Genomic DNA, 144,179 nt, shown 5'->3' on the forward strand with positions numbered 1-144,179 from the left:
ATAAAGGAAGATCCATCGCAACTGATATATGGAAGTTGTAGAATCACATGTGACCAGTAGCAAAAATATCAAGGAAATCTGGATACAATAATATCCATATTTGTATGGTGTGATGTTAGCATGGTATACTAGCACATATGAGCCGAATACTATCCAAAACTCAAATTAAAATGCTATGAAGATCACAGAGGATCGCACTCCATCTCTGTATACCATTGAATAGAGAGCAGGCTAAAGTAAAAAAAAATCGGATCATCAAAGGCTGTGAATGTAGGTCCAGTGCAACAACAACTTACAACTAAGTACCGTACCATATACAATACCTAGTAATCCTGGAGACATGCGCCGCATCACTGACAATTATACCGACAGCTAAGTAGTCACGCATGCGCACTACAGGACCTAACGTGCGGAGCGCCGTAAACTAAGTACCCAGACATGCGCAATAGGACGGATGGAGTTCTAGGACGGAGGTCCGACAACTAAGTACTGGCGCATGCGCATATGTAGTAGATGCGCCGGAGACTAAGTCAGAGGACATGCGCAGTGAGACAGATTAAGGACAAGTAAGTATGAAGTATCTCAAAGCCTAAGTTTACCAGACATGCGCAGCGCTATCTGATGACACAGTGCAGCGCACACCAAGTAAAGGTCAAAGTTGGAGGGGGCGCAGACATAGGCCAACAAGTAGCCTATCAGCCTCCGGGAGGTTGATGAATGTGCTCTCATAGGCCAGCCCAGAATCCATGACATCACAAACGGAAGTGATATAATCCTGCCGAGTCAGGACACGCTCACACTCTGCCCAAACCCCTGAAGACGCCGGAGCACGGCGAAACATGTCGGGGGCAGCGTGGACAATTAGTCTTAACACAGTAATGTCACGTAGCCTACATAGATAGGAATGCCTATTATATCCAGCTTGTATTAACACTGGCAGCGCGCAGCCAGTCAAATCAATAAGGCTCACTCCAGATAGACTATTACAGGCAGGAGGCTAATATCAGAAAGCTGTAGTATTTTCTCCGGCCGAAATTCCCGGAAGACTTGCCTGAATGAATGAATGAATTTCCATTGAAATGTATTAATACCGGATCCGGTACCAGGTGTTCCGGTAAAACGGAAAAAATAAATATCGGATCCGGTATTTCAATGCATTTATCAGACAGATCCTGATCCTGCCGGAATCCAACAACGCTAGTGTGAAACTAGCCTTATTCTCAACATCACTGCTTGCCTGTCAGTGAATGAAAACCTTTGCTCCCAGAGGGAGGAAAGATTGCCCATACTCTAGAGCTGCTCGCTGTGTAACTGTGGCTGGACATGGACATTTAGTCTGTAAATGTCACCTTGAAGGTTTCCATTCACTGCCAGCAAGCAGAGGTGTGGGAAAGGTAGGAGACCTCCTCTGAACTAGCCTATGCTTAACCCCTTATAGGCTGCTTTAGTGCCAGGTGTGGGAAAGGTAGGAGACCTCCTCTGAACTAGCCTATGCTTAACCCCTTATAGGCTGCTTTAGTGCCATTATCCCTCTTTTTAGCTTCACCACATGTCTTTGGAGCAGAAAGCAGCACCTAACCATCTGCCCATCACCTCAGATGTCAGTAAGGCTACTTTCACACTGGCGTTTTGGCTTTCCGTTTGTGAGATCCGTTCAGAGCTCTCACCAGCGGTCCAAAACGGATCAGTTTTGCCCTAATGCATTCTGAATGGAAAAGGATCCGCTCAGAATGCATCAGTTTGCCTCCGTTCCGTCTCCATTCCGCTTTGGAGGCGGACACCAAAACGCTGCTTGACGAAACTGAGCCAATGTAAGTCAATGAAGATGGATCCGTTTTCTCGGACACAATCTGGCACAATACAAAACGAATCCGTTCCCTGTTGACTTTCAGCGGTGTTCAAGATGGATCCGTCTTGGATATAGAAGATATAATAGAACCGGATCCGTTCATGATGGATGCATGCGGTTGTATTATCAGATCAGAACGGAATCGTTTTTGCAGATCCATGACAGATCCGCAAAAAAAACGCTAGTGTGATAGTAGCCTAAGGAGCCGGGCACGGACATCACCGTCCTTTTCTAGATCGTGTAGGAGCTCTGTACTAACCTCCCAGCACTGCCGGGGTCGCATTGCATTATAGTGATTTAGTATGCTTACACTTGGGCCTACATCTTGCAAGTGACTTTCAGCCTCCGCTTAGTCGTAGGGCAGTGGACACATATATTTCCCTGGTCAGATCGGATATCATGAAGTTGAGGAAACAGATGTTAGATAAACGGGGTTCCAATCTGACCAGTGAAGAAAGTGATGCCCTCCTCTCTGTCAGCTGGTGTAAGGAATTACCCATCAAAGCGGCTGATAAGGGAGGAGTGATTGTCATCATGGATACGGATAAATATGTTGCAGAGATTAGGAGTCAGTTGCAGGATAGGGAAGTGCACAGACCCATTAGTATGGATCCAAAATTTGAGATTATAAGGAAGATTAAGATTTTGGTTGATAATGCTTATGCTAATGATCTTATTGATGGGAAATTGCATTCCTTTCTCATACATCAACATCCGGGAACACCAATACTGTACGCGTTGCCTAAGATTTTGCTAAACCCGCCTGGACGCCCGATAGTCGTGGGGACAGACTCTGTGTTTGCTCCCATGGCTATCATTTTGCATAAACTGTTGAGAACGTCAGCGACGGGGGCCGCGTCTTACGTGAGAGACACACCCAAATTCCTTAATAAATTTAGAGAAATCACATTCAATGAAGGATACAGGCTAGTGTCCTTTGACGTGGTTAGCCTGTATCGCACTATAAGGATTTTAATTAGCCCAAAAATTAAAAAATGACTTTTGGGGGGTGACAGATGCCCTTTAATAACAATAAATACTTGTGTAAAGTTGTCACATAGGTATTTCCCTCTGAGGCCCCATGCACACGACCATGACGGTTTTTCGGTCTGCAAACCACTGATCCACAAAACATTCATACCGTCCTTGTGCACAGTGTGGACATATTAACATCAATACGTCCATGATCTGCATAAGACAGTGAGGAATAGGACCTTTGTTCATTTTAAATAGAGACTTTCATATATGTGAATTATAGATGGACAGTCCAGTAGTTATAGGTCTGGATGGAATGTATCATCAGGATGTAAAATGCTCATTGTTTACACTGATTCTCACATGAAAAGGTCTCGGAGTATCCCAGGAATCTCTTAGAGATGCTAAATAGGAGTGTGAACAATAGGTCTCTACCCTGCAAATACAATGTGTAAATGAAGGACCATCTCAGGAGGCCAGAAAATGCTAAACTGGTTGATGAGGAGAAGACACCATTATTCTTCCATTGTGTATTGTAATGAGGGAAGCCAGATCTGATGATCTTGATCCTAAGTTTCACTGATTATGGAGGTGGGACTTGGCATCTCCTGGGGGGAGGAGAAGGAGCAGATAGCTATAGCCACCAAAGCGGTATAAAAGACCCAAGCATGACTCAGAATGCTAGAATTCACCAAGGGAATTTACTTGGATCACTGACTTGCTGAGGAGAAGACACTGACTGGAGATCAAGTCCTGAGTGTGTGAAGGGTCCATGTCTGGTAAGTATCACTGAACTGACTGTAAGGCCTCTTGCACACGAACGTTTTTTTTCTTTCGTTTACATTCTGTTTTTTGCGTTTCGTATGTTCATTTAAAAAAAAAAGAAACGGAAGGTACTCCGTATGCCTTCCATTTCTGTATTAAAATTTTTCCATTCTGTTAAAAGATAGAACATGTCCTATTATTGTCCACATAACAGACATGGATAGTACTGTTCTATCAGGGGCCAGCTGTTCTGTTCTGCAAAAAACGGAATGCACACGGACGTCGTCTGCATTTTCTGCGGATCGCAAAATACTGAAAAAGCCATACGGTTGTGTGCAAGAGGCCTAAGTGGAAGGAATTATGAGATATATTAATCTGTGCTGTGTATAAGGACAATGTGTCTCTGTAATGTCTCTTGTGTATGTCTCCATGTAGATCTCCATCATAACTGGACACTGATTTTCCACCTTTTACAATACACATTTTCTACACTTCTTCTTGTATTCCATTTCTTGATCTGAACCTTAGAATCAGACCCAGTAAGGCCTCATGCACACGACAGTATTTTTTCACGGTCTGCAAAACGGGGTTCTGTTGGTCCGTGATCTGTGACCGTTTTTTTTGTCCGTGGGTCTTCCTTGATTTTTGGAGGATCCACGGACATGAAAAAAAAGTCGTTTTGGTGTCCGCCTGGCCGTGCGGAGCCAAACAGATCTGTCCTGATTTACAATGCAAGTCAATGTGGACGGATCCGTTTGACATTGACACAATATGGTGCAATTGCAAACGGATCCGTCTCCCATTGACTTTGAATGTAAAGTCAGGAGTTAATATACCATAGGATCGGAATTTCCTCCAATCCGATGGTATATTTTAACTTGAAGCGTCCCCATCACCATGGGAACGCCTCTATGTTAGAATATACCATCGGATTTGAGTTACATCGTGAAAACTCATATCCGACAGTATATTCTAACACAGAGGCGTTCCCATGGTGATGGGAACGCTTCAAGTTAGAATATACTGCAAACTGTGTACATGACTGCCCCCTGCTGCCTGGCAGCACCCGATCTCTTACAGGGGGCTGTGATACGCACATTTAACCCCTCAGGTGCTGCACCTGAAGGGGTTAATTGTGCATATCATAGCCCCCTGTAAGAGATCAGGGGCTGCCAGGCAGCAGGGGGCAGACCCCCCTCCCTCCCCAGTTTGAATATCATTGGTGGCCAGTGTGCGCCCCCCCCTCCCTGCCTCTTTTGTAATATCATTGGTGGCCAGTGTGCACCCCCCCCGGCCACCAATGATGTATTATCATTAGTGGCCATTTGTGGCCAGTGTGCGCTGTCTGTGACCGGCCGGGAGCTCCTCCTACTGGTAAGTGACAGGTCTGTGCGGCGCATTGCTTAATGATCTGTCACTTACCAGTAGGAGGAGCTCCCAGCCGGTCACAGACAGCGCAGCAGGTAAGATGCTTCTGATATTGCTAAGTAACCATGGCAACCAGGACTGCAGTAGCGTCTTGGTTGCCATGGTTACCGATCGGAGCCCCAGCGATTAAACTGGGACTCCGATCGGAACTCTCTGCTGCCACCAATGATCGGGGAGGGGGGAGGGGAGGCCGTACGCTGGCCACCAATGATATTAATACAATAGAGGGGGCGGGGGGCCCCCCCCCCATACTTACCTGCTGGCTGCTGCGCTGTCTGTGTCCGGCCGGGAGCTCCTCCTACTGGTAAGTGACAGATCATTAAGCAATCCGCCGCACAGACCTGTCACTTACCAGTAGGAGGAGCTCCCGACCGGACACAGACAGCGCAGCAGCCAGCAGGTAAGTATGATGCTTCTAATATTGTAATATTGCTAAGTAACCATGGCAACCAGGTCTGCAGTAGCATCCTGGTTGCCATGGTTACCGATCGGAGCCCCAGAGCGATTAAACTGGGACTCCGATCAGAATCTCCGTTGCCACCAATGATCGGGGGGGGGGAGGGGAGGCCGCAAACTGGCCACCAATGATATTAATACAATAGAGGGGGGGCCGGGGGATGCGCACACTGGCCACCAATAATATTACAATAGAGGGAGGGGGGGTGGCTGGGGGAGGCCGCACACTGGCCACCAATGATATTACAATAAGGGGGGCGGGGGCCGCACACTGGCCACCAATGATATTCAAACTGGGGAGGGAGGGGGGTCTTCCCCCTGCTGCCTGGCAGCCCCTGATCTCTTATAGGAGGCTATGATATGCACAATTAACCCATCAGGTGCAGCACCTAAAGGGGTTAATTGTGCGGATCACAGCCCCCTGTAAGAGATCGGGTGCTGCCAGGCAGCAGGGGGCAGTCATGTACACAGTTCGTAGTATACTCTAACTAGAAGCGTCCCTATCACTATGGGAACGCCTCTGTGTTAGAATATACTGTCGGATTTGAGTTTTCACGAAGTGAAAACTCATCTCTGAAAAAGCTTTTATGCAGACGGATCTTCGGATCCGTCTGCATGAAAGTAACTTACGATCACGGACGCGGATGCCAATCTTGTGTGCATCCATGTTCTTTCACAGACCCATTGACTTGAATGGGTCCGTGAACCGTTGTCCGTCAAAAAAATAGAACAGGTCATATTTTTTTGACGGACAGGAAACACGGATCACGGATGCGGCTGCAAAACGGTGCATTTTCCAATTTTTCCACGGACCCATTGAAAGTCAATGGGTCCGCAAAAAAAAGCGGAAAACGGCACAACGGCCACGGATGCACACAACGGTCGTGTGCATGAGGCCTTAGAGGGAGGAAATTCTTACAATGGGAATAAATCTTTCCTGGAGGTTCAGTGATGGCAGCAGTGACTGGTGATTGTCCGCACAGTAGTGTGTAAGTAATTGTACACGCAGTGTCCATACATGTAATGGTACATACATGTAACTGTGCCGGGAACACGGACAATCACCGATCCTGACTGCCATCACTGGACCGCTCCAAAGCATCAATAATAGGAGAAAAGAAGATTACTGACAGGGGGAATCTTTAATTGGTGTCTGATTTGTCGATACGTTATTTTCATTGTGTATATACTTTTATTTCCAGCACCTCTATAGTTATCTGTACATATAATATAATAAAGGTCTCTATACAGAAAGCAGTCAGTACAGTATATAGTAAATATCACCCCACAGTCATCTATTACACATAAGCTTAGAAGTGTCATAAAGCCGTCCAGAATGTCTTTTAAAGCTTTTTTGTGTCCTTATGACTTGAATAAATTCATTATTATAAAAATGAGCGACTGGAGGACAATCTTCTAGTTTGGAACTATATTAAAAGGAGGAGAAAAGTAAATGGTTAAAAGAGCATCATGGTGATTATTGTTGCTATTATTAATAATTCATTTATTTTCCATCATATTCCTGGCACTAGACCTATCTGGTATAAAATGTCATACAGAAACAATGCAAATCAGAAAACCGATTCTAGTGATTTTCCTATAAGAAAAATGTGTCAAAGCCTCATTTCTACACCTGGGTCCATGTGCCAGTCTCTAGGGGCTGTTGGGATCCATGTACCAATCTGTAACTCCTCATCTCCCACAATTAATTAAATAAAATGATAGAGAATACTGACATATTATTATAATAATTGTATTACCAGATTCCGCTCATTATTTATAATGGTAGTGTCATCGTGTGGTTTACTGTGACACGAGTTGCCATGTTTCCTCACATTGGTTGCTCTGGCGTACTGGCTGCGGTAAATTCTGTGTATAGGGATGAGCGAATCGACTTCAGATGAAACATCCGAAGTCGATTCGCATAATACGTCGTTCAAATACTGTACGGAGCATTGGCTCCGTTGAGCCGAAGTTATTGCTTTGCGAAGTCTCGCGAAACTTCACGTAATAACTTCAATTTGTGCTGTAAAAAACATTTCCTGAACTCGAGGAAAAAGAGAACCCTTTATCTTAACATTTTTCTTTCTCCAGCTGAAGACCGGATAAAAGATCATCTAATTCTATCTCCTTCTTATGAAATAGAAGGTAATCAATCCCAAATTAGCACTAATAGAACTGGACATAATCTGAGTGAGATGTCTGCAAATTCTGAATATGGAAAAGATTTTGAAAATAATGCAATTCTTTCTGTGCACAAAGAAATTCAGAAAGATGAACCGTCATGTTCTGAAAGAGAGAAAACTTTTAATGTGATATCAAGTGTTGCTGAAAATCAGAGAAATCACACAGGAGAGAAGCCATATTCATGTTCAGAATGTTTGAAGTGTTTTTGGCAGAAATCACATCTTGTTGCCCATCAGAAAACTCACACAGGGGAGAAGCCATTTTCATGTTCAGAATGCGGGAACTGTTTTAGTCGGAAATCACATCTTGTTGAACATCAGAAAACTCACACAGGAGAGAAGCCATTTTCATGTTTGGAATGTGGGAACTGTTTTAGTCGGAAATCACATCTTGTTGAACATCAGAAAACTCACACAGGAGAGAAGCCATTTTCATATTTGGAATGTGGGAAGTGTTTTAAGAGTCAAGATTATCTTAAGATACACCTAAGAACTCATACTGGGGAGCAGCCATATTCATGTTCAGAATGTGTGAAATGTTTTAGTGATAAATCAAATCTTGTGCAACATCAGAGAATTCACACGGGAGAGAAGCCATTTCCATGTCCTGAATGTGAGAAATGCTTCAGACAAAAAACATTTCTTGTGCAACATCAGAGAATTCACACAGGAGAGAAGGACTTTTCGTGTTCTGAATGTGGGAAGTGTTTTAGTCTGAAATCAAGTCTTGTGAAACATCAGAGAATTCACACAGGAGAGAAGGGATTTTCATGTTCTGAATGTGGGAAGTGTTTTAGTCGGAAATCAAGTCTTGTGAAACATCAGAGAATTCACACAGGAGAGAAGGGATTTTCATGTTCTGAATGTGGGAAGTGTTTTAGTCGGAAATCAAGTCTTGTGCAACATCAGAAAATTCACACAGGAGAGAAGGGATTTTCATGTCCCGAATGTGAAAAGTGTTTGAGTAAGAAATCACATCTTATTCGGCATCAGAAAACTCACACAGGAGAGAAGCTATTTTGATGCACTGAATGTGGAAAGTGCTTTAGTGAGAAATCAAGTTTTGTGAGACACCTGAGAATTCTCAAAGGAGAGAAGCCTATTTAATATACAAAATGTGGGAAATTCTTTGGCTGTAAATTAAAGGGGTTGTCTGGGCTTTTATCCCCTTTGCTTATTATGATGTAACTGTACGTCATAATAAGAATCTAAAAACTGAAGCTCATAAACATCCAATTTATGAAAAAATACTTCATTATTACATATTAAATAATGTATATAGTATCATTAAAAATTAGGGTGGGGAACAGGAAAAACACCACCCCGGCATAATACAGACCAATAAATCCAAGTAAAGTGCATAAAATTCATCAGTTGCATTATATGATAATGGATTAAAGGTGAGCCCACAAAAATAAATTACATGAAAAAACAGCAAATGGCAATACAGCCAGAGACTGTAAAAGTCCTCATGAAAGACACCCTATGGTGTAAACACCTGGTGGCTAGAGTATATGCCATCTAAATCACAATAAATCCTGGGGTCCTACAAACAGACTAATACTCTACACAGTACGTAAATGCAAGAGACTCACCTAAAGATAATAGGGTCTGAGTGCCGGGAAGGCGTTACTCTGACGCACGTTTCGGCGTGCCTTCGTCTGTTGCCATTTGCTGTTCTTTAATGTCATTTATCTTTGTGGGCTCACCGTTAAAATCCATTATCATATAATGCAACTGATGAAGTTTCTGACTGTATGCACTTTACTTGGATTTAGTGGTCTGCATTATGCCAGGATGGTGTTTTTCCTGGTTTTTTTAATGGTACTATATACATTATTTAATATGTAATAATAAAGTATTTTTTCATAAATTGGATGTTTATGAGCTTCAGTTTTTTCAGTTTTTTGCTTCTTATTTGGTGAGCTCATCCAAGTCACATGTATATTTGGTAGACCCTATATGTAGCCGCAACACTTTAGTGGTCACCGTCGTCAACCTCTGCTATTTAATTGCTCACTGTTTTTAGGCTGCCCAGAGCGTTTTTCTGTCACTTTTTTCTGGGGTGATCGGCGGCCATTTTGTGTCTTGTGGTGCGCCAGCACAAGCTGCCACCAAATACATTTAACCATCAATAGTGTGTTGTTTTTATTTTTTTGCTATATCCTACATCAGGTGCTTGGTTGTGCTTGCTATTTTATTGAGGGGTGAAATACAATTGCCAAAATAGCAGTACCCTAAATCTGGTCTTTCAGTTGTGGCTAGCCATTTGTAATACTGTCTGCTGTCTGGCAAAGGATATATTTTTGTTCTGGGTTGAAATACAATTCCCAACTTAGCAATTCCCTAAGTCAGTGGTTTCTGCTGTATCAGGCCAAGTTTAAATCTATCCATAAAAGGGTATATTACATTGAAGGTGCTGATAGGGTCATCCTCAATAACTTCACACGCTACCGTGCATTTCCAAGTCTAATTCTGTCCGTAAACGTATACCTGTCATTCAGCGCCTAAATAATAGGCCTACAATTTATATTCAGCTAAATCTGTTGTTACTGCTGTGCCTGTATTAGTGTAATACGGTACCTAAATACACTGCTCAAAAAAATAAAGGGAACACAAAAATAACACATTCTAGATCTGAGTTAATTAAATATTCTTCTGAAATACTTTGTTCTTTACATAGTTGAATGTGCTGACAACAAAATCACACAAAAATAAAAAAAATGGAAATCAAATTTTTTTAACCCATGGAGGTCTGGATTTGGAGTCACACTCAAAATTAAAGTGGAAAAACACACTACAGGCTGATCCAACTTTGATGTAATGTCCTTAAAACAAGTCAAAATGAGGCTCAGTAGTGTGTGTGGCCTCCACGTGCCTGTATGACCTCCCTACAACGCCTGTGCTTGCTCCTGATGAGGTGGCGGACGGTCTCCTGAGGGATCTCCTCCCATAGAAACATGGGACCGGGACTAAAGCATCTGCCAACTCCTGGACAGTCTGTTGGTGGATAGAGCGAGACGTGATGTCCCAGATGTGCTCAATTGGATTCAGGTCTGGGGAACGGGCGGGCCAGTCCATAGCATCAATGCCTTCGTCTTGCAGGAACTGCTCACACACTCCAGACACATGAGGTCCAGCATTGTCTTGCATTAGGAGGAACCCAGGGCCAACCGCACCAGCATATGGTCTCACAAGGGGTCTGAGGATCTCATCTCGGTACCTAATGGCAGTCAGGCTACCTCTGGCGAGCACATGGAGGGCTGTGAGGCCCTCTAAAGAAATGCCACCCCACACCATTACTGACCCAATGCCAAACCGGTCATGCTGGAGGATGTTGCAGGCAGCAGAACGTTTTCCACGGCGTCTCCAGACTCTGTCACGTCTGTCACATGTGCTCAGTGTGAACCTGCTTTCATCTGTGAAGAGCACAGGGCGCCAGTGGCGAATTTGCCAATCTTGGTGTTCTCTGGCAAGTGCCAAACGTCCTGCATGGTGTTGGCCTGTAAACACAACCCCCACCTGTGGACGTCGGGCCCTCATATCACCCTCATGGAGTCTGTTTCTGACCGTTTGAGAAGAGACATGCACATTTATGGACTGCTGGAGATCATTTTGCAGGGCTCTGGCAGTGCTCCTCCTGTTCCTCCTTGCACAAAGGCGGAGGTAGCGGTCCTGCTGCTGGGTTGTTGCCCTCCTACGGCCTCCTCCACGTCTCCTGATGTACTGGCCTGTCTCCTGGTAGCGCCTCCATGCTCTGGACACTACGCTGACAGACACAGCAAACCTTCTTGCCACAGCTCGCATTGATGTGCCATCCTGGATAAGCTGCACTACCTGAGCCACTTGTGTGGGTTGTAGACTCCGTCTCATGCTATCACTAGCGTGAAAGCACCGCCAGCATTCAAAAGTGACCAAAACATCAGCCAGGAAGCATAGGAACTGAGAAGTGGTCTGGGATCACCACCTGCAGAACTACTCTTTTATTGGGGGTGTCTTGCTAATTGCCTATAATTTCCACCTGTTGTCTATCCCATTTGCACAACAGCATGTAAAAATTGATTGTCACTCAGTGTGCTTCCTAAGTGAACAGTTTGATTTCACAGAAGCGTGATTGACTTGGAGTTACATTGTGTTGTTTAAGTGTTCCCTTTATTTTTTTGAGCAGTGTAGATAGCCAGATAGTGTTAGGTGCCTGTAAAAAAAGGCCTGAATTTGAATTCAATACATTGGGCCAAATAATTTTTTTCTTATTGTGGTGAACGGTAACAATGAGGAAAACATCTAGTAAGGGACGCGGATGCGGACATGGTCGTGGTGGTGTTAGTGGACCCTCTGGTGCTGGGAGAGGACGTGGCCGTTCCGCGACAGCCACACGTCCTAGTGAAGCAACTACCTCAGGTCCCAGTAGCCGCCAGAATTTACAGCGATATTTGGTGGGGCCCAATGCCCTTCTAAGGATGGTAAGGCCTGAGCAGGTACAGGCATTAGTCAATTGGGTGGCCGACAGTGGATCCAGCACGTTCACATTATCTCCCACCTAGTCTTCTGCAGAAAGCGCACAGATGGCGCATTAAAACCAAGCCCATCAGTCTGTCACATCACCCCCATGCATATCAGGGAAACTGTCTGAGCCTCAAGTTATGCAGCAGTCTCTTACGCTGTTTGAAGACTCTGCTGGCAGGGTTTCCCAAGGGCATCCACCTAGCCCTTCCCCAGCAGTGGAAGACATAGAATGCACTGACGCACAACAATGAGGACATGGGAATACCACCTCAGCACGTCTCTGATGACGAAACACAGGTGCCAACTGCTGCGTCTTTCTGCAGTGTGCAGACTGAACAGGAGGTCAGGGATCAAGACTGGGTGGAAGACGATGCAGGGGATGATGAGGTCCTAGACCCCACATGGAATGAAGGTCGTGCCACTGACTTTCAGAATTCGGAGAAAGAGGCAGTGGTGAGACCGAGCCAACAGCGTTGCAAAAGAGGGAGCAGTGGGCAAAAGCAGAACACCCACTGCCATCTGGGACCGAGCACCCCAAAGGCAGCTTCAAGGAGTTCCCTGGCGTGGCAGTTCTTCAAACAATGTGCTGACGACAAGACCCGAGTGGTTTGCACGCTGTGCCATCAGAGCCTGAAGCGAGGCATTAACGTTCTGAACCTTAGCACAACCTGCATGACCAGGCACCTGCATGCAAAGCATGAACTGCAGTGGAGTAAACACCTTAAAAACAAGGAACTCACTCAGGCTCCCCCTGCTACCTCTTCTGCTGCTGCCGCCTCGGCCTCTTTCTCCGCCTCTGGAGGAACGTTGGCACCTGCCGCCCAGCAAACAGAGGATGTACCACCAACACCACCATCTCCGTCACCAAGCATCTCAACCATGTCACACAGCAGCGTTCAGCTCTCCATCTCACAAACTTCTCTCCATCTTCCCTGGCCCTGAATGCCAGCATTTCTAAACTACTGGCCTATGAAATGCTGTCATTCAGGCTGGTGGACACAGACAGCTTCAAACAGCTCATGTCGCTTGCTGTCCCACAGTATGTTGTTCCCAGCCGCCACTACTTCTCCAAGAGAGCCGTGCCTTCCCTGCACAACCAAGTATCCGATAAAATCAAGTGTGCACTGCGCAACGCCATCTGTGGCAAGGTCCAACTAACCACAGATACGTGGACCAGTAAGCACGGCCAGGGACGCTATATCTCCCTAACTGCACACTGGGTAAATGTAGTGGCGGCTGGGCCCCAGGCGGAGAGCTGTTTGGCGCACGTCCTTCCGCCGCCAAGGATCGCAGGGCAACATTCTTTGCCTCCTGTTGCCTCCTCCTCCTACTCGGCTTCCTCCTCCTCTTCTTCCACCTGCTCATCCAGTCAGCCACACACCTTTACCACCAACTTCAGCACAGCCCGGGGTAAACATCAGCAGGCCGTTCTGAAACTCATATGTTTGGGGGACAGGCCCAACACCGCACAGGAGTTGTGGCGGGGTATAGAACAACAGACCGACGAGTGGTTGCTGCCGGTGAGCCTCAAGCCCGGCCTGGTGGTGTGCGATAATGGGCAAAATCTCGTTGCAGCTCTGGGACTAGCCGGTTTGACGCACATCCCTTGCCTGGCGTATGTGCTGAATTTGGTGGTGCAGAAGTTCATTCACAACTACCCTGACATGTCAGAGCTGCTGCATAAAGTGCGGGCCGTCTGTGCGCGCTTCTGGCGTTCACATCCTGCCGCTGCTCGCCTGTCTGCGCTACAGCGTAACTTCGGCCTCCCCGCTCACCGCCTCATATGCGACGTGCCCACCAGGTGGAACTCCACCTTGCACATGCTGGACAGACTGTGTGAGCAGCAGCAGGCAATAGTGGAGTTTCAGCTGCAGCACGCACGGGTCAGTCGCACTGCGGAACAGCACCACTTCACCACCAATGACTGGGCCTCCATGCGAGACCTGTGTGCCCTGTTGCGCTGTTTCGAGTACTCCACCAACATGGCCAGTGGCGATGACGCCGTTATCAGCGTTACAATACCACTTCTATGTCTCCTTGAGAAAACGCTTAGGGCGATGATGGAAGAGGAGGTGGCCCAGGAGAAGGAGGAGGAAGAGGGGTCATTTTTAGCACTTTCAGGCCAGTCTATTCGAAGTGACTCAGAGGGAGGTTTTTTGCAACAGCAGAGGCCAAGTACAAATGTGGCCAGACGGGGCCCACTACTGGAGGACAAGGAGGACGAGGATGAGGAGGAGGTGGAGGAGGATGAGGATGAAGCATGTTCACAGCGGGGTGGCACCCAACGCAGCTCGGGCCCATCACTGGTGCGTGGCTGGGGGGAAACGCAGGACGATGACGATATGCCTCCCACAGAGGACAGCTTGTCCTTACCTCTGGGCAGCCTGGCACACATGAGCGACTACATGCTGCAGTGCCTGCGCAACGACAGCAGAGTTGCCCACATTTTATCGTGTGCGGACTACTGGGTTGCCACCCTGCTGGATCCCCGGTACAAAGACAATGTGCCCACCTTACTTCCTGCACTGGAGCGTGATGGGAAGATGCGCGAGTACAAGCGCACATTGGTAGACGCGCTACTGAGAGCATTCCCAAATGTCACAGGGGAACAAGTGGAAGCCCAAGGCGAAGGCAGAGGAGGAGCAAGAGGTCGCCAACGCAGCTGTGTCACGGCCAGCTCCTCTGAGGGCAGGGTTAGCATGGCAGAGATGTGGAAAAGTTTTGTCACCACGCCACAGCTAAGTGCACCACCACCTGATACGGAACGTGTTAGCAGGAGGCAACATTTCACTAACATGGTGGAACAGTACGTGTGCACACCCCTCCACATACTGACTGATGGTTCGGCCCTATTCAACTTCTGGGTCTCCAAATTGTCCACGTGGCCAGAGCTAGCCTTTTATGCCTTGGAGGTGCTGGCCTGCCCAGGGGCCAGCGTTTTGTCTGAACGTGTATTCAGCACGGCAGGGGGCGTCATTACAGACAAATGCATCCGCCTGTCTACAGCCAATGTGGACAAGCTGACGTTCATAAAAATTAACCAAGCATGGATCCCACAGGACCTGTCCATCCCTTCTGCAGATTAGACATTTATAACTACCTCCCCATAACCATATATTATTGTACTCCAGGGCACTTCCTCATTCAATCCTTTTTTTATTTTCATTTTACCATTATATTGCGAGGCAACCCAAAGTTGAATGAACCTCTCCTCTGTCTGGGTGCCGGGGCCTAAAAATATCTGACAGTGTCCTGTTCCAGTGTTGGGTGACATGAAGCCTGATTCTCTGCTATGACATGAAGCCTGAATCTCTGCTCCTCTGTCTGTGTGCCGGGTCCTAAAAATATCTGACAGTGGCCTGTTCCAATGGTGGGTGACGTGAAGCCTGATTCTCTGCAATGGGACCTCTCTCCTCTGTCTGGGTGCCGGGGCCTAAAAATATCTGACAGTGGCCTGTTCCAGTGTTGGGTGACATTGCCTGATTCTCTGCAATGGGACCTCTCTCCTCTGTCTGGGTGCCGGGGTCTAAATATCTGACAATGGCCTGTTCCTAAAAATATCTGACAGTGGCCTGTTCCAGTGTTGGGTGACATTGCCTGATTCTCTGCAATGGGACCTCTCTCCTCTGTCTGGGTGCCGGGGCCTAAATATCTGACAATGGCCTGTTCCTAAAAATATCTGACAGTGGCCTGTTCCAGTGTTGGGTGACATGAAGCATGATTCTCTGCTATGACATGAAGCCTGATTCTCTACTATGGGACCTTTCTCCTCTGTCTGGGTGCCGGGGCCTAAAAATATCTGACAATGGCCTGTTCCAGTGTTGGGTGACATGAAGCCTGATTCTCTGCTATGACTTGAAGCCTGATTCTCTGCTATGACATGAAGCCTGAATCTCTGCTCCTCTGTCTGTGTGCCGGGGCCTAAAAATATCTGACAGTGGCCTGTTCCAATGGTGGGTGACGTGAAGCCTGATTCTCTGCTATGCCATGAAGCTTGATTCTCTGCCATGATGTCATGGTCTTACCTTCTTGCTGTTCTCCTTCGTTTGACATGTGCTGGCGGCCATCTTGGTTTCTGGGTTTCTTGTAGCCTTCCACCCTGCGGCTCCTCCTTCCCACTGGGAGGAGCTGGATGCCTAGCTCATATATATATAGGAGGTCTGTGGCTTCAGTTCCTTGCTTGGTCCTCCTGTGTTCACATGCTTCTAAGACTGCTGCTGCTTCTGGTTCCTGATCCTGGCTTCGTCTGTCTACCCTGCTGGTTCCTGATCCTGGCTTCGTCTGACTACCCTGCTGGTTCCTGATCCTGGCTTCGTCTGACTACCCTTCTGGTTCCTGACCCCTGGCCTCTCTCTGCTTCGGTTTCACCATCCGTTTGGACTTTTGCTTTACAGCTTTATTTTCAATAAAGCCTTCTTATTTTCACTTATCTCTTGTTGTACGTCTGGTTCATGGTTCCGTGACATTAGGACCAAGCCATGAATTCTGACGGTACAGGGCCATCCTCGCTACCCATGCTGGTTGCCAGACTTGATCAGCAGGATCACCTGTTGGGTCGGTTCGCTGTGGCGTTGCTAACCCTGCTTGAACGCACGGCTCATTTCGCTCCCGTTGCCGATGGGTCGGTTGTCGCTCCTACTGCCGCTCCGGTTGTTGCGCCAGAGTCTACCCCGACACCTGTTGTTGCGCCTGCGGTGTTTCGGGGTATGACCGGTTCTGCCCCTCTTCCACAGCGCTTTGGGGGAGAGCCAACTCAGTGCCGAGGTTTCCTTAACCAGGTGGGCATTTATTTCGAGTTGCTGCCACATGCCTTTCCTACTGAGAGATCAAAGGTGGGCTTCTTGATCTCGCTGCTCTCGGACAAGGCCTTGGCCTGGGCCAGCCCTTTATGGGAGAACAACAATCCGGTGGTTGCCGAGTTTTCCGGTTTTGTTGCTTCTCTTCGGAAGGTATTCGATGTGCCGGCTCGTGCTGCCTCTGCTGCGAAGCTCCTTATGTCCATCAGACAGGGTTCACGATCCGTAGCTGAATACGCCATTGAGTTTCGTACCCTGGCAGCAGAGGTGGGCTGGAATAATGAGGCTCTGGTCGCTGCTTCCTCTCATGGTCTCTCGGATGCCTTGAAGGATGAGGTTGCAGCTAAGGACCTACCAGTGGAGCTCGAGTCTCTTATTTCTTTCCTGATTTTGATTGACACCAGACTCAGGGAGAGACCTTCCTTTAAGGAGAGCCTGCGGAGGTCTTCTAACAGATTGGCGCCTACGTTTGCTGTCCCACCCGTGCCTCCCTCTCCTCCCACGCCTCCTGGGGATGACTTGTCTGGGGGTGAACCCATGCAGCTGGGGTTTGCTCGCCTGTCCGAGGGGGAGAGGTTACTCCGGAGACGCGAGGGCCGATGCATGTACTGTGGTCTCGGTGGGCATTTTCGGTTGGCATGTCCGAACCGTCCGGGAAAACGCTCGCAGCTGAGATCCTGTCGGGGGCAGATCTTGGGTGGAGTCTCCTCGTCCCCGGTTTCCCGTGTTGACAAACCACTGATCACTGTTGTCCTCTCCTGGGTCGGGGGCTCGGTGACGACCCAGGCGTTGGTGGACTCTGGTGCTGGTGGTTTGTTCATTGATAGTGTGTTCGCTGCCGCCAATTCCATTCCTCTGCAGGCTCGAGGTTCCCCACTGGCTCTTGAGGCGATAGACGGCAGACCCCTTCTGCCGCCACACGTGACTCATGAGACCCTTCCAGTGGGGATAGCCATTGGTGCCGTTCACAGAGAGTCGGTCTGCCTCCAGGTTATTTCGTCTCCACACTACTCGGTGGTCTTGGGGTACCCCTGGCTCCAGAAGCATAATCCGACTTTCGATTGGAGATCGGCCGAGATCCTCTCGTGGTCACCGCAGTGTGGGGCTAGTTGCATCCATGGGTCTGTCAAGTTGCTGTGTACTTCCTCGGACTCTCTGTTGCCTCCTGAATACGAGGAGTACCGGGATGTATTCGATAAGGTGCGCGCGGTTGCCCTACCTCCGCACCGCCCATACGATTGTGCCATAGAGTTACAACCTGGTGCCGTTCCTCCTCGTGGCAAAGTCTATCCACTGTCGGTAGCGGAGAATGAGGCCATGGAGGAGTACGTGAGGGAGGCGCTTTCACGCGGACACATTCGCAAATCCTCGTCCCCGGCAGGGGCTGGATTTTTCTTTGTGAAAAAGAAGGGCGGTGAGTTGAGGCCTTGCATCGATTACAGGGGTCTCAATCGCATCACGATCAAGAACGCTTACCCGATACCCTTGATTTCCGAGCTGTTCGATCGCCTTAAAGGGGCCACGGTCTTTACCAAACTCGACCTGAGGGCGGCATATAACCTGGTAAGGATCAAGGCGGGCGATGAGTGGAAGACCGCGTTTAACACCAGGACCGGTCATTATGAATCCTTGGTTATGCCCTTTGGGTTGTGCAATGCGCCCGCAGTCTTTCAGGAATTCATCAACGATGTTTTCCGTGACCTGTTGCAGCAGTGTGTGGTGGTCTATTTGGATGACATCTTGGTATATTCTGAATCCATGGAGGCCCACATTCTGGATGTCAGACGAGTGTTGCAACGGTTACGAGAGAACAAGCTGTTCGGTAAGCTTGAGAAATGCGAATTTCACCGATCCCAGGTAACCTTCTTAGGTTACATCATTTCCGCTGAGGGGTTCTCCATGGATCCTGAGAAGGTTTCGGCTGTCTTACAGTGGCCCCAGCCCAGTGGTCTTCGTTCCCTGCAGCGCTTTTTGGGCTTCGCCAATTATTATCGGAAGTTCATCAGGGACTTTTCCATGCTGGCCAAGCCTCTCACGAATCTGACCAGGAAGGGCAGTAATTCCCAGGTCTGGCCGCTCGAGGCCATCCGAGCTTTTGAGGCCCTAAAGTCCGCTTTTGTGTCGGCTCCGATTCTGTCGCATCCCAACCCTGGGTTGCCCTTTGTCCTCGAGGTGGACGCGTCTGAGACGGGAGTAGGCGCCCTTCTGTCTCAGCGTAGAACACCAGAGGGTCCTCTGCTTCCTTGTGGGTTTTACTCCCGGAAACTGTCTCCCGCGGAGTGCAACTATCAGATTGGTGACAGGGAGTTATTGGCCATCGTGCAGGCCCTTAAAGAATGGAGGCACTTGCTCGAGGGTTCGGTGGTTCCGGTTCTCATCCTGACGGACCATAAGAATCTGACCTACCTTTCTGAGGCCAAGAGATTGACACCACGTCAGGCCAGATGGGCTCTGTTCTTGTCACGTTTTAATTACGTGGTCTCCTACCTACCCGGTTCCAAGAACATCAGGGCGGATGCCCTATCACGGCAGTACTCCGAGCTGTCCAGGGAGGAGTCGATTCCGACTTCGGTCATACCTCCGAATCAGATCCTGGCCGCCATTCGCACCAGCCTGACCTCTCCCCTGGGTGAGCAGATTTTGGCGGCTCAATCTGGTGCTCCCTCTGGGAGACCCAACGGCAGATGTTTTGTGCCTGAGGAGTTGCGCACTCGGTTGTTGCGAACCTACCATAACTCCAAGACCGCGGGGCATCCTGGAAAGAATCAGCTGTCCTGGGCTGTTTCACGTCTGTTCTGGTGGCCTTCCCTACGTTCCGCATATGTAGCAGCATGCTCCGTTTGTGCCCAGAGTAAGTCCCCTCGGCACCTTCCGTTGGGCCTTCTGCAACCCATAGCCACCGGGGAGCGCCCATGGTCACTCCTGGGGATGGATTTCATTGTGGACCTCCCTGCATTCCGAGGCCATACGGTCATTCTCATGATTGTGGATCGGTTTTCCAAAATGTGCCACTGTGTTCCTCTCAAGAAGTTACCCTCTGCACAAGAGTTGGCCACGATTTTTGCCAGGGAGGTCTTCCGGTTGCACGGTTTGCCCAAGGAGATTGTGTCGGATCGGGGGAGTCAGTTTGTGTCCAGGTTCTGGCGCGCCTTTTGCTCCCAGTTGGGGATTCATCTCTCCTTCTCCTCGGCCTACCACCCTCAGTCCAATGGGGCCGCAGAACGATCCAATCAGGCCTTGGAGCAATTCCTTCGTTGCTATGTCTCCGATCACCAAGACAATTGGGTTGACCTCCTGCCTTGGGCTGAGTTTGCCAGGAACACGGCGGTGAACTCTTCCTCTGGGACGTCTCCCTTCATGGCCAATTATGGGTTCCAACCTGCCGTGTTACCGGAGGTATTCTCTCCCCAGGATATTCCGGCTGTGGAGGATCACCTTTCCGTCCTACGTGCTTCTTGGGTACAGATCCAGAAGTCCCTTGAGGCCTCTGCGCAGCGCCAGAGACTCCAGGCTGATCGCAGACAAGCGCCTGCTCCTTCCTACCAGGTCGGAGACCGTGTATGGTTGTCCACCCGCAACCTCAACCTTCGAGTGCCCACTCCCAAGCTGGCGCCTCGCTTTGTTGGTCCCTTCCGAGTGCTTCGCAGGGTAAACCCGGTAGCCTATGCCCTTGCGCTTCCTCCTGGCATGCGGATCTCTAACGTGTTTCATGTCTCCCTGTTGAAGCCACTGGTGTGTAATCGTTTCACTTCCTCGGTTCCTCGGCCTCGTCCGGTCCGAGTGGGCAATCGTGAGGCTTATGAGGTGAGCAATATCCTGGACTCACGCCTGGTCCGCGGTCGGGTGCAGTTTTTGGTCCATTGGCGTGGTTATGGTCCAGAGGAGCGTTCCTGGGTTCCCTCCGCAGATGTCCATGCTCCTGCCTTGCTCCGAGCCTTCCACGCACGCTTCCCTCAGAAACCGTTTTTTGCTCCGCGGAGGAGGGGCCCTTGAGGGGGAGGTACTGTCATGGTCTTACCTTCATGCTGTTCTCCTTCGTTTGACATGTGCTGGCGGCCATCTTGGTTTCTGGGTTTCTTGTAGCCTTCCACCCTGCGGCTCCTCCTTCCCACTGGGAGGAGCTGGATGCCTAGCTCATATATATAGGAGGTCTGTGGCTTCAGTTCCTTGCTTGGTCCTCCTGTGTTCACATGCTTCTAAGACTGCTGCTGCTTCTGTTTCCTGATCCTGGCTTCGTCTGACTACCCTGCTGGTTCCTGATCCTGGCTTCGTCTGACTACCCTGCTGGTTCCTGATCCTGGCTTCGTCTGACTACCCTTCTGGTTCCTGACCCCTGGCCTCTCAAAGACTCTGCTTCGGTTTCACCATCCGTTTGGACTTTTGCTTTACAGCTTTATTTTCAATAAAGCCTTCTTATTTTCACTTATCTCTTGTTGTACGTCTGGTTCATGGTTCCGTGACACATGAGACCTCTCTCCAATTGATATTGGTTAATTTTAATTTATTTTAATTTAATTTTAATTCATTTCCCTATCCACATTTGTTTGCAGGGGATTTACCTACATTTTGCTGCCTTTTGCAGACCTCTAGCCCTTTCCTGGGCTACTTTACAGCCTTTTTAGTGCCGAAAAGTTCGGGTCCCCATTGACTTCAATGGGGTTCGGGTTCGTGGCGAAGTTCAGGTCGAGTTCGGATCCCGAACCCGAACATTTCCGCGACGTTCGGCCGAACTTCTCAAACCCGAACATCCAGGTGTTCGCTCAACTTTAGTCATAATGCCTGAGGGGATGTGTCTGACCTGACAGGGAGCGGAGATTGCGTCGCGTCCGCCATTTAACCCCTCAGGTGTCGCTATCAACACAGATTTAGTGCTCAAGACCAAAATAAATCAAGGCGCCATTGGCTCCTAACCTAAATAATTTAGGAGCCCAATGAAATTTTTAGTCGCCAAATTTAAAATACATATAATTATGATGTATTTAAAAAAAAGACATGTCTTACCTTGTGTAGTTGCCCATATGTCGCTCCTTTTTGATTTGTTCTTCTAACCCCATCAATCTTGAGGCTCACTGTACTTCATTACACCCCCTCACTGTTCCTCCACCCTTTCTCACCCACATGGCTACTGTAGTGTTCCAAAAAAATAAAATAAAAATAAAAACTGGGATGCTTAGGAGCATGAGGCTTCCTAGGCTACAGCCCACACAGTTTAAAGGGTTGTGCACCAATTTCAATCACCTCTCAGACATACAGATTCACGTTGGTGATCATGCTTCCTTGATCCCTAGGTGCTGGGCCTTGGCTCATTCGCTTCCAGGCCTCCGCTGCTTGCCTTGTGTTTCTCCAGGAAAACCTTTATCTTGATACCGCTGCAGCCAATCACTGGCCACAGTGGAGATCTGCTCCCTTTGCCTCACATGACCATTTTAACATAATGCAAGGGAAGCGGTGATCAGTTATTGGCTGTAACGGCGTCGAACAGCACGTTTTTATGAAGGGAAGCTGGTGAGCAAACGGACGGGGACCCGGCACTGGGGATCAGGTAAGTATGATCACCAACAAAAGGTCCTGCCGGTCTCAGAAATTAGTGTATACAAACCGTTTAAAGAGTTAATTTTTTTAAGGGGGTTTTAAATCAATATTCTTCTATATGTGACACAGAATGGGTTAAAATAAACTATCCCCACTACACTCCTTAAAAGGCCAATCACGTAAAGGGTTTCTGTCATGAGAAATAACGTTATGTAGCTGACTGACATTAGCGATGTGATAATGTCCGCAGTACATAACAGTATGCCTTATATCTCCCTGCCTGCCGGCGTTCTCTTAATATAAACGACTTTTATAATATGCTAATGAGCCTGTAGGTGCTCTTAGGGCGTTGCTGCAGCACCTAGAGGCTCGGTCTACTCGCCCTTTGGCACGCCCATGTCCAGTTGTTTGACGTCTGAGTTCTCCTCATCGTCCCGTAAATCCGGCGCCTGCGCCGTCTGGTTTAGTATTCGGTGCAGGGAGTGAAGGACGCGCTCCTGCTGCCGGCTTCCTCACTGCCGTGAAGCCGGGAGCACTGTGACGTATTCGGCAGGGAGATATAAGGCATACTGTTATGTACTGCTGACATTAGCACATCGCTACATAACGTTATTTCTCATGACATCATCTCTTTAAGAGAGTCGCCACTGCAACCAGTGACCACATCCGGCGTCACGTGTGGACGAGACCAGCATGACAGTGGGATGGGGACACAGCATATTTTTATTTTTTTTTACATTTTGAAAAAATCTAATATAGCAAAAAAATAATAGATAGAAATATAATACTTCAGGAGCTTTACTCTTAAGGGAATTTCCATTGAAATGTATTAATACCGGATTCGGTACCAGGTGTTCCAGTAAAACTGAGTTAAATACAGGGGAGGGAGGGGGGCCGCACTGGCCGCCAATGAGTTAAATACAGGGAAGGGTCTGCCCCCTCCTGCCTGGAGGCAGCTGATCTCTTACAGGGGGCTATGATACGCACAATTAACCCCTTCAGGTGTGGAACGGTGATGGGGACGCTTCAAGTTAAAATATACCATCGGATTGGAGAAAACTCTGATCCTATGGTATATTTAACTCCTGACTTTACATTGAAAGTCAATGGGGGACGGATCCGTTTGCAATTGCACCATATTGTGTCAATGTCAAACGGATCCGTCCCCATTGACTTGCATTGTAAGTCAGGACGGATCCGTTTGGCTCCGCACGGCCAGGCGGACACCAAAACGACTTTTTTCTTCATGTCCATGGATCCTCCAAAAATCAAGGAAGACCCACGGAAGAAAAACGGTCACGGATCACGGACCTACGGAGCCCGTTTTTGCGGACCTTAAAAAAATCCCGGTCGTGTGCATGAGGCCTTAGTCTGTCAATGTCACCTTTAAGGTTTCCATTCACTGCCAGCAAGCAGAGGTGTGGAAAAGGTAGGAGACCTCTTCTGAACTAGCCTATGCTTAACCCCTTATAGGCTGCTTTAGTGCCATTATCCCTCTTTCTAGCTTCACCACATGTCTTTGGAGCAGAAAGCAGCACCTAACCATCTGCCCATCACCTCAGATGTCAGTAAGGCTACTTTCACACTGGCGTTTTGGCTTTCCGTTTGTGAGATCCGTTCAGAGCTCTCACCAGCGGTCCAAAACGGATCAGTTTTGCCCTAATGCATTCTGAATGGAAAAGGATCCGCTCAGAATGCATCAGTTTGCCTCTGTTCTGTCTCCATTCCGCTTTGGAGGCGGACACCAAAACGCTGCTTGACGAAACTGAGCCAATGTAAGTCAATGAAGACGGATCCGTTTTCTCGGACACAATCCGGCATAATAGAAAACTGATCCGTTCCCTGTTGACTTTCAATGGTGTTCAAGATGGATCCGTCTTGGCTATAGAAGACATAATAGAACCGGATCCGTTCATGATGGATGCATGCGGTTGTTTTATCAGAACGGAAGCGTTTTTGCAGATCCATTTCAGATCCGCAAAAAACGCTAGTGTGAAAGTAGCCTAAGGAGCCGTGCACGGACATCGCCGTCCTTTTCTAGATCGTGCAGGAGCTCTGTACTGACCTCCCAGCACTGCCGGAGTCGCATAGCATTATAGTGATTTATGATGCTATGTAACCCTTACAGTTCTGGGATGTATTGTATAACACTGACAGCATTATGTTAGTGAAACAAATAGTGTGTAGAGCAACTTTATGCTCGATAAAGACTCGGTGTTAGTCGAAACGTTGCTGCTTTTTATGCACCTTTTTGTACATGTTTTATGGACTAACTGCTAATAAAGGATCTTTGGACGAAAATGCTGCCATCAACTTTTATTTGAATAGCATTATGTTAGTGTCATCCAGTACACTCCAGACCTCTAAGGGTTACATAGCATCATAAATTAATATAATGCTTTGCGACCCGGTTAGTCCTACGCAGGCGAGGATGGCGGATCCCACCAACACAGCCGGTGCTTCTACATGTTCTAACAGGGTTTACCGATCTCTGGCTTCTTCTAACCTCATGGGGACCCAGTCCTATAAAACACACTAATAAATCTGCATGCCCAGTGCCTAGTTCTCTCATGTCTCCAGAAGGTCACTTCCACCAGCAGCTCAGCTCCACAGCACAGATTCAAACTTGCCAGACATCTGGAGATAAATGCAGGAACCCAAGCCACGTCTACCCTCTATGCGTGCCTAGGTTGTCTGGAACCCGGGGAGGGTCCTTTCTCTGCCCCCCATAATACTTTAAAAAAAATCGTACTCCCTCACAGTAGTATTGCCATCATTGTACAACCTTCACAGTAGTTTTGTACAGATGTGTGCCCCCTCACAGTAGTTATGTCCACATTGTGCCCCTTAAAGTACTTATCCCTTCATTGTGCCCCCTTCAAAGTAGCCATGCCCTCATTGTGCCCCTCTCAAACTAGTTATACCCCCTCTGTTCCCTTTTCACAGTAGTAAAGCCCTATCTGTGCCCCATCACAGTTGTAATGCCCTCTTTGTGCCCCCTTCACAGTAATAATCCCCACTGTGTCCCCTTAATAGTAATAATCCCTAGAGGTCCGTTTGTAAGCCCTCAGTTGTCACATAAACCAGAGTGTCAAGGAACTGTAAAGATTGTGTAGAGTCCACTCTCAAAAATTTAAGCTGCACATGTATGTCATTCAAAAAGTCATGGAATGCCTGCAAATTGACCTCTGTCCCCAAACATATCAGAAATATGTCATCGATATACCGCATCCAACCCCTCACATATTGGTAAAGGGCAGATGGCTATATATATGACTCTTCCACGTATGTAATGTAAATATTTGCATAAGTTGGGGCCATATTTGACCCCATTGTGGTCCCCCGACATTTGATATAAAACTCCTCCTCAAAGCGGAAATAATTACATGTCAACAACATTTTCAACAGGGAACACACAAACTCACACAACTCCGCTGGATAGTTAGTAGAACCCAATGACCATATTATCGCCTCCAGACCCCGTTCATATAAAGGCTAACCACGTCAAAGGACACTAGCCTGTATCCTTTATTGAATGTGATTTTTCTCAATTTATTAAGGAATTTGGTTGTATCTCTCACGTAAGACGCGGCCCCCGTCGCTGACGTTCTCAACAGTTTATCCAAAATGATAGCCACGGGAGCAAACACAGAGTCTGTCTCCACGACTATCGGGCGTCCAGGCGGGTTTAGCAAAATCTTGGGCAACGTGTACAGTATTTGTGTTACCGGATGTTGATGTATGAGAGAGGAATGCAATTTTCCCTCAATAAGATCATTAGCATAAGCATTATCAACCAAAATCTTAATCTTCCTTATAATCTCAAATTTTGGATCCATACTAATGGGTCTGTACACTTCCCTATCCTGCAACTAACTTCTAATCTCCCCAACATATTTATCCGTATCCATGATGACAATCACTCCTCCCTTATCAGCCGCTTTGATGGTTAATTCCTTACACCAGCTGACAGAGAGGAGGGCATCACTTTCTTCCCTGGTCAGATTGGAACACCGTTTATCTAACATCTGTTTCCTCAACTTCATGATATCCGATCTGACCAGGGAAATATATGTGTCCACTGCCCTACGACTAAGCGGAGGCTGAAAGTCACTTGCAAGATGTAGGCCCAAGTGTAAGCATACTGTGTTCTACATCCATAGTGCCTGCTGGACTGGACCTGTTCATCGGCTCTTGATCATTGAAGAACAGAAACATCCGAAGTCGATTTCCATAAAACGTTGTTCTAATACTGTACGGAGAAGGAGCTCTGTACAGTATTAGAATGTATTGGCTCAGATGAGACGAAGTTATTGCTTTGCAATGTCTAGAAAGACTTCGCGCAATAACCTTTATAAATTAATTTGTACTGTAAAAAAACATTTCCCGAACGGAACGGGTTCGGTTCCAAGTTGTAATTATTGTAATAATTATTGTTAAAATGATATACAGGAGATACCCAACACGAAGCGCAAGGAAATTCTAATTTGTTCCAAATGGAAGTTTTCCTAAACTTCGGACTCCATTCTGCTTTAGATGTTTTACCTTACTCAACACCATCACTATATATAAGAAGATGTATAACATATCAAATGTACAAAATAATTCTAATGCTAGGACATGTCTGAAATACATTTGTCTTGGCGGTTTGGTACATTTGGATAACATGAGAAAAGAGAACATCTGCATCAGAGGAGACATCCCTGCATGTAAGAGGTATATCGCCAAATGGAAAAGGATTTAGGAAAACTAGAAGAATGGTCAAAACTCTGGCAACTGAAATTTAATGTGGATAAGTGCAAGATAATGCACCTGGGGCGTAAAAACCCAAGGGCAGAATATAGAATATTTGACACAGTCCTGACCTCAGTATCTGAGGAAAGGGATTTAGGAGTAATTATTTCAGAAGACTTAAAGGTGTGAAGACAATGTAATAGAGCAGCACGAAATGCCAGCAGAATGCTTGGATGTATAGGGAGAGGTATAAGCAGTAGAAAGAGTGAAGTGCTTATGCCGCTGTACAGAACACTGGTGAGACCTCACTTGGAGTATTGTGCGCAGTACTGGAGGCCATATCTCCAGAAGGATATAGATACTCTAGAGAGAGTTCAGAGAAGAGCTACTAAACTAGTACATGGATAGCAAGATAAAACTTACCAGGAAAGGTTAAAGGACCTTAATATGTATAGCTTGGAAGAAAGAAGAGACAGAGGGGATATGATAGAAACTTTTAAATACATAAAGGGAATCAACTCGGTAAAGGAGGAGAGCATATTTAAAAGAAGAAAAACTACCACAAGAGGACACCGTTTTAAATTAGAGGGGCAAAGGTTTAAAAGTAATATAAGGAAGTATTACTTTACTGAGAGAGTAGTGGATGCATGGAATAGCCTTCCTGCAGAAGTGGTAGCTGCAAATACAGTGAAGGGGTTTAAGCATGCATGGGATAGGCATAAGGCCATCCTTCATATAAGATAGGGCCGGGGGCTATCCATAGTATTCAGTATATTGGGCAGACTAGATGGGCCAAATGGTTCTTATCTGCCGACACATTCTATGTTTCTATGTTTCTATATCGTACTGTTTGTAATGCTTATGGCTCATGCACATGACCGCGCCGTATTTTGCGGCTGGCAAATTGCAGATCTGCAAGACATGAATGCCGGCCATGTGCGTTCCGCAAATTTGTGAAACGGAAAAGGCAGCTCATGATAGAAATGCCTATTATTGTCTGCAAAATGGACAAGAATCGGACATGTTCTATTTTTTTGCGGGGTCATGGAACGGAGCAACGGATGAGGACCGCAAACTAAATGCTGTCCACATATTTTGCGGCCCGATTGAAGTGAATGGGTCCAAATATGAGCCGCAAACTATGCAGCCTGGTTGTGGACCCAAACAACGGTCGTGTGCAGGAACCTTTAGTTCAAATATACCGTTAACAGTAGGGCTGGGGTAGTGGCTGGATTGAGAATTTGGTAAGGTGGAGACACTATTTTAATTTTTACCACAGGCAGCAAAAAGCTAAAATCTGCCCCGGCCACAACTTTTGAACTGTATCTGCAGATCTGGGAGAGCAAAATCAGTATCTAAATGATGGGAGTAGTTGTCATTGTGATGCTAATGTTCAGGTGAGGATCTCTCACTATTGTTGTGTGGACAATCACACGTCTCTGTGAATGTGGTAGACGATACACAAGGCGCGGCCTCATCTACACATCCCGGTGCGGCAATGTTTTCATTTTGTTGGAACTTTTGTCTATTTGCATTTTTCTCATTGACAACAGTTTTTTTTTATATCTATCAGATGACATGCTCTTGTAAATACTTAAAGGGCTTCTGTCAGCCCACTAAACCGTTTTTGTTTTTTTTGCTTAATAATAACCCCTACACTGCGATTTATCCATACATAAGTAAAATAATAATTTTCGTTCAGTAGAATTTGCTAAAACCCTATTTTTATAATATGTAAATTACCTTGCTACCAGCAAGTAGGGCGGCTACTTGCTGGTAGCAGCCGCATCCTCCCATCGTTATGACGCCCCCTCCGCTTGTTGATTGACAGGGCCAGCGGACGGGATCTTTCTCCGCTGGCCCTGCCTGTTTTCATTCAATATCTGGCGCCTGCGCCGCGGCCGTACCTATCTTCAATCGGCGCAGGCGCACTGAGAGGCGGCCACTCACTCGGCCGCTTCATCCTCAATGCGCCTGCGCCGATGACGTCACATCTACACCCGGCGCAGGCGCATTGAGGATGAAGCGGCCGAGTGAGTGGCCGCCTCTCAGTGCGCCTGCGCCGATTGAAGATAGGTACGGCCGCGGCGCAGGCGCCAGATATTGAATGAAAACAGGCAGGGCCAGCGGAGAAAGATCCCGTCCGCTGGCCCTGTCAATCAACAGGCGGAGGGGGCGTCATTACGATGGGAGGATGCGGCTGCTACCAGCAAGTAGCCGCCCTACTTGCTGGTAGCAAGGTAATTTACATATTATAAAAATAGGGTTTTAGCAAATTCTACTGAACGAAAATTATTATTTTACTTATGTATGGATAAATCGCAGTGTAGGGGTTATTAGGGGTTATTATTGAGCAAAAAAAAAAAAACGGTTTAGTGGGCTGACAGAAGCCCTTTAAGGATATAGCCTAGTCTGATGATTAAACAACAAATTCCTACAGTTTTTCATCCACATATTACAGAGGAGCAACGGTTACATATCTGTGGAACTTTTCTATTTTGATTCCACTTAATTTGCAATAAATCTTCTATAGATTGGTATAAGCACCTGTGGTGACTGTATCCTTTGTTTTCAGTGTGGGTCTTATTCAGACGTCTCACAGTGAGACAACAGGGACGATGCCCTGCTGGGGTGTATCATACCATCTGAACTGTGAGTTAACACTAAACAATATTGTACTCTGCTTATATTAGCTGTGAATAATGTACTGATTTGGGTGTATGATTATTTCTTGCCCAACAGGATGCGGAACACACCTTTGGTCTCAAGGAGCTCTGACCTAGGCACCATAACCACATACGATAGTGTCTGTCCGTGATTGGCCTGGAATGGTGCTATAATGCATATGTATTGGCCTTAATACAGCCCCCTGTATCATTTATATGTAGAGCGACCATCTGATTTGTTTTTGTGACCTGGCTATATGCTAGTATTTATCCTGTTACATTTACACTGTATAGACTAACAGTATTGTATTTAACCTCCTGATGATCCCATAGCATTGTCTAGGGGGAAACGCATCGAGGTAAACCAGGTGTATGACTATCAGGTCAACCCTGACTATCTATGTTTTTTGTATTCGTCTGTACTTTTTGTCTTTCTTTCATCCAGCTATTGTTGTACCAATGGTACTCTATTATCCTCACCTCATACCTGGGGCACTCTAGAACAATCCCTGTAGTACCCCTTTAGGGATATTTGAGGGATAGCAGTCTAGGTACGTGGACAGGGGGCCTCCACCATCAGGAGCCTTCCCTGGGCTGAGGTTGTAGGATAGGGGTAGATATAGGGATAACTATTCCCGTACCCCTGGTTATTATTTAGAGCTGGATGAAATTTATCGGCCACATATCCTGTATGTATTTTTGCATTTTTTGTGTTGTGTATAGTAGATCCAATTGAGATCTTTTTAAGGTATATCATTAAATTCGTGATTTTAGTTTTTTTTTTTCTCTATGCTGGAACCTTTAAATCATCTATAGACAATCATAAAAAAAAGAAACACATGCAAAAATAAATAAAAGATCCCCTAGCCCTCCGCCAGCCCACTCAGAGAGAAATGAGGAGGGAAAAAAAAGAATTTGAAATATTTCCCCAACCATTTCCACCATAATTTTTTTTTAAATGACCCGATTCCCCATGATCTTCATAATACTGCAAAGTAAATTTACCACAATACTCTGAAGCCGAAAACCTGGTGAATCATAATTTATTTTTATTTTTTATTACCTATTTAAAAAGTCTTTAGGCCTAAAAGAATGCGAGCTTTTTTCTCTACTATACCACTACTACTCCCAATGATAGTATTAAAGGACTTATCTTGGTAAATATAATGATTAATATTGAGCGATTCAAAGTATCTAAAGTGGACTTCAATCCGAATTTCAGGAACATTCTGATTCGCCATGAAGCAGAATTTCCTTGTGCTTCATGGTAATGAGACTCAAATGTAATGAGTCCATTTTCATTGAAATGTTACATAGTTACATAGTTAATATGGTTGAAATAAGACATAAATCCATCAAGTTCAACCGTGGGATCTGTGGGGATGCAAATCCCAGAAGGAATTGAGACTCAGAGTTTTACACATTTTCATAAGTATTAATGTCATTTACTTTTAGGAATTTATCTAAATCGTTTTTAAACTGTTCACAGTCCCTGCTGTGACCGCGTCCTGAGGAAGTCTATTCCACAGATTCACAGTTCTTATAGTAAAGAAGCTTTGACGCTTCTGTAGACTGAGCTTTTTCTTCTCCAGTCGGAGGCAGTGCCCCCTTATCTTTTAAGGACATTTTATATACAACTGTTTTTTACCGTATTTGATGTATGGCCAATTTATATTTTGTATAGGTTAATCATGTCCCCCCTTAGTCGTCTCTTCTCCAGACTAAATAATTTTAATTCTTTTAGTCTTTCCTCATAACTAAGATCCTCCATGGCCTTTATCAGTTAAATCGCTCTCCTCTGTACTCTCTACAGCTCCAGGGCATCCTTTCTATCGACTGGTGCCCAGAACTGAACTACATATTCCAGATGAGGCCGCACCAGCGCTTTGTAAAATGGTAATTCCTGCCCCGCGAGTCCATGCCTCGTTTAATGCATGACAATATCCTGCTAGCCTTGAAGTAGCTGATTGACATTGAATGCTGTTATTTACTCTACCATCTACAAGGACACCCAAATCCTTCTCTATAAGTGACTCTCCCAGTGTTACATCCCCTAGGACATATGAAGCACAGAGATTATTACCAAGATGCAGAACTTTACATTTGTCCACATTGAACCTCATTTGCGAAGTTGATGCCCAATCACTCAGAGTGTTCAAGTCAGCTTGCAGTTTATGGACATCTTCCATAGACTGTACAGTACTACATAGCTTAGTGTCATCTGCAAAGATAGAAATGGTGCTATTAATCCCGTCCTGGATATCATTAAAAAATAAATAAATAATATTGGGCCCAGCACTGAACCTTAGGGTCACCACTTATAACCCGGGACCATTCTGAATAGGAATCAGTGACCACAGCTCTCTGGACACAGTCTTTCAGCCAGTTTTTAATCCAATTACAAACTATACTTTCCAAGCCTATAGACCTTACTTTACCTATTAAACGTCTATGATGGACAGTATCTAAAGCCTTTGCAAAATCCAGAAACACTACATACACAGCCTCCTTCTGGACCCGGAGCCTTGTTCCCATTTACCTTCTCTAACTTATCTTGGACAATATCTACAGTTAGCCAATTGAGTAAATTACTGGATGTACTAACAGACCCAGCACCAAATCATATCAGTTACAACTTAAAAGTAGCATCCTGACACCCTTAATAACAACAAATACTTATGTAAAGTTGTCACATAGGTATTTACCTCTGAGGCCCCATGCACACGACCGTGTCAGTTTTTCGGTCCGCAAACCACTGATCCACAAAACATTTATACCGTCCTTGTGCACAGTGTGGACATATTAACTTCAATACGTCCATGATCTGCATAAGACAGTGAGGAATAGGACCTTTCTTCATCTTTAAATAGAGACTTTCATATATGTGAATTATAGATGGAGATTCATGTGGTTATAGGTCTGGATGGAATGTATCTCATCAGGATGTAAAATGCTCATTGTTTACACTGATTCTCACATGAAAAGGTCTCGGAGTATCCCAGGAATCTCTTACAGATGCTAAATAGGAGTGTGAACAATAGGTCTCTACCCTGCAAATACAATGTGTAAATGAAGGACCTTCTCAGGAGGCCAGAAAATGCTAAACTGGTTGATGAGGAGAAGGCACCATTATTCTTCCATTGTGTATTGTAATGAGGGAAGCCAGATCTGATGATCCTAACTTTCACATATTATGGAGGTGGGACTGGGCATCTCCTGGGGGTAGAAGGAGGAGCAGATAGCTATAGCCACCAAAGGGGTATAAAAGACCCAAGCATGACTCAGAATGCTAGAATTCACCAAGGGAATTTACATGGATCACTGACTTGCTGAGGAGAAGACACTGACTGGAGATCAAGTCCTGAGTGTGTGAAGGGTCTATGTCTGGTAAGTATCATTGAACTGATTGTAAGGCCTCTTGCACACAAACATTTTTTTTTTCGTTTACGTTCTGTTTTTTGCGTTCCGTATGTTCATTTTAATGGATCCGCCCAAAACAAAAAAAAGAAACGGAAGGTACTCCGTATGCCTTCCGTTTCCGTATTTACATTTTTCCATTCCGTTAAAAGATAGAACATGTCCTATTATTGTCCGCATAACAGACATGGATAGTACTGTTCTATCAGGGGCCAGCTGTTCTGTTCCGCAAAAAACGGAATGCACACAGACGTCATCAGTATTTTTTGCGGACCGCAAAATACTGAAAAAGCCATACAGTTGTGTGCAAGAGGCCTAAGTGGAAGGAATTATAAGACATTGTAATCTGTGCTGTGTATAAGGACAATGTGTCTCTGTAATGTCTCCTGTGTATGTCTCCATGTAGATCTCCATATAACTCCCATCATAACTGGACACTGATTTTCCACCGTTTACAATACACATTTTCTACACTTCTTCTTGTATTTCATTTCTTGCCCTGAACCTTAGAATCAGACCCAGTAAGAGGGAGGAAATTCTTACATTGGGAATAACTCTTTCCTGGAGGTTCAGTGATGGCAGCAGTGACTGGTGATTGTCCGCACAGTAGTGTGTAAGTAATTGTACACGCAGTGTCCATACATGTGATAGTACATACCTGTAACTGTGCCGGGAACACGGACAATCACCGATCCTGACTGCCATCACTGGACCGCTCCAAAGCATCAATAATAGGAGGAAAGAAGATTACTGACAGGGGGAATATTTAATTGGTGTCTGATTTGTCAATACGTTATTTTCCCCGTAGACACTTTTATTTCCAGCACCTCTATAGATATCTGTACATAGTAATATAATAAAGGTCTCTATACAGAAAGCAGTCAGTACAGAATATAGTAAATATCACCCCAAAGTCATCTATTACACACAAGCTTAGAAGTGTCATAAAGCCGTCCAGAATGTCTTTTGAAGCTTTTTTGTGTCCTTATGACTTGAATGAATTCATTATTATGAAAATGAGCGACTGGAGGACAATCTTCTAGTTTGGAACTATATTAAAAGGAGGAGAAAAGTAAATTGTTAAAAGAGCCTGATGGTGATTATTATTACTATTATTATTAATTCATTTATTTTCCATCATATTCCTGGCACTAGACCTATCTGATACAAAATGTGTATAAAATGTCATAGAGAAACAATGCAAATCAGAAAACAGATTCTAGAGATTTAACCTTAAGAAATGTGTCAAAGCCTCACTTCTCCACCTGGGTCCATGTGCCAGTCTCTAGGGGCTGTTGGGATCCATGTACCAATCTGTAACTCCTCATCTCCCACAATTAATTAAATAAAATGATAGAGAATACTGACATATTACTTTATTATAATTGTATTACCAGATTCCTCTCATTTTTAATAATGGTAGTGTCATTGTGTTGTTCACTGTGACACGAGTTTCCATGTTTCCTCACATTGGTTGCTCTGGTGTACTGGCTGCGGTAAATGTTGTGTATAGGGATGAGCGAATAGACTTCAGATGAAACATCCGAAGTCGATTCGCATAATACGTTGTTCTAATACGGTACGGAGCATTGGCTCCGTTGAGCCAAAGTTATTGCTTTGCAAAGTCTCACGAAACTTCACGTAATAACTTCATAAATTCATTTGTGCTGTAAAAAACATTTCCTAAACTCGAGGAAAAAGAGAACCTTTTATCTTATAATATTTTTCTTTCTCCAGGTGAAGACCGGATAAAAGGCTCCCAAGGTCATCTTATTCTATCTCCTTCTTATCAAATAGTAGGTAATCAATCCCAAATTAGCACTAATAGAACTGGACACAATCTGAGTGAGATGTCTGCAAATTCTGAATATGGGAAAGATTTTGAAAATAATGCAAATCTTTCTGTGCACAATGAAATTCATAAAGATGAACCGTCATGTTCTGAAAGAGAAAAAACTTTTAATGTGATATCAAGTGTTGCTGAAAATAAGAGAAATCACACAGGAGAGAAGCCATATTCATGTTCAGAATGCGGGAAGTGTTTTAGTCGGAAATCACATCTTGTTAAACATGAGAAAACTCACACAGGGGAGAAGCCATTTTCATGTTCAGAATGCGGGAACTGTTTTAGTCAGAAATCACATCTTGTTGTACATGAGAAAACTCACACAGGGGAGAAGCCATTTTCATGTTCAGAATGCGGGAACTGTTTTAGTCGGAAATCACATCTTGTTAAACATCAGAAAACTCACACAGGAGAGAAGCCATTTTCATGTTTGGAATGTGGGAAGTGTTTTAAGAGTCAAGATTATCTTAAGATACACCTAAGAACTCATACTGGGGAGCAGCCATATTCATGTTCAGAATGTGGGAAATGTTTTAGTTATAAAACAATTCTTGTGCAACATCAGAGAATTCACACAGGAGAGAAGGGATTTTCATGTCCCGAATGTGAAAAGTGTTTTAGTCAGAAATCACATCTTATTCGACATCAGAAAACTCACACAGGAGAGAAGCCATTTTCATGCACTGAATGTGGAAAGTGTTTTAGTGAGAAATCAAGTTTTGTGAGACACCTGAAAATTCACACAGGAGAGAAGCCTATTTAATATACAAAATGTGGGAAATTCTTTGGCTGTAAATTAAAGGGGTTGTCTGGGCTTTTATCCCCTTCACTTATTATAATGTAACTGTACGTCATAATAAGAAGCTAAAAACTGAAAAAACTGAAGCTCATAAACATCCAATTTATGAAAAAATACTTCATTATTGCATATTAAATAATGTTTATAGTACCATTAAAAAATGAGGGTGGGGAACAGGAAAAACACCATCCCGGCATAATACAGACCACTAAATCCAAGTAAAGTGCATACAGTCAGAAAATTCATCAGTTGTATTATATGATAATGGATTTTAAAGGTGAGCCCACAAAAATAAATGACATGAAAAAACAGCAAATGGCAATACAGCCAGAGACTGCAAAAGTCCTCATGAAAGACACCCTGTCGTGTAAACACATGGTGGCTAGAGAATATGCCATCTAAATCACAATAAAGCCATCTAAATATGCCATCTAAATCACAGACTAAGGCCCCTTTCACACGGTTGCTAGTTGACGATCGGGATGGGGACCCGATCATTATTATTTCCCCTTATAACATGGTTATAAGGGAAAATAATAGCATTCTGAATACAGAATGCATAGTACAATAAGGCTGGAGGGGTTAAAAAAATTAAAAATAAATTTAACTCACCTTAATCCACTTGTTCGCGCAGCCGGCATCTCTTCTGTCTTCATCTGTGAGCAATAGGACCTTTGATGACGTCACTACGCTCATCACATGATTCATCACCATGGTGATGGATCATGTGATGGGCCATGTGATGAATGCAGTGACATCATCAAAGGTCCTTTTGCTCACAGATGAAGACAGAAGAGATGCCGGCTGCACGAACAAGTGGATTAAGGTGAGTTAAATATATATATTTTTTTTTTTAACCCCTCCAGCCTTATTGTACTATGCATTCTGTATTCAGAATGCTATTATATTCCCTTATAACATTGTTATAAGGGGAATTAATACAATCTACACTACAACTAACCCAAACCTGAACTTCTGTGAAGAAGTTTGGGTCTGGGTACCACAGTCGGTTTTTTATCACACGCATGCAAAACACATTGCACCCGCGCGATAAAAACTGAACATCGGAACGCAATCGCAGTCAAAACTGACTGTAATTGCGTACCTACTCGCGCGGGTTTGCCGCAATGCCCCGGCACGCATCCGTACCTAATCCGGACACGCTCGTCTGCAAGGGGCCTAATACTCTACACAGTACGTAAATGCAAGAGACTCACCTAAAAATAATAGGATTTGAGTGCCGGGATGGCGTTACCCCGACGCACGTTTCAGCGTGCCTTCGTCCGTTCAAATTTGCTGTTTTTCATGTCATTTATTTTATCATATAATGCAACTGATGGTCTGTATTATGCCGGGATGGTGTTTTTTCTGTTCCCCACCCTTCTTTTTTAATGGTACTATATACATTATTAAATATGTAATAATAAAGTATTTTTTCATAAATTGGATGTTTATGAGCTTCAGTTTTTTCCATTTTTTGTTTCTTATTTGGTGATCTCATCCAAGTCACATGTATATTTGGTAGTCCCTATATGTAGCCGCAACACTTTAGTGGTCACCGTCTTGGCAGGGACACCCATGGTCGAATTTGTTTTTTAATGCTGTAGGTCATTATGCCTGAGGGGATGTGTCTGACCTGACAGGTAGTAGAGATTGCGTTGCGTCCGTAATTTAACCCGTCAGGTGCCGCAATCAACGCAGATCTAGTGCTCAAGACCAAAAAAAATATCAAGGAGCTCCTAACCTGAATAATTTAGGAGCCCAATGAAATATTTAGTTCCCAAATTTAAAATACATATAATTATGGTATAATAAAAAAAATACGTCTTACCTTGTGTAGTTGCCCATATGTCGCTCCTTTTTGATTTGTTCTTCTAACCCCATCAATCTTGAGGCTCACTGTACTTCATTGCACCCCCTCACTGTTCCTCCACCCTTTCTCACCCACATGGCTACTGTAGTGTTCCAAAAAAATAAATAAAAATAGGGGTTGCTCAGGAGCATGAGGCTTCCTAGGCTACAGCCCACACAGTTTAAAGGGTTGTGCACCAATTTCAATGACCTCACAGACATACAGATTCACGTTGGTCATCATGCTTCCTTGATCCCTAGGTGCTGGGCCTTGGCTCATTCGCTTCCAGGCTTTCGCTGCTTGTCTTGTGTTTCTCCATAAAACTTTTATCTTGATACCACTGCAGCCAATCACTGGCCACAGTGGAGATCTGCTCCCTTTGCCTCACATAATGCTAGGGAAGCGGTGATCAGTTATTGGCTGTAACGGCGTCAAACAGGACGTTTTTATGAAGGGAAGCTGGTGAGCAAACTGTTATGACCGGTGTCACACAAAGGGAGGGAAATGGGAAGGCCCTGTCCAAGGGAGAGGGAAAGGTGGTGACCCCTGACTCACCTTGCGGTTGTCACCTGACTGCCCTGACGTCCCTAGACGGGTTCCTCACCCGTACGCCGATTACGTGCCTAAACCCTGGCTTTCCCTAAGATGAGCCCTATGTAGTGATCAGGGCGGTGGGATCACTAGTCCGCACCACTGACACTAAGAGGAAAACACCAAGGAGAGGACAGACAATACAGACAAACATATAATCCCAGGTGGGCGACAACCGCAGACCACAAAGGTCCAACAGGGATCCGGAGGGTAACACTCTGGAACAACAACCAGGGATCTCAGCTACTCAGCTCCAGTGGGTCAGTATAGAAGTCCAGGCAGGAAGCTCTTGACACCCTCGTGACACAAACGAACCGGGACCCGGCACTGGGGATCAGGTAAGTATGATCACCAACAAAAGGTCCTGCCGGTATCAGAAATTAGGGTATACAAACCGTTTAAAGAGTTAATTTCCAGTTGTTTGACGTCTGAGTTCTCCTCATCGTCCCGTAAATCTGGCGCCTGCGCCGTCTGGTTTACTATTCGGCGCAGGCGCAGGGAGTGAAGGACGCGCTCCTGCTGCCGGCTTCCTCACTGCCGTGATGCCGGGAGCACTGTGACATATTCGGCAGGGAGATATAAGGCATACTGTTATGTACTGCTGACATTAGCACATCGCTACATAACGTTATTTCTCATGACATCATCTCTTTAAGAGAGTCGCCACTGCAACCAGTGACCACATCAGCAGGCGTCACGTGTGGACGGGACCAGCATGACAGTGGGACGGGGACATAGCATTTTATTTTTTTTTACATTTAGAAAAAATATAATATAGCAGATAAAAAAATAGATAGAAATATAATACTTCAGGAGCTTTACTCTTAAGGGTACTTTCACACTAGCGTTAAAGTTTTCCGGTATTGAGTTCCATATCTATTTCGTCCTAATGCATTCTGAATGGAAAGCAATCCGTTTAGGATGCACCGGATGTCTTCAGTTCAGTCCCTCTTACGGTACCCAGCAAGCTGTAGTATTTTCTCCGGCCGAAAATCCCGGAAGATTTGCCTGAATGAATGAATGAATTTCCATTGAAATGTATTAATACCGGATCCGGTACCAGGTGTTCCGGTAAAACTGAAAAAATAAATAACGGATCCTGTATTTCAATGCATTTATCAGACAGATCCGGATCCTGCCGGAATCCAACAACGCTAGTGTGAAACTAGCCTTATTCTCAACACCACTGCTTGCCTGTCAGTGAATGAAAACCTTTGCTCCCAGAGGGAGGAAAGATTGCCCATACTCTAGAGCTGCTCGCTGTGTAACTGTGGCTGGACATGGACATTTAGTCTGTAAATGTCACCTTGAAGGTTTCCATTCACTTCCAGCCAGCAGAGGTGTGGGAAAGGTTGGAGACCTCCTCTGAACTAGCCTATGCTTAACCCCTTATAGGCTGCTTTAGTGCCATTATCCCTCTTTTTAGCTTCACCACATGTCTTTGGAGCCGAAAGCAGCACCTAACCATCTGCCCATCACCCCAGATGTCAGTAAGGCTACTTTCACACTGGCGTTTTGGCTTTCCGTTTGTGAGATCCGTTCAGAGCTCTCACCAGCGGTCCAAAATGGATCAGTTTTGCCCTAATGCATTCTGAATGGAAAAGGATCCGCTCAGAATGCCTCAGTTTGCCTCCGTTCCGTCTCCATTCCGCTTTGGAGGCGGACACCAAAACGCTGCTTGACGAAATGTAAGTCAATGAAGACGGAGCCGTTTTCTCGTACACAATCTGGCACAATAGAAAACGTATCCGTTCCCTGTTGACTTTCAACGGTGTTCAAGAAGGATCCGTCTTGGCTATAGAAGACATAATAGAACCGGATGCATGCGGTTGTTTTATCAGAACGGAAGTGTTTTTGCAGATCCATGACAGATCCGCAAAAAACGCTAGTGTGAAAGTAGCCTAAGGATCCGTGCACGGACATCGCCGTCCTTTTCTAGATCGTGTAGGAGCTCTGTACTGACCGCCCAGCACTGCCGGGGTCGTATTGCATTATAGTGATTTATGATGCTATGTAACCCTTACAGTTCTGGGATGTATTGTATAACACTGACAGCATTATGTTAGTGAAACAAATAGTGTGTAGAGCAACTTTATGCTCGATAAAGACTCGGTGTTAGTCGAAACGTTGCTGCTTTTTATGCACCTTTTTGTACATGTTTTATGGACTAACTGCTAATAAAGGATCTTTGGACGAAAATGCTGCCATCAACTTCTATTTGAATAGCATTATGTTAGTGTTATCCAGTACACTCCAGACCTCTAAGGGTTACATAGCATCATAAATTAATATAATGCTTTGCGACCCGGTTAGTGCTACGCAGGCGAGGGTGGCGGATCCCACCGACATACTGTGGTGTGAAACCAACACAGCCGGAGCTTCTACATGTTCTAACAGGGTTTACCGATCTCTGGCTTCTTCTATTCTCATGGGGACCCAGTCCTAAATAACACACTGATAAATCTGCATTCCCAGTGCCTAGTTCTCTCAGCCGTGGACTGTGCCGGAGCTGTGTGCTTCCCTAGCCGACATGTCTCCAGAACGTTACTTCCACCAGCAGCTCAGCTCCACAGCAGAGTTTCAAACTTGCCAGACAGCTGGAGATAAACGCAGGAACCCAAGCCACGTCTATCCTCTATGCGTACCTAGGTTGTCTGGAACCCGGGGAGGGTCCTTTCTCTGCCCCCCCAATCCTTAAAAAAAATCGTACTCCCTCACAGTAGTATTGCCATCATTGTACAACCTTCACAGTAGTTTTGTACAGATGTGTGCCCCCTCACAGTAGTTATGTCTACATTGTGCCCCCTTAAAGTACTTATCCCTTCATTGTGCCCCCCTTCAAAGTAGCTATGCCCTCATTGTGCCCCTCTCAAACTAGTTATACCCCCTCTGTTCCCTTTTCACAGTAGTAAAGCCCTATCTGTGCCCATTTCACAGTAGTAAAGCCCTATCTGTGCCCCTTTCACAGTTGTAATGCTCTCTTTGTGCCCCCTTCATAGTAATAATCCCCACTGTCCCCTTAATAGTAATAATCCCTAGAGTTCCGTTTGTAAGCCCTCAGTTGTCACATAAACCCAAGTGTCAAGGAACTGTAAAGACTGTGTAGAGTCCACTATCGTAAATTTAAGCTGCACATGTATGTCATTCAAAAAGTCATGGAATGCCTGCAACTTGACCTCTGTCCCCAACCATATCAGGAATATGTCATCGATATACCGCATCCAACCCCTCACATATTGGTAAATGGCGGATGGCTATATATATATGACTCTTCCACGTATGTCATGTAAATATTTGCATAAGTTGGGGCCATATTTGACCCCATTGCTGTCCCCCGACATTTGATATAAAACTCCTCCTTAAAGCGGAAATAATTACATGTCAACAAAATTTCCAACAGGGAACACACAAACTCACACAACTCCGCTGGATAGTTAGTAGATCCCAATGCCCATTGTATCGCCTCCAGACCCCGTTCATGTTCAATGCTGGTATACAGGCTAACCACGTCAAAGGACACTAGCCTGTATCCTTCACTGAATGTGATGTCTCTCAATTTATTAAGGAAATTGTTGGTGTCTCTCACGTAAGACGCGGCCCCCGTCGCTGACGTTCTCAACAGTTTATGCAAAATGATAGCCACGGGAGCAAACACAGAGTCTGTCTCCACGACTATCGGGCGTCCTGGCGGGTGTAGAAAAATCTTAGGCAAAGTGTACAGTATTGGTGTTACCGGATGTTGATGTTTGAGAAAGGAATGCAGTTTTCAATCAATAAGATCATTAGCATAAGCATTATCAACCAAAATCTTAATCTTCCTTATAATCTAAAATTTTGGATCCATACTAATGGGTCTGTACACTTCCCTATCCTGCAACTGACTTCTAATCTCCGCAACATATTTATCCGTATCCATGATGGCAATCACTCCTTCCTTATCAGCCCCTTTGATGGTTAATTCCTTACACCAGCTGACAGAGACGAGGGCATCACTTTCTTGCCTGGTCAGATTGGAACCCGTTTATCTAACATCTGTTTCCTCAACTTCATGATATCCTATCTGACCAGGGAAATATATGTGTCCACTGCCCTACGACTAAGCGGAGGCTGAAAGTCACTTGCAAGATGTAGGCCCAACCGCCTAAGTGTAAGCATACTGTGTTCTACATCCATAGTGCCTGCTGGACTGGTCCTGTTCATCGGCTCTTGATCATTGAAGAACAGAAACATCCGAAGTCGATTTGCATAAAACTTTGTTCTAATACTGTACGGAGAAGGAGCTCTGTACAGTGTTAGAATGTATTGGCTCAGATGAGCCTAAGTTATTGCTTTGCAAAGTCTAGCAAGACTTCGCGCAATAACCTTTATAAATTAATTTGTACTGTAAAAAAACATTTCCCAAACTCGGGTTCGGTTCCAAGTTGTAATTATTGTAATTATTATTGTTAAAATTATATACAGGAGATGCCCAACACGAAGCGCAAGGAAATTCAAATTTGTTCCAAATGGAAGTTTTCCTAAACTTCGGACTGAATTCTGCTTTAGATGTTTTACCTTACTCAACACCATCACTATATATAAGAAGATGTATAACATATCAAATGTACGAAATAATTCTAATGCTAGGACATGTCATACATTTGTCTTGGTTTGGTACAAATGGATAACATGAGAAAAGAGAACATCTGCATCAGAGGAGACATCACTGCAGGTAAGAGGTATATCGTACTGTTGGTAATGCTTACGGCTCATGCATACGACCGCGCCGTACTTTGCGGTCGGCAAATTGCAGATCTGCAAGATATGGATGCCGGCCATGTGCGTTCCACATATTTGCAGAACGGAAAAGGCGGCTCATGATAGAAATGCCTATTATTGTCTGCAAAATGGACAAGAATCGGACATGTTCTATTTTTTTGCGGGGTCATGGAACAGAGCAACGGATGAGGACAGTAAACGAAATGCTGTCCACATATTTTGCGGCCCCATTGAAGTGAATGGGTCCAAATCTGAGCCACAAACTATGCAGCCTGGATGTAGACCCAAACAACGGTCGTGTGCAGGAACCCTTAGTTCAAATATACCGTTAACAGTAGGGCCGGGGTAGGGGCTGGATTGAGAATTTGGTAAGGTGGAGACACTATTTTAATTTTTACCACAGGCAGCAAAAAGCTAAAATCTGCCCCGGCCACAACTTTTGAACTGTATCTGCAGATCTGGGAGAGCAAAATCAGTATCTAAATGATGGGAGTAGTTGTCATTGTGATGCTAATGTCCAGATGAGGATCTCTCGCTATTGTTGTGTGGACAATCACACGTCTCTGTGAATGTGGTAGACGATACACAAGGCGCGGCCTCTTCTACACATCCCGGTGCGGCAATGTTTTCATTTTGTTGGAACTTTTATCTATTTGCATTTTTCTCATTGACAACAGGTTTTTTATATCTATCAGATGACACGCTCTTGTAAATACTTAAGGATATAGCCTAGTTTGATGATTAAACAACAAATTCCTACAGTTTTTCTTCTACATATTACAGAGGAGCAACGGTTACACTTAATTTGCAATAAATCTTCTATAGACAATCATAAAAAAAAGAAACACATGCAAAAATAAATAAAAGATCCCCTAGCCCTCCGCCAGCCCACTCAGAGAGAAATGAGGAGGGAAAAAAAAAAATTGAAATATTTCCCCAACCATTTCAACCTTAATTTTTTTTAAAATGACCCGATTCCCCATGATCTTCATAGTACTGCAAAGTAACTTTACCACAATACTCTGAACCCGAAAACCTGGTGAATCATTTTTTTTTATTACCCTTTTGAAAATTCTTTAGGCCTTAAAGAATGCAAGCTTTTTTCTCTATTATACCACTACTTCTCCCAATGATAGTATTAAAGGACTTATCCTGGTAAATATAATGATTAATATTGAGCGATTCAAAGTATCTAAAGTGGACTTCTGATTCGCCATGAAGCAGAATTTCCTTGTGCTTCATGGTAATGAGACTCAAATGTAATGAGTCCATTTTCATTGAAATGTTACATAGTTACATAGTTAATATGGTTGATGTGGTCCCAGCAAGTGAGCAGAATTAACTGATGTGCAGGCAAAGATCATAGAACTAAGAACGACAGGCCTGTCTAAGAATTGCTTCAGCCCGACTAGGACCTCCGGTGTTCTGAGAAAAAACCTTACCTTGAAAGAAAACCTTACCCCACGTGACTTCCGGGGGTGTGTCGGGGGGTGTGCGCCTCCGCGCTTGCGCAGTACAACGGGCGACCAGGAACTTAGTGAACTCATGATACAGTGCGCGCCGATTCCTGGGTGCGCGCGAGAATACCGCGCGTGCACCCAGCCGCGCATGTGCCGTCAGGGTTAAGGAGATTTCACAGTCTTTCGACATGCAAAACATCTCCTTACCCTGACACTGCGCACGCGCGGATTTTCCACACTGCATAGCGCTTACAGGGAGTGCAGAATTATTAGGCAAGTTGTATTTTTGAGGATTAATTTTATTATTGAACAACAACCATGTTCTCAATGAACCCAAAAAACTCATTAATATCAAAGCTGAATATTTTTGGAAGTAGTTTTTAGTTTGTTTTTAGTTTTAGCTATTTTAGGGGGATATCTGTGTGTGCAGGTGACTATTACTGTGCATAATTATTAGGCAACTTAACAAAAAACAAATATATACCCATTTCAATTATTTATTTTTACCAGTGAAACCAATATAACATCTCAACATTCACAAATATACATTTCTGACATTCAAAAACAAAACAAAAACTAATCAGTGACCAATATTGCCACCTTTCTTTGCAAGGACACTCAAAAGCCTGCCATCCATGGATTCTGTCAGTGTTTTGATCTGTTCACCATCAACATTGCGTGCAGCAGCAACCACAGCCTCCCAGACACTGTTCAGAGAGGTGTACTGTTTTCCCTCCTTGTAAATCTCACATTTGATGATGGACCACAGGTTCTCAATGGGGTTCAGATCAGGTGAACAAGGAGGCCATGTCATTAGATTTTCTTCTTTTATACCCTTTCTTGCCAGCTACGCTGCGGAGTACTTGGACGCGTGTGATGGAGCATTGTCCTGCATGAAAATCATGTTTTTCTTGAAGGATGCAGACTTCTTCCTGTACCACTGCTTGAAGAAGGTGTCTTCCAGAAACTGGCAGTAGGACTGGGAGTTGAGCTTGACTCCATCCTCAACCCGAAAAGGCCCCACAAGCTCATCTTTGATGATACCAGCCCAAACCAGTACTCCACCTCCACCTTGCTGGCGTCTGAGTCGGACTGGAGCTCTCTGCCCTTTACCAATCCAGCCACGGGCCCATCCATCTGGCCCATCAAGACTCACTCTCATTTCATCAGTCCATAAAACCTTAGAAAAATCAGTCTTGAGATATTTCTTGGCCCAGTCTTGACGTTTCAGCTTGTGTGTCTTGTTCAGTGGTGGTCGTCTTTCAGCCTTTCTTACCTTGGCCATGTCTCTGAGTATTGCACACCTTGTGCTTTTGGACACTCCAGTGATGTTGCAGCTCTGAAATATGGCCAAACTGGTGGCAAGTGGCATCTTGGCAGCTGCACGCTTGACTTTTGTCAGTTCATGGGCAGTTATTTTGCGCCTTGGTTTTTCCACACGCTTCTTGCGACCCTGTTGACTATTTTGAATGAAACGCTTGATTGTTCGATGATCACGCTTCAGAAGCTTTGCAATTTTAAGAGTGCTGCATCCCTCTGCAAGATATCTCACTATTTTTGACTTTTCTGAGCCTGTCAAGTCCTTCTTTCGACCAATTTTGCCAAAGGAAAGGAAGTTGCCTACTAATTATGCACACCTAATATAGGGTGTTGATGTCATTAGACCACACCCCTTCTCATTACAGAGATGCACATCACCTAATATGCTTAATTGGTAGTAGGCTTTCGAGCCTATACAGCTTGGAGTAAGACAACATGCATAAAGAGGATGATGTGGTCAAAATACTCATTTGCCTAATAATTCTGCACTCCCTGTATTAGATTATATTAATTGCTGGCTTCTAGCAGGGGGCGTGGTTGCAGAATATTGGGGGACAATGATTAAAACAGGTGGAGTGTGCAGCATTTTGGGGGACAGGGGGCAATGATTAAAACAGGTGGGGTGTGCAGCATTTTGGGGGACAATGCTTCAAAGGGGGATGCAGCATATTTGGGGGGCATTGTGTACTCCACCAGGTGTGTGCAGCATATTGGGGGGGGGGGGGCATTTCTCCATCCAGGCGGTGTGCGCAGCATATTGGGGGGCATTTCTCCATCGAGGCGGTGTGCGCAGCATATTGGGGGGCATTTCTCTATCCAGGCGGTGTGCGCTGCATATTGGGGCGCATTTCTCCATCCAGGCGGTGTATGCAGCATTTTGGGGGGCATTTCTCTATCCAGGTGGTGTGTGCAGCATATTGGGGGGGCATTTCTCCTTCCAGGTGGTGTGTGTAGCATATTGGGGGGCATTTCTCTATCCAGGTGGTGTGTGCAGCATATTGGGGGGCATTTCTCCATCCAGGCGGTGTGTGCAGCATATTGGGGGGCATTTCTCCATCCAGGCGGTGTGTGCAGCATATTGGGGGGCATTTCTCCATCCAGGCGGTGTGTGCAGCATATTGGGGGGCATTTCTCCATCCAGGCGGTGTGTGCAGCATATTGGGGGGCATTTCTCCATCCAGGCGGTGTGTGCAGCATATTGGGGGGCATTTCTCCATCCAGGCGGTGTGTGCAGCAGATTGGAGGGGGGGAGGGGGCATTTCTCCATCCAGATGGTGTATGCAGCATTTTGGGGGGCATTTCTCTATCCAGGTGGTGTGTGCAGCATATTGGGGGGGCATTTCTCCTTCCAGGCGGTGTGTGTAGCATATTGGAGGGGGGGGGGCATTTCTCCATCCAGGCGGTGTATGCAGCATTTTGGGGGGCATTTCTCTATCCAGGTGGTGTGTGCAGCATATTGGGGGGGCATTTCTCCTTCCAGGCGGTGTGTGTAGCATATTGGGGGGCATTTCTCTATCCAGGTGGTGTGTGCAGCATATTGGGGGGCATTTCTCCATCCAGGCGGTGTGTGCAGCATATTGGGGGGCATTTCTCCATCCAGGCGGTGTGTGCAGCATATTGGGGGGGGGCATTTCTCCATCCAGGCGGTGTGTGCAGCATATTGGGGGGCATTTCTCCATCCAGGCGGTGTGTGCAGCATATTGGGGGGCATTTCTCCATCCAGGCGGTGTGTGCAGCATATTGGGGGGCATTTCTCCATCCAGGCGGTGTGTGCAGCATATTGGGGGGCATTTCTCCATCCAGGCGGTGTGTGCAGCATATTGGGGGGCATTTCTCCATCCAGGCGGTGTATGCAGCATATTGGGGGGCATTTATCTATCCAGGCGGTGTATGCAGCATATTGAGGGGCATTTCTCCATCCAGGCGGTGTGTGCAGCATATTGGGGGGCATTTCTCCTTCCAGGCGGTGTGTGCAGCATATTGGGGGACATTTCTCCATCCAGGCGGTGTGCGCTGCATATTGGGGGGCAATGATTAATACAGGTGGGGTGTGCAGCATATTGGGGCATTGTTTAACCCATATGGAAGAGAAATATATTTTGAATATATTTAGTAAATAAATTTATATGTATGACATATGTACAATATAATTTAAGATATTTAAAAAATGTAAATGAAAATATATTTTACAAAGTTATATAATTGAATATATATTTTTAAAATATATTTTTTATATTTTTTAAAATGTAAAAAAATACAATTTGTTTGGGGGGGGGGGGGGGCAGGCGCTATGATCAGGTGTTTTTCAGTAAAAAAATTATACCGGCAAAAAAGCCCTTTAATCTGGTTTCAATACGAGAAAGTGAGTTTTCTTTGTTTTTTTTTAACTTTAAATTTCATATTTTTGCTTCTTTACCTACATTATAGAATATCAGCGATAACCAAATCATCTTTATCAAATGCGTTTATTAATAAAACAATTTACAAAAATGTCAAGTTGTCTACAAAATACTTAGTTTTTTCAAAAATAATCAGTTGACAATTCATATGAATAATCAGTAATTTTTGTACCAATGAATTGGGTTCGTGGACCAATATGAGCGCTATTCATGCTTTTTGGTTAGGCCCATGTTGAGGAGAAGGCCCAAGAGCTCTGCATCTTGCAAGTGACTTTCAGCCTCCGCTTAGTCGTAGGGCAGTGGACACATATATTTCCCTGGTCAGATCGGATATCATGAAGTTGAGGAAACAGATGTTAGATAAACGAGTTCCAATCTGACCAGGGAAGAAAGTGATGCCCTCCTCTCTGTCAGCTGGTGTAAGGAATTAACCATCAAAGGGGCTGATAAGGAAGGAGTGATTGTAATCATGGATACGGATAAATATGTTGCAGAGATTAGAAGTCAGTTGCAGGATAGAGAAGTGTACAGACCCATTAGTATGGATGCAAAATTTGAGATTATAAGGAAGATTAAGATTTTGGTTGATAATGCTTATGCTAATGATCTTATTGGTGGAAAATTGCATTCCTTTCTCATACATCAACATCCGGTAACACAAATACTGTACACGTTGCCCAAGATTTTGCTAAACCCGCCTGGACGCCCGATAGTCGTGGGGACAGACTCTGTGTTTGCTCCCACGGCTATCATTTTGGATAAACTGTTGAGAACGTCAGCGACGGAGGCCGCGTCTTAAGTGAGAGACACGACCAAATTCCTTAATAAATTGAGAGACATCACATTCAGTGAAGGATACAGGCTAGTGTCCTTTGATGTGGTTAGCCTGTATACCAGCATTGAACATGAACGGGGTCTGGAGGCGATACAATGGTCATTGAGATCTACAGTCGTGGCCAAAAGTTTTAAGAATTACATAAATATTGGAAATTGGAAAAGTTGCTGCTTAAGTTTTTATAATAGCAATTTGCATTTACTCCAGAATGTTATGAAGAGTGATCAGATGAATTGCATAGTCCTTCTTTGCCATGAAAATTATCTTAATCCCAAAAAACCTTTGCACTGCATTTCATTGCTGTCATTAAAGGACCTGCTGAGATCATTTCAGTAATCGTCTTGTTAACTCAGGTGAGAATGTTGATGAGCACAAGGCTGGAGATCATTATGTCAGGCTGATTGGGTTAAAATGGCAGACTTGACATGTTAAAAGAAGGGTGATGCTTTAAATCATTGTTCTTCCATTGTTAACCATGGTGACCTGCAAATTAACGCGTGCAGCCATCATTGCGTTGCATAAAAATGGCTTCACAGGCAAGGATATTGTGGCTACTAAGATTGCACCTCAATCAACAATTTATAGGATCATCAAGAACTTCAAGGAAAGAGATTCAATTCTTGTTAAGAAGGCTTCAGGGCGTCCAAAAAAGTCCAGCAAGCGCCAGGATCGACTCCTAAAGAGGATTCAGCTGCGGGATCGGAGTGCCACCAGTGCAGAGCTTGCTCAGGAATGGCAGCAGGCAGGTGTGAGCGCATCTGCACGCACAGTGAGGCGAAGACTTTTGGAAGATGGCCTGGTGTCAAGAAGGGCAGCAAAGAAGCCACTTTTCTCCAAAAAAACCCCATCAGGGACAGATTGATCTTCTGCAGAAAATATGGTGAATGGACTGCTGAGGACTGGGGCAAAGTCATATTCTCCGATGAAGCCTCTTTCCGATTGTTTGGGCCATCAGGAAAAAAGCTTGTCCGGAGAAGAAAAGGTGAGCGCTACCATCAGTCCTGTGTCATGCCAACAGTAAAGCATCCTGAGACCATTCATGTGTGAAGTTGCTTCTCATCCAAGGGAGTGGGCTCACTCACAATTTTGCCCAAAAACACAGCCATGAATAAAGAATGGTACCAAAACACCCTCCAACAGCAACTTCTTCCAACAATCCAACAATAGTTTGGTGAAGAACAATGCATTTTCCAGCACGATGGAGCACCGTGCCATAAGGCAAAAGTGATAACTAAGTGGCTCGGGGACCAAAACATTTTGGGTCCATGGCCTGGAAACTCCCCAGATCTTAATCCCATTGAGAACTTGTGGTCAATCCTCAAGAGGCGGATGGACAAACAAAAACCCACTAATTCTGACAAACTCCAAGAAGTGATTATGAAAGAATAGGTTGCTATTAGGGATGAGCGAACCCGAACTGTATAGTTCGGGTTCGTACCGAATTTTGGGGTGTCCGTGACACGGACCCGAACACGAACATTTTTGTAAAAGTTCGGGTTCGGTGTTCGGCGCTTTCTTGGCGCTTTTTGAAAGGCTGCAAAGCAGCCAATCAACAAGCGTCATACTACTTGCCCCAAGAGGCCATCACAGCCTTGCCTACTATTGGCATGGCTGTGATTGGCCAGTGCAGCATGTGACCCAGCCTCTATATAAGCTTGGGTCACGTAGCGCTGCACGTCACTCTGCTGATTCAAGCATAGGGAGAGGTTGCAGCTGCGATGTTAGGGCGAGATTAGGCAGATTAACTCCTCCAAAAGACTTCATTCTGTGATCGATCTGCAGCTGTGGATCATTGAAGTGCTAATATCGACTTGCTCACTTTTTTGAGGCTGCCCAGAGCGTTTTTAGATCACTTTTTTCTGGGGTGATCGGCGGCCATTTTGTGGCTTGTGTTGCGCCAGCACAAGCTATCACCAAGTGTATTTAACCATCGATAGTGTGGTTATTTTGTGCTATATCCTACATCAGCTGCAGGCTGAGCCTGTGTCACCGAAGTGCATTTAACCATCAACAGTCTGGTTATTTTTTGGCCATATACTACATCAGCTGCAGGCTGAGCCTGTGTCACCGAAGTGCATTTAACCATCAACAGTCTGGTTATTTTTTGGCCATATACTACATCTGGTGCAGGCTGAGCCTGTGTCACCCAAGTGCTTTTAACCATCAATAGTGTGGTTATTTTTTGGCCATATACTACATCAGGGGCAAGTTGAGCCTGTCACCCAGCGCCTAAAAAATAGACCTGACATTTCTATTCAACCAAATTTGTACTGGTTTAGCTGGTCAAGTTATTTGTAGTGACCGTAAAAGCACAGTTTTTGTTCTGGGTTGAAAAAATATTCCCAAATTTGCCATTCTCAAAATAACTAGTTTCTGCTATATGAGGCCTACTTGAAATCTATCCCAAAAAGGATATCTTACATTGAAGGTGCTGATAGTGTCATTCAGAAAAACCTAAGACACACGCTACCGTGCAGATAGAAGTCTAATTCTGTGATTAAACCTATACCTGTCACACAGCGCAAAAAAAAACAGGCCTCACATTTCTATTCAACCAAATCTGTACTGTTTTAGCTGGTCAAGTTATTTGTAGTGACCGTAAAAGCACACTTTTTGTTCTGGGTTGAAAAACTATTCCCAAATTTGCCATTCTCAAAATAACTAGTTTCTGCTATATGAGGCCTACTTGAAATCTATCCCAAAAAGGATATCTAACATTGAAGGTGCTGATAGTGTCATTCAGAAAAACCTAAGACTCACGCTACCGTGCAGATAGAAGTCTAATTCTGTGATTAAACCTATACCTGTCACACAGCGCAAAAAAAAAACAGGCCTCACATTTCTATTCAACCAAATCTGTACTGTTTTAGCTGGTCAAGTTATTTGTAGTGACCGTAAAAGCACATTTTTTGTTCTGGGTTGAAAAACTATTCCCAAATTTGCCATTCTCAAAATTGTGGTGAACGGGAACAATGAGGAAAACATCTAATAAGGGACGCGGACGTGGACATGGTCGTGGTGGTGTTAGTGGACCCTCTGGTGCTTTGAGAGGACGTGGCCGTTCTGCCACAGCCACACGTCCTAGTGTACCAACTACCTCAGGTCCCAGTAGCCGCCAGAATTTACAGCCATATTTGGTGGGGCCCAATGCCGTTCTAAGGATGGTAAGGCCTGAGCAGGTACAGGCATTAGTCAATTGGGTGGCCAACAGTGCATCCAGCACGTTCACATTATCTCCCACCCAGTCTTCTGCAGAAAGCGCACAGATGGCGCATGAAAACCAAGCCTCAACTGTCTGAGCCTCAAGTTATGCAGCAGTCTCTTATGCTGTTTGAAGACTCTGCTGCCAGGGTTTCCCAAGGGCATCCACCTAGCTCTTCCCCAGGGGTGGAAGAGATAGAATGCACTAACGCACAACCACTTATGTTTCCTGATGATGAGGACATGGGAATACCACCTCAGCACGTCTCTGATGATGACGAAACACAGGTGCCAACTGCTGCGTCTTTCTGCAGTGTGCAGACTGAACAGGAGGTCAGGGATCAAGACTGGGTGGAAGACGATGCAGGGGACGATGAGGTCCTAGACCCCACTTGGAATGAAGGTCGTGCCACTGACTTTCAGAGTTCGGAGGAAGAGGCAGTGGTGAGACCGAGCCAACAGCGTAGCAAAAGAGGGAGCAGTGGGCAAAATCAGAACACCCGCCGCCAAGAGACTCCGCCTGCTACTGACCGCCGCCATCTGGGACCGAGCACCCCAAAGGCAGCTTCAAGGAGTTCCCTGGCATGGCACTTCTTCAAACAATGTGCTGACGACAAGACCCGAGTGGTTTGCACGCTGTGCCATCAGAGCCTGAAGCGAGGCATTAACGTTCTGAACCTTAGCACAACCTGCATGACCAGGCACCTGCATGCAAAGCATGAACTGCAGTGGAGTAAACACCTTAAAAACAAGGAACTCACTCAGGCTCCCCCTGCTACCTCTTCTGCTGCTGCCGCCGCCTCGGCCTCTTCTGCTGCTGCCGCCGCCTCGGCCTCTTCCTCCGCCTCTGGAGGAACGTTGGCACCTGCCGCCCAGCAAACATGGGATGTACCACCAACACCACCACCTGCGTCACCAAGCATCTCAACCATGTCACACGGCAGCGTTCAGCTCTCCATCTCACAAACATTTGAGAGAAAGCGTAAATTCCCACCTAGCCACCCTCGATCCCTGGCCCTGAATGCCAGCATTTCTAAACTACTGGCCTATGAAATGCTGTCATTCAGGCTGGTGGACACACACAGCTTCAAACAGCTCATGTCGCTTGCTGTCCCACAGTATGTTGTTCCCAGCCGCCACTACTTCTCCAAGAGAGCCGTGCCTTCCCTGCACAAACAAGTGTCCGATAAAATCAAGTGTGCACTGCGCAACGCCATCTGTGGCAAGGTCCACCTAACCACAGATACGTGGACCAGTAAGCACGGCCAGGGACGCTATATCTCCCTAACTGCACACTGGGTAAATGTAGTGTCGGCTGGGCCCCAGGCGGAGAGCTGTTTGGCGCACGTCCTTCCGCCGCCAAGGATCGCAGGGCAACATTTTTTACCTCCTGTCTCCTCCTCCTCCTCCTACTCAGCTTCCTCCTCCTCTTCTTCCACCTGCTCATCCAGTCAGCCACACACCTTCACCACCAACTTCAGCACAGCCCGGGGTAAACATCAGCAGGCCGTTCTGAAACTCATATGTTTGGGGGACAGGCCCCACACCGCACAGGAGTTGTGGGGGGGTATAGAACAACAGACCGACGAGTGGTTGCTGCCGGTGAGCCTCAAGCCCGGCCTGGTGGTGTGCGATAATGGGCGAAATCTCGTTGCAGCTCTGGGACTAGCCGGTTTGACGCACATCCCTTGCCTTGCGCATGTGCTGAATTTGGTGGTGCAGAAGTTCATTCGCAACTACCCCGACATGTCAGAGCTGCTGCATAAAGTGCGGGCCGTCTGTTCGCGCTTCCGGCGTTCACACCCTACCGCTGCTCGCCTGTCTGCGCTACAGCGTAACTTCGGCCTTCCCGCTCACCGCCTCATATGCGACGTACCCACCAGGTGGAACTCCACCTTGCATATGCTGGACAGACTGTGCGAGCAGCAGCAGGCCATAGTGGAGTTTCAGCTGCAGCACGCACGGGTCAGTCGCACTGCGGATCAGACCCACTTCACCACCAATGACTGGGCCTCCATGCGAGACCTGTGTGCCCTGTTGCGTTGTTTCGAGTACTCCACCAACATGGCCAGTGGCGATGACGCCGTTATCAGCGTTACAATACCACTTCTATGTCTCCTTGAGAAAACACTTAGGGTGATGATGCCTAAATATGTGACAGTGGCCTGTTCCAGTGGTGGGTGACGTGAAGCCTGATTCTCTGCTATGACATGAAGACAGATTCTCTGCTGACATGAAGCCTGAATCTCTGTTATGGGACCTCTCTACTTGCCTGGGTGCCTGGGCCTAAATATGTGACAGTGGCCTGTTCCAGTGGTGGGTGACGTGAAGCCTGATTCTCTGCTATGACATGAAGACTGATTCTGCGCTGACCTAAGGCCAGATTCTCTGTTACGGGACCTCTCTCCTCTGTCTGGGTGTCGGGGCCTAAATATGTGACAGTGGCCTGTTCCAGTGGTGGGTGACGTGAAGCCTGATTCTCTGCTATGACATGAAGACAGATTCTGTGCTGACATAGGGCCAGATTCTCTGTTACGGGACCTCTCTCCTCTGCCTAGGTGCCTGGGCCTAAATATGTGACAGTGGCCTGTTCCAGTGGTGGGTGACGTGAAGCCTGATTCTCTGCTATGACATGAAGACAGATTCTGCGCTGACATAAGGCTAGATTCTCTGTTACGGGACCTCTCTCCTCTGCCTGGGTGCCTGGGCCTAATTATGTGACAGTGGCCTGTTCCAGTGGTGGGTGACGTGAAGCCTGATTCTCTGCTATGACATGAAGACAGATTCTGTGCTGACATAAGGCCAGATTCTCTGTTACGGGACCTCTCTCCTCTGCCTAGGTGCCTGGGCCTAAATATGTGACAGTGGCCTGTTCCAGTGGTGGGTGACGTGAAGCCTGATTCTCTGCTATGTCATGAAGACTGATTCTGTGCTGACATAAGGCCAGATTCTCTGTTACGGGACCTCTCTCCTCTGCCTGGGTGCCTGGGCCTAAATGTGTGACAGTGGCCTGTTCCAGTGGTGGGTGACGTGAAGCCTGATTCTCTGCTATGACATGAAGACAGATTCTGTGCTGACATAAGGCCAGATTCTTTGTTACATTACCTCTCTCCTCTGCCTGGGTGCCTGGGCCTAAATATGTGACAGTGGCCTGTTCCAGTGGTGGGTGACGTGAAGCCTGATTCTCTGCTATGACATGAAGACAGATTCTGTGCTGACATAAGGCCAGATTCTCTGTTACGTGACCTCTCTCCTCTGTCTGGGTGCCGGGGCCTAAATATGTGACAGTGGCCTGTTCCAGTGGTGGGTGACATGAAGCCAGATTCTCTGCTATGGCATGAAGAGACTGATTCTCTGCTGACATAAAGCCAGATTCTTTGCTATGGCATGAAGAGACTGATTCTCTGCTGACGTGAAGCCAGATTCTCTGCTATGGGACCTCTGTCCAATTGATATTGGTTAATTTTCATTTTTTTAATTTTTATTTTTATTTATTTCCCTATCCACATTTGTTTGCAGGGGATTTACCTACATGTTGCTGCCTTTTGCAGCCCTCTAGCTCTTTCCTGGGCTGTTTTACAGCCTTTTTAGGGCCCAAACGTTCGGGTCCCTATTGACTTCAATGGGGTTCGGGTTCGGGACGAAGATCGGGTCGGGTTCGGATCCCGAACCCGAACATTTCCGGGAAGTTCGGCCGAACTTCTCGAACCCGAACATCCAGGTGTTCGCTCAACTCTAGTTGCTATCAGTCAGGAATTGGCCCAGAAGTTGATTGAGAGCATGCCCAGTCGAATTGCAGAGGTCCTGAAAAAGAAGGGCCAACACTGCAAATACTGACTCTTTGCATAAATGTCATGTAATTGTCGATAAAAGCCTTTGAAACGTATGAAGTGCATGTAATTATATTTCGCTACATCACAGAAACAACTGAAACAAAGATCTAAAAGCAGTTTAGCAGCAAACTTTGTGAAAACTAATATTTGTGTCATTCTCAAAACTTTTGGCCACGACTGTACTAACTATCCAGCGGAGTTGTGTGAGTTTGTGTGTTCCCTGTTGAAAATTTTGTTGACACATAATTATTTCCGCTTTGAGGAGGAGTTTTATATCAAATGTCGGGGGACCGCAATGGGGTCAAATATGGCACCAACTTATGCAAATATTTACATGAAATACGTGGAAGAGTCATATATATAGCCATCCGCCCTTTACCGATATGTGAGGGGTTGGATGCGGTATATCGATGACATATTTCTGATATGTTTGGGGACAGAGGTCAATTTGCAGGCATTCCATGACTTTTTGAATGACATACATGTGCAGCTTAAATTTACGAGAGTGGACTCTACACAGTCTTTACAGTTCCTTGACATTCTGGTTTATGTGACAACTGAGGGCTTACAAACGGACCTCTAGGGATTATTACTATGAAGGGGACGCATTGGGGATTATTACTGTGAAGGGGGCACAAAGAGGGCATTACAACTGTGAAGGGGCACAGATAGGGCTTTACTACTGTGAAAGGGGCACAGATAGGGCTTTACTACTGTGAAAAGGGCACAGAGGGGGTATAACTAGTTTGAGAGGGGCACAATGAGGGCATAGCTACTTTGAAGGGGGCACAATGAAGGCATAAGTACTGTGAGGGGGCACAATGTGGACATAACTACTGTGAGGGGGCACACATCTGTACAAAACTACTGTGAAGGTTGTACAATGATGGCAATACTACTGTGAGGTAGTACGATTTTTTTTAAGTATTGGGGGGGGGGCAGAGAAAGGACCCTCCCCGGGTTCCAGACAACCTAGGTACGCATAGAGGGTAGACGTGGCTTGGGTTCCTGCGTTTATCTCCAGCTGTCTGGCAAGTTTGAATCTATGCTGTTGAGCTGAGCTGCTGGTGGAAGTGACCTTCTGGAGACATGTCGGCTAGGGACGCACACAGCTCCCGCACAGTCCACGGCTGAGAGAACTAGGCACTGGGCATGCAGATTTATTAGTGTGTTTTATAGGACTGGGTCCCCATGAGGTTAGAAGAAGCCAGAGATCGGTAAACCCTGTTAGAACATGTAGAAGCACCGGCTGTGTTGGTTTCACACCACAGTATGTCGGTGGGATCCGCCATCCTCGCCTGTGTAGCACTAACCGGGTCGCAAAGCATTATATTAATTTATGATGCTATGTAACCCTTAGAGGTCTGGAGTGTACTGGATAACACTAACATAATGCTATTCAAATAGAAGTTGATGGCAGCATTTTCGTCCAAAGATCCTTTATTAGCAGTTAGTCCATAAAACATGTACAAAAAGGTGCATAAAAAGCAGCAACGTTTCGACTAACACCGAGTCTTTATCGAGCATAAAGTTGCTCTACACACTATTTGTTTCACTAACATAATGCTGTCAGTGTTATCCAATACATCCCAGAACTGTAAGGGTTACATAGCATCATAAATCACTATAATGCTATGCGACCCCGGCAGTGCTGGGAGGTCAGTACAGAGCTCCTGCACGATCTAGAAAAGGATAGCGATGTCCGTGCCCGGCTCCTTAGGCTACTTTCACACTAGCGTTTTTTGCGGATCTGTCATGGATCTGCAAAAACGCTTCTGTTCTGATAATACAACCGCATGCATCCGTCATGAACGGATCCGGTTCTATTATGTCTTCTATAGCCAAGACGGATCCTTCTTAAACACCGTTTAACGTCAACAGGGAACGGATCCGTTTTCTATTATGCCAGATTGTGTCCGAGAAAACGGATCCATCCTTCATTGACTTACATTGGCTCAGTTTCGTCAAGCAGCGTTTTGGTGTCCGCCTCCAAAGCGGAATGGAGACAGAACGGAGGCAAACTGAGGCATTCTGAGCGGATCCTTTTCCATTCAGAATGCATTAGGGCAAAACTGATCCGTTTTGGACCGCTGGTGAGAGCTCTGAACGGATCTCACAAACGGAAAGCCAAAACGCCAGTGTGAAAGTAGCCTTACTGACATCTGAGGTGATGGGCAGATGGTTAGGTGCTGAGCCTATAAGGGGTTAAGCATAGGCTGGTTCAGAGGAGGTCTCCTACCTTTCCCGCACCTCTGCTTGCTGGCAGTGAATGGAAACCTTCAAGGTGACATTTACAGACTAAGGCCTCCTGCACACAAACATATTTTTTTGCGGTCCGCAAAAACGGGTCCCGTTTTTCCGTGATCCGTGACCGTTTTTTCGTCCGTGGGTCTTCCTTGATTTTTGGAGGATCCACGGACAAGAAAAAAAAGTCGTTTTGGTGTCCGCCTGGCCGTGCGGAGCCAAACGGATCCGTCCTGAATTACAATGCAAGTCAATGGGGACGGATCCGTTTGACGTTGACACAATATGGTGCCATTTCAAACGGATCCGTCCCCATTGACTTTCAATGTAAAGTCTGGAGTCCCTTTTATACCATCGGATCAGAGTTTTCTCCAATCCGATGGTATATTTTAACTTGAAGCGTCCCCATCACCATGGGAACGCCTCTATGTTAGAATATACTGTCGGATATGAGTTAGATCGTGAAACCTCATTTCCGACAGTATATTCTAACACAGAGGCGTTCCCATGGTGATGGGGACGCTTCTAATTAGAATATACTACAAACTGTGTACATGACTGCCCCCTGCTGCCTAGCAGCATCCGATCTCTTACAGTGGGCCGTGATCAGCACAATTAACTTCTCAGGTGCCGCACCTGAAGGGGTTAATTGTACTATCATATCCCCCTGTAAGAGATCAGGGCTGCCAGGCAGCAGGGGGCAGACCCCCCCCCCCCCCCAGTTTGAATATCATTGGTGGCCAGTGCGGCCCCCCCCCCCCTTCCTCCCTCTATTGTAATAATTCGTTGGTGGCACAGTGTGCCCCCCCCCTTCCTCCCTCTATTGTAATAATTTGTTGGTGGCACAGTGTGCGCCCCCCCCCTTCCTCCCTCTATTGTAATCGTTGGTGGCACAGTGTGCGCCCCCCATTGGCCCCCCCTCCCTCTATAGCATTAACAACATTGGTGGCCAGTGTGCGGCCTCCCATCTACCCCCCCCCCCCGATCATTGGTGGCAGCGGGTTACTAGCAATAGTACAATCGTAAAAGATTCATACTTACCTGGGAGCTGCGATGTCTGTGTCCGGCCGGGAGCTCCTCCTACTGGTAAGTGACAGTTCATTTAGCAATGACACTTACCAGTAGGTGGAGCTCCCGGCCGGACACGAACATCGCAGCAGCCGGTAAGTATGAATCTTCTACTATTGTACTATTGCTAAGTAACCATGGCAACCAGGACTGTAGTAGCGTCCTGGTTGCCATGGTTACCGATCGGAGCCCCGGCGATTAAACTGGGACTCCGATCGGAACTCCGCTGCCACCAATGATGGGGGGGGGGGGAGATGGGAGGCCGCACACTGGCCACCAATGTTGTTAATGCCATAGAGGGAGGGGGGGCCGATGGGGGGCGCACACTGTGCCACCAACGAATTATTACAATAGAGGGAGGGAGGGGGGGGGGCGCACACTGTGCCACCAACGAATTATTACAATAGAGGGAGGGGGGGCCGCACTGGCCACCAACCTATTATTACAATAGAGGGGGGGGCCGCACTGGCCACCAATGATATTCAAACTGGGGAGGGGGTGGGAGGGTCTGCCCCCTGCTGCCTGGCAGCCCTGATCTCTTACAGGGGGCCGTGATCAGCACAATTAACCCCTTCAGGTGCCGCACCTGAAGGGGTTAATTGTGCTGATCACGGCCCCCTGTAAGAGATCGGGTGCTGCCAGGCAGCAGGGGGCAGTCTTGTACACAGTTTGTAGTGTATTCTAACTAGAAGCGTCCCCATCACCATGGGAACGCTTCTGTGTTAGAATATACTGTCGGTTCTGAGTTTTCACGAAGTGAAAACTCAGCTTTGAAAAAGCTTTTATGCAGACGGATCTTCGGATCCGTCTGTATAAAACTAACCTACGGCCACGGATCACGGACACGGATGCCAATCTTGTGTGCATCCGTGTTCTTTCACGGACCCATTGACTTGAATGGGTCCGTGAACCGTTGGCCGTGAAAAAAATAGGACAGGTCATATTTTTTTCACGGCCAGGAAACACGGATCACGGATGCGGCTGCAAAACGGTGCATTTTCCGTTTTTTCTACGGACCCATTGAAAGTCAATGGGTCCGCGAAAAAAAAAGGGAAAACGACACAACGGCCACGGGTGCACACAACGGTCGTGTGCAGGAGGCCTAAGGCCTAGTTCACACAAACGTTTTTTTTGCGAGCGTACGGGCCTTTTTTTGTGTTCCGTATACGGTCCATATACGGAACCATTCATTTCAATGGGTCCGCATTAAAAACGGAATGTGTTCCGTAAGCATTCTGTTTCCGTATTTCCGTTTTTCTGTTCCATACAAACACAGAGCTTGTCCTATATTTGGCCATAAATCACGGGTCGTGGCTCCATTAAAGTCAATGGGTCTGCAAAAAAAACGGAATGCATACGGAAATGCATCCGTATGTCTTCCGTATCCGTTCCGTTTTTTGTGGAACCATCTATTGAAAATGTTATGCCCAGCCAAATTTTTTCTATGTAATTACTGTATACTGTATATGCCATACGGAAAAACGGAACCGAAACGGAAAAAAAAACGGAACAAGAACGGATCCGTGAAAAAGGGACCGCAAAAAACTATAAAAGCCATACGTTCGTGTAAACTAGGCCTAAGGCCTCTTTCACACTACCGTTTTTTTTTTTCATTTTGCGGACCGTTTTTTGCGTTCCATATACGGTCTGTATACTGAACCATTCATTTCAATGGTTCAGCAAAAAAACGGAATGTACTCCATATGCTTTCCGTTTCCGTATTTCCGTTTTTCCGTTCTGTTGAAAGATAGAACATGTCCTATTATTGCCTGCAAATCACGCTCCGTGGCTCCATTCAAGTCAAGGAGTCCGCAAAAAAAACAGAACACATACGGAAATGCATCCGTATGTCTTCCGTATCCGTTCCGTTTTTGCGGAACCATCTATTGAAAATGTTATGCCCAGCCCAATTTTTTCTAAGTAATTACTTTATACTATATATGCTATACAGAAAAACGGAACGGAAACGGAAACACAATGGAAACAAAAAAACGGATCCGTAAAAAACAGACTTCAAAACACTGAAATAGCCATACGGTAGTGTGAAAGAGGCCTAAATGTCCATGTCCAGCCACAGTTACACAGCGAGCAGCTCTAGAGTATGGGCAATCTTTCCTCCCTCTGGGAGCAAAGTTTTCATTCATTGACAGGCAAGCAGAGGTGTTGAGAATAAGGCTAGTTTCACACTAGCGTTGTTGGATTCCGGCAGGAAGTTACGTTGCCAGAACTGCCATCTGGATCCGTAAATCTGTGTGCAAACGGATTGCATTTGTTTCTTGATCCGTATCTGGATCTGTCTGATAAATGCATTAAAAATAACGGATCCGTCTCTCTGCTGTCATCCGGAAAAACGGATCCGGTATTAATTTTTTTCACATTTTTAAAGGTCTGCACATGCACAGACCGGGAAACTGGATCCGTTTTACCGAAACACCTGGTACCGGATCCGGTATTAATACATTTCAATGGAAATTCATTCATTCATTCAGGCAAGTCTTCCGGGAATTTGGGCCGGAGAAGATACTACAGCTTGCTGGGGTATTTTCTCCGGCCAAATACCGTAAGAGGGACTGAACTGAAGACATCCGGATGCATCCTGAACGGATTGCTTTCCATTCAGAATGCATTAGGACAAAACTGATATGGAACTCAATACCGGAAAACTTTAACGCTAGTGTGAAAGTACCCTTAAGAGTAAAGCTCCTGAAGTATTATATTTCTATCAATTTTTTTATTTGCTATATTATATTTTTTCTAAATGTAAAAAAAAAAAATGCTATGTCCCCATCCCACTGTCATGCTGGTCTCGTCCACACGTGACGCCTGCTGATGTGGTCACTGGTTGCAGTGGCGACTCTCTTAAAGAGATGATGTCATGAGAAATACCGTTATGTAGCGATGTGCTAATGTCAGCAGTACATAACAGTATGCCTTATATCTCCCTGCCGAATACGTCACAGTGCTCCCGGCATCACGGCAGTGAGGAAGCCGGCAGCAGGAGCGCGTCCTTCACTCCCTGCACCGAATACTAAACCAGACGGCGCAGGTGCCGGATTTACGGGACGATGAGGAGAACTTGGGCGTCAAACAACTGGACATGGGCGTGCCAAAGGGCGAGTAGACCGAGCCTCTAGGTGCTGCAGCAACGCCCTAAGAGCACCTACAGGCTCATTAGCATATTATAAAAGTCTTTATATTAAGAGAACGCTAATGTCAGTCAGCTATATAACGTTATTTCTCATGGCAGAAACACTTTACGTGATTGGCCTTTTAAGGAGTGTAGTGGGGATAGTTTATTTTAACCTATTCTGTGTCACATATAGGAGAATATTGATTTGAAACCCTCTTTAAAAAATTAACTCTTTAAATGGTTTGTATACACTAATTTCTGAGACCGGCAGGATCTTTTGTTGGTGATCATACTTACCTGATCCCCAGTGCCGGGTCCCGGCTCGTTTGCTCACCAGCTTCCCTTCATAAAAACGTCCTGTTTGACGCCGTTACAGCCAATAACTGATCACCGCTTCCCTTGCATTATGTTAAATGGTCATGTGAGGCAAAGGGAGCAGATCTCCACTGTGGCCAGTGATTGGCTGCAGCGGTATCAAGATAAAGGTTTTATGGAGAAGCACAAGACAAGCAGCGGAGGCCTGGAAGCGAATGAGCCAAGGCCCAGCACCTAGGGATCAAGGAAGCATGATCACCAACGTGAATCTGTATGTCTGAGAGGTCATTGAAATTGGTGCACAACCCTTTAAACTGTGTGGGCTGTAGCCTAGGAAGCCTCATGCTCCTGAGCATCCCAGTTTATTTTTATCTTATTTTTTTTATTTTTTATTTTTTGGAACACTACAGTAGCCATGTGGGTGAGAAAGGGTGGAGGAGCAGTGAGGGGTGTAATGAAGTACAGTGAGCCTCAAGAGAGGGACATATGGGCAACTACACAAGGTAAGACATGTCTTTTTTTTATTATACCATAATTATATGTATTTCAAATTTGGTTAGGTTAGGAGCCAATGGCTCCTTGATAGTTTTTTTTGGTCTTGAGCACTAGATCTGCATTGATCGCGGCACCTGAGGGGTTAAATGACGGACGCAACGCAATCTCCGCTCCCTGTCAGGTCAGACACATCCCCTCAGGCATTATGACCTACAGCATTAAAAAACAAATTCGACCATGGGTGTCCCTGCCAAGACGGTGACCACTAAAGTGTTGCGGCTACATATAGGGACTACCAAATATACATGTGACTTGGATGAGCTCACCAAATAAGAAGCAAAAAACTGAAGCTCATAAACATCCAATTTATGAAAAAATACTTTATTATTACATATTTAATAATGTATATAGTACCATAAAAATAGAGGGTGGGGAACAGGAAAAACACCATCCCGGCATAATACAGACCACTAAATCCAAGTAAAGTGCATACAGTCAGAAAATTCATCAGTTGCATTATATGATAATGGATTTTAACGGTGAGCCCACAAAAATAAATGACATGAAAAAACAGCAAATGGCAACGGACGAAGGCACGCCGAAACGTGCGTCGGGTTAACGCCATCCCAGCACTCAGACCCCATTATCCTTAGGTGAGTCTCTTGCATTTACGTACTGTGTAGAGTATTAGTCTGTTTGTAGGACCCCAGGATTTATTGTGATTTAGATGGCATGTACTCTAGCCACCAGGTGTTTACACCATAGGGTGTCTTTCATGAGGACTTTTGCAGTCTCTGGCTGTATTGCCATTTGCTGTTTTTTCATGTCATTAATTTTTGTTGGCTCAGCTTTAAAATCCATTATCATATAATGCAACTGATGAATTTTCTGACTGTATGCACTTTACTTGGATTTAGTGGTCTGTATTATGCCGGGATAGTGTTTTTCCTGTTTCCCACCCTACATTATTTAATATGTAATAATTAAGTATTTTTTCATAAATTGGATGTTTATGAGCTTCAGATTTTTTCAGTTTTTAGCTTCTTATTATTTATGACGTACAGTTACATCATAATAAGCGAAGGGGATAAAAGCCCAGACAACACCTTTAATTTGCAGCCAAAGAATTTCCCACATTTTGTATATTAAATAGGCTTCTCTCCTGTGTAAATTCTCAGGTGTCTCACAAAACTTTATTTCTCACTAAAACACTCACATTCAGTGCATGAAAATGGCTTCTCTCCTGTGTGAGTTTTCAGGTGTCGAATAAGATGTGATTTCTTACTAAAACACTTTTCACATTCGGGACATGAAAATCCCTTCTCTCCTGTGTGAATTCTATGATGTTGCACAAGATTTGATTTATCACTAAAACATTTACCACATTCTGAACATGAAAATGGCTTCTCTCCTGTGTGAATTTTCTGATGTTGCACAAGAATTGTTTTCTGACTAAAACACTTCCCACATTCAGAACATGAAAATCCCTTCTCTCCTGTGTGAATTCTCTGATGTTTCACAAGACTTGTTTTCTGACTAAAACACTTCCCACATTCAGAACATGAAAATCTCTTCTCTCCTGTGTGAATTCTCTGATGTTGCACAAGATTTGTTTTCTGACTAAAACATTTCTCACATTCAGGACATGGAAATGGCTTCTCTCCCGTGTGAATTCTCTGATGTTGCACAAGACTTGATTTATCACTAAAACATTTCCCACATTCCAGACATGGAAATGGCCGCTCTCCTGTGTGAATTCTTTGATGTTTTACAAGACTTATTTTATGACTAAAACATTTCCCACATTCTGAACATGAATATAGCTGCTCCCCAGTATGAGTTCTTAGGTGTATCTTAAGATAATGTTTATTCTTAAAACACTTCTCACATTCCAAACATGAAAATGGCTTCTCCCCTATGTGAGTTTTCTGATGTTCAACAAGATGTGATTTCTGCCAAAAACACTTTACACATTCTGAACATGAATATGGCTTCTCTCCTGTGTGATTTCTCAGATTTTCAGCAACACTTGATATCACATTAAAAGTATTCTCTCTTTCAGAACACGACGGTTCATCTTTCTGAATGTCTTTGTGCTTAGAAAGATTAGCATTATTTTCAAAATCTTTCCCATATTCAGAATTTGCAGACATCTCACTCAGATTATGTCCAGTTCTATTAGTGCTAATTTGGGATTGATTACCTTCTATTTCATAAGAAGAACATAGAATTAGATGACCTTGGGAGCCTTTTATCCAGTCTTCACCTGGAGAAAGAAAAATGTTATAAGATAAAAGGTTCTCTTTTTCCTCGAGTTCGGGAAATGTTTTTTTACAGCACAAATTAATTTATGAAGTTATTACGTGAAGTTTTGCGAGACTTCACGAAGCAATAACTTTGGCTCATCGGATCCAATGCTCCGTACAGTATTAGAACGACGTATTATGCGAATCGACTTCAGTTTTTCTTCTGAAGTTGATTTGCTCATCCCTATACACTGCATTCACCGTAGCCAGTACACCAGAGCAACCAATGTGAGGAAACATGGCAACTCGTGTCACAGTGAGCCACACCATGACACTACCTTTATAAATAATGAGAGGAATCTGGTAATGCATTTATAATAAAGTAATATTTCAGTATTCTCAATCATTTTATTTAATTAATTGTGGGAGATGAGGAGTTACAGATTGGTACATGGATCCCAACAGCCCCTAGAGACGGGCACATGGATCCAGGTGGAGAAGTGAGGCTTTGACACATATTTCTTATGGTAAAATCACTAGAATCTGTTTTCTGATTGACATTGTTTCTGTACGGCATTTTATACACATTTTATATCAGATTGGTCTAGTGCCAGGAATATGATGGAAAATAAATGAATTATTAATAATAATAGTAATAATCACCATGATGCTTTTTTAACCATTTACTTTTCTCTTCCTTTTAATATAGTTCCAAACTAGAAGATTGTCCTCCAGTCGCTCATGTTCTTAATAATGAATTTATTCAAGTCATAAGGACACAAAAAAGCTTCAAAAGACATTCTGGACGGCTTTATGACACTTCTAAGCTTGTGTGTAATAGCTGACTTTAGGGTGATATTTACTATATACTGTACTGACTGCTTTCTGTATAGAGACCTTTATTATATTACTATGTACAGATATCTATAGAGGTGCTGGAAATAAAAGTGTCTACGGTGAAAATAACGTATTGGCAAATCAGACACCAATTAAATATTCCCCCTGTCAGTAATCTTCTTTTCTCCTATTATTGATGCTTTGGTGTGGTCCAGTGATGGCAGTCAGGATCGGTGATTGTCCGTGTTCCCGGCACAGTTACAGGTATGTACTATCACATGTGTGGACACCACGTGTAAAATTACTTACACAATACTGTGCAGACAATCACCAGTCACTGCTGCCATCACAACCTCCAGGAAAGAGTTATTCCCATTGTAAGAATTTCCTCCCTCTTACTGGGTCTGAGTCTAAGGTTCAGGTCAAGAAATGGAATACAAGAAGAAGTGTAGAAAATGTGTATTGTAAATGGTGGAAAATCAGTGTCCAGTTATGATGGGAGTTATATGGAGACCTACATGGAGACATACACAGGAGACATTACAGAGACACATTGTCCTTATACACAGGACAGATTACAATATCTCATAATTCCTTCCACTTAGGCCTCTTGCACACGACCGTATGGCTTTTTCAGTATTTTGCGGTGGCGCAAAAAATACAGATGACGTCCGTGCGCATTCCGTTTTTTGCGGAACAGAACAGCTGGCCCCTGATAGAACAATACGATCTATGTCTGTTATGCAGACAATAATAGGACATGTTCTATCTTTTAACAGAATGTAAAAACGTAAATACGGAAACGGAAGGCATACGAAGTACCTTCAGTTTTTTTTTTTTTGGGCGGATCCATTAAAATAAACATACGGAATGCAGAAAACAGAACGTAAATGAAAAAAAAACCTTTCGTGTGCAAGAGGCTTTACAGTCAGTTCAGTGACACTTACCAGACATTGACCCTCCACACACTCAGGACTTGATCTCCAGTCAGTGTCTTCTCCTCAGCAAGTCAGTGATCCAAGAAAATTCCCTTGGTGAATTCTAGCTTTCTGAGTCATGCTTGGGTCTTTTATACCCCTTTGGTGTCTATAGCTATCTGCTCCTCCTCCTCCCTCCAGGAGACGCCCAGTCCCACCTTCATAATCAGTGAAACTTAGGATCATCAGATCTGGCTTCCCTCATTACAATACACAATGGAAGAATAATGGTGCCTTCTCCTCATCAAACATTTTAGCATTTTCTAGCCTCCTGAGATGGTCCTTCATTTACACATTGTATTTGCAGGATAGAGACCTATTGTTCGCACTCCTATTTAGCATCTGTAAGAGATTCCTGGGATACTCCGAGACCTTTTTATTTGAGAATCAGTGTAAACAATGAGAATTTTACATCCTGATGAGATACATTCCATCCAGACCTACAACCACATGACTCTCCATCTATAATTCACATATATGAAAGTCTCTATTTAAAGATGAAGAAAGGTCCTATTCCTCACTGTCTTATGCAGATCATGGACGTATTGAAGTTAATATGTCCACACTGTGCACAAGGACGGTATAAATGTTTTGTGTATCAGTGGTTTGCGGACCGAAAAACTTGTTTTTATGAGAAGGTGAGTATTAGTCTGGACAGAGGGACGGCTGTGTATGTAGCGTTTCTGGATTTTGCAAAGGCTTTAGATACTGTCCTTCATAGATGCTTAATAGGTAAAGTAAGGTCTATAGGCTTGGAAAGTATAGTTTGTAATTGGATTGAAAACTGGCTGAAGGACTGTGTCCAGAGAGCTGTGGTCACTGATTCCTATTCACTTATGAGTTATAAGTGGTGACCCTAAGGTTCAGTGCTGGGCCCAATGTTATTTAATTTATTTTTTAATGATATCTAGGATGGGATTAATAGCACCATTTCTATCTTTGCAGATGACACTAAGCTATGTAGTACTGTACAGTCTATGGAAGATGTCCATATACTACAAGCTGACTTGAACACTCTGAGTGATTGGGCATTAACTTCGCAAATGAGGTTCAATGTGGACAAATGTAAAGTTCTGCATCTTTGTAATAATCTCTGGGCTTCATATGTTCTAGGGGATGTAACACTGGGAGAGTCACTTATAGAGAACGATTTGGGTGTCCTTGTAGATGGTAGATTAAATAACAGCATTCAATGTCAATTAGCTACTTCAAGGTTAGCAGGATACTGTCATGCATTAAACGAGGCATGGACTCGCGGGGCAGGAATTACCATTTTACAAAGTGCTGGTGCGGCCTCATCTGGAATATGTAGTTCAGTTCTGGGCACCAGTCGATAGAAAGGATGCCCTGGAGCTGTAGAGAGTACAGAGGAGAGCGATTAAACTGATAAAGGCCATGGAGGATCTTAGTTATGAGGAAAGACTAAAATAATTAAAATTATTTAGTCTGGAGAAGAGACGACTAAGGGGGGACATGATTAACCTATACAAAATATAAATGGACCATACAACAAATACGGTGAAAAACAGTTGTATATAAAATGTCCTTAAAAGATAAGGGGGCACTGCCTCCGACTGGAGAAGAAAAAGTTCAGTCTACAGAAGTGTCAAAGCTTCTTTACTGTAAGAACTGTGAATCTGTGGAATAGACTTCCTCAGGACGTGGTCACAGCAGGAACAGTGGACGGTTTTAAAAAGGATTTAGATAAATTCCTAAAAGTAAATGACATTAATACTTATGAAAATGTGTAAAAATCTGAGTATCAATTCCTTCTGGGATTTGCATCCCCACAGATCCCACGGTTGAACTTGATGGATTTATGTCTTATTTCAACCATATTAACTATGTAACTATGTAACATTTCAATGAAAATGGACTCATTATATTTGAGTCTCATTACCATGAAGCACAAGGAAATTCTGCTTCATGGCGAATCAGAATGTTCCTGAAATTCGAATTGAAGTCCACTTTAGATACTTTGAATCGCTCAATATTAATCATTATATTTACCAAGATAAGTCCTATAATACTATCATTGGGAGTAGTAGTGGTATAGTAGAGAAAAAAGCTTGCATTCTTTTAGGCCTAAAGACTTTTTAAAAGGGTAATTAAAAAAATTACCGTATTTTTCGCCCTATAAGACGCACCTAGGTTTTTGGGGAGGAAAATAAGAAAAAAAATTTTTTTAACCAAAAGGTGTGCTTTTGGTGGGTTTGGAACTAATAGTGGTCTGTGGATGACGGACACTGTTATGGGGGGGGATCTGTGGATGACGGACACTGTTATGGGGGGGATCTGTGGATGACGGACACTGTTATGGGGGGATCTGTGGATGACGGACACTGTTATGGGGGGGATCTGTGGATGACGGACACTGTTATGGGGAGATCTGTGGATGACAGACACTGTTATGGGGGGATCTGTGGATGACAGACACTGTTATGGGGGGATCTGTGGATGACAGACACTGTTATGGGGGGATCTGTGGATGATGGACACTGTTATGGGGGATCTGTGGATGACGGACACTGTTATGGAGGGATCTGTGGATGACTGACACTGTTATGGGGGATTTGTGGATGACGGACACTGTTATGGGGGGATCTGTGGATGACGGACACTGTTATGGGGGGATCTGTGGATGACGGACACTGTTATGGGGGGATCTGTGGATGATGGACACTGTTATGGGGGGATCTGTGGATGACGGACACTTATGGGGGGATCTGTGGATGACCGACACTTATGGGGGGATCTGTGAATGACAGACACTTATGGGGGGATCTGTGGATGACAGACACTGTTACAGGGGGGGGGGGATCTGTGACTGGCACTGTTACAGGGGGGGGATCTGTGGATGGCAGTGTTATATATGTGCCATCCACAGACCCCCCACCCCATAACAGTGCCATCCACAGACCCCCCACCCCATAACAGTGCCATCCACAGAACCCCACCCCTTAACTGTGCCATCCACAGATTCCGTGTAAACCCCCCCTCCCCCCCGCCGCAGTATACAAATATAAAATGTATTATTAAATTAAAAGTTATTAAACATGCCCCCCTCACTCCTAATTGTACCGTATATCCTAATTGCTTGTGTATAATGCCGGCAGGCGGGCCGGGAGGCCGGCGCGTCCCTCACTGACGTCACTTGCCTGCGCCGCCTGCTTCATTCATAAAGGAGGCGGTGCAGGCACGTGACATCAGGGAGTTACGCTGCCGCCTGCCCGGCCTGCCTGCCGGCATTATACACAAGCAATTAGGATATACGGTACAATTAGGAGTGAGGGGGGCATGTTTAATAACGTTTAATTCAATAATACATTTTATATTACAATACCAGAGCGGTGGGGCGGGGCTATAGTACAGTGACCGCACCGCCCCACCGCTATTGCCGGCCCCCAGCTCCTCCTCCCAGTCCCTCCCCCGGCCCCCGCTCCGTACATCGCATCCAGCGATGTAAAACTGCCAGCATTCGCCCCATAAGACGCAGGGGCATTTTCCTCCCAAAATACGGTAATTAAAATTATGATTCACCAGGTTTTCGGGTTCACAGTATTGTGGTAAATTTGCTTTGCAGTACTATGAAGATCATGGGGAATTGGGTTATTTATAAAAAAATAATTTTGAAATGGTTGGGGAAATATTTCAAATTATTTTTTTTCCCTCCTCATTTCCCTCTGAGTGGGCTATCAAAATAAAAAAAGTTCCTCAGATATGTAACCGTTGCTCCTCTATAATATGTAGATGAAAAACTGTAGAAATGTGTTGTTTAATTATAAAACTAGGCTATATCCTAAGTATTTACAAGAGCATGTCATCTGATAGATATAAAAAAAACTGTTGTCAATGAGAAAAATGCAAATAGACAAAAGTTCTAACAAAAACATTGCCGCTCCGGGATGTGTAGATAAGGCCGCGCCTTGTGTATTATCTACCACATTCACAGAGACGTGTGATTGTCCACATAACAATAGTGAGAGATCCCCACCTGGACATTAGCCTCACAATGACGACTACTCCCATCATTTAGATACAGATTTTGCTCTCCCAGATCTACAGATACAGTTCAAAAGTTGTGGCCGGGGCAGATTTTAGCTTTTTGCTGCCTGTGGTAAAAATTGAAATAGTGTCTCCACCTTACCAAAATCTTAATCCAGCCACTACCCCAGCCCTACTGTTAACGGTATATTTGAACTAAGGGTTCCTGCACACGACCGTTGTTTGGGTCCACATCCAGGCTGCATAGTTTGCGGCTCAGATTTGGACCCATTCACTTCAATGGGGCCGCAAAATATGTGGACAGCATTTAGTTTGCTGTCCTCATCCGTTGCTCCGTTCCATGACCCCGCAAAAAAATAGAACATGTCCGATTCTTGTCCATTTTGCGGACAATAATAGGCATTTCTATCATGAGCCGCCTTTTCCTTTCCACAAATTTGCGGAACGCACATGGCCGGCATTCATGTCTTGCAGATCTGCAATTTGCCGACCCCAAGATATGGCGCGGTCGTGTGCATGAGCCGTAAGCATTACCAACAGTACGATATACCTCTTACATGCAGTGATGTCTCCTCTGATGCAGATGTTCTCTTTTCTCATGTTATCCATTTGTACCAAACCAAGACAAATGTATGACATGTCCTAGCATTAGAATTATTTCGTACATTTGATATATTATACATCTTCTTATATATAGTGATGGTGTTGAGTAATGTAAAACATCTAAAGCAGAATTCAGTCCGAAGTTTAGGAAAACTTCCATTTGCAACAAATTTGAATTTCCTTGTGCTTCGTGTTGGGTATCTCCTGTATATAATTTTAACAATAATAATTACAATAATTACAACTTGGAACCGAACCCGAGTTCGGGAAATGTTTTTTTGCAATACAAATTAATTTATAAAAGGTTATTGCGCGAAGTCTTGCTAGACTTTGCAAAGCAATAACTTCGGCTCATCTGAGCCAATACATTCTAGTACTGTACAGATCTCCTTCTCCGTACAGTATTAGAACAAAGTTTTATGCAAATCGACTTCGATGTTTCTGTTCTTCAATGATCAAGAGCCAATGAACAGGTCCAGTCCAGCAGGCACTATGGATGTAGAACACAGTATGCTTACACTTGGGCCTACATCTTGCAAGTGACTTTCAGCCTCCGCTTAGTCATAGGGCAGTGGACACATATATTTCCCTGGTCAGATCGGATATCATGAAGTTGAGGAAAGAGATGTTAGATAAACAGGGTTCCAATCTGACCAGGGAAGAAAGTGATGCCCTCGTCTCTCTGTCAGCTGGCGTAAGGAATTAACCATCAAAGCGGCTGATAAGGAAGGAGTGATTGTCATCATGGATACGGATAAATATGTTGCAGAGATTAGGAGTCAGTTGCAGGATAGGGAAGTGTACAGACCCATTAGTATGGATCCAAAATTTGAGATTATAAGGAAGATTAAGATTTTGGTTGATAATGCTTATGCTAATGATCTTATTGATTGAAAATTGCATTCCTTTCTCATACATCAACATCCGGTAACACCAATACTGTACGCGTTGCCTAAGATTTTTCTACACCCGCCAGGACGCCCGATAGTCGTGGGGACAGACTCTGTGTTTGCTCCTGTGGCTATCATTTTGGATAAACTGTTGAGAACGTCAGCGACGGGGGCCGCGTCTTACGTGAGAGACACAACCAAATTCCTTAATAAATTGAGAGAAATCACATTCAATGAAGGATACAGTCTAGTGTCCTTTGACGTGGTTAGCCTGTATACCAGCATTGAACATGAACGGGGTCTGAAGGCGATACAATGGGCATTGGGATCTACTAACTATCCAGCGGAGTTGTGTGAGTTTGTGTGTTCCCTGTTGGAAATTTTGTTGACATGTAATTATTTCCGCTTTAAGGAGGAGTTTTATATCAAATGTCGGGGGACCGCAATGGGGTCAAATATGGCCCCAACTTATGCAAATATTTACATGACATACGTGGAAGAGTCATATATATATAGCCATCCGCCATTTACCAATATGTGAGGGGTTGGATGCGGTATATCGATGACATATTCCTGATATGGTTGGGGACAGAGGTCAAGTTGCAGGCATTCCATGACTTTTTGAATGACATACATGTGCAGCTTAAATTTACGATAGTGGACTCTACACAGTCTTTACAGTTCCTTGACACTCTGGTTTATGTGACAACTGAGGGCTTACAAACAGAACTCTAGGGATTATTAATATGAAGGGGACACAGTGGAGATTATTACTGTGAAGGGGGCACAAAGAGAGCATTACAACTGTGAAGGGGCACAGATAGGGCTTTACTACTGTGAAAGGGGCACAGATAGGGCTTTACTACTGTGAAATTGGCACAGATAGGGCTTTACTACTGTGAAAAGGGAACAGAGGGGGTATAACTACTTTGAGAGGGGCACAATGAGGGCATAGCTACTTTGAAGAGGGGAACAATGAAGGGATAAGTACTTTAAGGGGGCACAATGTAGACATAACTACTGTGAGGGGGCACACATCTGTACAAAACTACCGTGAAGGTTGTACAATGATGGCAATACTACTGTGAGGGAGTACGATTTTTTTTAAGTATTGGGGGGGGCAGAGAAAGGACCCTCCCCGGGTTTCAGACAACCTAGGTACGCATAGAGGATAGACGTGGCTTGGGTTCCTGCGTTTATCTCCAGCTGTCTGGCAAGTTTGAAACTCTGCTGTGGAGCTGAGCTGCTGGTGGAAGTAACGTTCTGGAGACATGTCGGCTAGGGATGCACACAGCTCCCGCACAGTCCACGGCTGAGAGAACTAGGCACTGGGAATGCAGATTTATTAGTGTGTTTTATAGGACTGGGTCCCCATGAGGTTAGAAGAAGCCAGAAATCGGTAAACCCTGTTAGAACATGTAGAAGCACCGGCTGTGTTGGTGGGATCCGCCACCCTCGCCTGCGTAGCACTAACCGGGTTGCATAGCATTATATTAATTTATGATGCTATGTAACCCTTAGAGGTCTGGAGTGTACTGGATGACACTAACATAATGCTATTCAAATAGAAGTTGATGGCAGCATTTTCGTCCAAAGATCCTTTATTAGCAGTTAGTCCATAAAACATGTACAAAAATGTGCATAAAAAGCAGCAACGTTTCGACTAACACCGAGTCTTTATCGAGCATAAAGTTGCTCTACACACTGTTTGTTTCACTAACATAATGCTGTCAGTGTTATACAATACATCCCAGAACTGTAAGGGTTACATAGCATCATCAATCACTATAATGCAATGCGACCCCGGCAGTGCTGGGAGGTCAGTACAGAGCTTCTGCACGATCTAGAAAAGGACGGTGATGTCCGTGCCCGGCTCCTTAGGCTACTTTCACACTAGCATTTTTTGCGGATCTGCAAAAACGCTTCCGTTCTGATAAAACAACCGCATGCATCCATCATGAGCGGATCCGGTTCTATTATGTCTTCTATATCCAAGACGGATCCATCTTGAACACCGCTGAAAGTCAACAGGGAACGGATCCGTTTTATATTGTTCCAGATTGTGTCCAAGAAAACGGATTCGTCTTCATTGACTTGCATTGGCTCAGTTTCGTTAAGCAGCGTTTTGGTGTCCGCCTCCAAAGCGGAATGGAGACGGAACGGAGGCAAACTGATGCATTCTGAGCAGATCCTTTTCCATTCAGAATGCATTAGGGCAAAACTGATCCATTTTGGACCGCTGGTGAGAGCTCTGAACGGATCTCACAAACGGAAAGCCAAAACGCCAGTGTGAAAGTAGCCTTACTGACATCTGAGGTGATGGGCAGATGGTTAGGTGCTGCTTTCTGCTCCAAAGACATGTGGTGAAGCTAAAAAGAGGGATAATGGCACTAAAGCAGCCTATAAGGGGTTAAGCATAGGCTAGTTCAGAGGAGGTCTCCTACCTTTCCCACACCTCTGCTGGCTGGCAGTAAATGGAAACCTTCAAGGTGACATTTACAGGCTAAATGTCCATGTCCAGCCACAGTTACACAGCGAGCAGCTCTAGAGTATGGGCAATCTTTCCTCCCTCTGGGAGCAAAGGTTTTCATTCACTGACAGGCAAGCAGTGGTGTTGAGAATAAGGCTAGTTTCACACTAGCGTTGTTGGATTCCGGCAGGATCCGGATCTGTCTGATAAATGCATTGAAATACAGGATCCGTTTTTTATTTTTTCCGTTTTACCAAAACACCTGGTACCGGATCCGGTATTAATACATTTCAATGGAAATTCATTCATTCAGGCAAGTCTTCCGGGAATTTCGGCCGGAGAAAATACTACAGCTTGCTGGGTACCGTAAGAGGGACTGAACTGAAGACATCCGATGCCTCCTAAACAGATTGCTTTCCATTCAGAATGCATTAGGACAAAATAGATATGGAACTCAATACCGTAAAACTATAACGCTAGTGTGAAAGTGCCCTTAAGAGTAAAGCTCCTGAAGTATTATATTTCTATCTATTTTTTTATCTGCTACATTATATTTTTTCTAAATGTAAAAAAAAAATAAAATGCTGTGTCCCCGTCCCACTGTCATGCTGGTCTCGTCCACACGTGACGCCGGATGTGGTCACTGGTTGCAGTGGCGACTCTCTTAAAGAGATGATGTCATGAGAAATAACGTTATGTAGCGATGTGCTAATGTCAGCAGTACATAACAGTATGCCTTATATCTCCCTGCCGAATACCTCACAGTGCTCCCGGCATCACGGCAGTGAGGAAGCCGGCAGCAGGAGCGCGTCCTTCACTCCCTGCGCCTGCGCCGAATAGTAAACCAGACGGCGCAGGCGCCGGATTTACGGGACGATGAGGGGAACTCAGACGTCAAACAACTGGAAATTAACTCTTTAAACGGTTTGTATTCACTAATTTCTGAGACCGGCAGGACCTTTTGTTGGTGATCATACTTACCTGATCCCCAGTGCCGGGTCCCGGTTCGTTTGCGTCACGAGGGTGTCAAGAGCTTCCTGCCTGGACTTCTATACTGACCCACTGGAGCTGAGTAGCTGAGATCCCTGGTTGTTGTTCCAGAGTGTTACCCTCCGGATCCCTGTTGGACCTTTGTGGTCTGCGGTTGTCGCCCACCTGGGATTATATGTTTGTCTGTATTGTCTGTCCTCTCCTTGGTGTTTTCCTCTTAGTGTCAGTGGTGCGGACTAGTGATCCCACCGCCCTGTTCACTACATAGGGCTCATCTTAGGGAAAGCCAGGGTTTAGGCACGTGATCGGCGTACGGGTGAGGAACCCGTCTAGGGACGTCAGGGCAGTTAGGTGCCAGCCGCAAGGTGAGTCAGGGGTCACCACCTTTCCCTCTCCCTTGGACAGGGCCTTCCCATTTCCCTCCCTTTGTGTGACGCCGGTCATTACAGTTTGCTCACCAACTTCCCTTCATAAAAACGTCCTGTTTGACGCCGTTACAGCCAATAACTGATCACCGCTTCCCTAGCATTATGTGAGGCAAAGGGAGCAGATCTCCACTGTGGCCAGTTATTGGCTGCAGTGGTATCAAGATAAAAGTTTTATGGAGAAACACAAGACAAGCAGCGAAAGCCTGGAAGCGAATGAGCCAAGGCCCAGCATCTAGGGATCAAGGAAGCATGATGACCAACGTGAATCTGTATGTCTGTGAGGTCATTGAAATCGGTGCACAACCCTTTAAACTGTGTGGGCTGTAGCCTCATGCTCCTAAGCAACCCCTATTTTTATTTATTTTTTTGGAACACTACAGTAGCCATGTGGGTGAGAATGGGTGGAGGAACAGTGAGGGGGTGTAATGAAGTACAGTGAGCCTCAAGATTGATGGGGTTAGAAGAACGAATCAAAAGGATGGACATATGGGCAACTACACAAGGTAAGACATATTTTTTTTTATTATACCATAATTATATGTATTTTAAATTTGGCGACTAAAAATTTCATTGGGCTCCTAAATTATTCAGGTTATATTGATATTTTTTTTGGTCTTGAGCACTAGATCTGCGTTGATCGCAGCACCTGACGGGTTAAATTACGGACGCAACGCAATCTCCACTCCCTGTCAGGTCAGACACATCCCCTCAGGCATTTTGACGTACAGCATTAAAAAACTAATTCGACCATGGGTGTCCCTGCCAAGACGGTGACCACTAAAGTGTTGCGGCTACATATAGGGACTACCAAATATATATGTGACTTGGATGAGCTCACCAAATAAGAAGCAAAAAATGGAAAAAACTGAAGCTCCTAAACATCCAATTTATGAAAAAATACTTTATTATTACATATTTAATAATGTATATAGTACCATTAAAAAAGAAGGGTGGGGAACAGGAAAAACACCATCCCGGCATAATACAGACCATCAGTTGCATTATATGATAAAATAAATGACATGAAAAACAGCAAATTTGAACGGACGAAGGCACGCTGAAACGTGCGTCGGGGTAACGCCATCCCGGCACTCAAACCCTATTATTTTTAGGTGAGTCTCTTGCATTTACATACTGTGTAGAGTATTAGGCCCCTTGCAGACGAGCGTGTCCGGATTAGGTACGGATGCGTGCCGGGGCATTGCGGCAAACCCGCGCGAGTAGGTACGCAATTACAGTCAGTTTTGACTGCGATTGCGTTCCGATGTTCAGTTTTTATCGCGCGGGTGCAATGTGTTTTGCATGCGCGTGATAAAAAACCGACTGTGGTACCCAGACCCGAACTTCTTCACAGAAGTTCAGGTTTGGGTTAGTTGTAGTGTAGATTGTATTAATTCCCCTTATAACAATGTTATAAGGGAATATAATAGCATTCTGAATACAGAATGCATAGTACAATAAGGCTGGAGGGGTTAAAAAAAAATAAAAAAATATTTAACTCACCTTAATCCACTTGTTCGTGCAGCCGGCATCTCTTCTGTCTTCATCTGTGAGCAAAAGGACCTTTGATGACGTCACTGCATTCATCACATGGCCCATCACATGATCCATCACCATGGTGATGAATCATGTGATGAGCGTAGTGACGTCATCAAAGGTCCTATTGCTCACAGATGAAGACAGAAGAGATGCCGGCTGCGCGAACAAGTGGATTAAGGTGAGTTAAATTTTTATTTTATTTTTTTAACCCCTCCAGCCTTATTGTACTATGCATTCTGTATTCAGAATGCTATTATTTTCCCTTATAACCATGTTATAAGGGGAAATAATAATGATTGGGTCCCTATCCCGATCGTCAACTAGCAACCGTGTGAAAGGGGCCTTAGTCTGTTTGTAGGCCCCCAGGCTTTATTGTGATTTAGATGGCATATTCTCTAGCCACCAGGTGTTTACACGACAGGGTGTCTTTCATGAGGACTTTTGCAGTCTCTGGCTGTATTGCCATTTGCTGTTTTTTCATGTCATTTATTTTTGTGGGCTCACCTTTAAAATCCATTATCATATAATACAACTGATGAATTTTCTGACTGTATGCACGTTACTTGTATTTAATGGTCTGTATTATGCCAGGATGGTGTTTTTGCTGTTCCCCACCCTCATTTTTTAATGGTACTATAAACATTATTTAATATGCAATAATTAAGTATTTTTTCATAAATTGGATGTTTATGAGCTTCAGTTTTTTCAGTTTTTAGCTTCTTATTATGACGTACAGTTACATTATAATAAGTGAAGGGGATAAAAGCCCAGACAATCCCTTTAATTTACAGCCAAAGAATTTCCCACATTTTGTATATTAAATAGGCTTCTCTCCTGTGTGAATTTTCAGGTGTCTCACAAAACTTGATTTCTCACTAAACCACTTCCCACATTCTGAGCATGAAAATGGCTTCTCTCCTGTGTGAGTTTTCTGATGTCGAATAAGATGTGATTTCTGACTAAAACACTTTTCACATTCGGGACATGAAAATCCCTTCTCTCCTGTGTGAATTCTCTGATGTTGCACAAGAATTGTTTTCTGACTAAAACACTTCCCACATTCAGAACATGAAAATCCCTTCTCTCCTGTGTGAATTCTCTGATGTTGCACAAGAATTGTTTTCTGACTGAAACATTTCCCACATTCCAGACATGGAAATGGCCGCTCTCCTGTGTGAATTCTCTGATGTTGCACAAGACTTAATTTAGTTAGCTGAAAGTACTAGCTTCAAGTACTACATTAAGTACTAGTAAAGAGATATTGCAGCAGACTGAAGAGATTCAAGAGATACTGCAAGAGATTGGCTTAGAGTCTCCAACTGGCTCATCTGTGTTGTTTTTGCTGATCATTGATTGAGAAGAGGTAAGGAATTCGGTCAGCTGTTTGCTATTGTGCGTTTGCTAATGAGCCTAGCTCACTAAGGTGTTACATTTGTTGCTGGGGAGGAGTTTGGGAAGGAGTGTGTGTATATATAGAGACAGACTCATTAGCTGGCCTAATTCATTAGCTGAAAGTACTAGCTTCAAGTACTACATTAAGTACTAGTAAAGAGATATTGCAGTACTAGTAAAGAGATCTCTTTACTAGTACATTAAGTACTAGTAAAGAGATATTGCAGTACTAGTAAAGAGATCTCTTTACTAGTACATTAAGTACTAGTAAAGAGATATTGCAGGAGATAGTCAGGAGGTAGGCTGGAAGGTGGAAACAATACAAAAAAAAAAAGGTAAGATTTGTTTGATTTAAAGTTACAAATTTATTTTTTAATTTTTTTATTTTTTTCTCCTCTTTAAAATGGCAGACTTGGTTCAGTGCAGGAATTGTTGTGCATTTATTTCATGTTCCACTCTTTGGAGATTCGGATGCTGTCAGATCTGTAGACAGTTCTCCTTACTGCAGCAGGAAATTGCATTTTTGAAAGCTGAAATATTTAAATTATCTGTTAAACAAACTCCAGCTAGGACTGCTGCAATGCCACTGCCACAGAGGACCCCCAGAAATGGCAGATGGGTTAATGTAGGTTCTGGAAGTCTTAGAGTGGTGGATAGAAGACATGTCCCACAGTCGGTGGTTCTCCATAATTCATTTGCAGCACCAGGGCCGGCGTCATAACCCGGCATCCCCGGGCAAGTGCCGGGGCCCAATGCTCCTGAGGGGGCCCGCTGAGCTGCTATGAGCACTTCCATCAATACAGATGGGAGCTCTCACTGCTGTCATTTCACATACGCAGTACCCCTCTGGTGGGCCCTCTGAGCTGCAGAGACTCAGAACACGCCCCCTCTACACAGGACACGCCCCCTCTACACAGGACACGCTGCCTGAGGAGAGAGACCGCACGGCTGGAGCAGAGAAGTGTGGAGACAGTCTGTGAGTGAGTCTGCACTGTGACTGTCTCTTCTCTGTGGGACAGAAGGAAAGGGGGGGACACTGCTGCTTCATTCTATTTAGTTGTGTTACTGTTTTATTAAGCTGATTGCCTCCATGACACCTGCCCCCCCCCCATATCCTGTCCTATATCACCCTTATGGAGCCCCTGCTGTCTCCTTTCCTCCCTCATGTATCCAGAGCTCCTGTCCCACCCTCCTATCTCCTATCGCTGCCCTGCACAGACCTCCTGCCACTACTTGTATGAATCCCCCTCAGAGCCCCTTCAACCTACTTGCTGTGTCCACCCCTCCTGTCCATCCAGGGCCCCGGGCCCCTGTCTCACTCCTCTGCCTCTCATTATGGTGGCATCTGAACCGCATTCACCATAAGGACCTTCTAACATCACAGGGTCATGTGACTGTGCCCCCCACCCCGTACTGTGCCCCTTTATACCCTGCATTGTGCCCTCTTACCACACTCTGTGCAGTGCCCATAGTCATTCCCTGTACTGTGCCCTCTTATACCCTTTTATCCGGTCACTGTATGGTGGTTTTATCCTTGTATGGCGGTGTTATCACTATATGGCGGTGTTATCACTATATGGCGGTGGTATCCAATAACTGGATGGCCATAACTGTATCCCTTTCTGCCCACACCACTTTTTTTAGACCTGGCATGAGCGGGAAAAGATACAGATTGCGGTGTTAAGGACCTTTGCGCCACATCTGTGTCAGAAATACGCCTAATATAGACGTATTTCTATATAATAAATGACCCCCTAATCGTATGATTATTCGGGGGGTGGGGCTAATATCTTTATATTATATAGATTCTAGTGTACTATACTGCGCCCTGTATTTTCCAGTAGAAAATGATCCTTGGGAAGCACAGTCCTCATCCCTGACCACCAGGACCAGGCAGCGCTCTGTCAGTACATGGCGGCCTCCCCTCTCCTCCATGCTGCTCCGCTGTGTACTGGGGCTTATTCTGACACTAGGGCTGGGTTCACATCACATTTTTGACATCCATTTAATGCATACTGAAAATGTATGCATTGACAGATGCCTCAGACTGATGCCGTACAGTGGCGTCCGTTCACCATACAGTTCCATGGTAGAAAAACATATACGTTAACGTATGCATTTTTTACTTGACTCTGCAGGATACAAAAACGTGGAGTGCTGCACATGTGTATACATCAAACCAATAGGAAAAACGTAATGTGAACACACATTGGGGGGGAGGGGGGCGTACTAAATTTTGCTGTGGGGCCCAGTCAGTTCTAGCTCCATCACTGCACAGCTCCTTCTCTCCTCCAGGCCTGGCTCACTGCTGCAGCGGGCCGCCGTAGAGAAGGAGCGCAGGGAGCTGCGGTTAGTGAATGACAGGACCACCAGCTCCCCTGCAATGATAGGTATGTGAGGGGGCCACTGGGGGGTCATTCATCACACTGTGAGGGTCCCTTACACAGTATAATGACTCCCAGTGCCCCCCATTTAGTATAATGATCCCCATTGACCCTCCATTTAGCATAATGACCACCAGATCCCCCATTAAATATAATAACCCCTCGTGCCCCCTCCATACAGTATAACCCCCAGTGTGGGGGCGACTGGGGGTCATTATTCTGAATGGAGGGTCACTGTGGGGTCATTATACTGTGAGGGCCCTTTACATACTATAATGACCCCCAGTGTCCCCCATTTAGTATAATGATCACCAATGACCCTCCATTCAGTATAATGACCCCCAGAGCCCCCTCCATACAGTATTCCCCCCGTGTGGGGGCTACTGGGGGTCATTCAGGGCCGGCTCCAGGTTCATGTGGGGAGCTGGGAGCTGCGGTTAGTGAATGACAGGACCACCAGCTCCCCTGCAATGATAGGTATGTGAGGGGGCCACTGGGGGGTCATTCATCACACTGTGAGGGTCCCTTACACAGTATAATGACTCCCAGTGCCCCCCATTTAGTATAATGATCCCCATTGACCCTCCATTTAGCATAATGACCACCAGAGCCCCCATTAAATATAATAACCCATCGTGCCCCCTCTATACAGTATAACCCCCAGTGTGGGGGCGACTGGGGGTCATTATTCTGAATGGAGGGCCACTGTGGGGTCATTATACTGTGAGGGCCCTTTACATAGTATAATGACCCCCAGTGTCCCCCATTTAGTAATGATCACCAATGACCCTCCATTCAGTATAAATACCCCCAGAGCCCCCTCCATACAGTATTCCCCCAGTGTGGGGGCTACTGGGGGTCATTATTCTAAATGGGGACGACTGGGGGTTATTATTCTGAATGCAGGGCCACAGGTGGTCATTATACAGTGGGGGGTGGGGGGAATTGGGGGTTCATTATACTGTGTGAAGGGCCACTAGTAGTCATTATACTGTATAGGGGCCACTGGGGGTCATTATACCGTGTAGGAGCCACAGGGGGACATGTCAATGTAAAAAAATGCCTCATGGGGGCCCACTGGGATTTATCGCCCAAGGGCCCACATGAACCTGGAGCCGGCCCTGTGCAGCACTCTCAGAATGTAAGGACAACATGGATATGGACTCAAGCACAGAGGGTGAGAAACCATCGACTCCTATGTCTAATGTATGCAACAAAAAAGATAAAGTGAAGTCTCAAAGGATGCAGCTGTTGCTGGGTGATTCAATCATAAGAAGTGTGGAGCTTAAATAAAATGGTTTTGTGAGATGTCTCCCTGGGGCTACTGCTAGAAGAGATAGAAGACGTATTATTAATATTGTTAAGCAAGCAAAGCAGGAAGGGGACGTGGATGTTCTTGTCCATCTAGGGACAAATGACCTGGCTTGCAATGAAGTGTCAGAGGTGAAAAAATCTTTTATCACACTTGGTAATGACGTACAGGATTTTGCATCCACCATTTCATTTTCTGAAGTTCTGCCTGTGCATAATGTTCAGAATGATAGGCAGAGGCGCATAAAGGAGTTCAACATATGGCTTGGAAAATGGTGTCAAGAGCAAGGATTTGGCTTTGTTTCTCATGATAGCTCTACTTGGAATAGAAAGGAACTGTACAAAAAAGATGGTTTGCATCTTTCTCTCAAAGGAACAAATGTACTTAGTGAACAACTCCAAGAATTTGCGAAAGAGTATTTAAACTAGGAAGGGGGGGCAAAAGAGTGAAAATAAAAGAGTCCAATTGCCCCCCGAAACAATGCCAGAACAGGCCAGAAGCACTGAGGTTAAGAAATGATAAGCTCAGAGTCCTGTCTACAAATGCTCGCAGTTTAGGTAAAAAAAATCAATGAACTTGGGTCAATAATGGCATCTGAGAATGTAGATTTAGTGGCTGTTACGGAGACATGGTTTAATGAAAGAAATGACTGGGACATAACCATACCAGGGTACTCTTTATACAGAAGAGACAGAGAAGGCAAGAAAGGAGGAGGAGTGGCCCTGTATGTGAAAGATAGCATTAAATCTAACCTAATACAAGTTGGTGAGGCCAACATAGAGTCAGTTTGGGTTACGTTGCAGTTTGCTAACCATGCAGTAACTCGTGTAGGTGTGATATATAGACCACCTGGTCAAGTTAAAGAACTAGATGATCTACTAGTTGAAGAAATAGCTAAAATGACAATGAAAGGAGAAGTTATCATTATGGGAGATTTCAATCTTCCAGATATAAACTGGAAAACCAAAATAGCAAGTTCTACCAGGAGTACAGATATTCTAAATTCCCTACTGGGGTTATCTCTACAACAAGTGGTTGAGGAGCCAACCCGGAGGGAGGCCATTTTGGATTTGGTATTCACAAACGGGGATTCGGTATATGATGTCATTGTAGGCGAAACCTTGGGATCTAGTGATCACCAGTCAGTGTGGTTTAATATAAGAACTGTGAAAGAGTCCCACCACACAAAAACAAAAGTTTTAGATTTTAGAAAAACAGACTTTTCAAAAATGAAATTAGTCATAAATGAGTCCTTATCAGACTGGAACGGATTACATGGAGTCCAGGAGAAATGGGACTACTTAAAAGGTGCATTATTGAAGGCAACAGAAAATTGCATTAGACTCGTCAGTAAAAGCAAAAAAAGGAGGAGACCAATGTGGTACTCAGCAGAAGTGGCCCAAATCATTAAAAATAAAAAGCTAGCATTTTGTAATTATAAAAAAACCCAGAGCAATGAAGATAAGGAAATCTACAAGATTAGGCAGAGAGAGGCCAAGCAAGTTATAAGAACTTCTAAAGCGCAGGCAGAAGAAAAACTAGCTCAGTCTATGAAAAAAGGGGATAAGACATTCTTCAGATATATAAATGAAAAAAGGAAATTAAAACAAGGAATAACTAAATTAAAAACAAAGGACGGAAGGTATGTAGAAGAGAATAAAGGGCTAGCCGACTGCCTTAATGAATACTTCTGTTCAGTTTTTACAAAAGAAAAAGGAGAAGGACCTCCACTAGAAAGAATGACTATTAAATCGTTTGATGCATGTATCTTTACAGAGGAAGATGTTCTAAGTTTGCTGTCTAAGGTGAAGACAGATAAGTCACAGGGGCCTGATGAGATACACCCAAAATTATTAAAAGAGCTTAGTGGTGAGCTGGCAAAACCGTTAACAGATTTATTTAACCAATCATTAGTAACAGGAGTCGTCCCGGAAGATTGGAAATTGGCAAATGTCGTGCCCATTCACAAGAAAGGTAGTAGGGAGGAATCGAGCAACTATAGACCAGTGAGTCTGACATCAATAGTAGGCAAATTAATGGAAACCCTATTAAAGGATAGGATTGTGGAACATCTAAAATCCCATGGATTGCAAGATGAAAAACAACATGGGTTTACTTCAGGGAGATCATGTCAAACAAATCTTATAGATTTTTTTGACTGGGTGAATAAAATAATAGACGGTGGAGGTGCAGTAGACATCGCATATCTAGATTTTAGTAAGGCTTTTGACACTGTCCCACATAGAAGACTTATCAATAAACTGCAGTCATTGAGCATGGACTCCCATATTGTTGAGTGGATTAGGCAGTGGCTGAGTGACAGACAACAGAGGGTTGTAGTCAATGGAGAACATTCAAAACAAGGTAATGTTACCAGTGGGGTTCCACAGGGATCTGTACTGGGACCGATTTTGTTTAATATCTTCATAAGTGATATTGCAAAAGGCCTCGCTGGTAAGGTTTGTCTTTTTGCTGATGACACAAAGATATGTAACAGGGTTGATTTTCCTGGAGGGAAACGCCAAATGGAAAAGGATTTAGGAAAACTAGAAGAATGGTCAGAACTCTGGCAACTGAAATTTAATGTGGATAAGTGCAAGATAATGCACCTGGGGCGTAAAAACCCAAGGGCAGAATATAGAATATTTGACACAGTCCTGACCTCAGTATCTGAGGAAAGGGATTTAGGAGTAATTATTTCAGAAGACTTAAAGGTGGGAAGACAATGTAATAGAGCAGCACGAAATGCCAGCAGAATGCTTGGATGTATAGGCAGAGGTATAAGCAGTAGAAAGAGTGAAGTGCTTATGCCGCTGTACAGAACACTGGTGAGACCTCACTTGGAGTATTGTGCGCAGTACTGGAGGCCATATCTCCAGAAGGATATAGATACTCTAGAGAGAGTTCAGAGAAGAGCTACTAAACTAGTACATGGATTGCAGGATAAAACTTACCAGGAAAGGTTAAAGGACCTTAATATGTATAGCTTGGAAGAAAGAAGAGACAGAGGGGATATGATAGAAACTTTTAAATACATAAAGGGAATCAACTCGGTAAAGGAAGAGAGCATATTTAAAAGAAGAAAAACTACCACAAGAGGACACCGTTTTAAATTAGAGGGGCAAAGGTTTAAAAGTAATATAAGGAAGTATTACTTTACTGAGAGAGTAGTGGATGCATGGAATAGCCTTCCTGCAGAAGTGGTAGCTGCAAATACAGTGAAGGGGTTTAAGCATGCATGGGATAGGCATAAGGCCATCCTTCATATAAGATAGGGCCGGGGGCTATCCATAGTATTCAGTATATTGGGCAGACTAGATGGGCCAAATGGTTCTTATCTGCCGACACATTCTATGTTTCTATGTTTCTATGTTTCTATGATTAAAACATTTCCCACATTCTGAACATGAATATGGCTGCTCCCCAGTATGAGTTCTTAGGTGTATCTTAAGATAATCTTGACTCTTAAAACACTTCCCACATTCCAAACATGAAAATGGCTTCTCTCCTGTGTGAGTTTTCTGATGTTTAACAAGATGTGATTTCCGACTAAAACAGTTCCCGCATTCTGAACATGAAAATGGCTTCTCCCCTGTGTGAGTTTTCTGATGTTCAACAAGATGTGATTTCTGCCAAAAACACTTCAAACATTCTGAACATGAATATGGCTTCTCTCCTGTGTGATTTCTCTGATTTTCAGCAACACTTGATATCACATTAAAAGTTTTTTCTCTTTCAGAACATGACGGTTCATCTTTATGAATTTCATTGTGTACAGAAAGATTTGCATTATTTTCAAAATCTTTTCCATATTCAGAATTTGCAGACATCTCACTCAGATTGTGTCCAGTTCTATTAGTGCTAATTTGGGATTGATTACCTTCTATTTCATAAGAAGGAGATAGAATTAGATGACCATGGGAGCCTTTTATCCGGTCTTCACCTGGAGAAAGAAAAATATTATAAGATAAAAGGTTCTCTTTTTCCTCGAGTTCAGGAAATGTTTTTTACAGCACAAATGAATTTATTAAGTTATTACGTGAAGTTTCGTGAGACTTCGCAAAGCAATAACTTTGGCTCAACGGAGCCAATGCTCCGTACCGTATTAGAACGACGTATTATGCGAATCGACTTCGGATGTTTCATCTGAAGTCGATTCGTTCATCCCTATACACAACATTTACCGCAGCCAGTACGCCAGAGCAACCAATGTGAGGAAACATGGCCACTCGTGTCACAGTGAACAACACGATGACACTACCATTATAAAAAATGAGAGGAATCTGGTAATACAATTATAATAAAGTAATATGTCAGTATTCTCTATCATTTTATTTAATTAATTGTGGGAGATGAGGAGTTACAGATTGGTACATGGATCCCAACAGCCCCTAGAGACTGGCACATGGACCCAGGTGGAGAAGTGAGGCTTTGACACATATTTCTTATGGTAAAATCTATAGAATCTGTTTTCTGATTTGCATTACACATTTTATATCAGGTTAATTCAAATATTTAGAGAGGGCTCACCTGCTGCTCAGGCAATGAAAGGGTGCACCTACAAAAGGATTCACCCAATCCTTTAAAAAGATTTAAAGAACAGTTTAAAATAGTACGGCACACCACCACTTGATGTCACACGGGTAATTAATATAGAATATTTATTATAACATATACTGTTTAGGACATATACAATAAAATTACAATAAAATTACTAAAACATAAATACTACTAAAATATAGTCATCAATGATATAATCCGCTAAGTTATGAACACAAGTTGATATATTCGGCTGGACTGTAATCCTTCTTATGGGTTAATAACCTCAATATAATGTCTCGGGGAATACAGTTCAATCCAATAGTTAATTTCGATATTTATATGAGAGTCACTTGTATTTGTGTGAATTAACGCTGGATCGCGGTAATGCTGCCAAAAAAACGCTGCCCAATTCCAAGACTTATACCGGAGTGGTTTTACTCACTATTTTAGATGGTGCCGGTTTCCATATCACTCGTGGCGTCCCACGTGCAGTGAAAGTCTTTTATAGGCTGCGGCAAAGATAAATGAAGGGAAGACTTGCGGGATCCTCGGTGATTGTAGATTAGCTGGACCGTCTCGGAGGTCACCTGGAAGTATATACCTTCTGCGTCGTTTGTTCACAGTATGCAGTTCACAGAGAATAAACAGCAATAAGAGATAGAAGGCTCGGAACGCGAGCACGGAGTAGGAGATGTGATGGGAAGGGTGCCCACCAGGGGAAGTAGGAGACGTGATGGGGAAGTAGGAGACGTGATGGGCACCCTTCCCATCACGTCTCCTACTCCGTGCTCGCGTTCCGAGCCTTCTATCTCTTATTGCTGTTTTATGTATAAAATTTGAACAATTCAGTTTAGACATAAATTTTTACATATTTATATTTTTACCTTTTTTATATAATTATATGTGATCAGTGTGAAACTGTGGGGTATAACTAATGCGTAGCGGCATTGGTACAGACAGAGAATAAAAATACAGTGAAAACGCAATGTGAATATTACCGCACCAAAAAACCGCACATGTACCGCATGGCGGCTGATATATTCGTTTTTACTCTCTGTTTGCGATATCTAGAACATTTATAATATGAACCTTATAAAATAGTTAATCCACATGACACAAATACTATAGAATGTGGTATTTATATGGTTTTAAATTATGAGTCGGTTTTTATCTTTTATTTATTTTGATTTTGATTTTTCTTTACATTTTATAACATATGCGTAATATTATGTGATATATTGATTTAATATGCCTTTTAAATAAGTTTTAAACCAGAAACAAATGTTTAAATATATATATAGTTTGTCATCATGAACTTTAAAAGGAATCCACATCATTTCCTACAAAACGGCCCAAGCCAATCAATTAATTAAATCCACACCTGTATAGGTATATAAAGACATACCATTCTCATGGGAAATTTAACCACTGAAGAAGGAGCCGTAGTCTCCAAAACGCGTATGGTAATGAATCCATGATATAAAAATACAGATCTGAAGATCAATAAGCGCTTTAAAGAAGGGATCGGTGAATTTGTACCTTGCTGTAAAGAAAAGCTGAATATCCGTCTTTTTATGCTGAGTCCTCTATTTCCTGGTGAAAGTTAACCCTGCATACTGTGAACAAACGACGCAGAAGGTATATACTTCCAGGTGACCTCCGAGACTGTCCAGCTAATCTACAATCACCGAGGATCCCGCAAGTCTTCCCTTCATTTATCTTTGCTGCAGCCTATAAAAGACTTTCACTGCACGTGGGACGCCACGAGTGATATGGAAACCGGCACCATCTAAAATAGTAAGTAAAACCACTCCGGTATAAGTCTTGGAATTGGGCAGCGTTTTATCTGCGGCATTACCGCGATCCAGCGTTAATTCACACAAATACAAGTGACTCTCATATAAATATCGAAATTAACTATTGGATTGAACTGTATTCCCCGAGACATTATATTGAGGTTATTAACCCATAAGAAGGATTACAGTCCAGCCGAATATATCAACTTGTGTTCATAACTTAGCGGATTATATCATTGATGACTATATTTTAGTAATTTTATTGTATATGTCCTAAACAGTATATGTTATAATAAATATTCTATATTAATTACCCGTGTGACATCAAGTGGTGGTGTGCCGTACTATTTTAAACTGTTCTTTAAACATTTTATATCAGATAGGTCTAGTGCCAGGAATATGATGGAAAATAAATGAATTAATAATAATAGTAATAATAATCACCATCAGGCTCTTTTAACAATTTACTTTTCTCCTCCTTTTAATATAGTTCCAAACTCGAAGATTGTCCTCCAGTCGCTCATTTTCATAATAATGAATTTATTCAAGTCATAAGGACACAAAAAACCTTAAAGACATTCTGGACGGCTTTATGACACTTCTAAGCTTGTGTATAATAGCTGACTTTGGGGTGATATTTACTATATACTGTACTGACTGCTTTCTGTATAGAGACCTTTATTATATTATATGTACAGATATCTATAGAGGTGCTGGAAATAAAAGTGTCTACGGTGAAAATAACGTATTGACAAATCAGACACCAATTAAAGATTCCCCCTGTCAGTAATCTTCTTTTCTCCTATTATTGATGCTTTGGAGCGGTCCAGTGATGGCAGTCAGGATCGGTGATTGTCCGTGTTCCCGGCTCAGTTACATGTATGTACTATCACATGTATGGACACTGCGTGTACAATTACTTACACACTACTGTGCGGACAATCACCAGTCACTGCTGCCATCACTGAACCTCCAGGAAAGAGTTATTCCCATTGTAAGAATTTCCTCCCTCTTACTGGGTCTGAGTCTAAGGTTCAGGGAAAGAAATGAAATACAAGAAGAAGTGTAGAAAATGTGTATTGTAAATGGTGGAAAATCAGTGTCCAGTTATGATGGGAGTTATATGGAGATCTACATGGAGACATACACAGGAGACATTACAGAGACACATTGTCCTTATACACAGCACAGATTACAATATCTTATAATTCCTTCCACTTAAGCCTCTTGCACACAACTGTATGGCTTTTTCAGTATTTTGCGGTCCGCAAAAAATACGGATGACGTCTGTGTGCATTCCGTTTTTTGCGGCCCCTGATAGAACAGTACTATCCATGTCTGTTATGCGGACAATAATAGGACATGTTCTATCTTTTAACGGAATGGAAAAATGTAAATACGGAAACGGAAGGCATACGGAGTACCTTCCGTTTCTTTTTTTGGTTTTGGGCGGATCCATTAAAATGAACATACGGAATGCAAAAAACAGAACGTAAACGAAAAAAAAATGTTTGTGTGCAAGAGGCCTTACAATCAGTTCAATGATACTTACCAGACATGGACCCTCCACACCCTCAGGACTTGATCTCCAGTCAGTGTCTTCTCCTCAGCAAGTCAGTGATCCATGTAAATTCCCTTGGTGAATTCTAGCATTCTGAGCCATGCTTGGGTCTTTTATACCCCTTTGGTGGCTATAGCTATCTGCTCCTTCTCTTCCCCCAGGAGATGCCCAGCCCCACCTCCATAATCTGTGAAAGTTAGGATCATCAGATCTGGCTTACAATACACAATGGAAGAATAATGATGCCTTCTCCTCATCAAACAGTTTAGCATTTTCTGGCCTCCTGAGATGGTCCTTCATTTACACATTGTATTTTCAGAGTAGAGACCTATTGTTCACACTCCTATTTAGCATCTGTAAGAGATTCCTGGGATACTCCGAGACCTTTTCATGTGAGAATCAGTGTAAACAATGAGCATTTTACATCCTGATGTTATACATTTCATCTAGACCTACAACCACATGACTCTCCATCTATAATTCACATATATGAAAGTCTCTATTTAAAGATGAACAAAGGTCCTATTCCTCACTGTCTTATGCAGATCATGGACGTTTTGAAGTTAATATGTCCACACTGTGCACAAGGACGGTATAAATGTTTTGTGGATCAGTGGTTTGCGGACCGAAAAACTGACACGGTCGTGTGCATGGGGCCTCAGAGGTAAATACCTATGTGACAACTTTACATAAAAATTTGTTGTTATTATGGGTGTCAGGATGCTACTTTTAAGTTGTAACTGATATGATTTGGTGCTGGGTCTGTTAGTACATCCAGTAATTCACTCAATTGGCTAACTGTAGATATTGTCCAAGATAAGTTAGAGAAGGTAAATGGGAACAAGGCTCCGGGTCCAGAAGGAGGCTGTCTATGTAGCGTTTCTGGATTTTGCAAAGGCTTTAGATACTGTCCATCATAGACGTTTAATAGGTAAAGTAAGGTCTATAGGCTTGGAAAGTATAGTTTGTAATTGGATTGAAAACTGGCTGAAAGACCGTGTCCAGAGAGCTGTGGTCACTGATTCCTATTCAGAATGGTCCCGGGTTATAAGTGGTGACCATAAGGTTCAGTGCTGGGCCCAATATTATTTAATTTATTTATTAATGATATCTAGGACGGGATTAATAGCACCATTTCTATCTTTGCAGATGACACTAAGCTATGTAGTACTGTACAGTCTATGGAAGATGTCCATATACTACAAGCTGACTTGAACACTCTGAGTGATTGGGCATCAACTTCGCAAATGAGGTTCAATGTGGACAAATGTAAAGTTCTGCATCTTGGTAATAATCTCTGTGCTTAATATGTTCTAGGGCAGTGGTGGGCAACCTTTTTTTTCAACTGAGCCAAATCTCGCCAAAACCACGATTGAAATTTATTTTGAGAGCCACATTTTTAAAACCGAAAATACATAGGATGGTACACTGTTTTTAGTTTCAATAAGTTTTTATTGAGAATATTGTGCATGCAAGTATCCACATAGGTCGGGTACTGTGGGACTCTTTGCACCGGCCCTGTCACGTGGACGTGACCAGAGCCTGTGCAAGGATTTTTTGGCAACACAAGCGAAGCTACATCTCGGTGACCCCCTTCTCCCACCGCCCCGCCCGCAGCTCACCTGGTCCTGGTTCTGTCTGCAGCAGCTGGCTTCTCCTCTGTGTGGTCCTGATATCTTCGATCTGGTTTGAGGACTGTACTTTTCGCCCTATAAGATGCACATAGGTTTTAGAGGAGTATAATCAGAAACAATATTTTCCATTATACCTCAGGTCAGACCACCAATCAGACCCCCAATGTTAATCATACCTCAGATCAGCCCCCTATATCAGCAGTCAGCACCCCATCCATCATGCCCATGTCAGCCCCCATCCATCATGCCCCCATGTCAGCCGTCATGCCCCTATGTCAGCCGTCAGCCCCCCATGTCAGCACCCCATCTATCATGCCCATGTCAGCCGTCAGCACCCCATCCATCATGCCCATGTCAGCCGTCAGCACCCCATCCATCATGCCCATGTCAGCCGTCAGCACCCCATCCATCATGCCCATGTCAGCCGTCAGCACCCCATCATGCCCATGTCAGCCCCCATCCATCATTACCCCCCATGTCAGCCATCAGCCCCCCATGTCAGCCATCATGCCCCCCATGTCAGCCGTCAGCACCCCATCCATCATGCCCATGTCAGCTGTCAGCCCCCATCCATCATGCCCCCCATGTCAGCCGTCATGCCCCTATGTCAGCCGTCAGCACCCCATGTCAGCCGTCAGCCATCAGCCCCCCATGTCAGCACTCCATCCATCATGTCCATGTCAGCCGTCAGCCCCCATCCATCATGCCCCCCATGTCAGCCATCATGACCTTATGTCAGCCGTCAGCACCCAATGTCAGCACCCCATCCATCATGCCCATGTCAGCCGTCAGCACCCCATCTATCATGCCCATGTCAGCCATCAGCACCCCATCATGCCCATGTCAGCCCCCATCCATCATTACCCCCCATGTCAGCCATCAGCCCCCCATGTCAGCCATCATGCCCCCCATGTCAGCCGTCAGCACCCCATCCATCATGCCCATGTCAGCTGTCAGCCCCCATCCATCATGCCCCCCATGTCAGCCGTCATGCCCCTATGTCAGCCGTCAGCACCCCATGTCAGCCGTCAGCCATCAGCCCCCCATGTCAGCACTCCATCCATCATGTCCATGTCAGCCGTCAGCCCCCATCCATCATGCCCCCCATGTCAGCCATCATGACCTTATGTCAGCCGTCAGCCCCCCATGTCAGCACCCCATCCATCATGCCCATGTCAGCCGTCAGCACCCCATCCATCATGCCCATGTCAGCCGTCAGCACCCATCCATCATTACTCCCATGTCAGCCATCATGCCCCCCATGACAGCCGTCAGCCCCCATCCATTATGCTCCCTAATGGGGGACAATGTTGGAGTCTGCACCATCGGGGGGGTGACATGATGAGGGACAATGTTGAAGTCGGTACCTGATATATCACTGGGGTCTGGCTGGAGTGGGGTCGGTCTGGTCCTGGCTCCAATCTCAGCTGGCTCTGCCTTAAGGTGTCTTCTCCAGAGTCCAGACTAGAGTCCAGCAGGGTCGGCCAAGTTCCAACAAGTCGTGCCTCAGTGTTACTCTGTGACTGTGTTCTTCTGCTGCCAGCCTGGAGGGGCAGCTTTTACAGGTCATAGCAGACAGAGCAGCTCCGCCTCCTCGCCTCCCTCCGCCGCGGCCCCACTGACAGTCAGTGACGCCTCCTTTGGCCTGAGCGCCGCACGGCACACATGTAGGCAGGACAGCCGCAGGCTGCCGCCCCCGAGAGGAGGGAGGGGAGCGGGCGCCGGGCACACAGAACAGTGCTCCAGACTAAAAAAAAATTCCAAGTAGCCATTGGCTCCTGAACTGAAAAATTTAGGAGCCAAATCAAATTTTTAGTTGCCAAATCGAAACTGAATCAAAATTTTGGTATCGTGACAACGCTACGCCGATCAGATCGGCGTAGGGTTGTTTTGAAACCAAAATTTTGATTCGCTTTCGTCACCATAAAAAAGTATTGTGATACTCAATACCGTGCAAAAAAAAAAAAACAACAAAAAAAGCTGTGTGCATTTCGCATTTTATGAAACATTCGGCCCATAATAGAACAGTCCTATGCTATTTTTTGGGGTGACAAGGTGACTAAAAAGGCTATGTAATATGTTTATTTATTTATTGTTTATATATTTTATATGTAAAATTGGGAAAGGGGGGATTTAAACTTAATATTTTAAAGTACTTTCACATTAGCGTTTTTCATTTCCGGCACTGAGTTCCGTCACAGGGGCTCTATACCGGAAAATAACTGATCAGTTTTATCCCCATGCATTCTGAATGGAGAGTAATCCGTTCAGGATGCATCAGGATGTCTTCAGTTCAGTCATTTTGACTGATCAGGCAAAAGATAAAACCGTAGCATGCTACGGTTTTATCTCCGGCGAAAAAAAATGAAGATTTGCCTGAATGCCGGCTCCGGCATTTTTCCCCATAGGAATGTATTAGTGCTGGATCCGGCATTCAAAATACCGGAATGCACCCGCACTAAATCCGGACCCATTCACTTCTATGGGGCTGTGCACATGAGCGGTGATTTTCACACATCACTTGTGCGTTGCGTGAAAATCGCAGCATGCTCTGTTGTGCGTTTTTCGCGCAACGCAGGCCCCATAGAAGTTAATGGGGCTGTGTGAAAATCGCAAGCAAGTGCGATTTTCACGCATGGTTCCTAGGATGAAAGTCTATTCACTGTATTATTTTCCCTTATAACATGGTTATAAGGGAAAATAATAGCATTCTGAATACAGAATGCTTAGTACAAGGTCAATATAATAAACATTGGTGGCGCAGTGCGCCCCCCCATCACCCCAATATAATAAACATTGGTGGTGCAGTGCGCCCCCCTCAATATAATAAACATTGGTGGCGCAGTGCGCCCCCCCCCATCACCCCAATATAATAAACATTGGTGGCGCAGTGCGCCCCCCCTCAATATAATAAACATTGGTGGCGCAGTGCGCCCCCCCATCACCCCAATATAATAAACATTGGTGGCGCAGTGCGCCCCCCCTCAATATAATAAACATTGGTGGCGCAGTGCGCCCCCCCCATCACCCCAGTATAATAAACATTGGTGGCGCAGTGCGCCCCCCCCATCACCCCAATATAATAAACATTGGTGGCGCAGTGCGCCCCCCCCATCACCCCAATATAATAAACATTGGTGGCGCAGTGCGCCCCCCCTCAATATAATAAACATTGGTGGCGCAGTGGGCAGTGCCAATGAGGGTTAAAAAATAAAAAAATAATTAACTCACCTCCTCCAATTGATCGTCTCCTGTTCTTACTTCTTTCTAGTTTCTTCAGGACGCAGGACCTGTGGTGACATCACTGTGCTCATCACATGATCCATCACCATGGTAATGGGCCATGTGATGAGCTCAGTGACGTCACCACAGGTCCTGAAGAAACTAGAAAGAAGTAAGAACAGGAGACCGGCAGCTACCTGATCAACTGGAGGAGGTGAGTTAATTTTCTTTTATTATTTTTAACCCTCATTGGCACTTCCCACTGTGCCACCAACGTTTATTATACTGGGGGAGGGGGGGCGCACTGTGCCACCAACGTTTATTATACTGGGGGGGGGGGGGGGGGCGCACTGTGCCACCAACGTTTATTATACTGGGGGGGGGGGTGGCGCACTGTGCCACCAACGTTTATTATACTGGGGGGGGGGGCACTGTGCCCCCAACGTTTATTATACTGGGGGGGGGGGGGCACTGTGCCACCAACGTTTCTTATACAAATACAGGAGGCGGGTGCCGGAATCAAATAGCCGGCACCCGACCTTTGTGACAGGGAGCTGCGATCAGCGGCAGTTAACCCCTCAGGTACCGCACCTGAAGGGTTAACTCAACTGCAGCGGATCGCAGCTCCCTGTCACAGAGGTCGGGTGCCGGCTATTTGATTCCGGCACCCGCCTCCTGTATTTGTATTAACAGGTCAGTTTTCTTCATTGGTGGCGCAGTGGCCACAGCCCCTCCCCTCCTCCTCCTGCCTCTTCTTATTGGCAGCGGCGGGGACAGCAGCAGCACAGGGGGGAGGGAGAGACTCCTCCTGCGCTGCTGAGAACGATCATCTCCTGTGCCCGCCGCTGTATTGAGCAGAGCTGCGGCGGCGGGTCTAGTCGCTAATGGCATCTGGAGCCCTGCAGAAGAGCCGCATTAAAGTGTGTAAAGAGCCGCATGTGGCTCGCGAGCCGCGGCTTGCCGACCACTGTTCTAGGGGATGTAACACTGGGAGAGTCACTTATAGAGAAGGATTTGGGTGTCCTTGTAGATGGTAGAGTAAATAACAGCATTCAATGTCAATCAGCTACTTCAAGGCTAGCAGGATATTGTCATGCATTAAACGAGGCATGGACTCGCGGGGCAGGAATTACCATTTTACAAAGCGCTGGTGCGGCCTCATCTGGAATATGTAGTTCAGTTCTGGGCACCAGTCGATAGAAAGGATGCCCTGGAGCTGTAGAGAGTACAGAGGAGAGCGACTAAACTGATAAAGGCCATGGAGGATCTTAGTTATGAGGAAAGACTAAAATGATTAAAATTATTTAGTCTGGAGAAGAGACGACTAAGGGGGACATGATTAACCTATACAAAATATAAATTGGCCATACATCAAATATGGTAAAAAACAGTTGTATATAAAATGTCCTTAAAAGATAAGGGGACACTGCCTCCGACTGGAGAAGAAAAAGTTCAGTCTACAGAAGCGTCAAAGCTTCTTTACTGTAAGAACTGTGAATCTGTGGAATAGACTTCCTCAGGACGCGGTCACAGCAGGAACAGTGGACGGTGTTAAAAACGATTTAGATAAATTCCTAAAAGTAAATGACATTAATACTTATGAAAATGTGTAAAAATCTGAGTCTCAATTCCTTCTGGGATTTGCATCCCCACAGATCCCACGGTTGAACTTGATGGATTTATGTCTTATTTCAACCATATTAACTATGTAAATATGTAACATTTCAATGAAAATGGACTCATTACATTTGAGTCTCATTACCATGAAGCACAAGGAAATTCTGCTTCATGGCGAATCAGAATGTTCCTGAAATTCGGATTGAAGTCCACTTTAGATACTTTGAATCGCTCAATATTAATCATTATATTTACCAAGATAAGTCCTTTAATACTATCATTGGGAGAAGTAGTGGTATAGTAGAGAAAAAAGCTTGCATTCTTTTAGGCCTAAAGACTTTTTAAAAGGGTAATTAAAATAAAAATAAAAATAATGATTCACCAGGTTTTCGGGTTCAGAGTATTGTGGTAAATTTACTTCGCAGTATTATGAAGATCATGGGGAATCGGGTCATTTAAAAAAAAAATTAAGGTTGAAATGGTTGGGGAAATATTTCAAATTATTTTTTTTCCCTCCTCATTTCTCTCTGAGTGGGCTGGCGGAGGGCTAGGGGGTCTTTTATTTATTTTTGCATGTTTTTCTTTTTTTTATGATTGTCTATAGAAGATTTAAAGATTCCAGCATAGAGAAAAAAAAAAAACTAAAATCACGAATTTAATGATATACCTTAAAAATATCTCAATTGGATCTACTATACACAACACAAAAAATGCAAAAATACATACAGGATATGTGGCCGATAAATTTCATTCAGCTCTAAATAATAACCTGGGGTACGGGAATAGTTATCCCTATATCTACCCCTATCCTACAACCTCAGCCCAGGGAAGGCTCCTGATGGTGGAGGCCCCCTGTCCACGTACCTAGACTGCTATCCCTCAAATATCCCTAAAGGGGTACTACAGGGATTGTTCTAGAGTGCCCCAGGATGAAAGAAAGACAAAAAGTACAGACGAATACAAAAAACATAGATAGTCAGGGTTGACCTGATAGTCATACACCTGGTTTACCTCGATGCGTTTCCCCCTAGACAATGCTATGGGATCATCAGGAGGTTAAATACAATACTGTTAGTCTATACAGTGTAAATGTAACAGGATAAATACTAGCATATAGCCAGGTCACAAAAACAAAGTCAGATGGTCGCTCTACATATAAATGATACAGGGGGCTGTATTAAGGCCAATACATATGCATTATAGCACCATTCCAGGCCAATCACGGACAGACACTATCGTATGTGGTTATGGTGCCTAGGTCAGAGCTCCTTGAGACCAAAGGTGTGTTCCGCATCCTGTTGGGCAAGAAATAATCATACACCCAAATCAGTACATTATTCACAGCTAATATAAGCAGAGTACAATATTGTTTAGTGTTAACTCACAGTTCAGATGGTATGATACACCCCAGCAGGGCATCGTCCCTGTTGTCTCACTGTGAGACGTCTGAATAAGACCCACACTGAAAACAAAGGATACAGTCACCACAGGTGCTTATACCAATCTATAGAAGATTTATTGCAAATTAAGTGGAATCAAAATAGAAAAGTTCCACAGATATGTAACCGTTGCTCCTCTGTAATATGTAGATGAAAAACTATAGGAATTTGTTGTTTAATTATAAAACTAGGCTATATCCTTAAGTATTTACAAGAGCGTGTCATCTGATAGAAAAAAACAGTTGTCAATGAGAAAAATGCAAATAGACAAAAGTTCTAACAAAATGAAAACATTGCCGCACCGGGATGTGTAGATGAGGCCGCGCCTTGTGTATCGTCTACCACATTCACAGAGACGTGTGATTGTCCACACAACAATAGTGAGAGATCCTCACCTGGACATTAGCATCACAATGACAACTACTCCCATCATTTAGATTTTGCTCTCCCAGATCTACAGATACAGTTCAAAAGTTGTGGCTGGGGCAGATTTTAGCTTTTTGCTGCCTGTGGTAAAAATTAAAATAGTGTCTCCACCTTACCAAATTCTCAATCCAGCCCCTACCCCAGCCCTACTGTTAACGGTATATTTGAACTAAGGGTTCCTGCACACGACCGTTGTTCACATCCAGGCTGCATAGTTTGCGGCTCAGATTTGGACCCATTCACTTCAATGGGGCCGCAAAATATGTGGACAGCATTTAGTTTGCTGTCCTCATCCGTTGCTCTGTTCCATGACCCCGCAAAAAAAAAGAACATGTCCGATTCTTGTCCATTTTGCGGACAATAATAGGCATTTCTATCATATGCCGCCTTTTCCGTTCCACAAATTTGCCTGCATTCATGTCTTGCAGATCTGCAATTTGCCGACCGCAAAATACGGCGCGGTCGTGTGCATGAGCCGTAAGCATTACAAACAGTACGATATACCTCTTACCTGCAGTGATGTCTCCTGATGCAGATGTTCTCTTTTCTCATGTTATCCGTTTGTACCAAACTAAGACAAATGTATTTCAGACATGTCCTAGCATTAGAATTATTTTGTACATTTGATATGTTATACATCTTCTTATATATAGTGATGGTGTTGAGTAAGGTAAAACATCTAAAGCAGAATTCAGTCCGAAGTTTAGGAAAACTTCCATTTGGAACAAATTTGAATTTCCTTGCGCTTCGTGTTGGGTATCTCCTGTATATCATTTTAACAATAATTATTACAATAATTACAACTTGGAACCGAACCCGTTCCGTTCGGGAAATGTTTTTTTACAGTACAAATTAATTTATAAAGATTATTGCGCAAAGTCTTTCTAGACTTTGCAAAGCAATAACTTCGGCTCATCTGAGCCGATACATTCTAATACAGTACAGAGCTCCTTCTCCGTACAGTATTAGAACAAAGTTTTATGCAAATCGACTTCGGATGTTTCTGTTCTTCAATGATCAAGAGCCGATGAACAGGTCCAGTCCAGCAGGCACTATGGATGTAGAACACAGTATGCTTACACTTGGGCCTACATCTTGCAAGTGACTTTCAGCCTCCGCTTAGTCGTAGGGCAGTGGACACATATATTTCCCTGGTCAGATCGGATATCATGAAGTTGAGGAAACAGATGTTAGATAAACAGGGTTCCAATCTGACCAGGGAAGAAAGTGATGCCCTCCTCTCTGTCAGCTGGCGTAAGGAATTAACCATCAAAGCGGCTGATAAGGGAGGAGTGATTGTCATCATGGATACGGATAAATATGTTGCAGAGATTAGGAGTCAGTTGCAGGATAGGGAAGTGCACAGACCCATTAGTATGGATCCAACATTTGAGATTATAAGGAAGATTAAGATTTTGGTTGATAATGCTTATGCTAATGATCTTATAGATGGAAAATTGCATTCCTTTCTCATACATCAACATCCGGTAACACCAATACTGTACACGTTGCCCAAGATTTTGCTAAACCCACCTGGACGCCCGATAGTCGTGGGGACAGACTCTGTGTTTGCTCCTGCGGCTATCATTTTGGATAAACTGTTGAGAACGTCAGCGACGGGGGCCGCGTCTTACGTGAGAGATACAACCAAATTCCTTAATAAATTGAGAGACATCATATTCAGTGAAGGATACAGGCTAGTGTCCTTTGACGTGGTTAGCCTGTATATGAACGGGGTCTGGAGGCGATAATATGGTCATTGGGTTCTACTAACTATCCAGCGGAGTTGTGTGAGTTTGTGTGTTCCCTTTTGAAAATTTTGTTGACATGTAATTATTTCCGCTTTGAGGAGGAGTTTTATATCAAATGTCGGGGGACCACAATGGGGTCAAATATGGCCCCAACTTATGCAAATATTTACATGACATACGTGGAAGAGTCATATATATAGCCATCTGCCCTTTACCGATATGTGAGGGGTTGGATGCGGTATATCGATGACATATTTCTGATATGGTTGGGAAAGAGGTCAATTTGCAGGAATTCCATGACTTTTTGAATGACATACATGTGCAGCTTAAATTTACGAGAGTGGACTCTACACAGTCTTTACAGTTCCTTGACACTCTGGTTTATGTGACAACTGAGGGCTTACAAACGGACCTCTAGGGATTATTACTATGAAGGGGACACAGTGGGGATTATTACTGTGAAGGGGGCACAAAGAGGGCATTACAACTGTGATGGGGCACAGATAGGGCTTTACTACTGTGAAAAGGGCACAGAGGGGGTATAACTAGTTTGAGAGGGGCACAATGAGGGCATGGCTACTTTGAAGGGGGCACAATGAAGGGATAAGTACTTTAAGGGGCACAATGTGGTCATAACTACTGTGAGGGGCACACATCTGTACAAAACTACTGTGAAGGTTGTACAATGATGGCAATACTACTGTGAGGGAGTGTACGATTTTTTAAAAAGTATTATGGGGGGCAGAGAAAGGACCCTCCCCGGGTTCCAGACAACCTAGGTACGCATAGAGGGTAGACGTGGCTTGGGTTCCTGCGTTTATCTCCAGATGTCTGGCAAGTTTGAATCTGTGCTGTGGAGCTGAGCTGCTGGTGGAAGTGACCTTCTGGAGACATGAGAGAACTAGGCACTGGGCATGCAGATTTATTATAGTGTTTTATAGGACTGGGTCCCCATGAGGTTAGAAGAAGCCAGAGATCGGTAAACCCTGTTAGAACATGTAGAAGCACCGGCTGTGTTGGTTTTACACCACAGTATGTTGGTGGGATCCGCCATCCTCGCCTGCGTAGCACTAACCGGATCGCATAGCATTATATTAATTTATGATGCTATGTAACCCTTAGAGGTCTGGAGTGTACTGGATAACACTAACATAATGCTATTCAAATAGAAGTTGATGGCAGCATTTTCGTCCAAAGATCCTTTATTAGCAGTTAGTCCATAAAACATGTACAAAAAGGTGCATAAAAAGCAGCAACGTTTCGACTAACACCGAGTCTTTATCGAGTATAAAGTTGCTCTACACACTATTTGCTTCACTAACATAATGCTGTCAGTGTTTTACAATACATCCCAGAACTGTAAGGGTTACATAGCATCATAAATCAATATAATGCAATGCGACCCTGGCAGTGCTGGGAGGTCAGTACAGAGCTTCTGCACGATCTAGAAAAGGACGGCGATGTCCGTGCCCGGCTCCTTAGGCTACTTTCACACTAGCGTTTTTGGTGGCTCTGTCATGGATCTGCAAAAACGCTTCCGTTCTGATAAAACAACCGCATGCATCCGTCATGAACGGATCCGGTTCTATTATGTCTTCTATAGCCAAGACGGATCCATCTTGAACACCGTTGAAAGTCAACAGGGAACAGATTCGTTTTCTATTATGCCAGATTGTGTCTGAGAAAACGGATCCGTCTTCATTGACTTACATTGGCTCAGTTTCGTCAAGCAGCGTTTTGGTGTCCGCCTCCAAAGCGGAATGGAGACGGAACAGAGGCAAACTGATGCATTCTGAGCGGATCCTTTTCCATTCAGAATGCATTAGGTCAAAACTGATCCGTTTTGGACCGCTGGTGAGAGCTCTGAACGGATCTCACAAACGGAAAGCCAAAACGCCAGTGTGAAAGTAGCCTTACTGACATCTGAGGTGATGTAAGGTAACGGCCAAAGGGTGAGAAAGGCGCTCATAGGGTAAGTAAGTCGAGGTGCAACAGCTTCTTTCAGAGAGCTGGTGGATGCGATAGACTCACCTGTTATGGTTGCACCGAAGTTAAGTGCAACCGTATTGTAGGTGAGCAGTGAAGTATAAAAGGTGCAGGTCAGTGCTGCCAGATGCGTCAAGAAACCCCTTGGGACGAAGGCCAAGTCGCCACTCGGGTATATATTGGAAAACGTATCTTAGCTTGTCACTGTGGGGTGATCAAGCTGGTAGACGATCATAAGGCGCATTACCACGACCCGGTACAGGATACAATAAAGTTTATTTTGAGACAACACGTTTCGGGGTCTCGACGGCCCCTTTATCAAGTCTACATGGAACATAGATAATAGGAAAAGTACAGTAAAAAATTATAATAAATAAAAACATATATATGTACGTTTCAAAGTTGTATATGGAATTTGGTATAGACAGATGTGTACATGTATATGTACATTTAAAGAGTCGTATATGGAATTTAGTATATATAGTTATATATTTGCATGGATGAATATATAGATATTGATAAAAAATATCTATATATTCATCCATGCAAATATATAACTATATATACTAAATTCCATATACGACTCTTAAATGTACATATACATGTACACATCTGTCTATACCAAATTCCATATACAACTTTGAAACGTACATATATATGTTTTTATTTATTATAATTTTTTACTGTACTTTTCCTATTATCTATGTTCCATGTAGACTTGATAAAGGGGCCGTCGAGACCCCGAAACGCGTTGTCTCAAAATAAACTTTATTGTATCCTGTACCGGGTCGTGGTAATGCGCCTTATGATCGTCTACCAGCTTGATCACCCCACAGTGACAAGCTAAGATACGTTTTCCAATCTGAGGTGATGGGCAGATGGTTAGGTGCTGCTTTCTGCTCCAAAGACATGTGGTGAAGCTAGAAAGAGGGATAATGGCACTAAAGCAGCCTATAAGGGGTTAAGCATAGGCTAGTTCAGAAGAGGTCTCCTACCTTTTCCACACCTCTGCTTGCTGGCAGTGAATGGAAACCTTAAAGGTGACATTGACAGACTAAGGCCTCATGCACACGACCGGTTTTTTTTTAAGGTCCGCAAAAACGGGGTCCGTAGGTCCGTGATCCGTGACCGTTTTTCATCCGTGGGTCTTCCTTGATTTTTGGAGGATCCATGGACATGAAGAAAAAAGTTGTTTTGGTGTCCGCCTGGCCGTGCGGAGCCAAACGGATCCGTCCTGACTTACAATGCAAGTCAATGGGGACGGATCCGTTTGACATTGACACAATATGGTGCAATTGCAAACGGATCCGTCCCCCATTGACTTTCAGTCTAAAGTCAGGAGTTAATATACCATAGGATCGGAGTTTTCTCCAATCCGATGGTATATTTTAACTTGAAGCGTCCCCATCACCGTGCCGCACCTGAAGGGGTTAATTGTGCGTATCATAGCCCCCTGTAAGAGATCAGGTGCTGCCAGGCAGGAGGGGGCAGACCCTCCCCTGTATTTAACTCATTGGTGGCCAGTGCGGCCCCCCTCCCTCCCTCCCCTGTATTTAACTCAGTTTTACTGGAACACCTGGTACCGGATCCGGTATTAATACATTTCAATGGAAATTCCCTTAAGAGTAAAGCTCCTGAAGTATTATATTTCTATCTATTTTTTTATCTGCTACATTATATTTTTTCTAAATGTAAAAAAAAAATAAAATGCTGTGTCCCCGTCCCACTGTCATGCTGGTCTCGTCCACACGTGACGCCGGATGTGGTCACTGGTTGCAGTGGCGACTCTCTTAAAGAGATGATGTCATGAGAAATAACGTTATGTAGCGATGTGCTAATGTCAGCAGTACATAACAGTATGCCTTATATCTCCCTGCCGAATACGTCACAGTGCTCCCGGCATCACGGCAGTGAGGAAGCCGGCAGCAGGAGCGCGTCCTTCACTCCCTGCGCCGAATAGTAAACCAGACGGCGCAGGCGCGGGATTTACAGGAGGATGAGGAGAACTTGGGCGTCAAACAACTGGACATGGGCGTGCCAAAGGGCGAGTAGACCGAGCCTCTAGGTGCTGCAGCAACGCCCTAATGGCACCTACAGGCTCATTAGCATATTCTAAAAGTCGTTTATATTAAGAGAACGGCGGCAGGCAGGGAGATATAAGGCATACTGTTATGTACTGCGGACATTATCACATCGCTAATGTCAGTCAGCTACATAACGTTATTTCTCATGACAGAAACCCTTTACGTGATTGGTCTTTTAAGGAGTGCAGTGGGGATAGTTTATTTTAACCCATTCTGTGTCACATATAGAAGAATATTGATTTAAAACCCCCTTAAAAAAATTAACTCTTTAAACGGTTTGTATACACTAATTTCTGAGACCGGCAGGACCATTTGTTGGTGATCATACTTACCTGATCCCCAGTGCCGGGTCCCAGTTCGTTTCCTCACCAGCTTCCCTTCATAAAAACGTCCTGTTTGACGCCGTTACAGCCAATAACTGATCACCGCTTCTCTTGCATTATGTTAAATGGTCATGTGAGGCAAAGGGAGCAGATCTCCACTGTGGCCAGTGATTGGCTGCAGCGGTATCAAGATAAAGGTTTTATGGAGAAACACAAGGCAAGCAGCGGAGGCCTGGAAGCGAATGAGCCAAGGCCCAGCACCTAGGGATCAAGGAAGCATGATCACCAACGTGAATCTGTATGTCTGAGAGGTCATTGAAATTGGTGCACAACCCTTTAAACTGTGTGGGCTGTAGCCTAGGAAGCCTCATGCTCCTAAGCATCCCAGTTTTTATTTTTATTTTATTTTTTTGGAACACTACAGTAGCCATGTGGGTGAGAAAGGGTGGAGGAACAGTGAGGGGTGTAATGAAGTACAGTGAGCCTCAAGATTGATGGGGTTAGAAGAACAAATAAAAAAGGAGCGACATATGGGCAACTACACAAGGTAAGACATGTCTTTTTTTTTAAATACATCATAATTATATGTATTTTAAATTTGGCGACTAAAAATTTCATTGGGCTCCTAAATTATTCAGGTTAGGAGCCAATGGCGCCTTGATTTATTTTGGTCTTGAGCACTAAATCTGTGTTGATAGCGACACCTGAGGGGTTAAATGGCGGACGCGATGCAATCTCCGCTCCCTGTCAGGTCAGACACATCCCCTCAGGCATTATGACTAGAGTTGAGCAAACACCTGGATGTTCGGGTTTGAGAAGTTGGGCCGAACGTCGCGGAAATGTTCGGGTTCGGGATCCGAACTCGACCCGAACTTCGCCACGAACCTGAACCCCATTGAAGTCAATGGGGACCCGAACTTTTCGGCACTAAAAAGGCTGTAAAGTAGCCCAGGAAAGGGCTAGAGGTCTGCAAAAGGCAGCAAAATGTAGGTAAATCCCCTGCAAACAAATGTGGATAGGGAAATGAATTAAAATAAAATAAATTAAAATTAACCAATATCAATTGGAGAAAGGTCTCATGGCAGAGAATCAGGCTTCATGTCAGCAGAGAATCAGGCTTCATGTCACCCACCACTGGAACAGGCCATTGTCAGATATTTAGGCCCCGGCACCCAGACAGAGGAGAGAGGTCCCATTACAGAGAATCAGGCAATGTCACCCAACACTGGAACAGGCCACTGTCAGATATTTTTAGGAACAGGCCATTGTCAGATATTTAGACCCCGGCACCCAGACAGAGGAGAGAGGTCCCATTGCAGAGAATCAGGCAATGTCACCCAACACTGGAACAGGCCACTGTCAGATATTTTTAGGAACAGGCCATTGTCAGATATTTAGACCCTGGCACCCAGACAGAGGAGAGAGGTCCCATTGCAGAGAATCAGGCTTCATGGCATAGCAGAGAATCAGGCTTCACGTCATCCACCATTGGAACAGGCCACTGTCAGATATTTTTAGGCCCCGGCACCCAGACAGAGGAGAAAGGTCCCATAGTAGAGAATCAGGCTTCATGTCATAGCAGAGAATCATGCTTCATGTCACCCAACACTGGAACAGGCCACTGTCAGATATTTAGGCCCCGGCACCCAGACAGAGGAGAGAGGTCCCATTGCAGAGAATCAGGCTTCATGGCATAGCAGAGAATCAGGCTTCACGTCATCCACCATTGGAACAGGCCACTGTCAGATATTTTTAGGCCCTGGCACACAGACAGAGGAGCAGAGATTCAGGCTTCATGTCATAGCAGAGAATCAGGCTTCAAGTCATAGCAGAGAATCAGGCTTCATGTCACCCAACACTGGAACAGGCCACTGTCAGATATTTTTAGGCCCCGGCACCCAGACAGAGGAGAGGTTCATTCAACTTTGGGTTGCCTCGCAATATAATGGTAAAATGAAAATAAAAAAAGGATTGAATGAGGAAGTGCCCTGGAGTACAATAATATATGGTTAAGGGGAGGTAGTTATAAATGTCTAATCTGCAGAAGGGATGGGCAGGTCCTGTGGGATCCATGCTTGGTTAATTTTTATGAACGTCAGCTTGTCCACATTGGCTGTAGACAGGCGGCTGCGTTTGTCTGTAATGACGCCCCCTGCCGTGCTGAATACACGTTCAGACAAAACGCTGGCCCCTGGGCAGGCCAGCACCTCCAAGGCATAAAAGGCTAGCTCTGGCCACGTGGACAATTTGGAGACCCAGAAGTTGAATAGGGCCGAACCATCAGTCAGTATGTGGAGGGGTGTGCACACGTACTGTTCCACCATGTTAGTGAAATGTTGCCTCCTGCTAACACGTTCCGTATCAGGTGGTGGTGCAGTTAGCTGTGGCGTGGTGACAAAACTTTTCCACATCTCTGCCATGCTAACCCTGCCCTCAGAGGAGCTGGCCGTGACACAGCTGCGTTGGCGACCTCTTGCTCCTCCTCTGCCTTCGCCTTGGGCTTCCACTTGTTCCCCTGTGACATTTGGGAATGCTCTCAGTAGCGCGTCTACCAATGTGCGCTTGTACTCGTGCATCTTCCCATCACGCTCCAGTGCAGGAAGTAAGGTGGGCACATTGTCTTTGTACCGGGGATCCAGCAGGGTGGCAACCCAGTAGTCCGCACACGATAAAATGTGGGCAACTCTGCTGTCGTTGCGCAGGCACTGCAGCATGTAGTCGCTCATGTGTGCCAGGCTGCCCAGAGGTAAGGACAAGCTGTCCTCTGTGGGAGGCGTATCGTCATCGTCCTGCGTTTCCCCCCAGCCACGCACCAGTGATGGGCCCGAGCTGCGTTGGGTGCCACCCCGCTGTGAACATGCTTCATCCTCATCCTCCTCCACCTCCTCCTCATCCTCGTCCTCCTCGTCCTCCAGTAGTGGGCCCCGTCTGGCCGCATTTGTACCTGGCCTCTGCTGTTGCAAAAAACCTCCCTCTGAGTCACTTCGAAGAGACTGGCCTGAAAGTGCTAAAAATGACCCCTCTTTTTCCTCCTCCTCCTGGGCCACCTCCTCTTCCATCATCGCCCTAAGCGTTTTCTTAAGGAGACATAGAAGTGGTATTGTAACGCTGATAACGGCGTCATCGCCACTGGCCATGTTGGTGGAGTACTCGAAACAGCGCAACAGGGCACACAGGTCTCGCATGGAGGCCCAGTCATTGGTGGTGAAGTGGTGCTGTTCCGCAGTGCGACTGACCCGTGCGTGCTGCAGCTGAAACTCCACTATGGCCTGCTGCTGCTCACAGTCTGTCCAGCATGTGCAAGGTGGAGTTCCCCCTGGTGGGCACGTCGCATATGAGGCGGTGAGCGAGGAGGCCGAAGTTACGCTGTAGCGCAGACAGGCGAGCAGCGGCAGGATGTGAACGCCGGAAGCGCGCACAGACGGTCCGCACTTTATGCAGCAGCTCTGACATGTCAGGGTAGTTGTGAATGAACTTCTGCACCACCAAATTCAGCACATGCGCCAGGCAAGGGATGTGCGTCAAACCGGCTAGTCCCAGAGCTGCAACGAGATTTCGCCCATTATCGCACACCACCAGGCCGGGCTTGAGGCTCACCGGCAGCAACCACTCGTCGGTCTGTTGTTCTATACCCCGCCACAACTCCTGTGCGGTGTGGGGCCTGTCCCCCAAACATATGAGTTTCAGAACGGCCTGCTGACGTTTACCCCGGGCTGTGCTGAAGTTGGTGGTGAAGGTGTGTGGCTGACTGGATGAGCAGGTGGAAGAAGAGGAGGAGGAAGCTGAGTAGGAGGAGGAGGCAACAGGAGGCAAAGAATGTTGCCCTGCGATCCTTGGCAGCGGAAGGACGTGCGCCAAACAGCTCTCCGCCTGGGGCCCAGCCGCCACTACATTTACCCAGTGTGCAGTTAGGGAGATATAGCGTCCCTGGCCGTGCTTACTGGTCCACGTATCTGTGGTTAGTTAGACCTTGCCACAGATGGCGTTGCGCAGTGCACACTTGATTTTATCGGATACTTGGTTGTGCAGGGAAGGCACGGCTCTCTTGGAGAAGTAGTGGCGGCTGGGAACAACATAATGTGGGACTGCAAGCGACATGAGCTGTTAGAAGCTGTTTACGCTTTCTCTCAAATGTTTGTGAGATGGAGAGCTGAACGCTGCCGTGTGACATGGTTGAGATGCTTGGTGACGGAGATGGTGGTGTTGGTGGTACATCCTCTGTTTGCTGGGCGGCAGGTGCCAACGTTCCTCCAGAGGCGGTGGAAGAGGCCGAGGCGGCAGCAGCAGAAGAGGTAGCAGGGGGAGCCTGAGTGAGTTCCTTGTTTTTAAGGTGTTTACTCCACTGCAGTTCATGATTTGCATGCAGGTGCCTGGTCATGCAGGTTGTGCTAAGGTTCAGAACGTTAATGCCTCGCTTCAGGCTCTGATGGCACAGCGTGCAAACCACTCGGGTCTTGTCGTCAGCACATTGTTTGAAGAACTGCCACGCCAGGGAACTCCTTGAAGCTGCCTTTGGGGTGCTCGGTCCCAGATGGCAGTGGGTGTTCTGCTTTTGCCCACTGCTCCCTCTTTTGCAACGCTGTTGGCTCGGTCTCACCACTGCCTCTTCCTCCGAATTCTGAAAGTCAGTGGCACGACCTTCATTCCATGTGGGGTCTAGGACCTCATCGTCCCCTGCATCGTCTTCCACCCAGTCTTGATCCCTGACCTCCTGTTCAGTCTGCACACTGCAGAAAGACGCAGCAGTTGGCACCTGTGTTTTGTCATCAGAGACGTGCTGAGGTGGTATTCCCATGTCCTCATCATCAGGAAACATAAGTGGTTGTGAGTCAGTGCATTCTATGTCTTCCACTGCTGGGGAAGGGCTAGGTGGATGCCCTTGGGAAACCCTGCCAGCAGAGTCTTCAAACAGCGTAAGAGACTGCTGCATAACTTGAGGCTCAGACAGTTTCCCTGATATGCATGGGGGTGATGTGACAGACTGATGGGCTTGGTTTTCAGGCGCCATCTGTGCGCTTTCTGCAGAAGACTGGGTGGGAGATAATGTGAACGTGCTGGATCCACTGTCTGCCACCCAATTGACTAATGCCTGTACCTGCTCAGGCCTTACCATCCTTAGAAGGGCATTGGGCCCCACCAAATATCGCTGTAAATTCTGGCGGCTACTGGGACCTGAGGCAGTTGCTTCACTAGGACGTGTGGCTGTGGCAGAACGGCCACGTCCTCTCCCAGCACCAGAGGGTCCACTAACACCACCACGACCATGTCCGCATCCGCGTCCCTTACTAGATGTTTTCCTCATTGTTACCGTTCACCACAATAAGAAAAAAATTATTTGGCCCAATGTATTGAATTCAAATTCAGGCCTTTTTTTACAGGCACCTAACACTATCTGGCTATCTACACTGTTAAAAAAAATAAAGGGAACACTTAAACAACACAATGTAACTCCAAGTCAATCACACTTCTGTGAAATCAAACTGTTCACTTAGGAAGCAACACTGAGTGACAATCAATTTCACATGCTGTTGTGCAAATGGGATAGACAACAGGTGGAAATTATAGGCAATTAGCAAGACACCCCCAATAAAAGAGTAGTTCTGCAGGTGGTGATCCCAGACCACTTCTCAGTTCCTATGCTTCCTGGCTGATGTTTTGGTCACTTTTGAATGCTGGCGGTGCTTTCACTCTAGTGGTAGCATGAGACGGAGTCTACAACCCACACAAGTGGCTCAGGTAGTGCAGCTTATCCAGGATGGCACATCATTGCGAGCTGTGGCAAGAAGGTTTGCTGTGTCTGTCAGCGTAGTGTCCAGAGCATGGAGGCGCTACCAGGAGACAGGCCAGTACATCAGGAGACGTGGAGGAGGCCGTAGGAGGGCAACAACCCAGCAGCAGGACCGCTACCTCCGCCTTTGTGCAAGGAGGAACAGGAGGAGCACTGCCAGAGCCCTGCAAAATGATCTCCAGCGGTCCACAAATGTGCATGTCTCTTCTCAAACGGTCAGAAACAGACTCCATGAGGGTGATATGAGGGCCCGACGTCCACAGGTGGGGGTTGTGCTTACAGGCCAACACCATGCAGGACGTTTTGCACTTGCCAGAGAACACCAAGATTGGCAAATTCGCCACTGGCGCCCTGTGCTCTTCACAGATGAAAGCAGGTTCACACTGACCACATTAGACAGACGTGACAGAGTCTGGAGACGCCGTGGAAAACGTTCTGCTGCCTGCAACATCCTCCAGCATGACCGGTTTAGCATTGGGTCAGTAATGGTGTGGGTTGGCATTTCTTTGGAGGGCCGCACAGCCCTCCATGTGCTCGCCAGAGGTAGCCTGACTGCCATTAGGTACCGAGATGAGATCCTCAGACCCCTTGTGAGACCATATGCTGGTGCGGTTGGCCCTGGGTTCCTCCTAATGCAAGACAATGCTGGACCTCATGTGTCTGGAGTGTGTGAGCAGTTCCTGCAAGACGAAGGCATTGATGCTATGGACTGGCCCGCCCGTTCCCCAGACCTGAATCCAATTGAGCACATCTGGGACATCACGTCTCGCTCTATCCACCAACAGACTGTCCAGGAGTTGGCAGATGCTTTAGTCCCGGTCCCATGTTTCTATGGGAGGAGATCCCTCAGGAGACCGTCCGCCACCTCATCAGGAGCATGCACAGGCGTTGTAGGGAGGTCATACAGGCACGTGGAGGCCACACACACTACTGAGCCTCATTTTGACTTGTTTTAAGGACATTACATCAAAGTTGGATCAGCCTGTAGTGTGTTTTTCCACTTTAATTTTGAGTGTGACTCCAAATCCAGACCTCCATGGGTTAAAAAATTTGATTTCCATTTTTTTTTTTTTTGTGTGATTTTGTTGTCAGCACATTCAACTATGTAAAGAACAAAGTATTTCAGAAGAATATTTAATTAACTCAGATCTAGGATGTGTTATTTTTGTGTTCCCTTTATTTTTTTGAGCAGTGTATTTAGGTACCGTATTACACTAATACAGGCACAGCAGTAACAACAGATTTAGCTGAATATAAATTGTAGGCCTATTATTTAGGCGCTGAATGACAGGTATACGTTTACGGACAGAATTAGACTTGGAAATGCACTGTAGCGTGTGAAGTTATTGAGGATGACCCTATCCGCACCTTCAATCTAATATACCCTTTTATGGATAGATTTAAACTTGGCCTGATACAGCAGAAACCACTGATTTAGGGAATTGCTAAGTTGGGAATTGTATTTCAACCCGGAACAAAAATATATCCTTTGGCAGACAGCAGACAGTATTACAATTGGCTAGCCACAGCTGAAACACCAGATTTAGGGTACTGCTATTTTGGCAATTGTATTTCACCCCTCAATAAAATAGCAAGCACAGCCAAGCACCTGATGTAGGATATAGCAAAAAAAAAAAAACAACAACACACTATTGATGGTTAAATGTATTTGGTGGCAGCTTGTGCTGGCGCACCACAAGACACAGAAAAGCCGCCAATCACCCCAGAAAAAAGTGACAGAAAAACGCTCTGGGCAGCCTAAAAACAGTGAGCAATTAAATAGCAGAGGTTGAATGATTTACAGCTGTAGATCGATCACTTCATTAAGTGTTTTTGAAGAGTAAATCACTGCCTAATCTGGCCCTAACAGCAGCAGCTGCATCCTATCCCTACACTGATCAGAGCAGAGTGACGTGAGGCGCTACGTGACTCCAGCTTAAATAGAGGCTGGGTCACATGCTGCACTGGCCAATCACAGCCATGCCAATAGTAGTCATGGCTGTGATGGCCTTTTGGGGCAAGTAGTATGACGCTTGTTGATAGGCTGCTTTGCAGCCTTTCAAAAAGCGCCAAGAAAGCGCCGAACACTGAACCCGAACCCGGACTTTTAAGAAAATGTTCGGGTTTGGGTCTGTGTCACGGACACCCCAAAATTCAGTACGAACTCGAACTATACAGTTCGGGTTCGCTTATCCCTAATTATGACGTACAGCATTGAAAAACAAATTCGACCATGGGTGTCCCTGCCAAGACGGTGACCACTAAAGTGTTGCGGCTACATATAGGGTCTACCAAATATACATGTGACTTGGATGAGCTCACCAAATAAGAAGCAAAAAACTGAAGAAACTGAAGCTCATAAACATCCAATTTATGAAAAAATACTTTATTATTACATATTAAATAATGTATATAGTACCATTAAAAAAACAGGAAAAACACCATCCCGGCATAATGCAGACCACTAAATCCAAGAAAAGTGCATACAGTCAGAAACTTCATCAGTTGCATTATATGATAATGGATTTTAACGGTGAGCCCACAAAGATAAATGACATTAAAGAACAGCAAATGGCAACAGACGAAGGCAAGTCGAAACGTGCGTCGGAAGTAACGCCTTCCCGGCACTCAGACCCTATTATCTTTAGGTGAGTCTTTTTCATTTACGTACTGTGTAGACTATTAGTCTGTTTGTAGGACCCCAGGATTTATTGTGATTTAGATGGCATGTACTCTAGCCACCAGGTGTTTACACGACAGGGTGTCTTTCATGAGGACTTTTGCAGTCTCTGGCTGTATTGCCATTTGCTGTTTTTTCATGTCATTTATTTTTGTGGGATCACCTTTAATCCATTATCATATAATGCAACTGATGAATTTTATGCACTTTACTTGGATTTAGTGGTCTGTATTATGCCGGGGTGGTGTTTTTCCTGTTCCCCGCCCTAATTTTTAATAATACTATATACATTATTTAATATGTAATAATGAAGTATTTTTTCATAAATTGGATGTTTATGAGCTTCAGTTTTTAGCTTCTTATTATGACGTACAGTTACATCATAATAAGCAAAGGGGATAAAAGCCCAGACAACCCCTTTAATTTACAGCCAAAGAATTTCCCACATTTTGTATATTAAATAGGCTTCTCTCCTTTGAGAATTCTCAGGTGTCTCACAAAACTTGATTTCTCACTAAAACACTTTCCACATTCAGTGCATCAAAATAGCTTCTCTCCTGTGTGAGTTTTCTGATGCCGAATAAGATTTGATTTCTGACTAAAACACTTTTCACATTCGGGACATGAAAATCCCTTCTCTCCTGTGTGAATTTTCTGATGTTGCACAAGACTTGATTTCTGACTAAAACACTTCCCACATTCAGAACATGAAAATCCCTTCTCTCCTGTGTGAATTCTCTGATGTGTCACAAGACTTGATTTCTGACTAAAACACTTCCCACATTCAGAACACGAAAAGTCCTTCTCTCCTGTGTGAATTCTCTGATGTTGCTCAAGAATTGTTTTTTGTCTAAAGCATTTCTCACATTCAGGACATGGAAATGGCTTCTCTCCCGTGTGAATTCTCTGATGTTGCACAAAATTTGATTTATCACTAAAACATTTCCCACATTCTGAACATGAATATGGCTGCTCCCCAGTATGAGTTCTTAGGTGTATCTTAAGATAAACTTGACTCTTAAAACACTTCCCACATTCCAAACATGAAAATGGCTTCTCTCCTGTGTGAGTTTGCTGATGTTCAACAAGATGTGATTTCTGCCAAAAACACTTCAAACATTCTGAACATGAATATGGCTTCTCTCCTGTGTGATTTCTCTGATTTTCAGCAACACTTGATATTACATTAAAAGTTTTCTCTCTTTCATAACATGACGGTTCATCTTTCTGAATTTCTTTGTGCACAGAAAGAATTGCATTATTTTCAAAATCTTTTCCATATTCAGAATTTGCAGACATCTCACTCAGATTATGTCCAGTTCTATTAGAAGGTAATCAATCCCAAATTAGCACTATCTCCTTCTTATGAAATAGAATTAGATGATCTTTTATCCGGTCTTCACCTGGAGAAAGAAAAATGTTAAGATAAAAGGTTCTCTTTTTCCTCGAGTTCAGGAAATGTTTTTTACAGCACAAATTGAAGTTATTACGTGAAGTTTCGCGAGACTTCGCAAAGCAATAACTTCGGCTCAACGGAGCCAATGCTCCGTACAGTATTTGAACGACGTATTATGCGAATCGACTTCGGATGTTTCATCTGAAGTCGATTCGCTCATTCCTATACACAGAATTTACCGCAGCCAGTACGCCAGAGCGTCCAATGTAAGGAAACATGGCAACTCGTGTCACAGTAAACCACACGATGACACTACCATTATAAATAATGAGCGGAATCTGGTAATACAATTATAATAAAGTAATATGTCAGTATTCTCTATCATTTTATTTAATAAATTGTGGGAGATGAGGAGTTACAGATTGGTACATGGATCCCAACAGCCCCTAGAGACTGGCACATGGACCCAGGTGTAGAAATGAGGCTTTGACACATTTTTCTTATAGGAAAATAACTAGAATCGGTTTTCTGATTTGCATTGTTTCTGTATGACATTTTATATCAGATAGGTCTAGTGCCAGGAATATGATGGAAAATAAATGAATTATTAATAATAGCAACAATAATCACCATGATGCTCTTTTAACCATTTACTTTTCTCCTCCTTTTAATATAGTTCCAAACTAGAAGATTGTCCTCCAGTCGCTCATTTTTATAATAATGAATTTATTCAAGTCATAAGGGCACAAAAAAGCTTTAAAAGACATTCTGGACGGCTTTATGACACTTCTAAGCTTATGTGTAATAGATGACTTTGGGGCGATATTTACTATATACTGTACTGACTGCTTTCTGTATAGAGACCTTTATTATATTATATGTACTACTGTGCGGACAATCACCAGTCACTGCTGCCATCACTGAACCTCCAGGAAAGATTTATTCCCATTGTAAGAATTTCCTCCCTCTAAGGCCTCATGCACACGACCGTTGTGTGCATCCATGGCCGTTGTGCCATATTTTTTTGCGGACCCATTGACTTTCAATGGGTCCGTGGAAAAATCGGAAAATGCACCGTTTTGCTGCAGCATCCGTGATCTGTGTTTCCTGTCCGTCAAAAAAATATGACCTGTCCTATTTTTTAGACAGACAACGGTTCACGGACCCATTCAAGTCAATGGGTCCGTGAAAGAACACGGATGCACACAAGATTGGCATCCGCGTCCGTGATCCGTGGCCGTAGGTTACTTTCATGCAGACGGATCCGTCTGCATAAAAGCTTTTTCAGAGATGAGTTTTCACTTCGTGAAAACTCAAACCCGACAGTATATTCTAACACAGAGGCGTTCCCATAGTGATGGGGACGCTTCTAGTTAGAATATACTACGAACTGTGTACATGACTGCCCCCTGCTGCCTGGCAGCACCCGATCTCTTACAGGGGGCTGTGATCCGCACAATTACTGCACCTGAAGTGGTTAATTGTGCGTATCATAGCCCCCTGTAAGAGATCAGGGGCTGCCAGGCAGCAGGGGGCAGACCCCCCTCCCTCCCCAGTTTGAATATCATTGGTGGCCAGTATGCGCCCCCCGCCCCCCCCCCCTATTGTAATATCATTGGTGGCCAGTGTGCGGCCTCCCCGGCCACCCCCCCTCCCTCTATTGTAATATCATTGGTGGCAGCGGAGATTCTGATCGGAGTCCCAGTTTAATCGCTCTGGGGCTCCGATCGGTAACCATGGCAACCAGGACGCTACTGCAGGCCTGGTTACCATGGTTACTTAGCAATATTACAATATTAGAAGCATCATACTTACCTGCTGGCTGCTGCGCTGTCTGTGTCCGGCCGGGAGCTCCTCCTACTGGTAAGTGACAGGTCTGTGCGGCGCATTGCTTAATGATCTGTCACTTACCAGTAGGAGGAGCTCCCGGCCGTACACAGACAGCGCAGCAGCCAGAAGGTAAGTATGATGCTTCTAATATTGCTAAGTAACCATGGCAACCAGGCCTGCAGTAGCGTCCTGGTTGCCATGGAAACCGATCAGAGCCCCAGAGCGATTAAACTGGGACTCCGATCGGAATCTCCGCTCTTACCAATGATCGGGCAGGGGGGGGGGGGAGGCCGCACACTGGCCACCAATGAAATTACAATAGAGGGGGAGGTGGGCCGACGGAGGCCGCACACTGGCCACCAATGATATCACAATAGAGGGGGGGCGGGGGGGCGCACACTGGCCACCAATGATATTACAATAGAGGGGGGCAGAGGGGGGCGCACACTGGCCACCAATGATATTACAATAGAGGGGGGCCCGCACACTGGCCACCAATGATATTTAAACTGGGGAGGGAGGGGGGTCTGCCCCCTGCTGCATGGCAGCCCCTTATCTCTTACAGGGGGCTATGATACGCACAATTAACCCCTTCAGGTGCGGCACCTGAAGGGTTAATTGTGCTGATCACAGCCCCCTGTAAAAGATCGGGTGCTGCCAGGCAGCAGTCATGTACACAGTTCGTAGTATATTCTAACTAGAAGCGTCCCCATCACTATGGGAATGCCTCTGTGTTAGAATATACTGTCGGATGTGAGTTTCACGATGTAACTCAAATCCGATGGTATATTCTAACATAGAGGCGTTCCCTCCCCAGTTTGAATATCATTGCATAAAAGCTTTTTCAGAGCTTCGTGAAAACTCAAATCTGACAGTATATTCTAACACAGAGGCGTTCCCATAGTGATGGGGACGCTTCTAGTTAGAATATACTACGAACTGTGTACATGACTGCCCCCTGCTGCTTGGCAGCACCCGATCTCTTACAGGGGGCTGTGATCCGCACAATTAACCTCTCAATAAAGGGGCTGCCAGGCAGCAGACCCCCCTCCCTCTATTGTATTAATATCATTGGTGGCCAGTGCGGCCCCCCTCCCTCCCTTTATTGTATTATCATTGGTAGCCAGTGTGCGCCCCCCCCCCCCCGCCCCCCTCTATTGTATTAATATCATTGGTGGCCAGTGTACAGCCTCCCCTCCCCCCTCCCCCCCCCCCCGATCATTGGTCGCAGCAGAGAGTTCCGATCGGAGTCCCAGTTTAATCGCTGGGGCTTCGATCGGTAACCATGGCAACCAAGACACTACTGCAGTCCTGGTGTCACTACCAGAGCTTTGGGACGTTCTCACAGCTCTGTTTCTCCACCCCTGTGATGATGTCACTACTAGAGCTGGGAGGAGTTCTCACTACTCTGTTTACTTTTGGTTTCTTTCACCACAGCTGTCCTTCATGTGTTTGATTTTCCTCTCTTTATATCACCCCTCCTCCTATGATAGGATGTGGATTATAGTTCTCACTTCAGTTGTGGCTCTAGCTTTGGTTTGTTCACTTGTGGCTATCAGTCCACTGGACCTGTGTTCTGCTGCAGCTAGCACTCCGGATATTGCCAGCCTGTCCTTGGATCCGTCTTCTCTGCGGCTGCAACCCCGTCAGCTAAGTGTGCAGACATTGTTGTGTTCCTGTTTATTTTCTGACTGGATCTGAGGTGGCCACGGTTCCCTCCATATACTGAGTAGGGCACTGGTGGCCGTGCCCCTTCCACTATTGTAGGGGTCACAGTGGTCATTAGTCTTAGGCACGTGGGCATGCCTCTTTCCGCCATTTGGATCCGGGCATGTGCTTTAGCAGAATAGGGAGAGCGTTGAGGGTCGGACAGGGGTCACCCGTTATCCTCCCTAGTTCTGGGTCCAGTCAGTAGCTCTGTACTGTGTATTACTATTGTTGCCCACATACAGCCGTGACACCTGGTTGCCATGGTCACTTAGCAATATTAGAAGCATCATACTTACCTGCTGCGCTGTCTGTGACCGGCCGGGAGCTCCTCCTACTGGTAAGTAACAGATCATTAAGCAATGCGCCGCACAGACCTGTCACTTACAAGTAGGAGGAGCTCCGGGCCGGTCACAGACAGCGCACACTGGTCACCAATGATAATACATCATTGGTGGCCGGGGGGGCGCACACTGGCCACCAATGATATTCAAACTGGGGAGGGAGGGGGGTCTGCCCCCTGCTGCCTGGCAGCCCCTGATCTCTTACAGGGGGCTATGATATGCACAATTAACCCCTTCAGGTGCGGCACCTGAGGGGTTACTTGTGCTGATTACAGCCCCCTGTAAGAGATCGGGTGCTGCCAGGCAGCAGGGGGCAGTCATGTACACAGTTTGTAGTATATTCTAACTTGAAGCGTCCCCATCACCATGGGAACGCCTCTGTGTTAGAATATACTGTCGGATATGAGTTTTCACGATGTAACTCAAATCCGATGGTATATTCTAACATAGAGGCGTTCCCATGGTGATGGGGACGCTTCAAGTTAAAATATACCATCGGATTGGAGGAAACTCCGATCCTATGGTATATTAACTCCTGACTTTACATTGAAAGTCAATGGGGGACGGATCCGTTTGCAATTGCACCATATTGTGTCAACGTCAAACGGATCCGTCCACATTGACTTGCATTGTAAATCAGGACAGATCTGTTTGGCTCCGCACGGCCAGGCGGACACCAAAACAACATTTTTTTCATGTCCGTGGATCCTCTAAAAATCAAGGAAGACCCACGGACGAAAAAACAGTCACGGATCACGGACCAACAGAACCCCGTTTTGCGGACCGTGAAAAAATACTGTCATGTGCATGAGGCCTTACTGGGTGTGATTCTAAGGTTCAGATCAAGAAATGGAATACAAGAAGAAGTGTAGAAAATGTGTATTGTAAAAGGTGGAAAATCAGTGTCCAGTTATGATGGGAGTTATATGGAGATCTACATGGAGACATACACAGGAGACATTGCAGAGACACATTGTCCTTATACACAGCACAGATTAATATATCTCATAATTCCTTCCACTTAGGCCTCTTGCACACAACCGTATGGCTTTTTCAGTATTTTGCGATCCGCAAAAAATACAGACGACGTCCGTGTGCATTCCGTTTTTTGCAGAACAGAACAGCTGGCCCCTGATAGAACAGTACTATCCATGTCTGTTATGCGGACAATAATAGGACATGTTCTATCTTTTAACGGAATGGAAAAATTTTAATACAGAAACGGAAGGCATACGGAGTACCTTTCATTTCTTTTTTTTTTTAAATGAACATACGGAATGCAAAAAACAGAACGTAAACGAAAGAAAAAAAAACTTTGTGTGCAAGAGGCCTTACAGTCAGTTCAGTGATACTTACCAGACATGGACCCTTCACACACTTAGGACTTGATCTCCAGTCAGTGTCTTCTCCTCAGCAAGTCAGTGATCCTAGTAAATTCCCTTGGTGAATTCCAGCTTTCTTAGTCATGCTTGGGTCTTTTATACCCCTTTGGTGTCTATAGCTATCTGCTCCTCCTCTTCCCCCCAGGAGATGCCCAGCCCCACCTCCATAATCAGTGAAACTTAGGATCATCAGATCTGGCTTCCCTCATTACAATACACAATGGAAGAATAATGGTGCCTTCTCCTCATCAAACAGTTTAGCATTTTCTGGCCTCCTGAGATGGTCCTTCATTTACACATTGTATTTTCAGGGTAGAGACCTATTGTTCACACTACTATTTAGCATCTGTAAGAGATTCCTGGGATACTCCGAGACCTTTTCATGTGAGAATCAGTGTAAACAATGAGCATTTTACATCCTGATGAGATACATTCCATCCAGACCAGAACTACCACTGGACTGTCCATCTATAATTCACATATATGAAAGTCTCGATTTAAAATGAACAAAGGTCCTATTCCTCACTGTCTTATGCAGATCATGGACGTATTGAAGTTAATTGTCACGACCATGGTCGTGACTAGAGTTGAGCGAACACCTGGATGTTCGGGTTCGAGAAGTTCGGCCGAACTTCCCGGAAATGTTCGGGTTCGGGATCCGAACCCGACCCGAAAGTCGTCCCGAACCCGAACCCCATTGAAGTCAATGGGGACCCGAACTTTTCGGCACTAAAAAGGCTGTAAAACAGCCCAGGAAAGAGCTAGAGGGCTGCAAAAGGCAGCAACATGTAGGTAAACCCCCTGCAAACAAATGTGGATAGGGAAATGAATTAAAATAAAAATAAAAAAAATAAAAATGACCCAATATCAATTGGACAGAGGTCCCATAGCAGAGAATCTGGCTTCACGTCAGCAGAGAATCAGTCTCTTCATGCCATAGCAAAGAATCTGGCTTCATGTCAGCACAGAATCAGTCTTCATGTCATAGCAGAGAATCAGGAATCACGTCACCCACCACTGGAACAGGCCACTGTCACACATTTAGGCCCAGGCAACCAGGCAGAGGAGAGAGGTCCCGTAACAGAGAATCTGGCCTTATGTCAGCGCAGAATCAGTCTTCATGTCATAGCAGAGAATCAGGCTTCACATCACCCACCACTGGAACAGGCCACTGTCACACATTTAGGCCCAGGCACCCAGGCAGAGGAGAGAGGTCCCGTAACAGAGAATCTGGCCTTATGTCAGCGCAGAATCTGTCTTCATGTCATAGCAGAGAATCAGGCTTCACGTCACCCACCACTGGAACAGGCCACTGTCACACATTTAGGCCCCGGCACCCAGACAGAGGAGAGCGGTCCCGCAACAGAGAATCTGGCCTTATGTCAGCGCAGAATCTGTCTTCATGTCATAGCAGAGAATCAGGCTTCACGTCACCCACCACTGGAACAGGCCACTGTCACACATTTAGGCCCAGGCACCCAGGCAGAGGAGAGAGGTCCCGTAACAGAGAATCTGGCCTTATGTCAGCGCAGAATCTGTATTCATGTCATAGCAGAGAATCAGGCTTCACGTCACCCACCACTGGAACAGGCCACTGTCACACATTTAGGCCCAGGCACCCAGGCAGAGGAGAGAGGTCCCGTAACAGAGAATCTGGCCTTATGTCAGTGCAGAATCTGTCTTCATGTCATAGCAGAGAATCAGGCTTCACGTCACCCACCACTGGAACAGGCCACTGTCACACATTTAGGCCCAGGCACCCAGGCAGAGGAGAGAGGTCCCGTAACAGAGAATCTGGCCTTATGTCAACGCAGAATCTGTCTTCATGTCATAGCAGAGAATCAGGCTTCACGTCACCCACCACTGGAACAGGCCACTGTCACACATTTAGGCCCAGGCACCCAGGCAGAGGAGAGAGGTCCCGTAACAGAGAATCTGGCCTTATGTCAGCGCAGAATCTGTCTTCATGTCATAGCAGAGAATCAGGCTTCACGTCACCCACCACTGGAACAGGCCACTGTCACACATTTAGGCCCAGGCACCCAGGCAGAGGAGAGAGGTCCCGTAACAGAGAATCTGGCCTTATGTCAGCGCAGAATCTGTATTCATGTCATAGCAGAGAATCAGGCTTCACGTCACCCACCACTGGAACAGGCCACTGTCACACATTTAGGCCCAGGCACCCAGGCAGAGGAGAGAGGTCCCGTAACAGAGAATCTGGCCTTATGTCAGCACAGAATCTGTCTTCATGTCATAGCAGAGAATCAGGCTTCACGTCACCCACCACTGGAACAGGCCACTGTCACACACATGGCCCCGGCACCCAGACAGAGGAGAGGTTCATTCAACTTTGGGTTGCCCCGCAATATAATGGTAAAATTAAATTAAAAATAGTATTGAATGAGGAAGTGCCCTGGAGTACAATAATATATTGTTAAGGGGAGGTAGTTAATATCTAATCTGCACAAGGGATAAACAGGTCCTGTGGGATCCATGCCTGGTTCATTTTTATGAACGTCAGCTTGTCCACATTGGCTGTAGACAGGCGGCTGCGTTTGTCTGTAATGTCGCCCCCTGCCGTGCTGAATACACGTTCAGACAAAACACTGGCCGCCGGGCAGGCCAGCACCTCCAAGGCATAAAAGGCTAGCTCTGGCCACGTGGACAATTTGGAGACCCAGAAGTTGAATGGGGCCGAACCATCAGTCAGTACGTGGAGGGGTGTGCACACGTACTGTTCCACCATGTTAGTGAAATGTTGCCTCCTGCTAACACGTTCCGTATCAGGTGGTGGTGCACTTAGCTGTGGCGTGTTGACAAAACTTTTCCACATCTCTGCCATGCTAACCCTGCCCTCAGAGGAGCTGGGCGTGACACAGCTGCGTTGGCGACCTCTTGCTCCTCCTCTGCCTTCGCCTTGGGCTTCCACTGGTTCCCCTGTGACATTTGGGAATGCTCTCAGTAGCGTGTCTACCAACGTGCGCTTGTACTCGCGCATCTTCCTATCACGCTCCAGTGTAGGAAGTAAGGTGGGCACATTGTCTTTGTACCGGGGATCCAGCAGGGTGGCAACCCAGTAGTCCGCACACGTTAAAATGTGGGCAACTCTGCTGTCATTGCGCAGGCACTGCAGCATGTAGTCGCTCATGTGTGCCAGGCTGCCCAGAGTTAAGGACAAGCTGTCCTCTGTGGGAGGCGTATCGTCATCGTCCTGTGTTTCCCCCCAGCCACGCACCAGTGATGGGCCCGAGCTGCTTTGGGTGCCACCCCGCTGTGAACATGCTTCATCCTCATCCTCCTCCACCTCCTCCTCATCCTCGTCCTCCTCGTCCTCCAGTAGTGGGCCCTGTCTGGCCACATTTGTACCTGGCCTCTGGTGTTGAAAAAAACCTCCCTCTGAGTCACTTCGAAGAGACTGGCCTGAAAGTGCTAAAAATGACCCCTCTTCCTCCTTTTCCTCCTGGGCCACCTCCTCTTCCATCATCGCCCTAAGTGTTTTCTCAAGGAGACATAGAAGTGGTATTGTAACGCTGATAACGGCATCATCGCCACTGGCCATGTTGGTGGAGTACTCGAAACAGCGCAACAGGGCACACAGGTCTCGCATGGAGGCCCAGTCATTGGTGGTGAAGTGTGTCTGATCCGCAGTGCGACTGACCCGTGCGTGCTGCAGCTGAAACTCTACTATGGCCTGCTGCTGCTCGCACAGTCTGTCCAGCATATGCAAGGTGGAGTTCCACCTGGTGGGTACGTCGCATATGAGGCGGTGAGCGGGAAGGCCGAAGTTACGCTGTAGCGCAGACAGGCGAGCAGCGGCAGGGTGTGAACGCCGGAAGCGCGAACAGACGGCCCGCACTTTATGCAGCAGCTCTGACATGTCGGGGTAGTTGCGAATAAACTTCTGCACCACCAAATTCAGCACATGCGCCAGGCAAGGGATGTGCGTCAAACCGGCTAGTCCCAGAGCTGCAACGAGATTTCGCCCATTATCGCACACCACCAGGCCGGGCTTGAGGCTCACCGGCAGCAACCACTCGTCGGTCTGTTGTTCTATACCCCCCCACAACTCCTGTGCGGTGTGGGGCCTGTCCCCCAAACATATATGAGTTTCAGAACGGCCTGCTGACGTTTACCCCGGGCTGTGCTGAAGTTGGTGGTGAAGGTGTGTGGCTGACTGGATGAGCAGGTGGAAGAAGAGGAGGAGGAAGCTGAGTAGGAGGAGGAGGAGACAGAAGGCAAAGAATGTTGCCCTGCGATCCTTGGCGGCGGAAGGACGTGCGCCAAACAGCTCTCCGCCTGGGGCCCAGCCGCCACTACATTCACCCAGTGTGCAGTTAGGGAGATATAGCGTCCCTGGCCGTGCTTACTGGTCCACGTATCTGTGGTTAGGTGGACCTTGCCACAGATGGCGTTGTGCAGTGCACACTTGATTTTATCGGACACTTGTTTGTGCAGGGAAGGCACGGCTCTCTTGGAGAAGTAGTGGCGGCTGGGAACAACATACTGTGGGACAGCAAGCGACATGAGCTGTTTGAAGCTGTGTGTGTCCACCAGCCTAAATGACAGCATTTCATAGGCCAGTAGTTTAGAAATGCTGGCATTCAGGGCCAGGGATCGAAGGTGGCTAGGTGGGAATTTACGCTTTCTCTCAAATGTTTGTGAGATGGAGAGCTGAACGCTGCCGTGTGACATGGTTGAGATGCTTGGTGACGCAGGTGGTGGTGTTGGTGGTACATCCCATGTTTGCTGGGCGGCAGGTGCCAACGTTCCTCCAGAGGCAGAGGAAGAGGCCGAGGTGGCGGCAGCAGCAGCAGAAGAGGCCGAGGCGGCGTCATCAGCAGAAGAGGCCGAGGCGGCAGCAGCAGAAGAGGCAGCAGGGGGAGCCTGAGTGACTTCCTTGTTTTTAAGGTGTTTACTCCACTGTAGTTCATGCTTTGCATGCAGGTGCCTGGTCATGCAGGTTGTGCTAAGGTTCAGAACGTTAATGCCTCGCTTCAGGCTCTGATGGCACAGCGTGCAAACCACTCGGGTCTTGTCGTCAGCACATTGTTTGAAGAAGTGCCATGCCAGGGAACTCCTTGAAGCTGCCTTTGGGGTGCTCGGTCCCAGATGGCGGCGGTCAGTAGCAGGCGGAGTCTCTTGGCGGCGGGTGTTCTGATTTTGCCCACTGCTCCCTCTTTTGCTACGCTGTTGGCTCGGTCTCACCACTGCCTCTTCCTCCGACTCTGAAAGTCAGTGGCACGACCTTCATTCCATGTGGGGTCTAGGACCTCATCGTCCCCTGCATCGTCTTCCACCCAGTCTTGACCCCTGACCTCTTGTTCAGTCTGCACACTGCAGAAAGACGCAGCAGTTGGCACCTGTGTTTCGTCATTATCAGAGACGTGCTGAGGTGGTATTCCCATGTCCTCATCATCAGGAAACATAAGTGGTTGTGCGTTAGTGCATTCTATCTCTTCCACCCCTGGTGAAGAGCTATGTGGATGCCCTTGGGAAACCCTGGCAGCAGCGTCTTCAAACAGCATAAGAGACTGCTGCATAACTTGAGGCTCAGACAGTTTCCCTGATATGCATGGGGGTGATGCGACAGACTGATGGGCTTGGTTTTCATGCGCCATCTGTGCGCTTTCTGCAGAAGACTGGGTGGGAGATAATGTGAACGTGCTGGATGCACTGTCGGCCACCCAATTGACTAATGCCTGTACCTGCTCAGGCCTTACCATCCTTAGAACGGCATTGGGCCCCACCAAATATGGCTGTAAATTCTGTCGGCTACTGGGACCTGAGGTAGTTGGTACACTAGGACGTGTGGCTGTGGCAGAACGGCCACGTCCTCTCCCAGCACCAGAGGGTCCACTAACACCACCACGACCATGTCCACGTCCGCGTCCCTTATTAGATGTTTTCCTCATTGTTCCCGTTCACCACAATTTTGAGAATGGCAAATTTGGGAATAGTTTTTCAACCCAGAAAAAAATAGGGCTTTTACGGTCGCTACAAATAACTTGACCAGCTAAAACAGTACAGATTTGCTTGAATAGAAATGTGAGACCTGTTTTTTTTTGCGCTGTGTGACAGGTTAAGGTTTAATCTCAGAATCAGACTTCTATCTGCACGGTAGCGTGTGTCTTAGGTTTTTCTGAATGACACTATCAGTACCTTCAATGTAAGATATCCTTTTTGGGATAGATTTCAAGTAGGCCTCAAATACCAGAAACTAGTTATTTTGAGAATGGCAAATTTGGGAATAGTTTTTCAACCCAGAAAAAAAAGTGTGCTTTTACGGTCACTACAAATAACTTGACCAGCTAAAACAGTACAGATTTGCGCGAATAGAAATGTCAGGTCTATTTTTTAGGCGCTGGGTGACAGGCTCAACTTGCCCCTGATGTAATATATGGCCAAAAAATAACCACACTGTTGATGGTTAAATGCACTTGGGTGACACAGGCTCAGCCTGCACCAGATGTAGTATATGGCCAAAAAATAATCAGACTGTTGATGGTTAAATGCACTTGGGTGACACAGGCTCAGCCTGCACCAGATGTAGTATATGGCCAAAAAATAATCAGACTGTTGATGGTTAAATGCACTTCGGTGACACAGGCTCAGCCTGCAGCTGATGTAGGATATAGCACAAAATAACCACACTATCGATGGTTAAATACACTTGGTGGTAGCTTGTGCTGGCGCACCACAAGTCACAAAATGGCCGCCGATCACCCCAGAAAAAAAGTGATCTAAAAACGCTCTGGGCAGCCTCAAAAAAGTGAGCAAGTCAATAATAGCACTTCAATGATCCACAGCTGCAGATCGATCACAGAATGAAGTCTTTTGGAGGAGTTAATCTGCCTAATCTCGCCCTAACGTCGCAGCTGCAACCTCTCCCTACACTGATCATAGCAGAGTGACGTGCAGCGCTACGTGACCCAAGCTTATATAGAGGCTGGGTCACATGCTGCACTGGCCAATCACAGCCATGCCAATAGTAGGCATGGCTGTGATGGCCTCTTGGGGCAAGTAGTATGATGCTTGTTGATTGGCTGCTTTGCAGCCTTTCAAAAAGCGCCAAGAAAGCGCCGAACACCGAACTCGAACCCGGACTTTTACGAAAATGTTCGGGTCCGTGTCACGGACACCCCAAAATTCGGTACGAACCCGAACTATACAGTTCGGGTTCGCTCATCCCTAGTCGTGACTCCTGATCCGCATGCAGTTGCCTGCGGTTTGGTTTTTGTCAATCACATTGTGAGGGCGGCTGGATTGTTGCCTCACATTTGGTTGCCGCTGGCAACATGTTTGTACTTGGCAGTATAGCAGCCTGAGCTGTTGCTATGCAGCTTGCTGCAATCTGCATGCTGTTGTCTTTGGCAATGTGTAGTTTTGTGTATGCACTTTGTCTGTTTGTTGTGCACGAGGTTATGTTTGTATGCACTGTGACACCTCCCTTCACTTGCGGTTGTCCGTGGCAACGTCTGGTGTTGTGTGCATGTGGTGGCAGTGTCTCGGCCTGCTGGCTGTTCCTCAGGACATGGTTGCCACACATGCTGTTGCCAGCGGTAACAAGTGAGTGTGTTTATGTGCTTTTCCCTTTAAGTGGCTTCACTACCCTGCCTGGTGTAGGAAGGGTTAACTCCCTTCTTTCTGTGTGAACACTGGGTGTGTCTGAGTGTGGGTGTGGCTACTTTGGGCTATAAAGCCTTTCTGGAGACCAGATGCTGAGGGGTACTTCAACCATGGTTGCTGGAGGCATCCTCCTGGTTATTTACCATCTGCCAGTGTGGGCCACCCTTGTGGTCATAAGCTTATGTTACATGGTGTTATGAAGGTGTGTGTTTGGCCTCTTTATTTATTGCAGCTTATGGTTTCCTGGGTTTCTGTGTGGTGTGTGCTGTGTCTTTTGTGTTGTTGTGGACAGCAGCACTTATATATAGGTTCCAGGCTCTGTGTCTGTGGCAGGTAGGTGTTGTGTTGTTGCATTTACCTGCCATTGCCATAAGCTGCTCATGTTCCCCTTTCTTTGTAGCTTGGCCAGTGAGACTCCTGTTCCTCCGCATCTAGCAGGAACAGGTCGTCTTACCCTGCTCCTAGTCTAGGGCCACCCTGAGGGCTAGAAGGGACTTCAAGTTTCCGGAGTATGAGTCCTCCCACCATCAGGGGTGGCTCATACGGCTAGGACAAAATCAACAGCAGCCTTGATAATCGATGCTAAGGTACATTTATTGGAGGTATATTTTTATACATGCGACAGTATAACGTTTCGGCAAGAAAATTGCCTTCGTCAGATACTACAGAAAAAAAGAACAATTCAAAATCAAAATTGGACACAAAGAACATAAAAGGTAAAAAAAGGCATAACCAGTGATCATATAAGAGGATTGCATCAGGATCGCTATGGCATGTGCATCACTTGAAGCAGAAATATTTAAGACTCAGGTCATTGATTACAGTGTACAAAATCCATAATCCAAGTACATTGATTACAGTATACAAAATTCATAATTCAAGTCCTGCATGGAGTGCAGAGCAGAGGAATCCATATAGGTAGGGTGAGACGGTCACAAAATCTGTTTAGAAGAATCAATGTGCTAGCTATTCATCCAATGTTAAGGAATATAGAGGCCCACATAATATGCACAAGCTATTCAGATGTTACTACTACTTACCAATGCCGCAGTCAGAGGAGGAAAGGAACAAGATGAAAGGACGCAGGTGAAATGTGCATGAGCTGTGCATGCTAAGCCAGAATGGCGTCTATCGGTATATGGGTTTAATTTCATATTTATAGGGGCAGTGTGGGCTTCTGTGGCGCCAAAGAGGGGAGGCAGGCTACAGCTGGAGCTTCCGTACCGGAAGTGTATGCGTTCCAGCTTGACACGCATCTCGGCATGCCTAGAAGCAGTCGGCGCTCACAGACCAGAAGTGACGCGCTCAGGCCTCCGCAAACCGGAAGTTGATGCGTTCCAGCGTGGAACGCATCCACCCCAGTGCTATGTGCAAGTGACAGGGATCGCAGCTATAAAGATACGTTTGACAAAATGTGCTATACATAGTCTAATATCGCTACTAAGCATTGAGGGCATAGAGAAAGTGAGATAAGAGAAAATAATAGAGATTAGCATAGTAGTGAAATAATCTTAAAGGTACAGTGACCTAAAAGGAGAGATAGAGTGAATGAGCGAAATAAGGAGTAGAAAAAAAGGGGAATAAGGTCATCATAATATAACAGGTGTGTTGGACATTATATTCTATCACTACCAGATAACGTGGTCAGAACAAATCATGAGAAATGAGGAAAGAAAGATAAGAGAATAAAGGAGAATATGAAAAGAGGATAAAACGTACAGTGGCCTGAGGTGAGATCAGGTCATATAGAATGAGGATAAAGTTGAGAAATAAAAGGAAAGGGACAGCCTAGAATAAATTATGAGAGAAAAAAGGATACTCTTCTGCGGCACGGGAGTATTCTAATGGGCCTGGAAAGGAACACAAAAAAGAATTAATATCAGCGTACTAGTATAATTGTACAGTATACATATGGTTGTGCAGTATACATATTTATGTCATTTAAACAACTGGTAATACAGTAATAGAAATTATATGAAGCTTTGGATCTCATATTCACGGTTGAGACCATGTGGTGAAAGGCTGTCCAGCCTGTGGATCCAATAGGCTTCCCTCATTTTTAACAGTCGAATACGATCGCCGCCCCTTCGTGGTAGTGGGACATGTTCTAGTACCTGAAATTTTAGCTGTGCGATATTATGGCGCATTTGATGGAAGTGGGCTGGAACCGGTAGTAGTAGATTGTTATTTCGAATTTTGGATTTGTGTTGGCAAATGCGTTCTCGTATTTTTTGTGTCGTCTCACCAACGTATATGAGTCCGCACGGGCACTTCAACATGTAGACAACATACTCGAAGTCGCAAGTGAAAAAGTTTCTTATTGGGATCGATTCCCCTGTGCGGGGATGTGAGATATGAGATCCCTTTTGTACGTGCGAACACTGCATGCAACGTAAACATGGGAAAGTGCCTTTCTTACGTGTCTTGAGAAATGTTTGTTGGGGGGAGGTCTTGTTAGAACCTTCGTCTGCGTGGACCAAGAGGTCCCGTATATTTTTTGGTCGCTTGTTGCATGGTAAGATAGGTTGACTAAATTCTAAGATGTCAGGATATGCTTTGCCTAAGATAGACCAGTGACTTCGAATGGTATTAAGAATTTTTTGGGCACATGGGTGGTACGTATGAACAAAGGGAATCCTCGGTACCTGGGGCCGAATTTTGATTTTTGGGGTAACATTCTGTCGGGTGGTGCATCTGGGATAACCCCTCTCGTGAAATCTATCTGCCATCTCCCTTAAGCGTATCTCTCTTGTGGGGCTACTTTGTACAATTCTATTGATGCGTTGGTACTGTGATCCTGGTAGTGCTTTTATGGTGTTTGGAGAATGGCAGCTGGTGAAATGCAGTAAGTTGTTCCGATCTGTCGGTTTACGATCAAGGCTGCTGTTGATTTTGTCATATCTACTGGGGTGGAACCCTACAGTCAGCCTCTATACAGGGTGCGCTAAATACAGATTCATCATACGGCTAGGAGACAGGGTCAGAATTAGGGATTGATAGGAGGTGACCTGATTCCTGTCCTGGCCTTGCATCGACCATCCATCTTCTGGCATCGCACGGCTGAGGGTTTTCCCCATCCTCAGCCGTGACATTAATATGTCCACACTGTGCACAAGGACGGTATAAATGTTTTGTGGATCAGTGGTTTGCAGACCGAAAAACCGTCAGGGTCGTGTGCATGGGGCCTCAGAGGGAAATACCTATGTGACAACTTTACACAAGCATTTATTATTAAAGGGCATCTGTCACCCCCCCAAAAGTAATTTTAAATTTTTGGGCTAATTAAAATCCTTATAGTGCGATTTTTCAATATATACTGCTCTTACCCTTTTCTGTTGTCTAGTTTCTTTAAAAACCGCACTTATTTAATATGTTAATTACCTCTCTACCAGCAAGTAGGGCTGTTACTTGCTGGTAGACGCCGCATCCTCCTGTTGATTGACAGGGCTAGCGAGCGCTCTCATCCTCTGGCTGGCCCTGTCTGTGTTCTAAATCTCGCGCCTGCGCCGTACCGGTCTTCAGTCGGTGCAGGCACACTGAGAGGAGTATCTCGCTCGGCCGCTCCTTCCTCAGTGCGCCTGCGCTGATGACGTCACATCTACACCCGGCACAGGCGCACTGAGGAAGGAGCGGCCACCTAATGGTTGGGGAAATATTTCAAATAATTTTTTTTCCCTCCTCATTTTTCTCTGAGTGGGCTGGTGGAGGGCTAGGGGATCTTTAAATAATTTTTGCATTTTTTTTATTTTTTTTAATGATTGTCTATAGAAGATTTTTTTGCAAATTAAGTGGAATCAAAATAAAAAAGTTCCACAGATATGTAACCGTTGCTCCTCTATGTATATGTAGATGGAAAAACTGTAGTAATTTGTTGTTTAACCACTACAGGACCGCTGTACGCAGGATTGCATCTTTGCGGCGGCCCTGTTATTCTGGGTGGACGCGCCGGCGCATCCTCTCGTGAGATTTCCTGTGAACGCGCGCACACAGGCACGCGCGTTCACAGGAACCGGAGGTAAACTAGCTGATCTACAGCCTGCCAGCGGCGATCTTTCGCTGGCAGGCTGTAGATGCGTTTTTTTTTTACCCCTAAAAGGTATATTAGACGCTGTTTTGATAACCGCGTCTAATATACCTGGTCCTCTGGTGGTCCCTTTTGCTTGTATCGACCACCAGAGGACACAGGCAGCTCTGTAATAAGTAGCAACACACACCACTACACTACACCCCCCCCTGTCACTTATTAACCCCTGATCACCCCATATTAGACTCCCTGATCACCCCCCTGTAAGGCTCCATTCAGACGTCCGTATGTGTTTTGCGGATCCGCAAAACACATACGGACGTCTGAATGAAGCCTTACAGGGGGGTGATCAATTACATATAGCCCATATAGACTCCCTGATCACCCCCCTGTCATTGATCACCCCCCCTGTAAGGCTGGCTCCATTCAGAGGTCCGTATGTGTTTTGCGGATCCATGGATCGGATCCGCAAAACACATACGGACGTCTGAATGGAGCCTTACAGGGGGTGATCACCCCATATAGACTCCCTGATCACCCCCCTGTCATTGATCACCCCCCTGTAAGGCTCCATTCAGAGGTCCGTATGTGTTTTGCGGATCCACGGATCGGATCTGCAAAACACATACGGACGTCTGAATGGAGCCTTACAGGGGGGTGATCAATGAAAGGGGGGTAATCACCCCATATAGACTCCCTGATCACCCCCTGTCATTGATCACCCCCCTGTAAGGCTCCATTCAGACGTCCGTATGTGTTTTGCGGATCCGATCCATGGATCCGCAAAACACATACGGACCTCTGAATGGAGCCTTACAGGGGGGTGATCACCCCATATAGACTCCCTGATCACCACCCTGTCATTGATCACCCCTCTGTAAGGCTCCATACAGACATTTTTTTGGCACAAGTTAGAGGAAATTGATATTTATTTATTTATTTTTTCTTACAAAGTCTCATATTCCACTAACTTGTGACAAAAAAATAAAATCTCACATGAACTCACCATACCCCTCACAGAATCCAAATGCGTAAAATTTTTTAGACATTTATATTCCAGACTACTTCTCACGCTTTAGGGCCCCTAAAATGCCAGGGCAGTATAAATACCCCACATGTGACCCCATTTTGGAAAGAAGACACCTCAAGGTATTTTGTGAGGGGCATGGCGAGTTCATGTAAAATTTTATTTTGTCACAAGTTAGCGGAAAGGGAGACTTTGTGAGAAAAAAAATAAAATAATAATTTCCGCTAACTTGTGCCAAAAAAAAAAAACTTCTATGAACTCGCCATGCCCCTCTCGGAATACCTTGGGGTGTCTTCTTTCCAAAATGGGGTCACATGTGGGGTATTTATACTGCCCTGGCATTTTAGGGGCCCTAAAGCATGAGAAGAAGTCTGGAATCCAAATGCCCTCCTAAAAGATACTCATTGGAATTTGGGCCCCTTTGCGCACCTAGGCTGCAAAAAAGTGTCACACATGTGGTATCGCCGTACTCAGGAGAAGTTGGGCAATGTGTTTTGGGGTGTCTTTTACATATATATTGACTTTTAGAGAGAGATTTCTCTGACCCAGCATAGGTACATGTAAAAATACACCCCAAAACACATTGCCCAACTTCTCCTGAGTACAGCGATACCACATGTGACACTTTTTTGCAGCCTAGGTGGGCAAAGGGGCCCAAATTCCAATGAGTACTTTTAGGATTTTACAGGGCATTTTTTACACATTTGGATTCCAGACTTCTTCTCACGCATTAGGGCCCCTAAAATGCCAGGGCAGTATAACTACCCCACAAGTGACCCTATTTTGGAAAGAAGACACCCCAAGGTATTTCGTGATGGGCATAGTGAGTTCATGTAAGTTTTTATTTTTTGTCACAAGTTAGTGGAATATGAGACTTTGTAAGGGAAAAAAAAACACATAATTTTCCGTTAACTTAGGACAAAAAATAAAAAGTTCTATGAACTCACTATGCCCATCAGTGAATACCTTAGGGTGTCTACTTTCCAAAATGGGGTCATTTGTGAGGTATTTCTACTGTTTGGCCATTGTAGAACCTCAAGACACATGACAGGTGCTCAGAAAGTCAGAGCTGCTTCAAAATGCGGAAATTCACATTTTTCTACCATAGTTTGTAAACTCTGTAACTTTTACCCAAACCATTTTTTTTTTTACCCAAACACTTTTTTTTATCAAAGACATGTAGAACAATAAATTTAGAGAAAAATTTATATATAAATGTAGTTTTAAAAAAAAAATTACAACTGAAAGTGAAAAATGTCATTTTTTTGCAAAAATTTTGTTAAATTTCGATTAATAACAAAAAAAGTTAAAATGTCAGCAGCAATGAAATACCACCAAATTAAATCTCTATTAGGCCTCTTTCACACGACCATTTTTTTTCTGCCGTTTTGCGGGCCGTTTTTTGCATTCCGTATACGGTCCGTAAGACCATCCGTATGTGTTCCGTATTTCGCAGATCCGTATGCTATGCCCTGCCCATCTAGCCATGTGTTTTGTGTTTATCAACTTTATCTGAGCACATGTGCAGGTGCTGAAACCTGCTCAAACCAGTTCGGCTTGTCAGGAAAGGCTGCCAAACCTGGATGTGGCCAAGCTGCTGAGTTTAATAAAGGAGAGGAGCCAGCTATGGGACACCAGGACAGACAGCTACCACAACAAATTCCTAAAGGATCGTGGCTGGGAGGAGGTAACCCAGGAAATGTTTTCCAGACATTGGGAGAGGGCCAATCTGGCCAAACGCAAAAAATTAGGTAAGCCTACCCATGTGTATGTGTATTTCCAAGTGTATTAAAGGTGTGTTATTCTCTATACTAACTTATGATTAGATGCAGTGTATTTTTATCTGAATGTCTAAAAAGGAAGTATGAATTCTGTTGGTAATGATAGTCCGCTATGATGACGTAGGAATATGCACTAGTTGCAATCTGTTTTTTAAGAAGCCACCTTTTTCAAATGCATTGTATATAATTAATAACCCCATAGTGACCGTATATTTTCATTGTGTGTTTTTTTATCGAGTACAATGCTAAGTGTGGTCACAGCCGATGGATGTAGTGTTTGTATTGAACCATATAGTTTGATATGTGTTTTTAACATTTGGTTTTAGTTTTTATATTCATTTTTTTTATTTTATTTCAATTTTGTTTTTAAAATGCAGTACAACGTGTCAAAACCAGATGGCAGTCTTGCAGGGACCAGTATCGCCGTGTAATTGTGCAGGCCACATTACAAAGTGGTGAGGGTGCGCTGCGCAAAAAGCCATATGTGTACACCCGCCAACTGAGTTTCCTCAAGCCTGTACTGGATCTTCGGCCGTGAGTAAAATATAAATACTTAATTCCTGTATATGTATGTTTTCATTAAATGTACATGATGATAACATTAGTCATTTTAGGGTTTTTTGTTTCGAATTTTTTCAAGCATATAAAAAATTTGTTATCATTGTAGGGTATATGTTGATATGTATTGCACATGCGGGGTCCAATGTAATGTATTCTTCACTATACAGGCCTTGTGCACTGCATGTCCCAGAAATACATACATAATATATATATATATAGTATTTTTGGCCTACACCGGAACAACACAAATGGGCCACATTCCTGAAAAAGGGAACAATATAGCAAAGAAACCCCCATATGTGCAAATCATTTAATATAGAGAGGTCAATAACATTGGTATGCCAAAGTCTGTGTGTATATAAACATGTGTCATCTAATGTGGGCAATTTAAAAACAGTACATCACCGCAGCGTTTAAATGCTAGGCCAACAGGGGAATGTTATTAGGTGAGGTCACGGTGTAGTGTAGATAGGCCAAAGTGTTCAAAATCCGTTCTTTGAACTCCCAGTTTGCTTGCTCCTTGCCCAGGACCACACATTATATAAAATGTGGAGAACAGCACAGCTTTTTCGGGGGCACACTATTTTTTATAGATACCGGGGACACCGGCCATGTTTTTGTGTTTTTCACCATGATGGTAACTGGTTTTATTTTGCTTGTCCGGCTATGATGGGGCAAGATGATGAGAGCAGTAGTAATGTCGAAGAAAGTCAGAGACAAATGTTCAATCCAACTCGATAATTTTACTGTACGCAGGTTCATAATCACAAGTACAATGAAAGGTTATAAAAAACTTTTATTATTAAAGGCATATAGAGGAGGAATGCAGTAAATTCACCTTCAACAGGTTCTATATGTAAAATCTCATTAAAATACTATATGACATAAGATGCTCCAACTTTGCAGTGGCCGCCTACACAAGTGGGACGCTGCACTGGCAGTTAGAAAAGATAAAGTGGCGTCTGCAATATAGCACATGGCTGTTGGGCTACTTGAACCAAGATGTCTCCTAAAATGATATGTCTGGTTTGTGAATACTCTAACAATCGTAAAATTTGGTACTACAGGACCGTGGACAGCCTGGAGCAACAGAGGGATCCTGGTTTCAGCAGCAGTGATTCGGAGCCGCCAGTGGCTGGCCAGGACTCCCCTCGTCCAGAGGATCCCCAGTTTGGGATTGAGGAGCAGCAGCAGCAAGAGAGGGAGGAATCGTCGCCTCAGGAGGGACCTTCGGCACCCCAAGTCTCCAGCCCCGAGGGCAGAAGATGACCGGCGAGGAGGAGAAGGCAGCCAAACACGAACCCCGATGCGGCTGCAACTACCCAAACATTGGTTCAGACCCAGGTGTTGGAATTTCTAACAAAAAAACATCAGGAAGGACACGAAGAAAGAATCTTGAGTGGCCTTGCCCACCTAATAAAACATTTGCCATTATATAAGCAAACTCTATTTGCTGATATAATGAACTCAGTGGCTAGCATTTTACAAACCAATGTGGATCCACATGAGTTGGTCTGCTGTGTAGATAACTTTAAAAATCGAGCATTTACTTTCCAGGCCCAAACCCAACCTGGCCCCAGCATGCCACAGCCTCATCTTCGCCCCAGCTCGGCTTCGCAGCCACTTTTTTCTCCAGAGCCACCAATCATGCCCCGGCAAAATGTTCCTGGACGCCCATCAACTTACCAAAGTCAAGGGACTTACCCACACCAAAGTCAAGGGTCTGACCCTCATACACAGGGACTGGGTCCTTATACACGTGACCTATTCAATATTAATCTGTATTTTATGCTAACTTTTTGTTTGGGTTATGTAGGTTATGTAGGCTGAATATAAGCCATTGTTATTGTTTGACATTTTGTGATGTTGCATAAAAATTATTCGAAACAAGTTAAGTCTCACATGTCTTTATATAGTTCACATATTTTGTATTTTTACATACATGCTTTGGGTTTATTCGCAGGCAAACATATCAGATCTAACACTATGTGTTTTCTACATTCATACACATTCCGACAAATAGGCCAGGGTGCATACGTTTGTACAGGGATGGCTAAGCTGTGCCTCTACAGCTGTCGTAAAAATCACAACTACCACCATGGCCTGTTGTACGCTGATAGCTGGAGTTTGTGGGGCCATGGTGGTATTGCCATTTTGTCAACAGCTGGCGATACACAGTTGGCCAATACATGCTTTTATAGTCAAACTATGCTCAACATACTGGCCACAAGATGTATGTAGTTAAAGAAAAACATTAATCCATGCTAAATTAGGGCAAACATTTTAGTGAAAACAAGGATAAACATTTAGAGAAAAAAGCTTTGGTGCCGCAGGTTGGTCATGAAAAATAAGTTTAGTCTCCAAAAGGAACAATCCTGCGGCCATTCATAGGCAAGTGTTGTAAGTGCTGGTATCCCCAGAAAATGCAGGACCTTGGACAGCGTCCAATAAAGTTATCTGCAAGCGCCAAGAAAGAAAAAGATATTAACAATGGTAACACACTATTATAGGCTACATATACTACATATTATAATAGGTAAGAAAAAAAGTATACACATGAGAGGTATTAGAGGGTTATTGTAGTGACAACAAACAAACATAATCATGAACATGGTTAAACATGGAACATCCTTCAGTACATGATTTGTGATTGTTTGCTGTGCCAACATTTTCACACAAGCCCACGTCAAGGGTCCTCTTTGTCTTGTGAGTCCCTACACTATCTACATAGAACCACACCCCACACCAACATAATATAACTAAACTAAACAAAAAAAAAAACTAAGATGACCAGAGTCCAGAAATGTCATAATCTGCCAAGTTGTACGTCCATCTACCACGGTAATGCACCCTCAGGACTTGAAAAATATTGCTCATAGAGGGCCTGGACTGCAAGGCCTGCAGATCCCGGTCGTCCATGAATGGTCTGGTCCAACCCTCCAGATGAAGAAGTTGATCCAGGATGCAAATCCTCAACTTCTGAGGGAGCATCATGAATCCTGACAAAGTTGTGCAGGATCACACATGCTTGAATAACCAGGGTGGCATTCTCCGGCGCCATCTGTAAGGATGACAGTAATACTCTCCACTTATGTGTGAGTATTCCAAACGCACATTCTACATAACAACGGGCTCTACTCAGTCGATAGTTAAACATACGTCTGCTGTCATCCAGGTTGCGTCTGGGGAAGGGCCGCATGACATGTGGTGTCAAAGCAAACCCTTCATCAGCCACAAAAACAAATGGAGCCGGTGGTCCCGCAGAACCTGGCAGCATTCTGGCCTCTGGTAGGGCAAGCTGGTTGGCACGAAGTCGGTCACCTATTCTAGAAGAACTGAAAATGCTTGCATCTGCAGTGCTCCCATAGGCCCCAATATCTACAATTATAAACTTGTACGTACCATTGGCCAAGGCCATTAGCACAACAGAAAAATACTGTTTATAATTGAAATACCGGGACCCTGAGTGAGACGGCTTCTTAACACGTATGTGTTTGCCATCCAGTGCCCCAATACAGTTTGGAAACTGCGCATTGACATGAAAACCCTCAGCAATTTGGATCCAATCCTCAGCTTTGGGCTCTGGCATCACCGTGCTCCGGAGTTGCTGCCAAATCACATCACATGTTTGACGAACAATCCCTGAAATAGTTGAGACTCCCAGCAGAAACTCAAAATGCAGAAAAGAAAATGAATTTCCGGTTGCCAAAAATCTGAAAAACAGTGTCACGAGGGTGTCGAGAACCACGCCTGACTCCGTTATACCCGGGGTCAGGAAGTCGCAGCGGTTGGCTGCACGCTCTATTTAAGATAGGGCTGTTTTCCTTATGGTGGCTTTCTGGGTTTCCTTTGCAAACCCTTTTTGGCTCACTCAGGGATGCGTAGCTCTTTCTCCTCAGCTGTTCTTTGTCCAGCACTCCCAAACCTCCTTATATTCCTCTCTCACACTTCTCTGGTTGCCAGATATAGAGCTTCCTGCCTGGACATCTATTCTGACCTTCTGGAGTTGTGTTGCTGCGTTCTCTGGTAGTTGGTCCAGAACGCTACCCTCCGGATCCCTGTTGGACCTTTGTGGTCTATTGTGATCGCCCACCTGGGTTTATGTGTTTGTCTGTTTTGTCTGTCCTCTCCCTGGTGTTTTCCTCTTAGTGTCAGTGGTGCGGACTAGCGATCCCACCGGCCCGTTCACTATCTAGGGCTCATTTTAGGGAAAGCCAGGGTTTAGGCACGTGATCGCCGCACGGGTGAGGAACCCGTCTAGGGACGTCAGGGCAGTCAGGTGCCAGCCACAAGGTGAGTTAGGGGTCACCACCTTTCCCTCTCCCTTGGGCAGGGCTTTCCCTTTTTCCTCCCTGTGCGTGACGTCGGTCATTACAAACAGAAACAACAATAGAACAACAGGTGAAGACACATATCCAATAACAACTATCTTTTAAACATAATATACTTATTTTATTCATAACACGTTACACATAGACAACCACAAATTACAACTATAAATCACAACATTTATATAACGTTATATTTGCCAGATTCTGGTATATGTTAAATGACACCAATATTACATACCTCAACGTAACGATGAGCCGTTCATCAGGAGAAATGCAGCGCCTCATATTTGTGTCCTGGTGGGTGAGGCCAGGGCGCAGAGTCGCTAACAACAAGTCAAAACTGTTCACAGACATACGACAAAACCCATGAAATTTCTCAGGATGCTGTCGTAGGTCCATGTACAGCGTGTGGAAATGACCCTTCCTGCGCCGCTGAGAGACAATTGGGTGAACCCAATGCCTCCTTCTCGGTTCCACGTTCACCATAGTAGGCTGATGTCCGTGTTCCTGAGAAATCAGCCAGCACAAGAAAACCAGTTCCTCCTCAGCCATGATCCAACAGAAAATTGTACTCAAAAACCAAATGTCGCCAAAACACAGGATTCAAAATACGCTCTCAATGCTGCACAAAGCTGAAGCTAATGGAGTCACAACGATCACATGACCGAGTTAAATAGGGTGAGTGAAAGGGGATGTGGCCAAAATTATGATGTCAATTTTTTTTTTACTTCCGTATATGATCCTTATAAAACGGATCATATACGTAAACCATACGGATATGTTTCCTAGCACATACGGAACGGACACGGAACGGAAACGGAAGCACAATGGAAACAAAAAACGGAACAACGGATCCGTGAAAAACGGACCGCAATTCACTAAAATGGCATACAGTCGTGTGAAAGAGGCCTTAGTGCGAAGAAAAGAGGTAAAATTCATTTGGGTGGTAAGATGTATGACCGAGGAATAAACGGTGAAAGTAGTATAGTGCAGAATTGTAAAAAGTGGTCTGGTCATTAAGGGTGTTTAAGCTAGGGGGGCTGAGGTGGTTAATTATCAAACTAGGCTATATCCTTAAGTATTTACAAGAGCATGTCATCTGATAGATATAAAAAAAAACTGTTGTCAATGAGAAAAATGCAAATAGACAAAAGTTCCAACAAAATGAAAACATTGCCGCACTGGGATGTGTAGATTAGTGATGTCGCGAACATAAAATTTTCCGTTCGCGAACGCTGAACGCGAATTTCTGCAAATGTTCGCGAACGGGCGAACCGCCATGGACTTCAATAGGCAGGCGGATTTTAAAACCCACAGGGACTCTTTCTAGCCACAGTAGTGATGTAAAAGTTGTTTCAAGGGGACTAACACCTGGACTGTGGCATGCCGGAGGGGGATCCATGGCAAAACTCCCATGGAAAATTACATAGTTGACGCAGAGTTGGATTTTAATCCATAAAGGGCATAAATCACCTAACATTCCAATTTTTTTTTGAACAACATGGTTTAAAACATCCAGTGTGTGTATACGATCAGGTATGATGTTGTATCGATCAGGTAGTGTAAGGGTTACGCCCGCTTCACAGACATTGACAGACCAAACTCCCCTTTTAATGCACCGCAAACAACCGCAAACAGTCCATTTGCCCAACCGCAAACTCCCCATTTGTTCAAGGTTAGATACCAAGCTAGCCATTTCCCGTTGATGTCAATGAAGGTTTCTTCCTACACCCAGCCACGTACAACACCAAGGGTCCCCGAAAGGTGAATTGAATAGATTTTTAGAATGGGGAGATGGTTAAAAAAACGCTGGCTACCTCCCCTTTGTTTGAATCCACGGTCACTGCGTCTGTGCCGTGCAATTTACTGCCCCACCCGATATGAGTGGCATTTTCTGTAGTTCTCTCTTCTCATCAGTTTAATCCCTGTTACGTCCCCAATCTGGGGTCAATTTATTAAATAGATTTTTCGAACAGGGAGATGGTTAAAAAAATGCTGGCTCCCTCCCCTTTGTTTGAATCCACGGTCACTGCGTCTGTGCCGTGCAATTTACTGCCCCACCGGATATGAGTGGTATTTTCTGTAGTACTATTCTCATCAGTTTAATCCCTGTTACGTCCCCAATCTGGGGTCAATTTATTAAATAGATTTTTCGAACGGGGAGATGGTTAATAAAATGCTGGCTCCCTCCTCTTTGTTTGAATCCACGCCACGGTCACTGCGTCTGGCCGTGCAATTTACTGTCACACCCGATATGAGTGCTATTTTCTGTAGTACTATTCTTATCAGTTTAATTCCTGTTACGTCCCATATCAGGGTGGGATTGCCTTTTGTGAAAAAAAATTTAGGCCGGGTACCTTTGACTGCCTTCACAGTGACAAACCAAACTCTGATACACCAAAATGAATTGATTTTAGGAACCGGGAGATGGAAAAAGCAGCTTGGTCGGTCCTCTTACTCCCAAGTTGGGGCACTGCGCGTGCACGGAGCAATGTGCTGTGACACCCTATATGAGTGGTGTCTTAACTAGTACTATTCCTATCAGTTTAATCCCGGCTACGTCCCCTATCCGGGGACGTGTGTCGAATTGATTAACCATTGTCGAATTAACGAACCATTTACGACATCCTGGAATAATTTAGTTCTGAGCTTTGTACTTGCTTTGTATTGGAATTAATGGGGATTTTTTAAATTGTCTACATTATTTCTAATAAATTATTAAGAGACTTTATTATGATTTTTTTATTTTATGTATTAAAAACCCACCCAATTTTTCTATGAAAAATTATCCAGCCGATCGCTTTTGGGCTGATCATAATGAAGCAACGGTCTTATCATCTGGGGTGTGGCAACATTGCCAACACACTCATAGAGGTGATGATCGCTTCATTGTGAAATGCAAGTCCCTACACCACAACAAGGTAACGATCACGAAGGGGAATTGACACTTGTATGTGCCTTTTTTTTTTGTTTTGTTTTTGCAGCCACAGTGCAGCACCAGAGGCCAGAAAAATTAGGCATGTACACATGCCGGAAAAATAATGGTATTGTTGCAGCCGCTGTTGTAGAAGCGGTCGGAAAAATTTATGTTTTCAAGGCAGAAAGGTGACTAAAACATTGCGGCTTGAACCCTAGTTGGTGGCGGAGAATTCACGAAAGTCATCCGGTATGCAGACATTAAATACAGCAGCGTGGGGACCATTTTGAGGCCAAGGCATGTCATCAGGCCCTTTGTTAGTCAAACATATCCCCCACTGTCAGTCCCTTCGGGATCCATGCCTCATTCATCTTAATGAAGGTGAGGTAATCAACACTTTTTTGACCGAGGCGACTTCTTTTGTCAGTGACAATGCCTCCTGCTGCACTGAAGGTCCTTTCTGACAGGACACTTGAAGTGGGGCAGGCCAGAAGTTCTATCGCAAACTGGGATAGCTCAGGCCACAGGTCAAGCCTGCACACCCAGTAGTCAAGGGGTTCATCGCTCCTCCGAGTGTCGATATCTGCAGTTAAGGCGAGGTAGTCTGCTACCTGTCGGTCGAGTCGTTCTCTAAGGCTGGATTCCGAAGGGCTGTGGCAATGTGTAGGACTGAAAAAGCTCTGCATGTCCTCCATCAACAACACATCTGTAAAGCGTCCTGTCCTTGCCGCCGTGGTCGTGGTAGGAGGAGGATTACTTTCACCTCTTCCCCTGTTAGATTCCCGTTGTGCTGTGACATCACCCTTATACGCTGTGTAAAGCATATTTTTTAGTTTTGTTTTGAACTGCTGCATCCTTTCTGACTTTCGGTAAGT

General features: G+C 45.1%; 3 protein-coding genes across 3 annotated transcripts; 1 reads left to right on the forward strand and 2 right to left on the reverse strand.

Moving 5' to 3' along the window:
• Positions 1–2,248: 2,248 nt before the first annotated feature.
• LOC120993581 (gastrula zinc finger protein XlCGF17.1-like) lies at positions 2,249–35,919 on the forward strand. Its single transcript, XM_040422055.1, has 2 exons — positions 2,249–2,713; positions 35,323–35,919. Exons 1-2 carry the CDS (start codon positions 2,249–2,251, stop codon positions 35,917–35,919), a joined length of 1,062 nt encoding a protein of 353 aa, XP_040277989.1.
• A 28,730-nt stretch (positions 35,920–64,649) lies between these two features.
• LOC120993582 (oocyte zinc finger protein XlCOF6.1-like) lies at positions 64,650–72,130 on the reverse strand. Its single transcript, XM_040422056.1, has 3 exons — positions 72,079–72,130; positions 65,427–65,722; positions 64,650–65,309 (listed from the first exon to the last, which is right to left on the reverse strand). Exons 1-3 carry the CDS (start codon positions 72,128–72,130, stop codon positions 64,650–64,652), a joined length of 1,008 nt encoding a protein of 335 aa, XP_040277990.1.
• A 7,128-nt stretch (positions 72,131–79,258) lies between these two features.
• On the reverse strand, positions 79,259–87,359 carry LOC120993583 (gastrula zinc finger protein XlCGF71.1-like). Its single transcript, XM_040422057.1, has 3 exons — positions 87,246–87,359; positions 86,901–87,113; positions 79,259–79,642 (listed from the first exon to the last, which is right to left on the reverse strand). The coding sequence occupies exons 1-3, from the start codon at positions 87,357–87,359 to the stop codon at positions 79,259–79,261; spliced, it is 711 nt and encodes a 236-aa protein (XP_040277991.1).
• Positions 87,360–144,179: the final 56,820 nt, after the last annotated feature.

This window comes from Bufo bufo, chromosome 3 (genome assembly GCF_905171765.1).
Source record: "Bufo bufo chromosome 3, aBufBuf1.1, whole genome shotgun sequence".
In the NCBI taxonomy this organism is placed as follows: Eukaryota; Metazoa; Chordata; class Amphibia; order Anura; family Bufonidae; genus Bufo; species Bufo bufo.

Coding starts and splice junctions, on each gene's coding strand:
- LOC120993583 (XM_040422057.1), bottom strand. CDS start 87,359: ATGTCTGCAAATTCTGAATATGGAAAAGATTTTGAAAATAATGCAAAT. Junction 87,114..87,245: donor AAAGAGAAAAAACTTTTAAT/GTGATATCAAGT, acceptor ACAGGGGAGAAG/CCATTTTCATGTTCAGAATG. Junction 79,643..86,900: donor AATGTTTTAATCATAGAAAC/ATAGAAACATAG, acceptor CTAACTAAATTA/AGTCTTGTGCAACATCAGAG.
- LOC120993581 (XM_040422055.1), top strand. CDS start 2,249: ATGAAGTTGAGGAAACAGATGTTAGATAAACGGGGTTCCAATCTGACC. Junction 2,714..35,322: donor CGACGGGGGCCGCGTCTTAC/GTGAGAGACACA, acceptor ACAGGAGAGAAG/CCATATTCATGTTCAGAATG.
- LOC120993582 (XM_040422056.1), bottom strand. CDS start 72,130: ATGGATAACATGAGAAAAGAGAACATCTGCATCAGAGGAGACATCACT. Junction 65,723..72,078: donor CAGAGGAGACATCACTGCAT/GTAAGAGGTATA, acceptor TTCTTTCTCCAG/GTGAAGACTGGATAAAAGGC. Junction 65,310..65,426: donor CATATTCATGTTCAGAATGT/GTAAAGTGTTTT, acceptor CATTATCTTAAG/ATACACCTAAGAACTCATAC.